Source organism: Styela clava, chromosome 7 (assembly GCF_964204865.1).
Source record: "Styela clava chromosome 7, kaStyClav1.hap1.2, whole genome shotgun sequence".
Taxonomy (NCBI): domain Eukaryota; kingdom Metazoa; phylum Chordata; class Ascidiacea; order Stolidobranchia; family Styelidae; genus Styela; species Styela clava.
The window spans coordinates 15,844,634-15,970,889 of NC_135256.1; the positions used below are offsets into that span (position 1 = coordinate 15,844,634).

General features: G+C 35.3%; 12 protein-coding genes across 16 annotated transcripts; 1 reads left to right on the plus strand and 11 right to left on the minus strand.

The window, feature by feature from the left end:
- Positions 1-376: 376 nt before the first annotated feature.
- Positions 377-7,311, plus strand: LOC120327653 (solute carrier organic anion transporter family member 2A1-like). Its single transcript, XM_039393984.2, has 13 exons — positions 377-520; positions 781-935; positions 1,826-1,975; positions 2,429-2,622; positions 3,008-3,106; positions 3,477-3,616; positions 3,692-3,792; positions 3,894-4,060; positions 4,424-4,622; positions 4,698-4,869; positions 5,280-5,470; positions 5,858-6,017; positions 6,696-7,311. Exons 1-13 carry the CDS (start codon positions 452-454, stop codon positions 7,020-7,022), a joined length of 2,124 nt encoding a protein of 707 aa, XP_039249918.2. The 5' UTR covers positions 377-451; the 3' UTR covers positions 7,023-7,311.
- A 5,232-nt stretch (positions 7,312-12,543) lies between these two features.
- LOC120327654 (solute carrier organic anion transporter family member 2A1-like) lies at positions 12,544-21,871 on the minus strand. 3 transcript variants are annotated; one of them, XM_039393985.2, is made up of 15 exons: positions 21,691-21,871; positions 21,403-21,545; positions 20,870-21,008; positions 20,297-20,451; positions 19,616-19,759; positions 18,817-18,989; positions 18,402-18,500; positions 18,170-18,309; positions 17,316-17,431; positions 16,562-16,728; positions 16,092-16,290; positions 15,632-15,800; positions 14,550-14,740; positions 14,051-14,210; positions 12,544-13,769 (listed from the first exon to the last, which is right to left on the minus strand). In XM_039393985.2, exons 3-15 carry the CDS (start codon positions 20,942-20,944, stop codon positions 13,479-13,481), a joined length of 2,079 nt encoding a protein of 692 aa, XP_039249919.2. In that variant the 5' UTR covers positions 20,945-21,008; positions 21,403-21,545; positions 21,691-21,871; the 3' UTR covers positions 12,544-13,478. The 3 variants fall into 3 exon arrangements, with proteins under 3 accessions (XP_039249919.2, XP_039249920.2, XP_039249921.2); XM_039393986.2 differs by having other exon boundaries at positions 21,719-21,869; XM_039393987.2 differs by lacking the exon at positions 20,870-21,008 and having other exon boundaries at positions 12,545-13,769.
- Positions 21,872-23,893: 2,022 nt separating this feature from the next.
- Positions 23,894-27,193, minus strand: LOC120328775 (uncharacterized). The gene is made up of 6 exons (XM_078114755.1): positions 27,143-27,193; positions 26,687-26,846; positions 26,215-26,315; positions 25,696-25,753; positions 25,223-25,335; positions 23,894-24,559 (listed from the first exon to the last, which is right to left on the minus strand). Exons 1-6 carry the CDS (start codon positions 27,145-27,147, stop codon positions 24,334-24,336), a joined length of 663 nt encoding a protein of 220 aa, XP_077970881.1. The 5' UTR covers positions 27,148-27,193; the 3' UTR covers positions 23,894-24,333.
- Positions 27,194-30,533: 3,340 nt separating this feature from the next.
- Positions 30,534-34,127, minus strand: LOC144425025 (solute carrier organic anion transporter family member 2A1-like). Its single transcript, XM_078114149.1, has 7 exons — positions 33,995-34,127; positions 33,141-33,307; positions 32,800-32,998; positions 32,444-32,573; positions 31,738-31,925; positions 31,348-31,507; positions 30,534-31,180 (listed from the first exon to the last, which is right to left on the minus strand). Exons 1-7 carry the CDS (start codon positions 34,078-34,080, stop codon positions 30,854-30,856), a joined length of 1,257 nt encoding a protein of 418 aa, XP_077970275.1. The 5' UTR covers positions 34,081-34,127; the 3' UTR covers positions 30,534-30,853.
- A 22-nt stretch (positions 34,128-34,149) lies between these two features.
- Positions 34,150-38,291, minus strand: LOC144425197 (solute carrier organic anion transporter family member 2A1-like). Its single transcript, XM_078114679.1, has 8 exons — positions 38,166-38,291; positions 37,822-37,920; positions 37,006-37,160; positions 36,739-36,876; positions 35,772-35,962; positions 35,152-35,250; positions 34,796-34,938; positions 34,150-34,170 (listed from the first exon to the last, which is right to left on the minus strand). Exons 2-8 carry the CDS (start codon positions 37,891-37,893, stop codon positions 34,150-34,152), a joined length of 819 nt encoding a protein of 272 aa, XP_077970805.1. The 5' UTR covers positions 37,894-37,920; positions 38,166-38,291.
- A 1,393-nt stretch (positions 38,292-39,684) lies between these two features.
- LOC144425165 (protein-glutamine gamma-glutamyltransferase E-like) lies at positions 39,685-47,569 on the minus strand. Its single transcript, XM_078114574.1, has 16 exons — positions 47,462-47,569; positions 47,118-47,173; positions 46,741-46,908; positions 46,412-46,597; positions 46,034-46,200; positions 45,110-45,206; positions 44,435-44,688; positions 43,846-44,023; positions 43,391-43,582; positions 42,812-42,981; positions 42,440-42,596; positions 42,189-42,352; positions 41,954-42,083; positions 41,200-41,363; positions 40,666-40,805; positions 39,685-40,253 (listed from the first exon to the last, which is right to left on the minus strand). The coding sequence occupies exons 2-16, from the start codon at positions 47,140-47,142 to the stop codon at positions 40,106-40,108; spliced, it is 2,340 nt and encodes a 779-aa protein (XP_077970700.1). The 5' UTR covers positions 47,143-47,173; positions 47,462-47,569; the 3' UTR covers positions 39,685-40,105.
- A 4,026-nt stretch (positions 47,570-51,595) lies between these two features.
- On the minus strand, positions 51,596-85,293 carry LOC120328734 (N-fatty-acyl-amino acid synthase/hydrolase PM20D1-like). 2 transcript variants are annotated; one of them, XM_078114563.1, is made up of 11 exons: positions 85,219-85,293; positions 83,399-83,704; positions 82,115-82,353; positions 80,952-81,038; positions 80,492-80,628; positions 54,629-54,748; positions 54,187-54,307; positions 53,520-53,684; positions 53,188-53,356; positions 52,618-52,717; positions 51,596-52,462 (listed from the first exon to the last, which is right to left on the minus strand). In XM_078114563.1, exons 2-11 carry the CDS (start codon positions 83,655-83,657, stop codon positions 52,333-52,335), a joined length of 1,527 nt encoding a protein of 508 aa, XP_077970689.1. In that variant the 5' UTR covers positions 83,658-83,704; positions 85,219-85,293; the 3' UTR covers positions 51,596-52,332. The 2 variants fall into 2 exon arrangements, with proteins under 2 accessions (XP_077970689.1, XP_039251198.2); XM_039395264.2 differs by lacking the exons at positions 51,596-52,462; positions 52,618-52,717; positions 53,188-53,356; ... (1 more) ...; positions 54,187-54,307; positions 54,629-54,748 and adding exons at positions 77,447-77,792; positions 77,948-78,047; positions 78,518-78,686; ... (1 more) ...; positions 79,517-79,637; positions 79,959-80,078 and having other exon boundaries at positions 85,219-85,289.
- LOC120328738 (solute carrier organic anion transporter family member 2A1-like) lies at positions 55,948-63,495 on the minus strand. Its single transcript, XM_078114341.1, has 14 exons — positions 63,370-63,495; positions 63,026-63,124; positions 62,222-62,376; positions 61,955-62,092; positions 60,987-61,177; positions 60,367-60,465; positions 59,999-60,141; positions 59,195-59,271; positions 58,341-58,507; positions 58,000-58,198; positions 57,648-57,777; positions 56,957-57,144; positions 56,565-56,724; positions 55,948-56,397 (listed from the first exon to the last, which is right to left on the minus strand). Exons 2-14 carry the CDS (start codon positions 63,095-63,097, stop codon positions 56,071-56,073), a joined length of 2,046 nt encoding a protein of 681 aa, XP_077970467.1. The 5' UTR covers positions 63,098-63,124; positions 63,370-63,495; the 3' UTR covers positions 55,948-56,070.
- Positions 65,088-72,614, minus strand: LOC120328816 (protein-glutamine gamma-glutamyltransferase E-like). Its single transcript, XM_039395358.2, has 15 exons — positions 72,461-72,614; positions 72,083-72,250; positions 71,754-71,939; positions 71,376-71,542; positions 70,452-70,548; positions 69,775-70,028; positions 69,182-69,359; positions 68,726-68,917; positions 68,182-68,351; positions 67,810-67,966; positions 67,559-67,722; positions 67,324-67,453; positions 66,572-66,735; positions 66,070-66,209; positions 65,088-65,657 (listed from the first exon to the last, which is right to left on the minus strand). The coding sequence occupies exons 1-15, from the start codon at positions 72,483-72,485 to the stop codon at positions 65,510-65,512; spliced, it is 2,340 nt and encodes a 779-aa protein (XP_039251292.2). The 5' UTR covers positions 72,486-72,614; the 3' UTR covers positions 65,088-65,509.
- Positions 85,294-95,251: 9,958 nt separating the features above from the next.
- Positions 95,252-102,737, minus strand: LOC120328133 (N-fatty-acyl-amino acid synthase/hydrolase PM20D1-like). Its single transcript, XM_039394542.2, has 10 exons — positions 102,184-102,737; positions 100,999-101,237; positions 100,578-100,664; positions 100,194-100,330; positions 99,907-100,026; positions 99,303-99,423; positions 97,099-97,263; positions 96,588-96,756; positions 96,246-96,345; positions 95,252-95,680 (listed from the first exon to the last, which is right to left on the minus strand). Exons 1-10 carry the CDS (start codon positions 102,434-102,436, stop codon positions 95,551-95,553), a joined length of 1,521 nt encoding a protein of 506 aa, XP_039250476.2. The 5' UTR covers positions 102,437-102,737; the 3' UTR covers positions 95,252-95,550.
- Positions 102,738-103,235: 498 nt separating this feature from the next.
- On the minus strand, positions 103,236-109,528 carry LOC120328134 (28S rRNA (cytosine-C(5))-methyltransferase-like). Of its 2 annotated transcripts, XM_039394544.2 has the most exons (11): positions 109,378-109,528; positions 108,533-108,633; positions 108,263-108,382; positions 107,719-107,871; positions 107,452-107,567; positions 107,209-107,304; positions 106,704-106,856; positions 106,130-106,321; positions 105,314-105,419; positions 104,802-104,974; positions 103,236-103,382 (listed from the first exon to the last, which is right to left on the minus strand). In XM_039394544.2, the coding sequence occupies exons 1-11, from the start codon at positions 109,391-109,393 to the stop codon at positions 103,319-103,321; spliced, it is 1,290 nt and encodes a 429-aa protein (XP_039250478.2). In that variant the 5' UTR covers positions 109,394-109,528; the 3' UTR covers positions 103,236-103,318. The 2 variants fall into 2 exon arrangements, with proteins under 2 accessions (XP_039250478.2, XP_039250477.2); XM_039394543.2 differs by lacking the exon at positions 109,378-109,528 and having other exon boundaries at positions 108,533-109,037.
- Positions 109,529-109,585: 57 nt separating this feature from the next.
- LOC120327595 (WD repeat-containing protein 91-like) lies at positions 109,586-114,224 on the minus strand. The gene is made up of 2 exons (XM_039393923.2): positions 113,712-114,224; positions 109,586-113,145 (listed from the first exon to the last, which is right to left on the minus strand). The coding sequence occupies exon 2, from the start codon at positions 113,067-113,069 to the stop codon at positions 110,697-110,699; it is 2,373 nt and encodes a 790-aa protein (XP_039249857.2). The 5' UTR covers positions 113,070-113,145; positions 113,712-114,224; the 3' UTR covers positions 109,586-110,696.
- Positions 114,225-126,256: the final 12,032 nt, after the last annotated feature.

Genomic DNA, 126,256 nt, shown 5'->3' on the forward strand with positions numbered 1-126,256 from the left:
AAATCATACTGTTCTGTTGCTTGTACCAGTAAGTATGATAGCATTTTAGCTAATCTATGACAGATTCAAAAAAAATGAATTAAAAAGATTTATTTTGTCGTTGAGTTGAGTTTGTTTATTAGAATAAGCAAAATTGCAGTCTGCGAAAGAAAATTCCAATAGCGCTGTATTCTCCAATTTACAGCATGTGTACGAGTACATAGTTTTTTGTTGGCAATTATGTTGTTCCGAGTTTAAATGCATTTATTTGAGTATAGTGTGCAATTTTCCTCTTATCTCGTTTTACAAGCCACATTTATTTAATGTTTGTGAGCAATTTACAATTTCGTATTAACTTTTGTTGATAAATCAACTTGATTGAATTTATTTTTTCAGTTCAATTTAATATTATACCTACTGCAGAAGATATACAGTTTTTCAGTTATACTACCGGATCACATACACAATAACAATGGCTGCACACTGCTTTCAGGACATGAGATTTTTCGTCTGCTTTATGAGTTTTCTTATATTTGTTGAAGTGAGTTAACCAATCATAATATTTCAGCAATTTTGCCAAACAAATGCCTGGTATCCAATAGCAACAATTGTGAATATTGACTTTAGGTGGAATACCATGAGAGTGTTCAAAAAAAATTGCATAAACTTGTACAATTTTTTTAAAATAAGTATAAAATTACTTTCTATACTGATGACAAATTGATAAACCTAGTTAAGGAAAAGTATAGATTCAACTTATTGCTGGTAGAAAAAGTTGAAAATAGCAATCAAATTTTTCAGATGATTGGAGGAGTATATTTTCGAAGCGCACTGACGACGATTGAAAGAAGATTTGAACTTTCAACAACCATGGTAGCAATGTTATCATCAACTTTTCAAATAGGAAATTTAACTGTTATGATGTTTGTAAGTTATTATGGAAGCAGATCACATAGGTCAGATATTATTTTATTTTGTTCAACCCGGATCGGTTACATTGCTCATTGTCTCTATTCTGTTTTCCTTCTTTCCATATGCCATGACATCACACAAAAGGATTCAGGTAGCCTCTCCAATATTTTTTCCGATGAATTGAATGGTTTTATTTGCATGTATTAAACTTCAACATACATAGTGACATTGCTATGAAGCAAGACGGGCTTATCGGGTCGGATTCGTGAAGTTTTATGTTTATTTATAATATAACTTTCTCGAGTTTTGTACGATAAACCGCTCGATTTATGAACAAAGAAATTAATAGCTATTAAATGAATAGTCATCGCCGTCATTAATTATTATTCAAGCTTTTCAGCATTAGCTGTTTCAGCTTTTAGCGTATTTCAGAATTTTATAATATTGAATAATTTTCGGCGATGTTGTGGCTTTAAGTCCCAAAACGTGAGGCTTGATGTATTTATCGGATGTAAGATTAATGAAATCAACTGAAAATAATCTATAATCTTGTTCAGCAACTATCTGCCAAAATAAACGAGTGTTTAAAAAATGCACTAATTAGAATGTTAATATATGATAACCTGTTGAGTGTAAATTACTGTTAAATGCAAATATTTTTCTCGTCTAAGTGCCGCCCGTTTGGTGCAATTAATGTGCTATACGTGACGCATTCATGTAGTTTGTTCATACGATAGAAAGTTTGCAAACATTTTCCTGATACAATATAAACTTATATGATTTTTGGAAATAAAAAAATTCTGTTGTGGCACGGCTGAAAAATGAACTTGGAAACTCTTAGTACATTAATCCCCAAAGTAACGATTAAGAGTCATTTAATTGCAAAAAATCCTAAACTAGCTGAATTAATTTGTTTTGTTCCTCTTCCTGTTAGACCACGTGCCATATCAATTGGTTCTTCGCTTGTTGCTGCTGGTTTCCTGATAGCATGTCTTCCTCAATTTATTGGTGATAGATATGAATATGTTGATACAATGAAAAACTCTACGAGTTCGAGCAACAAACAAGTTCAAATGTGCAAAATGTAAGTAATGGGCCTTATTGCTATACATCGAGCACCAATTGAACAAATATGTGATCATTAAGTGTTTTGTGGGGTTTTTGTGCAGCATGAGTCACGAATGAAAATATAAAAACTTAAATATTCAATGAAGAAAATTTTTCACCGAGTTGGTTACTACAGTAAAATACATATAAAGTCTACGATATGTATATATTAAGCCATCAAAAGAATACGACCAATCAAATACGCAGATGCAGTCAGTTCAATATGCTTTTAAATTTAGTGTTTGCATAGGCATATAAGATTTACTGTGGAAATATAAATGATTGATTGCATAATCAAATTTATGACTGTAAAGGCGTAACACGTTAGCCAATGCAAACGATAGAAACCGAGTGTGTGTCGGTTTATTTGAAAAAAAAAAGTAAACGAGAGAAACTTTTAATAAAATACCATACCCTTTCTTTTATTTAGGGATGGCAACCAAAAGCAAACAAACGTTACCTGCAATGCTGCAGAAGATGATAGTAGCGCCCCAGCAAATAACTTGTATATTTTGATAGTTGTTGGAATGGCTTTAAGTGGAATAGGTGCTGCACCTCTCCAACCGCTCGGAATGTCCTACATTGATGATCACTCTACTTCAAAGAAATCACCCGTTTACATTGGTTTGCATTAATTTTATCATATTGATATGTCAAAATGTTATCAAACTTCACATTTTATTCGGAATGTACGATATACAAACACTTCTGATTACTGGTCTCGAACCATTTGGGTGTAAAATCATATCACGATTAAGAGGTGATGTCATGTTATTTACAAAAACATTTTACAATCATAATATACAACTACACGCATGTAAGAGTACAATGCAGATATCCCACTAATTGACACCAATATTTTTAGGATTATCTCCACTCCATAGATGTCATCATGCCAACTTGATTATATGCCTAAAATGATTTGATGTTTGTAGTTGCAATCTCATCAACATTAATTTGCTTCATATATTGCTTGGTAAACAATAACGAGTGTGCGTGTTTATTACAGGTATTGTATTGACGGTTGCGCTCATCGGCCCTGCATTCGGGTTTCTTCTTGGCGCAGCAATTTTATTAATTTGGGTCGATGCAGGATGGGTTGATACATGTAAGATAACATCTTTCATCTTATTTAAGTTCTAAATGAAGTACATTGTCGCATATTTTCTTTAAATATATTTATATAATTTGCATTAGTCTCCGTACAAACTAAATACAAAAACATCGTGGTCTAGTGCTTATATATATCAAGATTTTATCGAAAGGTAATCCTAAAGTTGAATGTGTTTTATATTCTTAACTGAAATCTAATGAACAGAGTGAAATATTAACCCAGTCAGTAATATTTCAGACTTTACATTGTTCTGAATCTCGTTGAGCTTGTTTAAAGAGTACACTTTCGATTTATTTGCATCTGACACATTTAAATAAAGGAGTTAACATTTATTTTTGACAAATGGTTGGCATTTTAATTTCAGCTGAAATCGATATACCTCCGAGACACCCGAGTTGGGTTGGCGCGTGGTGGCTTGGATTTTTATTATGTGGAATATTAATAGCTATTGCAACAATTCCCATCTGTTTCTTCCCGCGGAAGATGAAAAAGCCTGATGAAAAGGTAGAAGTGAAATTTATACACTGTAACATTTCTGTTATTTACCAAGTCCAAGTCCTAATTTTCCACAATTCGTAGATTTCCGCGACAATACCAGAATATCCTTTCAATGAAGAAAATGAGAAAAAAATTGAAAATGATCTCAAATCTTCAGATGTGCCATCTGCTATTGAAAAAGGGTGAGATTCAACAATTTTACCTCACTAATTTTATAATATTTGATTCATTGGGAAGACAACATAGTAAATGTTTAATATCTGAAATATTCTGTTATATCCAGAGGGATTTTAAAAGCCTTGAAACGACTTTTCACAAGAATTGAGTACATAATGATGATAATGATGTGGGTGTGTGGTGGATTGAGCATAGTTGGGGTAATAACTTTCTTCCCTAAATATTTGGAAGTTCAGTTTGGAATATCGGCATCAAAAGCAAATATGTATTACGGTAAGCATTCTTTATATATTCATGTCGGTTTTGTAAAATCGTCATAGATCGGATACACCAAATAATTACAGTTAGAAACGAAAAAATGTTTCAGACCTATGTGTCCCCTTCCATTTGCGTTCATTGGAAAACGGAATCTTTCATTTCGAAAGCAATCATGACTGCGACCAAAATAAAAAGATACATTTCCTTTTTTTTCGCTTTGATATTTATATAATCGTTTTCTGGAGACCGTCAGAAAAATCTAGTGCTTGATTTAGGTATTCTTTTTTACTTCAATATACATACATCGAGCCCATTAACTATTTATGACTTATTAGCTTTTTCGTGCTCAATATATACATAAAATGTTTTTATATTCAGGCGCAATTGCAATACCGTGTTTGGCCGTTGGAACAATGCTTGGTGGTTTTATAATGAAACGTCGTAATCCAAGTAGACTTGGAATGATAAAAATTGTCACCATTGCTCGTATAGCCGCGACCTTGTGTGTTCTTCCTATCGCTTTTCTCGGATGCAGTTCTATTGACATCGCTGGAATAACAGTCCCGTATCCAGAAAGGTACCCAATTTGTTTTTTTTCATCGTGTGTGTATATCGGGGAAGAAGGTAATCGCTGTATTTTTCTATTTTACAGCAATTATGGTGACAAGCAGTTTGCTGTAAATTCATATAGCCAATGTAACTCTGATTGTTATTGTACAAACGGTACATTCTCGCCAATTTGTGGATCAGACGGAATCACTTATCTCACGCCATGTCACGCTGGATGTCAAAATACGTTCTCTGAGGTTCCAGGCCAGATTCAAGTACGTATGAGCGTATATGTCAACATCAAATCGGTACTTACTTCTGCACTAATGAAACACGAAAATTTCATCATTATGCATTAATTACTGCGTTCTAGCTTATATATATGATTTGTGGTCTCAAAATTCCTCATCAAGAAGCCTGCATATAAATTACGATGATAGATTTTTATTTAGCATACAATCGTCTTATTTAGTTTGATTGTCTCAAACAATATAAGGCAGTTCAACACAACGCACATGTCAATATGAAATCTTTTGCCTGAAAAAGTATTAAGATTCTGCAGAAAACCTCAATACGTATTTGTGTCTAGCAGGACTTCTCAACCCCTCAGTATTATGATAAAAAATAATGTATTTTACTTTTATTTTGATATACTTTTCATTTTGTTCCCCTCTTATTGCTTTAGAATTACACAGAGTGTAGCTGCGTCCATCCAACTACCAATGGCAATATTAATGATACTGCTCATTGGTCTTTTCCACAACGTTGCGAGAGAAGCAAGTGCGCAGACCTTGTTCTTGTCATTTTAGTTTTGAAAGCGGCAGCAAGTTTAGCTGGAGGAGTGGGGGCAACACCTGGTTATATATTTCTTATGAGGTGGGAAATAGATCTGAAGGACATTTAGCAAAGAATAATTAATATAAATAGCATGGTCTATTTGACATGAAGTACTAACTTAGTTAGTTACAGATCATCGTAATTATCTTCCAACATTTTTTTAAACACAACTTATCTTACAACTTGTTCAACTGTGATTTTGCCCATATTAAGTGTATCAGAATATCTATTATTTCATGTAGACTTGTTATGGTTAAGTTTGTAATACCCGTCAACTCGGGAATGTGCGATATCTTTGGCTGGTCCGCACCATTGCAAATGGGTTTCATTGTTTGTTGTCTGACTGTGTTTTTGCATGTTACCATTGTGAAAAAAAAAATTTCAAACATTCATTGTAACAAAATGGTGGTTTCTACATTTTTGCAGAAGTGTTAGCCAAGCAGATAAAGCGTTCGGAATCGGAATTGCTTTCATGGTGACACGTATATTAGCGTGGATACCTGGGCCAATGATTTATGGAAAGGCAATTGATTCCACTTGCTTATACTGGGCAACAAGTTCATGCAGTGATAAAGGGTATTGCAGGGTAAGACATAATAAGATATTGGAAAACTATTAGGCAAAATGTTCACTTCCAAAAACGGAAGATTTATTTATATATCAAAATTGAAACCCCATAAATTTATCTGATCAACAATAGTTTTCAATGTTTATTACTAAATTAGACGACTAGCCCTGAATTGCAATAAAGTTTGATACTGAAATTATTTTCGAGCCCGGATGCGAATTTTCGTATGAAATAATTAGCCAAAACTACGTTTAATCTGGAAGATAACGTTTTTTTATAAACTCATATATCTTCTAGCTAGATCTAGAAGATGTCCCAATTTGCCGGCAGTTTCATATGAATTATGCCACTACTAGTAACTCTCTCCAACATGATGACTCTGTCTCATTTTTAATCTTTTTATATATATGATCTTTTAAATGTTTCTCGACCTTTTGGTCTTTGAAAACGTGAGAATGTACACCACCGGCACCACATATAATCAGCATCAAGCAGTCGATGTGATGCTTTTCTTATAAATCCTATCTCATACATTGTTACTAATATCAATGCCGACGTTTAGTAAAAATGGCGACATGTATAAAGTTGGTGTACGAATGATTTTCTAAATTTCTGTATCAGTATTAGATCATAGTAGACATAGTATATAATCGCCTAAAAACAATTTGAACAATCATAGTTTTATATTTATTCCAGGTATATGACAGCAACGCTTACAGAACGACATTTTATTCCATTATAGTGGGCGCAGATATAGGTGCGTGTATTTGTTGTTTTATAATATGTTGCTTAGTTAAGAACAAAAGTAACGAAGGCGATATAGAAGATGAATACAAAGCAGCCAAGAATAAAGAGAATGAAGTTTTACTAAAAGAGCCCAGTTCATCGTTTCGTGCCGCCGCGAGGCTGGCTTCCGAAACTGGATCCGAAAGATGCGACGAACTAAAACTGAATGAAAAGACATTGCTTCAAATAGCTGAAGATGCAAAAGAAAAAAATAAAGCTGAAATTACCGCTCAATAACTAAATATTTAACAATGAAACAAGACTTACATTTTTTGGGGGCCAAGTGTCACAAAATGCCGAGTTGGAAAGATGAAAAAAGTTCTTTTGTCGAGCTATTCACCCCTGGAAATGCTTCATATACCGATTATTTTAGCTTTAATAATTTTTTATTTGTTTTTTCTAAATGTCATTACCAAAAATATGACACCATATATTATTCATGACATGGAGGTTTATCTGTACTAAATTTTCCAGATATGCAAATAATCGTAATTTGTGTGTTTATTATTAATACATAATTTAGATATATCAGTTTGAATAGTGCAATATACAGCAATTTTGATGACGTAAATTGATCTTAAAACTTACCGGCCTCTTTGTATTCAAACCGCGCGAAATCAAAGAAATTAGAAACTCCACCATATTAGTTAGATTACAGTGCTTCTCAACCTTTTATTGGCCGCGTACCACTTTTGTGTTTTTTACTCTGGCTGCGTACCACCGAAAAAGAAAAATTTGTGGGGGGATCAATGGCAAAAGAAACGCGATACGGTAGCATATTATGTGGCACTACATCCATTTTCAGACCTTCGTGCAAAGTTTCTAAGTATTTATTATATATATATGCAGTAACAACGTATTAATTGCGTGCAACATCACGAGAGAATTCACCGTCAGAGCTGGATAGCTTTAATCATCGCGAAACGAATCGAATAATCGCAAAACTCGGACGAATACACTTTGGTCGGCGCTAGCTTTAAATTATGCCGATCAGCCAACACGTACATCTGGTAGCAATGGTAACACCGTTAGGACGTATCAAGGTATCTCGACACGCGTCGACGACTTCCGCAAAACGCTCCCTTCGTTGCCGATTTCGTAACGTAGATACATTGCGGCGAAAACATGCCCGTCTCGTTTCCTTTTAGGTGGGCAACAGCGTGCGAGCTATAAAGACAAGGACTGCTAACGCTATAAACTCGTTCAGCGAATACATTTAGTATGGAAGATAAAGAGAAATCGTTTCCGCCATATTTTACCCAACTCAAAAGCTAATTGTTGCAATAAGTCAAAACCGCTCGCGTACCACTTGGAAAGCTCCCGCGTACTACTGGTGGTACGCGTACCACAGGTTGAGAACCGCTGAGTTAGAATTTTCGATTCTTCAGTATATAGTAAAATACGTCGTACTGGTACAGAAAATATATAGACTAAATTCTGGGACTTGAAAATTCGTCATTTGTTATATCAGCCAAACGGCGTTATTTTTGTGAAAAATTCAGCAAAATCAAAGACACAGTGAAGTGATCAAAATACACACCTAAAAGTTGCCCTCATCAGTCCCTTCCGCTGCCTTGTGAGCAATACTACCTGATTCTATCTCGCCGAATTCAAAATCAGCCCAAAGTGTCCGTCTTGCTCAGGGTGACTAATACGAACTTCGTAGCTATCCTAACAGTTTCGAATCGAAGAAAATGTAGACAATGCAGCAGCTTCGGTGACAGGGAAATATTTTGAAGAATGCCTATTAGTAACATTGATTGGGTCCCAAAATAAAGAGTCAAATGTGAGGGTTTGCCTAATTACTACCACGTCAGTCAGCATTACCGCCTGTTTTACCAGCCATAGTGAGAGGACAACACCAACCACCTCATATGAGAGGTGAACCTTCAAACTAGCCAGTAGTCACTCGTCTCCGAGGGAAATTTGGAGCATTTTGACTTAGCTTAGGCACATTTAAGGGTGCTCCACAAGCGTTTGTACCAATATGGCGGTAACTAATTTTGTTCGCCTGCTTTACATAAAGTTGTTTAAAGGGACTGAAGCCTATGGGCAGGTGGTATATTCACTTGGCTAACGAACTTGTGATAGAGCTGAATAAGGAAAATCGGAATAAAATTATGGCCTAACCCTAACCTGGTACACGAGAGCACCCATTTAAGAGCCAGGTCGAAATCTTTAAATTTAGCGTCAGATGCTCACGTCAGACTGACAGCTTAACGCGGATGAGCCACTGGATAGTTTGACAATCACGTCACAAAACGTATTTGTTATATTAGCAAAGATTGGCACCTAAAATTGAAAGTGGTGCCATTAACTTTGCCCTGCCAATGCTGTGGCAGAAAGCAGAACTGCGAAGTGACGAATACAAACAAACTTTCCATACATCTATGCTATTGGTTTTTAAGCACGGAGCAGTAATGTTCCTACACCCCATCTATAGGGGGTGAACGCCCCCCCCCCCCCCTCCCCTCCTAAAATTTCAAAAAACCCCTAATTTTGAGGTGCGATTCAACACTGTAATTCCTAACTCAAGTATAATTGTATTCAAATATAACGATATTTATCAGTGTAGATGAGGGGTTTCAACCCGCGTAACGATTTAAAATGGCCCGCCGAACTTGAAGGAAATAGTATAACACTTCATGTGGTGCCTTTTGAGTTTTAGATACCGTCTATGGTTACATCATTAGCACAGTTTAAGCACGTTTATTTCGTAACAATTGAATTATACCGATATCTTATCGTATGGGTATTAGGCTTGCACGTAATTGACAAAAATCAATTCCGTAATTACGGCCAAATCGATTACGTAATGACCCCGTAATTGCGATATTTTTTTCACACATTTAAACCTAGCATACCAACCAATTTAATCCACTTCTATTCCGAATGGGACTTCGAAGTTTGGTTTTCATATTCCCGGCAGTACCACACGCCGGAGACAGATGTTAAAGACAAATATCAAGGAGTGAATTCAAAATAATTTTATTCTGATTTTTATCTTTTGTATTAGCTTTGATTTTCCTTTATCAACTTTATCACCAAATTTTATGCGATCAATTTTATCATTACCAACACTGGTAATATATTTAAGAAACGATAGTTCACTTTTTTAAAATCGTATTGACGTATTAATACGACTTTCGTATTGAATAAAAATTCCGGGTTGCTAATTTATTAATCAACTACAAGCGTATTCTCTCGTTTGATTATACTTTCGCTTGCCTCGCGACGAAGACTTGTTATTTCACCGTTTTTTACAATATCCGACTTTACTACTTAGTTACCATTTTATAATAATTATTGATGCCGACTTATTGACGATATTCCGAATTCCATGCTTCATTTTACATTAAATCATTTCGCGGCCTAAATGTTATAACATTATTTACGATAAATTTAGATCAAATATTAATTATTTGCGCATTATTTAAAATACCGTACTTATATGACATGCCTTCTCCGAAAATACAAAGTTATATCGCAAAACAATGCATTTTGTGACATTTATTTTGCACTCATGAAAATATTAATTTATTTTTCTAACTCAAGTCGACAATCCTATTTGCCAAGATTGACACAAGTTTGGTCGAGTGCCGGTGGTATTCAGGTCGACGATAAATCAAAATAAGTTGCCGCATTTGGTAAAGACAGGTAATCCTATTTGGCCGACATATTGCGATTTGCGAGGCATTGTGAAAAACATATTGAGCAATGCCAAGTCCGGACAGATATATAACGATAAAACCGGTAACAGAACATCAAATTTTGTAATAGAAAATGGATTTCGCGCAGAATAAACACGGGAAATCCCGTCGTAATGTTGTTTCTCTGCCGTCTCAATCGCTTTACCGATGCCGAAAGGACTAAGTTGCGTTGGTTCATTACGCAATTTCTCTTCCGTCTCTTGCTGTTTGATAAGCGCGACATTAATTATCACGACATTTACAAATAGACCATGTTTTATAAGTTGATCTCTTACATTCTTCACTCATTTCACCCGAAGAAGTTGAAACCAGGTGTGTTGGCGTCCATCGGTCTCGACACAATTCTATTCCTTATTTACGGTTAATATGTACATTGGCCATCTTAGATAAGTTGATAATAGGTTAGTAAATGACGCGTTATGCCCTCCCCATTTGCCTAACAAGAGAGAGAAAAACGGCTGCGAATACCGGAACTCTAACTTCTTTTACTTAAACTTTAATTTTTTACAATCGACGGAATTGACTGCTCTGAAGAGAGCTCGTTTCAATCGGGAAAGCGCTCGACCAATAATTACGACTTTACGTAATTCGTGACTTCGCTTGCGTAATTCGAAATAATTCCGTAATTCCGTAAATTTGTAAATTACGTGCAAGCCTAATGGGTATTAGGATTACACACTGCAGTATTCCAGATATCAGCCGTATATTAAGAAAGCTTGAAGGTGTCACAAAACCAAAACTAGGCACTGAAAACAGACATTTTTTGGATGAATGGCATCGTTTTTATTTCTTTATTGGAAAAAATCAAACCTCAGGGATTTGTCTTCCTTGCCAACAAAAGATTTCAGTTCTGAAGGAATACAACATTATGCGCCATTATGATCGGTTGACGCGCGTATTTCAAAATTTAATTCATACAAAAAGTCAAACAAACGTGTTCAAAAAAATGTAAAATGTGTAACATAACAAGCCTAGATGCTAGATGAGCAAGTAACTTCCTTAGTCACTGTCAGTTAGTTGCAAATTACTTGCTGAAACCGTGCTTGTTATTTATTTCTCGGAAATTCTATCAGGTAAATATTATAATTATTAATTTCATTACATAAAAAACTGCGATGCTAAGTGTATCTAAAATCAAGCTTAGAGCCTATTTCTCCTGAACCCCAGCCGTGTCGTCGCGCACTTTCCCTCGCTCCCCTTTTCTGGCCCTACAATTTATTCTACTGTGTATTGTGGCTCGCCGTCAATCAACTTGGGTGACCCCTCAGGTGCATCGTTTCTTAAATACATACCAATTTTTTAAGAATACAAATAGTTTTTTCATCGCTGATAGCAAATTATTTACCACCCCCTAAATTTCGAAACACCCCCCTAACATGAAAAGATGGGGAACCTACTGCACAGGAGCCTTCGAGCTGGTTATGTTCTACGCTAGCTTTCTGGTATCATAAAAGATAGTTAACCGCAACTAAATTCAGGCGAGTTTTGAGCTGCAGTAGAACCAGCACTGCCGAGACCATGAGCCTTCGGGCTGCGTAGTTGTATGGTGAAATGGAACTCTGACTGCTGCGAAAAGAATATATATTATAGATTTATAGTATTAATAAAGATTGCTACAGGCAGTAAAAATGTTCAGTCGAGCGGTTTTCCAGCTAATTTAGTAATCACTAAAGCAATACCAACTGTTTATCCTAGTTGTTGGCACACTTAGCTTAGGCAATCCTGCATACTGGTCAGTGGTTCCTGCGACTGAGTAATTTCTTCAAAAAATATTTAGGGAAACTTTTTATACTGTATATGAGGGTAATCACCGGAAGTTTGTCTTTCCATAACATATTTCTATCCCGGAGAGCATTTCTAACAGCTGAACTGTAAAAACGTTTGCCATCAACTAGGCTTTTCATGATACTGTCTCGCGGATTCAGGGTTTCACGTAAAAGATAAATATCATCCAAAAGCATATTTGTTGTATCAAAAAGTTGATATGCCTACTCCTCAATTGAAAGCTAGGTAAATAGTTTTTGTTCTATTACCATTTTAGTAATTCCTTCCATCTGTTTGCACCCCACGTGGACCCGAAACAATGAACTATGCAGGCTGCTTAGTGTCAGGGAGTTTATTACCTATTTTTAGAAGGAAGATTGTTCATTCTGCAACTGCAATGGTTGACAGAGATGCACCTTCTTATACCAAAGTTTGAAGACTGCTAGGCCAACAGGTGGATATTCATGCAGGCTGGTAGTGTGTAAAGGTGGGGAATTCGTTTTGAAATATTTTGCCCGTGAGCTACAGATTCTTGGTTATAGAATTCAAATGCATAGAGATAAGCACAGAGCCCGTAGTCTGTCCATGTCTCGAGTGTGTTGAATGCAAAGAAAATAACAGTTCACAACAGAAAAAGTTTGACCCTTTTATGAAAAAACCCTGAATTTGTTTCACAAACGCCCCTTGAAGGATCTGAACTAGTTTTCACGTGGTCCGTAAATATGCTTTCTTGTCTAAGCTTCAGATATGAATATTTATTTGGCTGACGGGAATATTCAGCATTAAATTATTTCGCAATGCTTCTTGAAGCGAATTCATTAAGCGTAGATTGCGGGTAGCCCAAGATATTCTTGGTTACATAGGTAGTTACAACAACTGTTCCAAATTATGAGTTGGGCAAATCTAATGTTAAAAGTGTTAAATGTTCAAGATTGAATTAACGACAAGTCAAATAATAATTGATTAAATCTGAAGCAACATCACAACTGAAAATACTCCAAATTTTGTAATTACAATGTTGTTGATTTTCTCATACAGATTATTTCAAAATTATCTTTATATGATTGATTATTCGTTGTATAAATGCTTTTCTCTTAAAACGCATTCAATTTTCGTTTATCAGTCAAATGCAAATTCAAATGTTACAGTATAATGTATGTTAAGAAATTAAACTTGTTCAAAAGAAAGATATATATAATGACAACTTCATCTGAAGTCTTCATGCAATGCCAGTCTTTTTATTTTCGCCAGTTAAAAGTACTTGGTCTTCACTCAACGTTTCGTTATCCGTAACGGAAAACTGGGGTTTTAGTTCGACTGCTGTTCCGTTCCCATTGATTTGAATGGATTCTTGCTCATTTTTCTTCTCTTCTGCTTTCTTTTTTGCCTGATCTTTAGCATATTTCTTTTTCGTGACAATGTGTAGTACGAGTATTGTGATGAGCGAAAATACGTTGAATATAATCATGAGTCCATAAAATCTGAGCCGATAACTTTCATTGTCATAAACCTGTATACAGAAATGTTTTTTCGTAGTATATTGGCGAGAAGATAATGATATAATGTTCACTCATAAAAGTTTAACATGCTACAATTATTTTTCCTAAAAACTGTACAGGATACAGTATTCTTACCTTCCTTACTCCCACGCAATGAACTACTAGATAAACATGTTTTAAATACTATATCGCTTTGCAGATTTACGACGTATTTAATTTTGTTTGCTCTACTTTATACTGCTGTTTAAACAGTTGAAGAAAAAACAATCACATCGGCGCATGAATATTTTACCTTGCAATATGCCTTGTCAGTGCAAGGTTTTCTACCCCAGTACAGGCATGCTGAATCTATAAGAGCACCGTAGACTAAAGGTCCAGGTATCCACGCAAGTAATCTGGTAAACAATAGATATATTCCGATACCAAATGCTTTGTCTTTAGGTTGAACTGATCTGAAAAATGAAATGAATTGCAATATTATTGACGTTCAAATCAAATCGCGCATGATGTTTCCTTATATACAGGGTGGTAAAAAAGTTACGCAAAATTAAGGTGAAATAATTTGTCATGGCAACGTTGAAAAAGTAACTGTTAAAAAGCGTCTGTCGTGAAATGTTCGAATGGCATTTCGCCGTAATTCAATACTGTTAACAGGTGTCAGTCGATAAATGTTTTAAATAGCATTTAATCTTAACTTCTGTTAATTTTGCGTTACTTTTTTATCACCCTGTATTAAACGAAGTTACAATAATATGAAAAAATCAACCAGACGACTGATTTGTTATGGTTACCTGATCATAAATATATACATGGGGGTTCCTGCTAATCCACTGAAGAAACTTGCGGCTCCTTTAAATGCCAGTGCCACAAAAAGTAAATTGGGACATTTGCTGAATTCGCATCTTTCCGGAGTGGCATATGCAGATTCTGGATCCTTGCCATTCGTCGCATTCATGCTTATACAACTGCATTCAGTGAATTTCTTAAAACAAGAAATTATTTGAATACTTTGTTGTTAGTATTTTTATTCTGGATTTTTTTAGTGTCACATATTTCATTGCCTTCCGATAATGTGGATTAGTATAAGCCATTAATAAAGCGCTCAATTGATCTCCCATATTATGTTGCTCGGTTGCATTTTGTTTTTCGTTCGTTTGCATCATACATAGGTCAGATGTGTGTGTACGCCCTACTTAACATCATTGCAATCAAAAATACACATAGCAAATATTTAACACGTATATTGACAAGCACCTTCTTCCGTTAACTTGTGTAAAGTCAATAGCTTGGTTGACTAAATAAGTGATGCTATTAAAAATTGATAGAAAATAAATATATATTGCTCCTTCTCATTTATAAAATAAAGTCGGTTGCTATAGTTCCCCTCTCCATTGACATTCATGGTATTACCAAGATACTATATTGCTGAGTTTACATTATAATTTGGTGCTGAATGAGGCGCCTTCGCAGTTGCTCTGAACCTGAATTCAGAAACAATACCAAATATGGGTCTTCCTAACGCGGTCCGCGGGAGGATTTTCGTTCCGAGTGTAGGCTACAACAACATCATTGAATGAGGCATAAAATGTTTATGCAGATGTGTTCACTCCAAACGGAATCGCCGGCACCTCTAAGATATTTTATATATAATTTTTATGTTGCTATTCGTGAACACCTTGTTCGCAAAGTAAAATTAGGTATTCGAAAACGCAAAATTATATTTGCGCAGAATTCTTGCTTGCCTTATAAAATAGTTACTAATATTATTACGTATATATATTGGTTGCTCATCTGTTAAGTATGGGAGCTCATGAAGACGAGATCTTCCCCATCCGTCCGCAATTTTTTTATTAATATTTGAAGCACTGCTTACCTTTGTTGATCCTACTTCTCCATCAGTTGATCCTGTGCAACCTGCGTGACAGGGTGAAATGTAAGAAATTCCATCGGACCCACAAACCGGTGTATAAGTGCCGTCGACGCATCCGCAGTTTATGTTGCAGGAACTGATTTCATTGGGAAGCGTTGGAATATCGCCGGATCTGTTGTTCGAAGAAAAAAATTGCAACAATAAATATATTATTCTTTCTCTTTTATGTATTTATTTTATATAAAAACCGGTATTTTAGTGAGTGTTGTCTTTGATATATCGACCAATATATATAATCTATGAACGCTCCAGTGTGTTGAATATATAAAGGAAGTAAGAAAATCCTCTTCACTAACTTTAAGTTGAAACTAAAACTGGCATTTACGTTATCTTCAAAGATTATTTTAACATTGAGTTTTTTGCGCAATGTGAGAAAACTGCGGTGCACTATGATGTCGCTTACGCCTCTGTATACGGAACGGTGATTCCCGCAATATCGATGGTTTCACATCCAACTGTCAGCATAGGTATAAGACATATTGCTGCACCAAGAGTTGATATTCCTATGAGCTTGGTAATACCAGGTGGTGTCAAATTATAACGTTTCATCAATATTGATCCGACAAGAGTTCCAACTACGACACAAGGTATGTTTATTACACCTACATAAAGTAAATAAAAAAAGTGAAAAATTGCAATATCTTTTGTGAAATACAGAACAATAAAGCATTGTAAAAATGTATTTCTATAATATATTAGTCATGCTTTATGGATTGAAATTTTCACCAGAATACATGAATGTAAATTTATATATGCGCAAAAAATTTAAAAAAAATTTCACCCGCTTTTTTTAAAAAATAAAATAATAACGCTCGTAACTGATATAACTAGACACAAATAGTTTTCCCTTTTTCTTACGAATGGCATACTCACCCATGAAAAAGTTTGCTCGTGAGGCGGATACTCCGAAGGCTACCTCTAAATATTTAGGTAAGAAATTTATAATTCCGACTAATGATGCACTTCCAAAATAAAATTTGAGTAAGATCAGCAAAAATATGGGATTGTTGAAGATACGTTTCAAAGTAGCGGGTATATCTCTGAAAAGAATAAAAATAACAGATATTGATCAAAACACAGCAATTCGACGAGATAAATGTGGTGGAAGCTCCCCAATGCAACACTGATATCCTTTATTACTACCAGAGGAAAATGCGTGCCGATTGAAACTGGATGTCAATTGAAACGTAGATTTTCCCCGATCTTGCGTTGTTGTGATTGTGACGCAACAATGTGAAATTGACGGCTCTGCAGGCAAACTGTGAAATCTCCAAAGATAACGTGCTGCGAGCATTGGAGAAAGTGATATGTCTATTGAAACATGAGTGGGGCTTCAAGAATTCATTAGTTAGGCGGTGGACTAGGGCAATAATAGTAACAGGGAAGTTTAATTTAGTTACATCCGGTCAATAAATTGTTGTTTTAACAAATTGTTAGTCAATATATCACAACTTTGTTCGGTGTCAGATTACCGGGGGTTCGCGTTGATTGTTTCGTGACTCCGGGGGTACTTGACAAAAAAAAGGTTGAGAACCCTTGAGCTAGAGCATTAAATAATTTAAAAATAGGGTAATATAATCTATAGCACAATTATTGAATTCGGCGAGTGGCGGCATTTTAGCCTCACCTAACTTCATCTTTGAACGTTGTCTGATTTTCTTCTTCTTTCATTTTTTCTTTTTCCACTTTGCCCTCGGCGTCTTCAGTCTTTTCGTCGGGTTCTAATTTTTGTTTTTTCTTTTTCTATTTTGAAAATATTTCCCATCATTTACTAAGTAATAAAGACATTCGAATACTAAATTTCAGATTATTTTAATTCTTTGGATTGGCTAAAACAGGGTGGTCCAAACCCAGGCCCGCGGGAAACATGTGGCCCGCCGCTTCGGAGAGTAATCAAAAAATCGCATTTTGTGTGATTTCGTCATAAAATTAATCAGAAAAATCTTTTGACATATTGTCGTCACTAATGTCACTGAATTAAATAGTGTTATGGCTAGCTGAGGCAATTAGCGAAGTTAAATAATATGCTTGTCAGTCTAAATTGTTATCTGGTTTTCTAACTTTTTGGTCGGGAATATATGCTAACAATATAGGCATCAGAAAAAACTAAAAATTGAATGCGGCTTCTATTAGCCTAGAATGGCTATGCCTGATAACTATGTGTTTGCACAATAAAAGTGTTTGTTTTGTATTGCACTGTTCACCTATTCTTAGCTTTATTGTGGCCCGCGAACAATGCAAAAATAATTTTGTGGCCCGCGGAGCCGACAACCTCGGACCACCCTGGGCTAGAATATTCCATATATATTGATTTTAAAAAATAATAGACTGCTGACGTTTCGAGGTCGACAAATTCAGGAGCGAATGCCCACCACAGTACGTCATTATAACGGAGACAGTTGATCACAAAATCTTTTTATCGTAATATGCACCAGTTATGTATGAATGAACCCAATGAATCGACGGGATCTAGTCATATACCTTCATTTCTTGTTTCTTCATAGTCTTCGGAAAAAACAAGAATGGAATCATCGTGATCGCGATTCCACTTGTGCAAATAATCAAACCAAGCCACCACGCTCCAACCCAACTCGGATGTGTTGGTGTTATCGTTATTTCAGCTGTTCAAACAAAATTACTACTATCAATCTGCGTTACACTCAATTACAAACTATAAATTATTTATGCTATTTATTTTATTTATGCTATGTACCTGTATCCACCCATCCAATGTCCACCCACCATTTAAGTACGACAGAACTGAGAACATATCCAATCATGGGACCGAGAAGCGCTATTGATGTTGTTAAACCTGAAACATATGGGTTTTTTCATAGAAAGTATAGTAATGCAAAGTAACAAAACAACATATTAACGTCATATACATGGAAGTGAGAGTTGAGTATTCAAAGTACTAAACATACAATATAATATGAGAATTATCGGACAAAGAGTTACAAAAATAATGTATGCAATTATTTCAACGAACGGCGCAAGATATTTTCACAATCGGATATGTGTACATTTGTTACCTGATTTTTCGTGTGCATTCAAATAGTATTATGTTCTATTACCTATGGGGTGCATGAATTACTTTCACGTAATTTGAGTCAACGCCATCATCCTACCTAAATATAATGGAGAGTTTCTTTCATGAGCAAAGTCATCGATGTAGGATAGACCAAGTGGTTGAATTGGAGTTCCTCCAACACCATTCACCATCATTCCAACAACTAGTAATATATAAAGTTGATTCGTCGGCGTTTTGTTTTCACAATTATTGTTTGAAATGTCCGTGACACTAGAATAAGATAGAAGGCAACATGAAAAGGTATCCAACCAAAATTGAAAGCAATTTATAAAGGCACGAGAAAGCAACAGTAATCAGTCACATTTCACTGAATAATCTTTTAACATTTGAAATGCGCCATTTAGCGACATTTATTAGGGATCTTCAATTTGTATTACATATATATGGCATGAAAATAAACACAAGTTGGTTGTGAATTATTGATGAAAGAATTCATGATAATTTAAGAGTCAATATATCAGTCTCGTATTATTATTTTTCTAAGGTACCTTTGGAATCATCTTTGACAATTAGCATCTTTGGTCGTTATACTAAACTTATACCTACCGGGGCGTAAGAAATAAATTTAATTATAAACCAATTTCATTAAATTGGTTTGGACGGAATAGCAAGTGCAGTTTCAAGTATTTTAACTCCGGTATACTACCTTGAACTAAAATATATTCTTCCAGCTTCTCATGCTGGTGAAATTATAAGCGATTGTAACTTTTAGAATTTCGGACAAGTAACTTATGTCGCTTTTGTTTAAATTTTGTTTGTATTCAAGTTTTTTTCGCTCTTTAAAATGGATAATTTAAGAGATTGAACAAAAATTTGGGAAATATAATAAAACTTACTTATCAGCACATTCTCTTATTTGAGCTGTAGATGTATTCGAGCTCACGTCATCGTACTCATATCTTCCTCCAAGAAATTGCGGCAAAGTTACGATCAAGTTACCAGTTACTAGCAATACGGATCCACAAAATATAGCACGAGGCCTGCAAGTATGTGAGGGTGGAACTATGTAAATGAGATGATTAAAAATGCTTAATTTTACCTCAAACCAGATATTTATAAACTGAAACAAATCACCTAACTGTCTGAAAGGCCACCCCCAAAACTGTCTCGGCCTAAGACATTAAGAATTTTTTCACTATGAATAAAGAAAATTTTCAGAACAAAATATTGTGTAATATATTTGATGTTCATCGCTACACTTTTCATGATTAATAAACCTTTATACATCATTGTCTCGTACATCATAATTGGGTCCCATTTCCTATGAACGAAGTAAATTTCTTCGAGTATAGCTGTAGTCTAATACTCGTTGACAATTTAAATTGTCGACAGTGAGCAACCTAAAATGCATCATCTAAGCCGATTCTACTGCTGGTTGCTGGTTGAATAATTATCACTTATATTGTTCAATGTAATTTGAAAAACCTTTCTGTTTTAACGAAATACTTTCTTTGTCGTTATCGACGCTATTGTGTACAACATTAAGTATTACGTTTGCCATAAGAATCATACCGTACCTGTGCCACCGAGATCCAAAATAACTGACAAACAACAACATTGTCAAGTTTCCTATTTGAAAACTGGAAGCAAGCAATGCAATAATTGTGCTTGGTAGATCGAAGCGTCGTTCGAGTGTAGTGAGCGAACTCTTCTTCATTACACCAGCCATGATCTGAATAAAAAAATGTTTTGCTTGTTGAAAACGAATTGCACAAATGGACCATACTACTAAATTATATTGTTGTTGTTGAAATTATCTTATTGTTGTTGTTGGAATAAAATAGCTTTCTCCTCATTTAATGCATACATTAGGAGATAATTTCGTATGGTCTTTTTGATTGCAATCTGCTACTTGCCAATAGGTCGTTGAGTTAATTTCGACACAACCACGACAAACCTCAACCATTCGAAAAGGAATTAAAAATTAGCATTGGTAACTCAAGATGCTTTCATTCATCTCTTGTCTTTATCAAGGGAAGGACAAATCATATGGTTATCGCGTTTTTGGCCCGATTCTTTGCTTGAACTACATTTACCACATAAATCATTTTGCTAAAATACAAAACAAAATCAAAATATTTGAAACTCACGTCAGTAAGGACAAGAATTCCATAGCACGCTACAAATGTTCTAATATCTCCGAAACATCCTTTTCTCTCCGCCATTTTAAAATTGGATTTTAATTAAAAGTTAGTCCAGAATGCCTCGGCAAGGTACAGTGATATTGTGCTGTGTTGGATTTTCATAGTATAATGAAATGAGTAGATACTTTTGAGTGGGGTTTTATATGCAGGTCAATATGCACACCGTAAAAATGTTCAGTTGGTTTCCTGTCTTAAATCTGTAACTGTGAATTCGGTTTAATATCGAAGGAGCGTTGTCAAGCTTGGAGTGACGATTTTCGATCTAGTGAATGGTTGCTTAAATCAATATTTTGTTGTATGATAAGTACGTTTACTTTGTAAACAACATATGAGTTGAACCGCAATCATATATTGTAGTTCGAGTTACGAATTACCGGTTTTAGACAACAGGTACTCTGTATTCGCGGTTCCAAATCAAATGGTTTACTTTTATTGACCCGCGATGAATAAGCATAAATTATAGATGACTTATTACTAACCTCTGTTCCAACATGCTTACGAAGGTGAAAAGTGCTGAATCACGAAGACAAATGCAAACTCGGGAAGGTCGATGGCCCGTTTGAAACTATACAAACCAAGCCTGTTTTGCGATGACAAGCGAATAGTCGTTTAATTGCGCTATCTAAAAATCATTTGAATATAAATTGGATTACTGATTATAAATTGAATTACAATATATGAAAAATGAAATTTTGCATCTTATAGCTGTAGCATATCTAATTTAAAAAATAGGAATGAAACGTCTTCAATGGAATGTTAACACAAACCAAGAATCCTCATTGAAAATTGACATACTCAACAACTCTTCTTATTGAATAAAAAGCCTGTGAATAACAGGATATCTCAAAGAATTTTCTTATTGAAGTAATGAATCGTCAGATTCCCTCCTATCAGTTTTAAATCGGTTGTTTGTTCCAAAAATTTCCCTGCTTTTCCTATATCTAAAATAGAACGTAAATCAAATGTTACTGTTCTGCCACATGCACGACGTCCAGTCAAACTGAGAACTATGTATATGATATGCCACTCAATTTGCTCGTAAGTATATCATCATTTTCTTAATTATCTTTTTTGCAAATTTTCCCGGCATAAGACTTGTTATTTATATCAGTAAGGCTAAGCTTCATTCGATGCTAAAGTGGTATCTGCATCCAATGACGATTTTATCTCAAACGCATATTTTTTTATCTGTAACACTTGTCTGAAACAACAATATGAGCTGTAGAAACTAGAAATTTATAAACTAACACAAATTAGCACATGATTGAGAAACAGCACATTAATCCCATACCCCAAGTAATAATGGACTATTTACAGTAGTTGACAATGTTAATAAATGGTTCTTCCTGCCATTAAATTTATTGTGTTTGAGTGATTATCTTGAAAAAGATGAGCAACAGCAAATATTATTTTTGAATACATTGTAATCTTATATCTTCCCTTTTTTCAATTAGTGTTCTAAAGCTGAATTACGGAATTAAAGTTCATTCAAACCTCGCGGTTAGAAATTAGTTAAAATTAGAAATTAGTGTTAGAATCACATCAGGTCGTTGAACTGCTTGTACAATGAGTGATATTGTTGCTTCCGGATCAACATGCAACACGCATTTCCTTTTAAACATACTTAATCACTTTACAGTTGCAATCGTAAACGTCATAATCAAGCATATTCAAATACTTCTAAGCAATATATTGGCCGTATTCAATCTATCGGCCACTAATAGCACTTGCATATTCCATTATAAGTTGGCTTACACTTCGTCCCGGTTTAGCCGGGACAGTCCCGCTTTTCACCCCGGCGATAAACCTAAATATCCCGGTTTTGCAGTATGATAGTCAAAAATAAATTTTCAATTCCATACTATTACAAAATTGCTTTTTTTAACCGGAGGCAGCCGATTTACCATTCTGATTCTCCCTTCACTAGTTCAGATAGAGAGACAAATTGTTATGTCATAGTTATGATATGAACCATGCACTAATTCAACTCAATATCCAACTGTACCTTCGTTAGATCGTCAGAATGCCCAAAACAAAGTGAAAGTTTTCTAATGAGTTGAACGATTTCCATTATTTGGAGCCAAGATCAAACTATCACTAAGCCTCACAACAACTTGAAGTTGCCGAACACTTGCATGCGCAGCCGTTAACTGTTTACGGAAAAAGTTTACAACATCCTACTAGCTCTTGTATACTGAGAACTGAAGTGAGAATTGGCGTGCGGTACAACCTGACTAATTACTATTACAAAGAGATGTAAACTGTAGGACTAAATAAAGTCTATGATCTACAAAACAAATTAATCAACGATCGGATAATGAACATTTACAAACAAAAAATATAATGAGTTCATAAATATTTCTTAAATGGTGATGATGAAATATATATTACAACTTTTGGAAATAGAAAGACTAAACGTGTCTGCAATACTAACACATAAACATATCAATAAGCTTAATTCCAAAATTATAAAACGAATTAAAGCTTTTCAGTATCTCAATAGTTAATTGATAAAGTACAAGATTTCCAGAACCTTCCGGGAATCTTTTAAATATATTCATTGAACTACATAATCATCAATGAGAATTATAAAAATGTTCCAAATTTGATAAAAAAAAATGTGTACTTAACTTTAGCCTATCGAACAATTACAATAATTTGTTCAGACTTTCCGAATGTTTTCCCTAACCCTAACCACTAATCAAATCGGTCCCGTTGTCTCAAAATTGGACAACACATTTTATTTGTGTTATATATCATTGTTAGACACGAAATTCTCCCAGTTGTTTTTCCAGTAGGTCATTACTTTTTTTTTGTTCAGCCCCTTCACTATTTTCAGTCGCGCCGTCGCAAAGTGTTTCTGTCCCAAAGCAGTCAAGACGATCTATTTACACTGGGCTAAATGAACTGCGTGATTTCAATGCCTAAGTTCGACGAAATATATTTCATACAGATCAATAGATGTATTTTGTGTGACATAATATAGAAATTTCATCTCAATGTTATTGATAAGCACTGGTAAAATAAAATTCGAAATATAGGAACAATAAATATAACTTGTTGTCGATAGAAAAATGGTTTAAGATCTTCGTTCTCATTTTTATCAAAATTAATCTTACACAAAACTTAAACATTTCTTGAACACAATTTAACGTTGAAAACTTAAAGTTAGATTATACATAATTGTTGCTGTAATTGAAGTAGCATATGTAAAATTCAACAGAAGTCAAAGTTTTATTCGACAGACGCGTCAGAAAGTCAACTATACGAAAATAGGTGTCAAGCGCTAGTATTGAGTTCTAGATAAGATACTGTACAACTATAATGTTAGTCTCAAGTAGAAAAAAAAATGGAAATAAAAAATATATACAATAATAAAAAAGAAATCCCGACTTGGTAATTACAATCGATTAGGGAAATATTGGTCTGTAAACACATGTACATCCAACGGCAAGTTTGACGTATCGTAATCGAAACCCATCCTCCATTCTTCGAACCTCATGTTTTACGTAGACGGCTTCACTGTAATGATCAAGCATAGGCTTCGGAATTCCTGTTGACAAGTCCACACAATATCGGCAAGTACAGCATACAACTGGGAAAGTTTCTGGCAATCGAGTAGGATCGATATCGAGTCTAAAAATTAAATTATTAATAGTATGGGAAGATATTTAATCTCCAGTTCATTGCGAAAATCTATTCAAAGAACTGCTTTATATTTTTACATACCATGAAGAACAAACACTCGATGTGCAAATTAGAAGTGATTTGGTTCAACTGTCGACTCATTTTGTTCGAATACCAAGGGTCTCTTCTCAACTTGCAAACTCGAGAAGCAAGGTCATACAATGGTGGGTGCAACTTTGGTACGCGACCTTACTTGCTTAGCGTAATCTTAATCGCATATCAAAGTATGCTTTTAATCTCAAGACATTCTGATAGAATTCAGTTTCTAGCTAAAATCACTGAGATCGCATACCAAAGTAGCAGCCAATGGTGTTAACTTATGTAGTTCACGACGCAGCAATACGTGATAACCAAACTCATTCATTGTTTCGGAGTATATTCAATTGAACTGGCTATGGACCCTATTATACTTGAACAATTTTTTTAGTATTTTTGGATAGAGGTCTAACTGGTGACTATTGGGTAATCAGCAACGTACCCACAATATGCTTAACAATGTTCTAATAATAACTAATATATATAAATTATTTCAGAGTAAATATTGAACCATTTTTCTATTTTGAAAACCAAAATTAAATATTTTAATTTGTTTTTAAGAGACAATTCATTTACTTTGTTATCCACGGCGAAACGCTTATTTCATGATTTTCTTCATGGGAATGAGTGGAGTATCCATCAATATAAGGACAGTGAACTGGTGAGTCAACAATAGAAGCGCAATCAGCCTAAAATAAACAAAGACATAAAATTGTATTTACTCTAATTGAATTTATTACAATAAATTTATTAGAGGATTCAGAGAAGATTTATTTGACTGAAAAAGACTGTGTCTCAATTGGAATATATATGGACAACGATTTTTCAATTTTCATGGTCCGGGGAACAGCTGTAATTTGACTGTCTCATTTAATAAGTGAGTTTCTTTTTTATTTTCGAAATCTCACAACATAGTTTCGAAAATATACAAATTTATAAATTGATACCCAAGACGTCGTCAGTGATGTGAATGTATGGCAAAAATATATTGTAAGTTTGACATATATGTAATGACTTAAGAAACATGAAGTAGAATTTCTGAAACTCACCATTTTTCTACTGATTTTTCGATACATTGGCCGACCTGCAGACTCTTTAATATTGTTTCTGAAATTAGAAAATAAATGTAGTTTTTCCGATACTTAGATTGCAAAAGCTCCAATTGTTTTTATCGTTCACGTTCTATTGTATATTTTTGTTGGCTTCGCGACGTCAGCTTTTGTGCCTAATCTTGCTGATTTTGAAAAATTCTGCGCCATTCGAATTTTGCGTTATTAAATGTCGGCCACTAAGCTTTTGCTGGGCGAATGCGACGGTTCACAATGATTTGTACAAATACTATAGTATATATTAAAAAATTTGTATTATATAATATATAAATGTATACAGCATTATCAAGATCCAATGTTTATATACATGTCTATTATACATTGTCTTTATCCACTGCAGCTTGTCGGTCTAAAGAAAATATACTACGCTGTACATACAAAATGATCGCGTCTCTTATGAGAAAAGTCACTGAGCTAACGTGGTTAGGATAGAAAATATAAATATAAAGCAATACGCACGTAGATATATAGCGAGCATTTGTTTCTGAAGCCCGACGGGGTGAACACATAGAAATCCGCAGCTGCAGCAGTACGAGCATAGCAATTGCTGAGTTTGAATTCTGTGATAAATGAATTACATAAGTTATAAGTGAAAACGACAATTAACTCTGTAATTCGCCCCTCTGTTTTATAAACAAAAAATGCTACAGTGCTTTCTGACGGCAATTGCCTGTTTTTTTTTTATCTACGTTGGCACGTTACCAACATACTGCTACATTGGCAGAGAATCCCTGCGGACGATTTATCTTCAACTTCAACAAAAATATTGATTGGCTTTAATTTGCCGTATTTTTGTAATTCGTTCTTCTGTTACCCATACCTAATTTTCATATAGTCAAAGTAAGTCTTAAATAAAAAGTCACGTCATTTCAACTTGCTCAATGCCATCTATGCAATACTACTTTGACAATTTTTGTTTTGAATTACTCACTTTGAACATTTCTGATGTTGCCACTTTGTCGTTTGCTGAACAAGTGTATTTATATATTGTTATGATGCCAACTGATTCAAAAGTATTGTTGTTGATGTCCAGATGCGGTGTAAACAAACTTGCATATATCCCAGGCCTATACGGCTGTTGTTTTCTTCGACTGTAAATGTAATCTTCACTCGCAACGACTCTTTTTATACATTAGACATCAGTTCCGCTTTGTTAAACCAGGGCATTCGTGTTAAACCCATTATCAAAATATTAGAAAATTTTACGTGAAAATAAACTTTCGTTTTTGTAGACGCTAGCACCAACGTGGTCGAACGACATTGTTGCATTCTTGAAATTTAGTCCTGAGCTGCCAGACTGCCAGAGCATTTATTCTAACAGCTTACAACAATGGATATATTTGAAGGGTTCTCGTAACGGAAACGACGAGAATTAACTTTGAAATACCTCATTTTCAGTTGACGTCAATTCAGATTTTGTTTCTCCTGGACGATGAAACTTAATAAATAAAGGTACATAAATATAAATAGCTGCATGTGTAACCTCGTCTGCTGTTATACAGTCACGCAACATTTAAAATTGTTTGGCCAATATTCAAGGTATTTAAATAGTGTTCACATCTGTTTTATTTATAGCGATAGCAGCAGGGAATAGAATGCATTTTGTGGTTGAAATATTTTAGCAGACTATAATAGTAAACGAGGCATTTCGCAAATTATTTTGCTCTGTTCAAAGTTATTTCAATGCAAAACTAGAAAGCGATATTCTTCAGGAAACCAGATTGTAATTCATGGTTACGCCAGCTTGGAATAGGGTTAGGCAAACGTCTGGCTTCGTCGTATTTATATTCTGAATTCAAATTCTAAAAGCACTTTCACGCGAAGTGGTTTAAATTTTCAAGAATAAGGTGTGTGTTTTTGATAAAATTTGTAACAAAATTACATTTATGCACGTCAATACTTTTCTAAAGCTTTAGAAAAAAATTGCTACGGAGTATCGCGTGACGAACTAAACCGCCTAGCCCCGAACTGCGTTCCCCCACGCCTTCTTAATCCGTATAAGCATAACGTTATCGTTGATTCAGCCTTGCTTCTAATATGTAAAATTGATATCCATCCGTACTTATATACGCTTCATGATATATTTTCAGTTTACATGAAATTCTACACTGTACCGATACAAGGCTAGTGCCGTCGCTTCTATTTAAGGCTTTGTCCGCATAATCAGTTCAAAATAGTCATGTCACGTACTTGCTAGGAATGTTGCATGATTTGTGGGTGCGGATAAATAAGTCATTTTATTAAAGCCCCAGATTTACAAAATGACGGGTTTTCAAGATTTACTTTGGCGTCACGAAATCATTGACTACGAACACACTACGAAATTTCCACGTAACGGCTCCTGAAACGCTCTCTGCGTTCGGATTTTTCGCGGTATAATAATTTTTCTGTTTCGTAGTATTCAATCTATGACAACTACAAGAATTCAAAATGTCTCTCTATTTAAATTTTTTGTGTTCAAGGTAAATCGCGGTTGCGACGACTCACGACAAAATAAACTCATTGCCGATTTAAAATACCACGCCAATCCGCGGACATAATAATGTGTGACCAACTGCCCAATTATATTTAGTTTTCGAGTTCCACCGGGAAATCATGTGTACAAGACGTTAGATGTTAAAACATTATTTGCGATTAATTTAAGTCAAATTATATTTTTCATGACACCCCGTTTCCGAAAATACAAAGTTAGATGTTAAAACATTATTTGCGATTAATTTAGATCAAGTTTTATTTTTTACGGCATCTCGTTTCGGAAAATACAAAGTTATATCGCAAAACAAGGCGTTTTGTTACATTTATTTTGCACTTCCAATGAAATACATATTTCACGGAATTCCATCAGCCAACGAATCTGTTCCTATCGTCCACGTTTGGTCGAGTGTCGGGCGGTATTTTGGTTGGCGATAAAGTAAAAAGTTCCTATCGTCCAAGCTTGACACACGTTTGGTCGAGTGTCAGGCGGTATTTTAGTTGGCGATAAATTAAAAAGTTGCCACACGTAGTCGGTGAAGACAGTCAGTCCTCAACTATTGACTGACATTATGCAAAACGTATCGCCAAGTCTGTGTAAATATATGTATAACGATGATAACTGAAAATTAAGATTTTGTAATGGAAATGAATTTGTCTATAGATGTTATTTTACGAGTTTTGCTCACAGAAAATAAACACGCTGACATACTTGCTTGCATTTGATTGTTGTTAAATTTATTTTACACCATTAATTAACCCGTCCTACCAAGTGAAGGCAATCTTACGGCCTCGGTCTGGTCTGTGTGTTTTCGGCGCCCACGTATTGATAATAATTAGGAATGTTTTTTCAGACCTATTTTATTTTAACATATAAGTATTTAGGGATCACTCAAATTTTGAACAATTCAAAGCAAAAAGTAATTTGTTAAAAAAAAATTCTTAGACCTCATTGTCCTGTTTGGTAACAAATAAAATCCAATGCTCAGGGTATTTTCAATTAAATACAAAGTTGTAGTACATCAACATTTTTAAAATTGTAGGCCTAATCCATAAACTGGGTGAAAGAATTCCCACATTTGAATAAAAAAAATAGTATAGGATTCGGTATTCTGGATTCGATTTAAGTATTCTAGAATAGTAAATTATCCTATATTGCCCATCCCTAAGTATTGGTAGTAAATTTTGAAGATGTTAGGCAAGCCAAGAAGTCTGTAATTGTTGTGTATTGTTAACACACAGTAAATATTTTTTGCATTGCTCAATAGTGATGAAGTAAACAATTGATTGGAATTTTACACGTCTTATGTAAACGTTTAAGCAGGAAATACATTAAAGCGCATAATCATACGTTTATTGCGTGCTTAAATTTACTCAAAACTTTGTTTGACGTTAGCAGATATTGCAAACTGAGCGTAAAAAGGAGAATGTATGACGATCACTATTAGAGTATGACTTTATACATACGACAGTGAATGGCGAAGTTGAACTCCGAAGCGTTTTATGCCTGAACATCTGAGAAATGACGCTATGAGACAAACACTCTTACAGCGCCATCCTAATATAAAACAACCTGCCCACCACAAAAGCATTTTTTTAATGCAAAAAAGGGGAGGGTGCGAAGTGTGTAAAATTTTCCAAAGGGGGGCGCGGTTCAAAAAGTTTAAGAACCAGTGGCCTCTAGCACATCTATGAAAGCTAATTTAAACTCATTTTCCTTTTTTTTGCCATAAGGCCTGTGTGAGACCGTACTAAAATGGCGACAGATAGCATAAACACATGTATACTATATAATATTGCTTTTCACCAACAAAATTAGGAACGGTACTAAATACTCACGTAGTGGATAAATCTTTCAATTATGAGCCGTTAATGTTTTCGGAAACTAAATTAATGTATCGCATACCATAAGTATGCAAATTACTAAACAGATAGCCGATACAAATCACGGTATTAATGGATTGTCCAAAACGAGAGTTTCTTGCACGTTTTGCAAAATTTCTAGTCCTCTGTGGAAGGTCTTGTGATGTTGTTCGGACGGCGCATTCATTATTTAGTACGGAAATGGGAAAGTATCATAACTTGAATTATAGATAACACAAAAGATGCAAAAAAACATTAGTTCGCGATTTGAATATTTTTTTTGTCTTTAATTGTTTCATACTCAACAATTATATACCCAACAGTAAGCTACCAGTCTAAGTTTCGTATTAAAGGTTTCACAGCAAATCATTGTATGTATTTGAAGAGATACTTGACAAAGATACATTGATTACAATTTTAATAGTTATAAAATAAATGGCAAAGCAAAATTCGTTATTAAGTATATGTGAAAAAAAATCTCGAATAAATTCAGGTCGCGCTGAAACACGTTCAAACTTGGTTTAGAATGTTAAGATCATCACCAACAGTTTTATGGCTACTGTTTAAGCGAGTCACATACGTTCAAATCAAATTATGAACACTTCGTCTTAAATAACGCACCCGCTTGGAGTTTCTGGGAAGTTTTTTTTCCGTTTTTTTTTTCACATAGCCTAATTTGTGCTCAATTTTTGTCGAAGTTTCTGTAAACCCTCCTGTTCGGAAATTGCAAATATGACCAATCAGTGGTAGAAAAGTTTTTGTATCAGACTTCTGTATCTTCAGTCACATTTATTTCTTTAGCATTTGGGAGATGATCTTCATGTTCTGTATCAGATCTATCAATAATTTTGCCCGATTCAGTTCTTAAAAGTTGACTAGTTTGTGATTGCATTGTACAATCGGGAGTATTTAAAGTCACTTCTTCGACTCTTTTAAATGAATCTTTTTCGAACTCTATTTTCGTCTTATTTTGTTTCGAAGATTTGTGTTTCACAAGAACGTAGATGCATAATGAGCAAATCCATGATGCAAAGCTTGCAAATACCACGACGCCGAAATATCTTGTCCTGTATGCATCGCAGTCATAGATCTAGGAATGTTTAGAGAATGATTTGTTAGTTTGATTTAAAAATAAATTTGATTTTTTGATGTAATCAAGATGGGTTGCAGTTAAGCAAAGTTGTCGACAAAGTGGGGTTACGGAGTCATCGTGCCCGAATTAATGTAACAAAACACATTGTTATGCACATATCTTACCCCGCAATATCCGGTTTGACTGCATTTGCTGAAGGTCCAATACAAACAAGATGAGTCAAATAATTTCCCATAAAATATAGGACCTGGAATCCACGCCAACAGTCTAACAACTATAAATGCAATTCCTATTCCGAGAGCTTTATCTCCAGTATTCACGATCCTGTAAAATAATGTATAAAAACAATTATATACAATGACAATGCTTTTAAACTACACATACGTCTGTCTATATCTTCTTTTATAGCAAAATGGTATTTTCTTGATAAGTTCAGACAAATTTTATATAAAAGTATAATAAATACAATTTGGGTTACAAATAATTACATGAGTTTTATAAATTGTGTTACAACTTTCTAATATACAACTAAATGGACGAGTGCGTAATCTTACCTCATCAGAAATACGTACGTGGCTGGAGCCGACAACCCACTCGTAACACTTGCTAACGCTTGTATCGCCAATACGATAATAAGTAGATCCGAACAGTTGCTTGTTTTACAACTACCCAGAGACGAACCATGTAGCAAACTGTTCATATTTGAATCATCAAAATTAATGCAACTACATTCTGTGTAATTCTAAAAAAGGATTTCAGTCAATAGAAACTTTATTTTCGGGAGTTTCAATACTACATTAATTTTTTTCATTATAGTATACGTATTCATGCATGCATGTTATATGTCAGAATATAACCTCTGTTGGTGCATTAGGCACATTGTTGGACCAAAAATGTATATATGGATCATTTTTATAATTTCTTGTTTTTGTTATTCTCGTCGTTGATGCTGTGGGGAGTCTATCTTGCTGGTATTGTTGTTGTTGTTGTTGTTGTTGTTGGTAAAAGTAGGTGAAAAGTTTTCTGCGCAACTAATGAACCAAACGGTTCCAGTTATTCATTACTTAAAGATGGATACAACCTAATTTTCTCTGATGCCTGTGATTCCAAAATTTGCTATTTCAATTTACAAACAATTTTTTATTTCGTCTCTCTTGTCTGCCGATCTTTTCAGCAAACTCGGCCTTCTCAGGGTTTATTGTGCGGTACCGAATTCACCTATGCTTGATATGCGATGAAAAGAAAAGAAAGAATCCATACTTGAATCTGTCCATCTAATTGAAATGTATTTTTGCATCCAGCATGACATGGAGAGAGATAGGTAATGCCATCAGATCCGCAAATGGGTGAAAATATGTTTGCATCGCAGTGACAACTGGAGCTGCATGTGCTGCAAAAATTATTTGAAGGATGGGTTCAGTATAGTACAACAATTATTCAGAATATCAAAATAATTTCTCGAGTACGATAGTCAATTGCCTTGTCCTTTTTTCATTAATAATATATATATGTCCTCTCATTAGAAAATCTGCATGCTTTTCCGTGGAAACTTAACGATAGGTTCTTTCTATTAGGAGTTTGAAGTGAATTTCGCATATTAATTAAGTATGTATTACCTATCTGAGTAAGGTACTGTAACGCCAGCAATGTCAATTGTTTTGCATCCCATGAATAACATTGGTAATGTGAGTAAAGTTGTGCAAAAATGCGAAGCAGCAGCGAGTTTTACCATTCCAATTTTATTTGGATTGTGCCGCTTCATAATGTAACTACCAAGCATTGTCCCAACAGCTATGCATGGTATACCGATGGCACCTAGAAGTTTTGAATAGATTGAGCCATTTACAAAATATGTAGTAGCTTCTCTGATTGTTATATACATGCTATGCTGTATGATATACCACATGAAACCAGATTCAAAATGAAATTTGAAAATTGAAAAAAAAAATAAACTTACCGTAAGACATATCGGCTTTTGAGGGAGATGCTCCCAGTTGAACTTCTAAAAACTTTGGAAAATAGTTGATAATTCCGGTTATATAAAACGCAGAAAAAACCAACATGGACAACATACCAAGATATTCAAAATTTGTCATGAGTCTCTTGATGGCGGCAATCAATCCTCTGAAATTAAAGAATAGGCCATTAGTGATTTAGCATTTTCAACAGACCAACATGGTATTGAATCTGAACGCAAAAAAGAATATTATCGCGAAAAAAGAATTTTTTGCACTTAATAAAAATTCATGTGTATCATTGTATATGATTTTAACACATTTTAATACGAGAAATAATAAAGCCATTGCTTCATTTGTATAAAATTATTCTAACCAATGATATTTATGATTATTTTTTTAGTACTAATGGAGACCAGATTCATAAGATTTTATTTCTTGAAACCCAATATGCATCGTTTTGCGTAACAGTTGTTGATAATATTCTTGTTGTTGTTGGCAAAAAATAGCTTTTGCTGAAACTAATAAACCAATCGATTTCACATTTCAGAAAAATTCGCTAGAGCGCTATTATTAATATTGTATAATATGTTATCGAAACTTTAGCTTTTTCATTTAAATTCATGGGAACACTGTTTATGACGTATGGGATCACTATATTCTGTCTCACTTGTTTACAGATCATTACAGCAAATTCGGTACTCAACTGGTATCGATACGCGACCTCCGTGGCTACATATTTGAGCATTGCTGTCTTGTGTTATTGTACACAATGCATTACAAAATAACTATTCGTTACTTCGGTATAGTGTACATTTTGTGATGAATTTGCAAGGTTAAATAAATATAAACATACTCTGCTGTGGCCGTTGGTGCACCAACCTTCTCTACTGAAACATCACTTGGGTGATTCTCTGAATGTCTCAAAAATATTTGCAACATAAAGTTAAGAACTTGTTAGTCGTTGCGAGAAAGTGGATCCAAACTTGACTCCTCTGCGTAAAGCTAAAGCTATTTGCCGTAAGTATAAATCTGATTGAAATGATGTTCAAAACGAGAATGTGAAACACACGTGGAAAGTATTAGTCTGTATTCATTTACAACTATTAAAATGATGTATATACGACGAAATGATTGTGAAATCGACAGTTATAAACATTATACATTCTAACTATGAATAATTATTGAATACCAAACGTACGTATGAATCGATTTGCTAAATTGTCGTTGTTGTTGATAAAATATCGCTTTCATTTTTTATAGATGGTTGAAGCCGTTACCATGTTATTACTTTTTTTTTTTAATTTTTTCTGACTCCTATGCGGCTCGTTATTTTACTATAAATTTTGTCTTTGCGCCACTACGTGGTTTCACGGCAGCCAGTTGTATTTAGTCGGTGCTCACTGCTCACTGCCCAAATGTTGTCTTACCGGCACCTATATGAATTGCTACGGCGATAGGACTTGATTTAAAGATTTTGAATGATCAGGTATCGAATTTTAATGTAAGTTGTGTAGGCAATGCCGTTACTGTGGTTAGTCATTGGACTTCCGTGTTCATACGTTTGAGCGTTGCTCTCTTGTTATTATTTATTAAATTAATTATTATTATTATAGAATAATTATAGATAGATACAAATAAAATAAGAAGCACTCACTTTATTTTTGTACATAATTTTCATTCTTCTTGAAAATAAACACATGGGAATGGTTGCGAATGCCATTAAAATTCCACAGAATAAAAATCCAAGCCACCACGCACCGACCCAGTTTACATGCTGAGATGAAATAGTAAAATCATCTGGAAAATACATTTTAATTGTGATGGATCCAGTGTTACATATCTCATTTTTATTCTACTGATTTTCTCATGTTCAGAATTAATTGTAATTGGGGAAAAACACATTTGTTCGAGACGAAAAAATAGGCAAACTACAATCCCAAGTCTGGAATATTTATGACAGCAGGCAAATTGTTTACGTTCAATGAGAATACATTTTACAAAAAAAATTACCTGTGTTTACCCATCCGCTGTCAACCCATATCTGCAAAAATACAGCACCAAGCATATATCCAACGGCTGGTCCAATCAACGCAACCGTCAACACAACACCTGCATGAAAAATGACATGTTTCATTTAAAGCGATTGGGATCGTGGAATTGGGTCATGTACACAAGATAACCCTGTAGGGTAGTTCGCTATATTTCTTTTCAATCGCACTATTAAGTGCAAAATACTGGACTGGATAAAATAACCACTGGATTGAAAAACAAAAGAGCAATGTTCAAATACATGAACACGAAGGCTGAGTTCACCACAAGCGCCCCTGAAATCTATTCGCAAGGTGAAACAGACTAAAATTACAAACCTATATAGCCTTCCAATTAACACATCTTTCAAAAAATATTAATCTAGTAGTTTTAAAAAATGATAATTTGCCCCAACCTAAGTGAACCCCACCAATTACTAAAAATAAAAAGACACAAAGGTCCACCCCACGTCCAATAAAATTATGATTGTAGGAAATTCAACTTTCGTTAGATGTGAAGAGGTAGTGAAATTAAGATTTTATTTTATTTGATGTATTTTATACATTAAAAACATGAATGTTAATATCAATAAGCATACATACCTATATAGATCGGTACTCTATGCGGACTGGAAAAATCGTCAATGTAGGACATTCCGAGTGGTTGAAGGGGAGCGGCACCTATTCCACTCAGGATTATGCCAATGAGCACAAAAATATATAACTTATTTTCCAATTTATTGTTTACATCGACATTGCAAGAAGAAATGTTGAAGTCTGTTTTATGAAGAGAGCTGCAAAAACGTGTAGTAAAATAATTAAAATACGACAGTAGTTTAAACTTAGGATTGGTATACTTTCAAATTTTGAGAGAAGTGCTTATTGTTGTTCGTTCATTCTTGTCGTATCAGATCGTTATGAGTGTTAGGAAAGTCTTTCAAACGATTCTTCTCTTCAGAATCGTATTATTTCGATTAATATCCACAATGCCAATCAACATTTGTCCAGAGCTAAATAGCCATTTATTACTAAATAATGTCATCCTATTTTTATTTATTTGAGTGAAGATAAATTTTGGATTCAAAGTTCGTTTCCTTCAATTCCCCGGGCTGTAATAAGCTAGGATAAATTTCTAACCGAAACGATTTTGGTCACTACATATTATTGTCCTTGAAGTATTTTTTGTTTTAACTGAGTATGTAAAATACCACATGAAATATAAAAATGTGACAATTTTGAGTAACGATAGCAAGTCCAACGTTGAGAAGGTCATTTGGAACAGGTTCTAGAGAGAACAGAACTTTTGTGTAAAGTGTCCTAGATTACTGAAACTCCTAGATCAAATCATATACAACGGAAGTTCAAGCGTAAACAAAATTAAATAAATTTCTTCAGTTTTCATTTTTATTTAAAACATTTATGAATTAAGTTTTTTTGGGTCACCTTATACTTCTATTTACTAACAAAGGATCCGATTTTTCGACTTTGACAAGACATTTTGCATACTCTAAAAATTCATGAATTATCATCATAACGAATAACAATTTTATTGGAGTTTGGCATATCTTACCTTTTACACAATTGATCACCAGTCGTAGTATGGTTATCGTTATCAACATATTTATATCGATCTCCTATAAACTGGGGAATACATGATATCAAGTAACCAACAACAATCAACGTCGTTCCAATTGCAATGACTCTAGGCCTGAATAAAATATTTTTGCAAATTAACACTCAAATTGCGCTAGAAATTGAAATAGTGAAGAAATAATGTAGCGGACAAAAAAGAAATCACCATACCTTAACCGTGATTAAAATTCAAATAAAATACAACCTGTGTGATTTGCTTCCATAGTAGCACACAAAGACCATTACAAAAAGATTTCCAATCTGATATACAGATGACAGTAAAGCCACGGCCGTTGAAGAAAGTTCAAATCGCCGTTCAATTGTTGTGAGCGCGCTTCGGAAATAGAAATTTGCAATCAACTGAAATGATGATACTAAATATTAGAATAGCATGGAGTTGTTTAGTTAAAATACTCTTGAAAATCATAGCTAACGAATCCGGCATGAAGATTAGGTTTGAGTCAAATTCAGACTTTTTATATTCAAGAAAAAGAATTTCAAAATTCCAACGCAAAATACCTAGTACATTAATTTGCGATTGCTTCCTATTCAAGTTTCTCTAATTTATTCTAAATGAAAACTTCTTGTCTTATCGTAACAAGTCACAGTACACTAATTTAGAATTTTGTCGAGATGGTGTATTCGAGAGTAAAACCTGATCGCATATCAGTTATCGTTCGCCTATTCAGGGGCAGCGCTGTTTGGAATGTTATTCAAGTTTTTAGGGTATAGACTCCTACCTAAGTTTTTAAATAGTTCATATGAATTAAGCCTATATTTTTGAACATGGCCCGGAAGCCTATAATATTATTGAGCCTAAAGTTGTAAAGATCTATTTTAACTTCTAGTGGCGATCATCAAAATGCAACTAATCTGATTAAAAAAAAGTAAGATGAGCCATTAACATAATATGACTAATATGACTAATATCAATGTGTGATTTGAGTGGAAAGCTAGCAAGTAAATCCAATAACATCTGATCTTAAAAATTAGTCAGAACTTAGTAGAAAAATAAACTTACTTCTACAAATAGAATGAGACTTAGACATCCAACAAACAGTCTGATATCCCTTTTAAAATAACCGCGAGCCATCCGAGTATTCGAGTACAAGTTGTTGATCTAATTAAATGTCAAATTGGATATAGCATCATATTTTCTTACATCAAGTACCGAAAAGCACCGCACATTTTTATCAATATCTTGCCACGTCTACTTTAATATTGGCCATCGAGTTGAGTACCAGACAAATGCTCGTTTTCTAACAGTATATTATAAATAACTGTTAACGATTTTGAATTGTGTTTAGAAAAACTAAAACTTTATTATTTTACCTATTCATTTGGCTAATTGCGGAAAGTTGTTACCTAATATCAATGCCAACTTGATAGTTATACTGAAATTACATCCAAATATGCAAAACTTCTTTCTGATCCTATTGGTTCTTATAAGTTGAAAATACTAGAACGTAAGTTATTGGTACTCGTGTCGTGTCTAACACTCCGGATGTGGAACCTTGTATTTTCTAATTCTCGATTCGTGTTTGCTTGGTTGTCTGTTTACTTAATAATGATTCAAAAACAAAGAACCAATACATCTGATTTACAGATGTCATATTTTTGCATGATCAAGCACTCTGTTAGATTTATAAGTTTGGTTTGAACGAAACTACTACGAAATTACTTAATGTTAAACCTGACAAGTGCGAACGACGGTCCGAGGGCCAAATCCGGCCCGTTGGGTGATTCAATCTCTTTCTTTTGTCTCATGCTCTTGTCGCGTGCAATCACGTGTAAATTTTTACGTCACACTCACATGGACCGCCGGTCTAGGTAGGCAAAATGTTCGACCCCTGGTTCAAAAACCTTGCGACTCCTGGTCTAAACTATATCGTTTTATTTTACTTGTATATTGCATTATGAATAATGTATGATTTATGGCAATATTTGAGCACGACTTATTTTGCCCAAAAGATGCTGTGATAAAATGTTGCACATATTAGCTTATAATCTGATTGTCTGACACCCACCCCTTTTTTGAAATGTAAAATGTAATTTTCTGATTTAAACGAAATATTTGGAGATAACGATATTTATATATACCATCTCAATATACTAAAACGCGTCATTTTGACCTGGTCATCACTGAGGCAAACATTTTAACTCGGCATAATTTTGTAATATCAAATTTAAACTAGCATTTTTTAGGCATGCTTACATATACGACTTTCCAGGCTTGACGTCAATCCGCGACGCAACAGCGACTGCTACTAATGCGACATGTTTGTTTTGTATATTAATGTTTAATACTTCTTGGGCAGGTATGGTAAACAATAGAAATAAAAAGCCAAACATTTTGTCTTTGGTCACTATACAAATATAAAACGTATGTTCTGACAACTAAATAAATATTGTAGAAACTTTGGACACAAGTCCTGTTATCCTGATGACGATGGTAATTCACAGAATCCAGACTTCTGATGATTGATCTGATGCGATAGTTTTTTAATCTTGCTGTGGGACATACTGCATTTATGTACTTTGGGTTTTGGGGAGCGGCATGTGATACACCGGAGAGGGAAACAATATCAGATTCAAGAAAATTGTGCACGTAATGTTTGGCTTCGCAAATGTTAAGTTTGGTAACAGTAACCTATTTTGCGCATCTGCGAAGGAATAAACGGTCATCAATCCCATTTCACTCTCATTTTCAGCCAGATAAAATTTCCCAGATCGGATTGATTTTTTTCAACAGTAAGTCTGATTCAAAATTAGCGATCACTTATTTTTTCAAAACAAGCCTTGGCTATACGTAAAAAGACTCCGAATAATTACAATCCCTTCTGATATAGCCCAGCTCTGCAAACCAAAGAAGAGAAAATTGATATGCATATTCCGTTCACATTTCTTATCCACAGACAAAACGATTACAGAAATTGATGATCCATCCCCACAATTTATATTAATTCAATGGCTTCTTGTTATAACAGTAAACATAAATTTAATATTGGTTGGACAAAGTTCTTCCCAAGTGTTCAATCAACCTTTGATTCTTTTGTTTCTAATTCTTTTCTTTTTTTGTGTGTGTTATTTTTGATATTACATAACTTTACTATAAAATCAAAAGCCGAATTTGTAATTGTAAATATCACACATTTTCAAATATGCACTTAATTTGTAAATAAATTGTAATAATACATCAAGCTACTTGATATACGTTTGAAATGCAGATACTCTTGATACTATACTACTGGTGATTATATTATCTGCAGTTTATTACATCATGCTGTAACGAATTCCATCCAACTTTAAGTGGTGACTTTTGTCCTGTAGTTTTCTTTGAGTAAACGCACTTCCGCACTCCTGAATATTACCTCACCATACACACGACGCCATCCATATCTCGCCTTCAGTTTAGCTTTTGTGGTGAATGACTCTCCGGGTTGAAGTGGTTTTCTGTTATATTTGGTGTTAATTAATTTTCTTTTCAAAAAGTCTTAAAAAATACACAAATGGATCCTAATTTTTGGGGGAAAATTCACTCCGAGTGATAGTTTTCCATTGGCGTGTTGACGAATACTATTATTTCGGGACAGCAAATTCCTCAAATATGCTGGCACGATTACCTAGAAAACGGATTCGTTTGAAAGAATGTGAATCTAACGCGGTCGTTAGAGAATAGATTGTGCTATTTTATACATCGTGTATTACAACAAGAACAAACCACGAAAATTTCCTGAAATTGATAAAAGTTCACTGACATCATTAATTTCCAAGATTACCTTAACCCTTCCAATTTTCATTACATATGTTTGTTAGTAGTTAATACGCAAAGCCCAGATGGTTTGAATCTTGTTTATTTTCTTACCCCACTTCAGCGTAGTTACTTGATATGTCGATTCCTCTACCCTCTACGGTAAGAGATCCTTTGCTCAACGGCATTGGAAGCAAATTTTTGATAACAGCCTCGACTTCAACTTCGTCCAGCCAGTGAAACGACTCTGGCATCTGAAATTTATATCGTTATTCTTAAATTGAGAACCACGTGTGTTGGGAATATTTAGTATTTATCTATATGGAAGACTGTATCATCCCAAGTCCTTAAAAAAAACCTTTTGCTTTCTCGCCAAATGAACCAAACGAGATAGCTTAAGATGCGCGTTTATATACCCTGGATAACTACAACGAAGTATACGTCTGTAGAGCGATTCTTCAAGATTTTGTTAGATTATTGCTGCAAAGTCTAGAAAATACAGTCGAAATATCTCTAATAAAAAAAATTCTGTAGGTAATAAAGCATCTCTTCACTTATTATGTTCCTTTTATTTGATTCGTGAAGTTTTTAAACGGAAACAACCTAACCTAAACAAAACAACCTGTAAGCATATCTTTCTATACGTACCTTGATCGTGACACAATCTGGTAACCCGAGAGTCGCATCCAGTTCTGCAATGCTAGTGTTTCCATCCAAACTACTGACAACGGTTACATTAATATTGATCGAATAATCGTCAACCAAGTGTTGAATGTAATCGTCCTTTTTCAGAGTGAAGGTGAAGCTCATATCTGCATAAAACAATTGCGTGTAAACCATTTGGTGCCACTATCGTAAATTATTGGATCTTACCAGCATGTATCAGGACCAAGTACGATATTGCTTCCAAACAAGATATTTTGACTTGGATGGTCGTTAGAGAACATTAATGTTGAGCTATACCGGATTCGACTGAAAATTTTGTTATTTAATATGGCCCGAGAAACACACTTTTCAGTCAATTTCATTAACTAAATTAATAATGTAAATAGATGAGATAGATAAAATTGGTGTCAATTTCAACAGAATTGTTAATAATAATAATATCTGAGACTTTTATTATCCCGGGCCAAGTTTTAAACTATAAGCGATCCAATACCGAAAAGATGTGCTAGGTATATATAAGCATAAGATCTTTGAGACGGTTTTGCTGATGTTCATATCAGCATAAAGGTAGGTACATGGTATATCGTCGACGTAAGAATGCTCGTTGTCACCATTATGTTTCATATAATGGACATAATTTTGCGCTTTCTACAAATATGTATATATCTATACAGAAACTGAGAGAAAACAATAAAAGAAAAAATTGTCATATAAAGTATTTTTCATTTATCATTACCCTTTCCACTTCCAAGCTCAAAATCTTTCGTGTATTCCCCGAGTGCTGCATAACTTTTTCCCACATTCTTCATGCTTTTTTCAGCTATTTTAATATTGGCTTGCTGTTTCTTTCCGGATACATTTTTCACCTGAAAAGGGGGCTCAATTATACCAGAATCATATTTTTTTGTGTGAATTTCTAGCGTCAATAATTGGTTTCCAACTTATTCTTTCATTTAAAAAGTAGCACTTACAGAGACTTTTGTCGTAATATCTTGGCCAACTATGGCATTTTCCAATTCTTGGATTGTAATTTCAAACGCCTGTGGGACAATTTCGTAGTCAGTTTCAAAACCTTGATGTTCTCGTGTTCCCATTCCATAAGCTTTGTGGAAAGCCTTTCTTTCCTCAGCAGATCCTAAAACATTTTGTTCCCGCTTTATACTATTCCAAAATTTGATAAATGCATTTGATAATTATTAGAAAATAATCGGTGATATCTTACCTTCTGGGTATTTATATTGAGAAATGATATTCTCGGTTTGATATTTGCCCACAGCCTTTGTCCCAATGTAAACGCCAACGGCTCTAGTCATTACAATCGGGGGCCGTGTTACATTTCCCCATTTATCCACAAACCAGTACACTTTATCAGCATTCACCTTTAGGTAAGTATATATAAATAGAGAAAACTTTTTAGTCGCTTTTTGATCTCGGACGTGTTCAATTGTTCAAGCATTCGCTACGCTGAATGCGAAACCCAAATTGTTCAATGATGAGGCGTCTCATCGCAGTCATCTTCATTTATGCATTCTCTATCGTTTAACGAAAACTTTTAAAGTCACAAGCAAACGTATTTTTACTAGCAGACTCTCACCTCACTAAATACAAAGCCAGTATCTGATCCAATGTTGATGTCACCTTCTTTGACCGCTTTTACAGGAGCAGGACCACACTGCATCAACCCCTTTGAATTGTCACCAGATGGATCAAGAATAGCCGATTCCTCCTGGGGCGTGGCATCCACCACTTGCCAACCACCATAATCTATTACAGATTGAGAAACAATACATAAATTATGTACGAGATAGTCAACAATTTGCTTTTGATATGACAAACTTTGTTCTATTATAGACATTCATATTGCTTTATTTGAAGTACTCTGAATGTAGAATACTGACATACAAAAATGGATATTATTTCAAAACAGTGCTAATACATTCGTTTGTTTCCATTTTTGTGTTAATTTCTAACAATCGGAAAGCGGTATTTTTGTGTTACAGACAAAAGAGTGAGACTCGAAATTTCATTTTCAACCGTAATGTTAGTTTTTTAATACTAGAATGAAAATTGAACATATTTTATAGCGTTTTATCATAACTTATATTTTGTCAATTTATTAAATAAAATTCTAAGCATTGTTAATTCTTATTCTAATCATGTGTAGTCATTTTACCCCCTTGCAGATCGGGACGGGCAAAGTATGCTTCGTTCCAAACGTGAAAGTTCCAAATCGAATCACTTGTATGGTCAATTTTTTCATACGTTTTACTGTCTAAGTATATATCAACGGTCTGGTTCATATCCGTGTCGTGAGCAGACTTGAAATTGGTCACCGACCTGGCAGGAATTCCAATTGCTCGCATGGCTGAAACAAGAACAACATTCAATAAAACTCAAAGATTAGAGTCCAGTATTAGTATTTTCTAGTTATACACAAAAAAACACGTTTTTATTAAACCATTTTTTTTTATCAATTTTCACCTGAAATATGCATTTCTTTTTAGTTGTAAAGTTTGTTGTCCAGGATTTTCGCAATATTTATCTACGGCACTATTTATTCAGTATTGTTGTTTTTCTGTCACAATGAGTCATTTACGTTATAAGGTTACTTTTTTGACTTAAACTAACCTGTTGTTAAAAGTCCAGAGAAGACCCAACATTGACCATATTTTACTGCTTTATAGTCATTGTCTCTCCATTCACTAATTATCTTAGCACTATCGGACCAATCACTTGGGTTACGCCCATCGTCGTATTTACCGGTCCATCTTCCAGTAAGAACCCCGCTGTCATCGTTACTGTTCACCTGAATAAAACATTGAGCTTTGACGAATGACGGCTTTTTCATACGTTAAAAATGTTACATTCATTCTTCCATTTTTCAAAGTTAGCTTTGATTTAAATGAGTGTGGGAAAAGATTTTGATCGTTTAATTGTTTTATTTGTTTATTTCATCTCGGGTTCGTTTATTGGAGCCACGGTTTTAAGTAATGTATTTATACCGCAGTAGGTTTTACTGTTTTTGGCGGCTGACTAATTTTCATGGAGCTAACTTAACAGTCTTGACGATGATATTCAATTGTGAAATCGTACCGCTGCACATCCATAGCTGGTTTAATTTAATCTATGACCTGAAATCGAACTCTTATTCTGTCTTCAGAATGTTTCAATTCGTTAAAATCAGTTTTTTAGGAAAATATTATTTGTACAGACTTACCATGGCCGCTAGGACACGAGACAAAAACACAGGCGAATTACATTTCTTCAGAGATTTGATAGGCTGAGCTTGAACTCTCGAGTCTTTCTGGATCATCAGAAGAACTGAATCAAGGACACCTTGATCAAATTGCGCGAAATCCCATTTCTTTTTCCCTGTGGTTCCACGCGTGTATGTACCAGTATTAATGAATCCATTATCTTCCTGGACGTATTCCTTTCGCCAGGCTTCGTTTTCCATGTAGACTACATCATCTATGAAAATTAATTTCCCGCAATTAGAATTTTTTAATGCAAGATGAGAATCGGAAATTTAAAAAAATAGTATCTCAGAATATCGTCTTACATTTCTAGTTTAACTTCTAGTATAAACGACGTCTTTTTCTTATTAGAAAGAGTCTAAGAGCCTTCTAAACACAGCGAGTGGATTAAACACGATGAATATTGAAACCGAAATGCAACGACGCCTAAAAAATTCGGGTGTAATTATTGTACTCGAGCTTTGCTTGCATACTTGAGTGTATCGTGACAAGGGTCGTGCGATGATATTACGAACATTAATTGATACTGTATAATCGAACAAAAGAATATATAAATTGAAAAAAGCGAAAAGTAAGGAATAAGTATTCATGTAAAGCTAAGGTAAAGTTGATAATAAAGTTAAAGTATGATGTACCTTTTGAGTATGGATTGAAAAGTACGATGATATTCGCATCGTTGTGTGTCGATTTCACTCTACCTGCTTTAGTTCCACTGACGATATCGAGAGATACCTAACAAAATTTAAGTACGTTACTTACTACCTTGATATTGTAAACAAAGCCAAATTGTATTAGTCTTGCAAATGTGTCGTGTTTTGTGTATATTGGTAAATACCGGAGAATGATGTATGCTACAGTTAAACTACTAGTTTCACAACGCCTTCTGCTTGGTTAGCTTTTATATTGTTCACCTTGAGAAAAGTTAATCTTCAGCTTTCTATTCATTCACAGCAACGACTCGGGGCTGTCGTCTTTTTATTTTTAAACAATTTTATTGTGCCAGCAATGGCGGGAAACAATGAAAGGTAAATCGCATAAATACTGTTGGGCGTCCAACCGTGGAGAAGGAAGCGGTATTGCCTCCAACGCAATTTCCAATTCGACGAAATATATTACGAATCAGTGGTTCTGAATGCTTCGTATGCCAAGCCGCAGTCTAGCACACCCAAAATGTATTCGTCGCACGCGATATGTTTAAAAAAAATTCAAAATGATCAAGGTTATTTTGTACGGATATATTGTATAGCTATATATAGATTGGTGGTCGGAAAGTTGCAAGTTCGAGAAAATGCGTTGTGTTGTAATACAAGTTCTGCGTACAATACTGCGTAGGGGTGTCATTTCAAAATGTCATAATTTGAATCTCTGTGTATTTTCCTAGTAACAAAATCGCATAAGAAATGTACAATGGTGTATTAGAATCAACATATATATACTGGTAGTTTGTGGTGAAGACGTTTGCTAACAACATAAGAAATTGCATTGTGTATAAAGCCCATTTTCGTGTTTCGGATATAACCAATTTATGTATAGTATGTTAGCCTAAGTATCAAACTCACCTTGTAACTGCCTATAATGGCGGTTGCCGGCACGTGTACTTTCAAAGTGACCTTCTTGGTCTCGCTGTCAACAGACTCCAATACACAGTACCATTTTTCTTTTTTTCCAGGCTTATCAGAAGCGAAACATGTCATTTTTGATTTGTTTGCCTGGCTTGCTTGAGCACCTAGTTTGAATAAGTAAAAAATAATTTTCTCAAACATTTTTACGAAGTTTCTAACACATATATATAAGATGTAAGTAATCCTATTGCACATTTTACACACCATGCTTCATGCCTTAGTAAATGCAGTATCATTTCTAATAGGTTTTACGTTACAATATAATAACATTCATAGGATGGGTTTGCTAAAAATGAATACATTGAATGAAGTTACCAATCGAGAAGATGATTGAAATGTCGTCTCTTTCAGGATCGAAAGAGCGATTCCCAAAAATAACATCGACGGTGAAATCAGCTGCTCTTCTAATCACCAGCGACTTGTTTTCATACGATGAGGTATGATGAGTAGAAGTATTTCTGATTTTCAAGAAATCGATTTTTCGAACTTGCAGATTTTCCTCTGAATTATGAATAATAATAAAATAATATATCATCAAAAACATAGTGTCAAAACTGCTTATTGAGAAAAGAAAAATATTCACAAATTTTATTATAGACCAAATATTAAACTAGACTAATAGCAAAGGATTAATGTAATCTTACTTGGAGATCTATTTCTGATCTTGTTCAACCATCTTGCCACATCTTCCTCCCAGAAATTTTCAACAATGTATTCTTCAATTTCGTCTTCATTCTGCTTATAATATTGCTGCACATATTGGGGATATTCTTCCATTATCCCCAGCACTTTCTCTGCTGTCATCGGTTTCTCTGTAAGAGCAAATAATATGATAATAATTCATGTCAAATAAAATTTGAATACATAAAATTGAAAAAAAAAACTATCAATACATGCATATTGAGAGAATCAATAATATTAATTTCAATAAATATAAATTTTAAAAATTGAAAAAGCTAATTAATTAGCGTAAGACTGTCGTGATATATTGTGTAAAAATTTGATTGCCTGATCGACTTACTTGGTTTTGATGGATTTCCTCCCATTTTGTTTTTGTTGTTCAATTACTTGAAGTAACTAAAATAAACTTGGAATTATTTAGCTTTAAAATAGAAAAAGATGTTTATATAGTTGAGAGCAATATAAGATTTCCATTTGATTATTAGTGGTGGATTCAATACATTTATATATATGAATACTTGCGCCGTTAATATTGGCATGACGATAATTTCAAATTCATTATTCTTAGGCCATTTTCTGCAAATCTCCTATTTAAAAGTATTTTACACCTTTATCAAAACGCAGAACAAACAAATTAATTCATGATAACTGTTAATATATACAGACGTATCCACGCTACCGTACCTGAATTTGTTTGGTATTTTAGTATGTATACTAAACATACGCGGGCGAACAAGGAAATGGTATGACTTCACACTGTTGATATTTTACACTCATACGACTCCTGCGCACAATATGCCATTGCTAAAAAGCAATATACAGTTACTGGTTATTTCACTGTCATTCGCATATTATAAACTCAATCAGATGCGTTATATTGTTCGAAATTCGGGGTGTTAACAGTTTATCAGTTTTCTGTGATCTGTTTGCAAAAAATGAAATTTCAAAATCGAAGTTGCAAAAGTAAAATAACCGACTGTTTGTTTGTATATTCTTTTGCATAAAACTGAGTCAATGAAATTTTATTCATCACGCTCTAGCTAGAAAGTAACTAAATAGGAAACTGTAGTGTTTTGATTTTCATTATTTTAATCAGACTACTTTATACCATACAGTACTTCTGCAAATGCACAGAAATGTCTTGCATACGATTTCTAGATTCAATCACAGATTGTTCACCAGTGTTTTATACATTCATTTTGAATCAGCGTTAAGGGTGTCTAGAATGCAAACACATGAAATTGAATTCTTTTTTATCTGCCTTCTCAATTTTCAAACTATTTCCGATGTGTATGCAACCTTTTCTTTATCAGCAATTTGCGAGTTGATCGTGCAGCGCAGTTTGTAGATTTCCGAGCCATATTTTATGATTAATGACGATCTTTCTAAATGAGCGAAGCGCCATTAAAATCTAAATTTCATTCAGGAGAAAGTTTAGGAGGCTTAGTTTTTTTCTTATATTCCCGAAGTATCGGCGTCCATCAAAGTATGAGCGTAAGTTTAAACATTTTTGCGTCTGATAGCTCAATTGCATATATCGCTTTCAAAAAATAAATTTAATATGACTTTCCGACTGAGGCGCCAAACAAATTAGCAGACTAACAGTTTCGTCGCACATATAAGCTGCTTTTACACCAACTCCCACGCGGAAGTACAATGGCGTACGTGCTCTTTCACGTATTTAAGCCAAGGCACATCCTTCTTTCGTTGCTCAGTGAATCGCATCAACTAGCATTTTATGATGTGAATCAACACACCTTGCTATAAAAAAACAGCGACCATGAGGTTTCATCGATTCTAGGTATTCATACGTGACTGGCGAATGACACATTCTGACCATATTTGAATACACATAATACACTGTATATTTGATTTACTTTTTCAGTGTATGCTCACGTCCAGACATAACATTGTATCGCTTGACTGAGGCATAATAGCGACTCGTAGAAATTCTACACGTCAACAGCCACCTTATTTTTCAGTCAGGTTGATATTTCTTTGTTGTAATCCATAGGCAACGACTTCTCCAAAGTGGAAATAATAAAAAGACTTTAAACTGTAAACATATTTGTGATAGACTATAATGGGAAATCGTCTCTAACATTGAAGATTGTTCGTAATGAATCAAAATGCTTTCAAAATGAAAACACCTGTGTTATTTTTTACCCTTGTATTTTCTGGAACGCTAATCTTTTAGAATTAGATATTCATTCGGTTTGATCCATGAAAACGACATATTCTACTCCGACCTAACTTATATATATTGATTTATATATATTTTTGGAACGTTTTCACTTTCAGCAAGGATCGTGTTTTTTGTCAATGATAATTGGTCAGAATATCAAGGGGCGCGTAAATTATTTGTTTCTAGTTATTATGTATATATAATATTACATTTGAGCGTATAAACGCTACATAAGATCTCATTCGCGTGAATCACGTTTGTCTGAATATATCAGAATGTTCTTCTATAAAGTCGTTACTGGATCAGCCAAATGCGGAAGGAACTGTGAAACACTTTTTCCGTGGGATGATATACTGCCTCAAACTTCAATGCAGTGCCGCAGGTGTATATTCAAAAGATTTAATCGAATTCACATCGTCCATAATTGAAGTTGCATATAAAGGTGTTTGGGCAATTCGACACTCCGCAATTCTTAATCGTTAAAAATTTCCTAAAATAATCAACTAGTAGACCAAAATAGGTTCAATCAAAATGCAAAAATGCCATGACATGAATTTGTGCGTCGAAACAAACTTAAAAAAATAATAGTAATCAAAGATATACAAACAATCACGACGTAGCTGTTTGCGGTCACAGGTATATCCCGATATACTCATTTCAAACCTTCCAAAGGTTGACGTATAACAGTTGATATAAACATCGATAGCTTCGAACCCTTGTCAATTTTCTGTTATTTCATCTCCGACAGTTGAAATAATATAGGCTATATTTTAATTGATATATGTAATAAATTAATTAATTAATGACCTGCCATTCGTGAATAAGGTGCTTGTCAGCGAGAATTTTTAGGTCTTTTGTCCGAAATGTCTGCTTGATGAGTAACTAAGTAATGTATTGGAACACGCTTCATGGGAGCATATCAAATATTATTGAATGATCTTGCTTACAATCTGAAAAGAGGAGACTCGGAGAATCAATCATGCTCTTCTCACCCGTTTTACTTGTTACACAATATATTCATAAAAATAGATTTCCATCAGTTCTGCTCAATGTAAAATTCGGAAGTTATATTGAAATAATCCAATGTAAATTATAAGGTAGCCGACATGGTGAGGCGCGTTTATTTAACTTCGTGATCGGTATTGTTCGCTTGCTTAGTAAAGAAAAGACTGATATTGTATATTGCCCAAACTGTCTACTAAACAGTTTTCTAATATATCATGTAGGTGACGTTAACAAAGCAGTTCTAATTCAACGCCCAAGTGGTTTTCATATAGGCAATCACGTCAATTCTAATATAATATCGTTATATTTAAATTCAAAGTGTACACAGAGTATATATTTGTAAATATTCCTACTAAAATATCTTGCTCGTGCCCGATGTATTCAGATTGGCAAAATTTTATTACTTGATTACACATTGCAATCATGCTTTACAAGCCTTTGCACCTGAGACACAAATATATTAAACCAAATGTGATTTGTAGTTTTTCTACATACGAATTTCGAGAGTATTGAACCAATTCAATCTACATTTTGGACCAGTCGACATAACAGTACGCACTTATTTAATATTCAGGCTTCGGTGACTGCTAAGTATTGTTCGCTTCACAAATTACATATAAAATAATGTTTGAGACGTGATTGAGGTATGGCAGGGCGTTAATTAATAAGTGAGTATTTTTTCTCGGTAAGCTATGTCGAGGAATCGAATACTTGTAAGTAGTCATGCTTGAAATCCTTAGTTGCAATTAAAAAATACAAACCATTATTATCCTTTTTGGGAGAAAGGGGTGAATTCAATATAATTTCCTCAAAATTATTCCCACTATTCAGCGGGCTCTGAAGCACCAAAATTGATCTTCACAAAATTCAGAATCAAAGCGAAATTTGTATAAGCATGGTTCGCTCCTTTCGCGGTTCACAAAATAGCGCGCGCAAAAAAGGCCAGCCAATAATGACTTCTCAAATCCATCAAATGATTCATTTCTAGTACATAACTACACTAAAAGTGCCACCATGTTATTCGCTAAGTCACGCAGCATCCGCGGGCGTCCATCGATCTGCTAAACGAATTTATCGCATATTGAAAAGTGAAAACACTTGCGAGTGTTGCACATGGAGTATTGGAACGGAAGCATTGCTTATAATCGCAATGAATTTATTAACATGGGGCGCCATTTAAAAATTCACTAATTTTGTTTTATTTTTGATTGTTGGTGAGTTTTTCGGGTTGTTCGCCGACCCTAGTGTACACTGACCAGCTCAGAGCTCTTCAGTTAATCTTCATCTTTACTCGAGAATTTTACAGAAGATGCAGTCAATAATATAGGAAATATGCTATTGGAATGGAGGTTATGATCAAGTCTATTTAGGTTTTTCTTATGGCATGACTATTATATCTTATACTAAGCGTGAAACGTCCAAATTTCCAATATACCAGTGCGAGGCAAACAATACTTGATCGGTATGGTGAATATCTGTGGCACACACTCCCTGACTTCAATCAGCCAGTAGCCTATTTGTTGTGCCAGGAATCCTTCCGATAAGTCAACGATGGGAGCTTGCCTTCTGGGTTTGGATACGCTTAACCTGACTGCCGCTGAAATTCCAATGCACTAAACCAGACACAGTTCCGAATCGAACTTGTTTTATTTTACCACTCAACATAAAGTGCTATTGTGGCCACTCGTGTAAGGTCAGGTGATTTAAAAATAGTTTGGACTGCAACGCATCCAAATCCTACTTAATCAGATATACATATGTAACTAAATGCAAAAATAAATACAGTTTTAGGTACAATCCTAATAACTTAATCCCTATTTCAACACATGTCTACATAAAACACAACCCTAAGTTCCCTAAAATACAACCCTAAGTTATTATTAAATCTGCAACAAAAAAAGTACGGCCCTTTTACCAGTGCTGATAAACCAAGAGACTGTCGCAACAACAGGTTGCCACAATATGCACCATATACCAATTACGTATGGGCACTAGATTGCAATCAGAAAGTATTATGTCAATTGAATGCGAGTCATCAAAAGTGGATACTAAGTCTATACCTAAAACAGTTCTAAATAAATGAAATAATATACAAATACCAATGTGCAGTGACTAAATACATCAGAATATTTGCATAAGAAAAGCAATATGTGGCAACACTATATCAACTGCCTTATTAGGAATGAAACGGCAATTATTGGCGTGACTTACTATTTGATTGTTCATAAGATTTTTACTTCAAATTATGATTTAAAATGAAATGAGTACAAATGGCAAATTCTCAATTTAAAACATGCGTTGAAGTTTGAAAAACTGCATAAATAAAATTGGAGAGAAAAAATATATATTTGTTTTCATAAATATTCTAAAGTTCTCCTTTTTTGTCCGTTATTTCGCGTAGTTTTGTTCTGTCTGAATTAATCATTAGATGAAAATAAAAGTTGATCATTTTTTCAAAATTATCTCGACTTATTCTTTCATTCTTTGCGTGGATGCTGAAATAAAAAATGATAGATTACAATACCACCAAGAACTAACTACAAAATAACATTATTTTAGCAATGAGACCCGTTACTATCTAGTTTGTTGGGTGCTTTACGACACAACGAAAAGGCTTACTTTCCATTACTAAAAACAGTAAACTTCTTACCTGGCTATTTCATCTTTTGTCAAGACCATAGGATTAAAACGATAAATATTTTCTGAGAATGTTAGATAATGCCTTGTGTCGGTGTTCGCCACTAAGGCAGCTGAAACAAAATTATGGATAGGGAATACTGAACAGTACCAAATAATATTTCGTAAATTATACGACTTGAGTTGGATACCAGAAATCAAAAAGATAAATATTTTATAGCGATGTAGTTATTGTATAAATTGTGGTGTTTCAGTTGCCATGTTGTAAACTATAGTAATGCGTGGGTACTCCTGAAGTATGCGCACCAAGATGTCGCACAACTGAACCATAATCTGGTACACAACCTGAGTTGTGCGCCATCTTGGTGCGCATACCTCAGGAGGTCCAATGCGTGGGTCTAAGATTTGTGTACATGATATTTATGCTATGTCTTCAATTAATTGATAACGAATCTCTGAAAAAACGACCTGTTACAACGATGTTCGTACGTATAACATACTATATATATCTAGCGAGTTGAAAATAGCAGTAGAAAAGAAAATAGCAATAATATATAGTTATACAGTAACCCTGTCTTCTCACCAGGTCCGATTATCACGTTATCAAAGATTTGTTCAATTGTATCTGTTAAAAGTTGATAAGTGATTGATGATGATCGACTAAATGGTGATATAGGATGAGGTTCACTTTCGTGCAACACAGTTATTCTCACTCTATCGTCGTTTATAATTCGTTGATCGTGTTGCAGAACCTGCGAATCGAATATTAAAACTATTTGCATATCTCAATACAAAACTAGACCATATTCCACCCTGGGCGGGCTTACTGAAGTTACTAAGTGGCATGAAAATTAAAAAAAAAGAAATAGTTGCCAAAAATATTATACTTCGTTTTCTATGAACACAATCACTCACATCATCCAGTGAATCCCAAGGATGTATTCTGTGATTAACAATAGCCGAAGCAGATGAGGGAATAACATTGCCCTTCATTCCACCTCGCATAATTGTAACGGCAGTCGTAGTTCTCACTCCGCCTTGCAGCATCTGATTATTTGACAACAGCCAACATAAAAGTGGCTGAAAAAGAAAAACGACACGCGACGTCAAACGATTAACCCCGTGTAATTCACTGAATACTGTAACTCTAATATCGGGTCGGGGCTTGTACTGATTAAATCGGATCAGCTTCTGTAAAACAAGTACAAAAAGTGAAAAAAAGGGGGAGGGCTTGCATTCAATATTTTATTGATTTTATATGTAAGCGAGACCAAATTCCACACGCTCCCATATATAAGTTTAACAAATAACCAATAGAAGAATTGAAAAGCATATACAGTGACATTAGCTGAATGAAAATTTATTAGAAGGTGTCGAGAAATTTTGATTACCCCAATGCTGCCAAGAAAACAATGACCGTAAAGTAAATTTCATAGAATATAAATTCTCAGGAAGAAGTATAAAATAGAATGTCGTCGTCATAAAAAAGAGCAGAGCGAAGAGCAAGTGCACCGAATGCTTATTTCTCACAGAAGAGGTACGTCATGAATCATTAGAGCAAACCTTATGAAGTATTATTCACCTTGAATAACCATATGTTACTTAAAACAATGTTAGTCGGAAAGCCGATTTCAGGTGCCAATGATTCCAACATTTCTGTCATGAGGTTGTCAATTCTACCCGGCATTTGATTTGATTGAAGTCTATAAAAAAAGATAGCAGGGTCAAAGGGTTGAAGCCGCAACATACATTCCATGAAACGTATCTAACACATTCACCTTCGGCACATTCATTATGATAATATCGAAGTCTGGATCGCTTTTCGGGTTGGATTTCTAAAGCGCACGCAGAAATAATCATCCGACTGCAAAACTCACACGATATGAAAATCAAACTCAATGATCATCTTGATAGCAGGATTCACATAAAAGCTTCTAAGTTCAATTCAGGAAATATGATTTAGGGTAAGGGTTCGCTTTCGACAAGAAAACCACTGCTAACACGTGACCGACTTTTTTAAATACCTTGATATTGCTCCAGACATAATTCCGATCGCTGTTTCTTTTGCTGGCATAGATGAATGTCCACCATGAATTTCAACACTAAGATTAAAAAACGCAATGCCTTTTTCGGTGACCCCAACTCTGCAACGGAATTTTCATTCGAATGGGTCAGTATATCAACGTTTATACGTTCACATTAATTCACCTCACATTTAGCAAGGTTTGTCATCATATTTATATGGTAGTTACAAAAAGGAGCATCGGCGATTATTGAATAATATTGTGTTGTTATTATTCATGGGTATAGTAATTAGTTGAATCAATCCGACAGTTGAACAAATATATCACGCCTTACTTAAAAATTTGATAATTACTCTTACCCTACTCTAGATCTTTCTCGTGTATGAGAAAATGGATATTTCCCATGTCAGGTAACCTATAAACAAGTGTAATTATTGTAAGAAGGGTACCGAACATTCTAGATATGAGCAAAAATTGCTCCGTGGGAAACGAGATTTTTGGATAATAAAGAAAGGTACCGTTTTTGGCGAGCGAGATGAAAAAGATGTTACCGTTTAAATAGACATTTTGATCGTGGTTTGCCGGCTTTTCTATTTCAATTCGTTCGATACAGCAACCGGCTTTTCTATTTCAATTCGTTCGATACAGCAACCGGCTTTTCTATTTCAATTCGTTCGATACAGCAACCGGCTTTTCTATTTCAATTCGTTCGATACAGCAACCGGCTTTTCTATTTCAATTCGTTCGATGCAACAATGCTAATTCATCACCGACTTGGTTTTCACGATTGTGAGTGTGTTTTATTGTAAGTCAATTTATTGTGATATATTATCTGTGGAAATAAAAATCTTTACAGGCAAATGAGTCAGATCCTTACTGTTATATAAAATTAACAGATATCTCAAATTGAACACGTAACCTACTATATATTCTGTTTTTGGAGTCAGATACTTATCAAATTCGCTTAATTAGAAAGCAAAGTCATCAGAAGTTACACACCTAACAGTAAGCTACCAGTCTAAATTCCGTATTAAAGGTTTCACAGCAAATCATTGTATGTATTTGAAGAGATACTTGACAAAGATACATTGATTACAATTTAATACATATAAAATAAATGGAGCGTAGCAAAATTCCTAATTAAGCATAGAACAAAATCTCAAAGAAATTCAAGTCGCGTGAAACACGTTCAAACTTGGTTCAGAATGTTAAGATCATCACCAACAGTTTTATGTTTACTGTTTGAGCGAGTCACATACGTTCAAATCAAATTATGAACACCTCGTCTTAAATAACGCACCCGCTTCGAGTTTCTGGGAAGTTTTTTTTCCGTTTTTTTTTTCACATAGCCTAATTTGTGCTCAATTTTTGTCGAAGTTTCTGGAAACTCTCCTGTTCGGAAATTGCAAATATGACCAATCAGTGGTAGAAAAGTTTTTGTATCAGACTTCTGTATCTTCAGTCACATTTATTTCTTTAGCATTTGGGAGATGATCTTTATGTTCTGTATCAGATCTATCAATAATTTTGCCCGATTCAATTCTTAAAAGCTGACTAGATTGTGATTGCACTGTACAATCGGGAGTATTTAAAGTCACTTCTTCGACTATTCTGAATGAATCTTTTTCGAACTCTATTTTCGTCTTATTATGTTTCGAAGATTTGTGTTTCAGAAGAACGTAGATGCATAATGAGCAAATCCATGATGCAAAGCTTGCAAATACCACGACGCCGAAATATCTTGTCCTGTATGCATCGCAGTCATAGATCTAGGAATGTTTAGAGAATGATTTGTTAGTTTGATTTAAAAATAAATTTGATTTTTTGATGTAATCAAGATGGGTTGCAGGTAAGCAAAGTTGTCGACAAAGTGGGGTTACGGAGTCATCGTGCCCGAATTAATGTAACAAAACACATTGTTATGCACATATCTTACCCCGCAATATCCGGTTTGACTGCATTTGCTGAAGGTCCAATACAAACAAGATGAGTCAAATAATTTCCCATAAAATATAGGACCTGGAATCCACGCCAACAGTCTAACAACTATAAATGCAATTCCTATTCCGAGAGCTTTATCTCCAGTATTCACGATTCTGTAAAATAATGTATAAAAACAATTATATACAATGATAATGCTTTTAAACTACACATACGTCTGTCTATATCTTCTTTTATAGCAAAATAATATTTTCTTGATAAGTTCAGACAAATTTTATATAAAAGTATAATAAATACAATTTGGGTTAAAAATAATTACATGAGTTTTATAAATTGTGTTACAACTTTCTAATATACAACTAAATGGACGAGTGCGTAACATCTTACCTCATCAGAAATACGTACGTGGCTGGAGCCGACAACCCACTCGTAACACTTGCTAACGCTTGTATCGCCAATACGATAATAAGTAGATCCGAACAGTTGCTTGTTTTACAACTACCCAGAGACGAACCATGTAGCAAACTGTTCATATTTGAATCATCAAAATTAATGCAACTACATTCTGTGTAATTCTAAAAAAGGATTTCAGTCAATAGAAACTTTATTTTCGGGAGTTTCAATACTACATTCATTTTTTTCATTATAGTATACGTATTCATGCATGCATGTTATATGTCAGAATATAACCTCTGTTGGTGCATTAGGCACATTGTTGGACCAAAAATGTATATATGGATCATTTTTATAATTTCTTGTTTTTGTTATTCTCGTCGTTGATGCTGTGGGGAGTCTATCTTGCTGGTATTGTTGTTGTTGGTAAAAGTAGGTGAAAAGTTTTCTGCGCAACTAATGAACCAAACGGTTCCAGTTATTCATTACTTAAAGATGGATACAACCTAATTTTCTCTGATGCCTGTGATTCCAAAATTTGCTATTTCAATTTACGAACAATTTTTTATTCCGTCTCTCTTGTCTGCCGATCTTTTCAGCAAACTCGGCCTTCTCAGGGTTTATTGTGCGGTACCGAATTCACCTATGCTTGATATGCGATGAAAAGAAAAGAAAGAATCCATACTTGAATCTGTCCATCTAATTGAAATGTATTTTTGCATCCAGCATGACATGGAGAGAGATAGGTAATGCCATCCGATCCGCAAATGGGTGAAAATATGTTTGCATCGCAGTGACAACTGGAGCTGCATGTGCTGCAAAAATTATTTGAAGGATGGGTTCAGTATAGTACAACAATTATTCAGAATATCAAAATAATTTCTCGAGTACGATAGTCAATTGCCTTGTCCTTTTTTCATTAATAATATATGTCCTCTCATTAGAAAATCTGCATGCTTTTCCGTGGAAACTTAACGATAGGTTCTTTCTATTAGGAGTTTTAAGTGAATTTCGCATATTAATTGAGTATGTATTACCTATCTGAGTAAGGTACTGTAACGCCAGCAATGTCAATTGTTTTGCATCCCATGAATAACATTGGTAATGTGAGTAAAGTTGTGCAAAAATGCGAAGCAGCAGCGAGTTTTACCATTCCAATTTTATTTGGATTGTGCCGCTTCATAATGTAACTACCAAGCATTGTCCCAACAGCTATGCATGGTATACCGATGGCACCTAGAAGTTTTGAATAGATTGAGCCATTTACAAAATATGTAGTAGCTTCTCTGATTGGTATATACATGCTATGCTATATGATATACCACATGAAACCAGATTCAAAATGAAATTTGAAAATTGAAAAAAAAAATAAACTTACCGTAAGACATATCGGCTTTTGAGGGAGATGCTCCCAGTTGAACTTCTAAAAACTTTGGAAAATAGTTGATAATTCCGGTTATATAAAACGCAGAAAAAACCAACATGGACAACATACCAAGATATTCAAAATTTGTCATGAGTCTCTTGATGGCGGCAATCAATCCTCTGAAATTAAAGAATAGGCCATTAGTGATTTAGCATTTTCAACAGACCAACATGGTATTGAATCTGAACGCAAAAAAGAATATTATCGCGAAAAAAGAATTTTTTGCACTTAATAAAAATTCATGTGTATCATTGTATATGATTTTAACACATTTTTATACGAGAAATAATAAAGCCATTGCTTCATTTGTATAAAATTATTCTAACCAATGATATTTATGATTATTTTTTTAGTACTAATGGAGACCAGATTCATAAGATTTTATTTCTTGAAACCCAATATGCATCGTTTTGCGTAACAGTTGTTGATAATATTCTTGTTGTTGTTGGCAAAAAATAGCTTTTGCTGAACCTAATAAACCAATCGATTTCACATTTCAGAAAAATTCGCTAGAGCGCTATTATTAATATTGTATAATATGTTATCGAAACTTTAGCTTTTTCATTTAAATTCATGGGAACACGGTTTATGACGTATGGGATCACTATATTCTGTCTCACTTGTTTACAGATCATTACAGCAAATTCGGTACTCAACTGGTATCGATACGCGACCTCCGTGGCTACATATTTGAGCATTGCTGTCTTGTGTTATTGTACACAATGCATTACAAAATAACTATTCGTTACTTCGGTATAGTGTACATTTTGTGATGAATTTGCAAGGTTAAATAAATATAAACATACTCTGCTGTGGCCGTTGGTGCACCAACCTTCTCTACCGAAACATCACTTGGGTGATTCTCTGAATGTCTCAAAAATATCTGCAACATAAAGTTAAGAACTTGTTAGTCGTTGCGAGAAAGTGGATCCAAACTTGACTCCTCTGCGTAAAGCTAAAGCTATTTGCCGTAAGTATAAATCTGATTGAAATGATGTTCAAAACGAGAATCTGAAACACACGTGGAAAGTATTAGTCTGTATTCATTTACAACTATTAAAATGAAGTATATACGACGAAATGGTTAAGAAATCGACAGTTATAAACATTATACATTCTAACTATGAATAATTATTGAATAACAAACGTACGTATGAATCGATTTGCTAAATTGTCGTTGTTGTTGATGAAATATCGCTTTCATTTTTTATAGATGGTTGAAGCCGTCACTATGTTATTACTTTTTTTTTTTTTTAATTTTTTCTGACTCCTATGCGGCTCGTTATTTTACTATAAATTTTGTCTTTGCGCCACTACGTGGTTTCACGGCAGCCAGTTGTACTTAGTCGGTGCTCACTGCTCACTGCCCAAATGTTGTCTTACCGGCACCTATTTGAATTGCTACGGCGATAGGACTTGATTTAAAGATTTTGAATGATCAGGTATCGAATTTTAATGTAAGTTGTGTAGGCAATGCCGTTACTGTGGTTAGTCATTGGACTTCCGTGTTCATACAATTGAGCGTTGCTCTCTTGTTATTATTTAATAAATTAATTATTATTATTATAGAATAATTATAGATAGATACAAATAAAATAAGAAGCACTCACTTTATTTTTGTACTTAATTTTCATTCTTCTTGAAAATAAACACATGGGAATGGTTGCGAATGCCATTAAAATTCCACAGAATAAAAATCCAAGCCACCATGCACCGACCCAGTTTACATGCTGAGATGAAATAGTAAAATCATCTGGAAAATACATTTTAATTGGGATGGATCCAGTGTTACATATCATATTTTCTTATTATATATTCTGATTTTGTCATGTTCAGAATTAATTGTATATAATTGGGGAAAAACACATTTGTTCGAGACGAAAAAATAGGCAAACTACAATCCCAAGTCTGGAATATTTATGACAGCAGGCAAATTGTTCACCACGTTCAATGAGAATACATTTTACAAAAATATTACCTGTGTTTACCCATCCGCTGTCAACCCATATCTGCAAAAATACAGCACCAAGCATATATCCAACGGCTGGTCCAATCAACGCAACCGTCAACACAACACCTGCATGAAAAATGACACGTTTCATTTAAAGCGATTGGGATCGTGGAATTGGGTCATGTACACAAGATAACCCTGTAGGGTAGTTCGCTATATTTCTTTTCAATCGCACTATTAAGTGCAAAATACTGGACTGGATAAAATAACCACTGGATTGAAAAACAAACGAGCAATGTTCAAATACATGAACACGAAGGCTGAGTTCACCACAAGCGCCCCTGAAATCTATTCGCAAGGTAAAACAGACAAAAATTACAAACCTATATAGCCTTCCAATTAACACATCTTTCAAAAAATATTAATCTGGTAGTTTTAAAAAATGATAATTTGCCCCAACCTAAGTGAACCCCACCAATTACTAAAAATAAAAAGACACAAAGGTCCACCCCACGTCCAATAAAATTATGATTGTAGGAAATTCAACTTTCGTTAGATGTGAAGTGGTAGTGAAATTAAGATTTTATTTTATTTGATGTATTTTATACATTAAAAACATGAATGTTAATATCAATAAGCATACATACCTATATAGATCGGTACTCTATGCGGACTGGAAAAATCGTCAATGTAGGACATTCCGAGTGGTTGAAGGGGAGCAGCACCTATTCCACTCAGGATTATGCCAATGAGCACAAAAATATATAACTTATTTTCCAATTTATTGTTTACATCGACATTGCAAGAAGAAATGTTGAAGTCTGTTTTATGAAGAGAGCTGCAAAAACGTGTAGTAAAATAATTAAAATACGACAGTAGTTTAAACTTAGGATTGGTATACTTTCAAATTTTGAGAGAAGTGCTTATTGTTGTTCGTTCATTCTTGTCGTATCAGATCGTTATGAGTGTTAGGAAAGTCTTTCAAACGATTCTTCTCTTCAGAATCGTATTATTTCGATTGATATCCACAATGCCAATCAACATTTGTCCAGAGCTAAATAGCCATTTATTACTAAATAATGTCATCCTATTTTTATTTATTTGAGTGAAGATAAATTTTGGGTTCAAAGTTCGTTTCCTTCAATTCCCCGGGCTGTAATAAACTAGGATAAATGTCTAACCGAAACGATTTTGGTCACTACATATTATTGTCCTTGAAGTATTTTTTGTTTTAACTGAGTATGTAAAATACCACATGAAATATAAAAATGTGACAATTTTGAGTAACGATAGCAAGTCCAACGTTGAGAAGGTCATTTGGAACAGGTTCTAGAGAGAACATAACTTTTGTGTAAAGTGTCCTAGATTGCTGAAACTCCTAGATCAAATCATATACAACGGAAGTTCAAGCGTAAACAAAATTAAATAAATTTCTTCATTTTCTTTTTTTTATTCAAAACATTTATGAATTTAGTTTTTTTGGGTCACCTTATACTTCTATTTACTAACAAAGGATCCGATTTTTCGACTTTGACAAGACATTTTGCATACTCTAAAAATTCATGAATTATCATCATAACGAATAACAATTTTATTGGAGTTTGGCATATCTTACCTTTTACACAATTGATCACCAGCCGTAGTATGGTTATCGTTATCAACATATTTATATCGATCTCCTATAAACTGGGGAATACATGATATCAGGTAACCAACAACAATCAACGTTGTTCCAATTGCAATGACTCTAGGCCTGAATAAAATATTTTTGCAAATTAATACTCAAATTGCGCTAGAAATTGAAATAGTGAAGAAATAATGTAGCGGACAAAAAAGAAATCACCATACCTTAACCGTGATTAAAATTCAAATAAAATACAACCTGTGTGATTTGCTTCCATAGTAGCACACAAAGACCATTACAAAAAGATTTCCAATCTGATATACAGATGACAGTAAAGCCACGGCCGCTGAAGAAAGTTCAAATCGCCGTTCAATTGTTGTGAGCGCGCTTCGGAAATAGAAATTTGCAATCAACTGAAATGATGATATTAAATATTAGAATGGCATGGAGTTGTTTAGTTAAAATACTCTTGAAAATCATAGCTAACGAATCCGGCATAAAGATTAGGTTAGAGTCAAATTCAGACTTTTATTCAAGAAAAAGAATTTCAAAATTCCAACGCAAAATATCCAGTACATTAATTTGCGATTGCTTCCTATTCAAGTTTCTCTAATTTATTCTAAATGAAAACTTCTTGTCCTATCGTAACAAGTCACAGTACACGAATTTAGAATTTTGTCGAGATGGTGTATTCGAGAGTAAAACCTGATCGCATATCAGTTATCGTTCGCCTATTCAGGGGCAGCGCTGTTTGGAATGTTATTCAAGTTTTTAGGGTATAGACTCCTACCTAAGTTTTTAAATAGTTCATATGAATTAAGCCTATATTTTTGAACATGGCCCGGAAGCCTATAATATTTTGAGCCTAAAGTTGTAAAGATCTATTTTAACTTCTAGTGGCGATCATCAAAATGCAACTAATCTGATTAAAAAAAAGTGAGATGAGCCATTAACATAAAATGACTAAGTATCAATGTGTGATTTGAGTGGAAAGCTAGCAAGTAAATCCAATAATATCGGATCTTAAAAATTAGTCAGAACTTAGTAGAAAAATAAACTTACTTCTACAAATAGAATGAGACTTAGACATCCAACAAACAGTCTGATATCCCTTTTAAAATAACCGCGAGCCATCTGAGTATTCGAGTACAAGTTGTTGATCTAATTAAATGTCAAATTGGATATAGCATCATATTTTCTTACATCAAGTACCGAAAAGCACCGCACATTTTTATCAATAAATTGCCACGTCTACTTTAATATTGGCCATCGAGTTGATTACCAGACAAATGCTTGTTTTCTAACAGTATATTATAAATAACTGTTAACGATTTTGAATTGTGTTTAGAAAAAATAAAACTTTATTATTTTACTTATTTATTTAGCTAATTGCGGAAAGTTGTTACCTAATATCAATGCCAACTTGATAGTTATACTGAGACTACATCCAAATATGCAAAACTTCTTTCTGATCCTATTGGTTCTTATAAGTTGAAAATACTAGAACGTAAGTTATTGCTACTCGTGTCGTGTCTAACACTCCGGATGTGGAACCTTGTATTTTCTAATTCTCGATTCGTGTTTGCTTGGTTGTCTGTTTACTTTATAATGATTCAAAAACAAAGAACCAATACATGTACATATTTCATATTTTTTGCATGATCAAGCACTCTGTTAGATTTATAAGTGTGGTTTAAACGAAACTACTACGAAATTACTTGATGTTAAACCCGACAAGTGCGAACGACGGTCCGCGGGCCAAATCCGGCCCGTTGCGTGATTCAATCTGGCCTTGCAATAGGCTTGTTAGATATTGATCGTAGTCTGTGTGAGTTTTATTTTAAGTTGCCACAGACTGTCATGACATGGGACGTTAACAAAACTTTACGTTTTCTCGCTCAGTCGATCCGACGGCGTGGTTTTCACACTTCTTTCTTTCGCCTCATGCTCTTGTCGTGTGCAATCACGTGTAACTTTTTACGTCACACTCACATGGACCGCCGATCTAGGTGGGCAAGTTTTTTGACCCCTGGTTCAAAAACCTTGCCGACTCCTGGTCTAAATTATATCGTTTTATTTTACTGAAGGCATAATGTACAGCTTGAATTTTAAGAAATTAATTAGTTGATCGGGCATAATGTATTATGAATAATGTATGGTTTATGGCAATATTTGGGCACGACTTATTTTTCCCAAAAGATTCTGTGATAAAATGTTGCACCTATTAGCTTATAATCTGATTGTCTGACACCCACCCCTTTTTTGGAAGGTAAAAAATTTTCTGATTCAAACGAAATATTTGGAGATAAAGATATATACCATTTCAATATACTAAAACGCGTCATTTTGACCTAGTCAGCACTGAGGCAAACATTTTGAACTCATAATTGAACGCATAATTTTGTAATATCTAATTCAAACTAGCATTTTTATGCATGCTTACATATACGACGTTCTAGGCTTGACGTCAATCCGCGACGCAACAGCGACTGCTACTAATGCGACATGTTTGTTTTGTATATTAATGTTTAATACTTCTTGGGCAGGTATGGTAAACAATAGAAATAAAAAGATAAACATTTTGTCTTCGGTCACTATACAAATATAAAACGTATGTTCTGACAACTAAATAAATATTGTAGAAACTTTGGACACTGTTATGTCCTGATGCCCTGTTATCCTGATGACGATAGTAATTCACAGAATCCAGACTTCTGATGATTGATCTGATGAGATAGTTTTTTAATCTTGCTGTGGGACATACTGCATTTATGTACTTTGGGTTTTGGGGAGCGGCATGTGATACACCGGACAGGGAAACAATATCAGATTCAAGAAAATTGTGCACGTAATGTTTGGCTTCGCAAATGTTAAATTTGGTAACAGTAACCTATTTTGCGCATCTGCGAAGGAATAAACGGTCATCAATCCCATTTCACTCTCATTTTCTGCCAGATAAAATTTCCCAGATCGGATTGATTTTTTTCAACAGTAAGTCTGATTCAAAATTAGCGATCACTTATTTTTTCAAAACAAGCCTTGGCTATACGTAAAAATACTCCGAATAATTACAATCCCTTCTGATATAGCCCAGCTCTGCAAACCAAAGAAGAGAAAATTGATATGCATATTCCGTTTACATTTCTTATCCACAGACAAAACGATTACAGAAATTGATGATCCATCCCCACAATTTATATTAATTCAGTGGCTTCTTGTTATAACAGTAAACATAAATTTAATATTGGTTGGACAAAGTTCTTCCCAAGTGTTCAATCAACCTTTGATTCTTTTGTTTCTAATTTTTTTTTTTTTTTTGTGTGTGTTATTTTTGATATTACATAACTTTACTATAAAATCAAAAGCCGAATTTGTAATTGTAAATATCACACATTTTCAAATATGCACTTAATTTGTAAATAAATTGTATAAATACATCAAGCTACTTGATATACGTTTGAAATGCAGATACTCTTGATACTATACTACTGGTGATTATATTATCTGCAGTTTATTACATCATGCTGTAACGAATTCCATCCAACTTTAAGTGGTGACTTTTGTCCTGTAGTTTTCTTTGAGTAAACGCACTTCCGCACTCCTGAATATTACCTCACCATACACACGACGCCATCCATATCTCGCCTTCAGTTTAGCTTTTGTGGTGAATGACTCTCCGGGTTGAAGTGGTTTTCTGTTATATTTGGTGTTAATTAATTTTCTTTTCAAAAAGTCTTGGAAAATACACAAATGGATCCTAATTTTTTGGGGAAAATTCACTCCGAGTGATAGTTTTCCATTGGCGTGTTGACGAATACTATTATTTCGGGACAGCAAATTCCTCAAATATGCTGGCACGATTACCTAGAAAACGGATTCGTTTGAAAGAATGTGAATCTAACGCGGTCGTTAGAGAATAGATTGTGCTATTTTATACATCGTGTATTACAACAAGAACAAACCACGAAAATTTCCTGAAATTGATAAAAGTTCACTGACATCATTAATTTCCAAGATTACCTTAACCCTTCCAATTTTCATTACATATGTTTGTTAGTAGTTAATACGCAAAGCCCAGATGGTTTGAATCTTATTTATTTTCTTACCCCACTTCAGCGTAGTTACTTGATATGTCGATTCCTCTACCCTCTACGGTAAGAGATCCTTTGCTCAACGGCATTGGAAGCAAATTTTTGATAACAGCCTCGACTTCAACTTCGTCCAGCCAGTGAAACGACTCTGGCATCTGAAATTTATATCGTTATTCTCATCAAATTGAGAACCACGTGTATTGGGAATATTTTATATTTATCTGTATGGAAGACTGTTTCATCCCAAGTCCTTAAAAAACCTTTTGCTTTCTCGCCAAATGAACCAAACGAGATAGCTTAAGATGCGCGTTTATATACCCTGGATAACTACAACGAAGTATACGTCTGTAGAGCGATTCTTCAAGATTTTGTTAGATTATTGCTGCAAAGTCTAGAAAATACAATCGAAATATCTCTAATAAAAAAATTTCTGTAGGTAATAAAGCATCTCTTCAACAACCTAACATAAACAACCTAACCTAAACAAAACAACCTGTAAGCATATCTTTCTACGTACCTTGATCGTGACACAATCTGGTAACCCGAGAGTCGCATCCAGCTCTGCAATGCTAGTGTTTCCATCCAAACTACTGACAACGGTTACATTAATATTGATCGAATAATCGTCAACCAAGTGTTGAATGTAATCGTCCTTTTTCAGAGTGAAGGTGAAGCTCATATCTGCATAAAACAATTGCGTGTAAACCATTTGGTGCCACTATCGTAAATTATTGGATCTTACCAGCATGTATCAAGACCAAGTACGATATTGCTTCCAAACAAGATATTTTGACTTGGATGGTCGTTAGAGAACATTAATGTTGAGCTATACCGGATTCGACTGAAAATTTTGTTATTTAATATGGCCCGAGAAACACACTTTTTAGTCAATTTCATTAACTAAATTAATAATGTAAATAGATGAGATAGATAAAATTGGTGTCAATTTCAACAGAATTTTTAATAATAATATCTGAGACTTTTATTATCCTGGGCCAAGTTTTAGACTATAAGCGATCCAATACCGAAAAGATGTGCTTGGGATATATAAGCATAAGATCTTTGAGACGGTTTTGCGGATGTTCATATCAGCATAAACGTAGGTACATGGTATATCGTCGATCGTAAGAATGCTCGTTGTCACCATTATGTTTCATATAATGGACATAATTTTGCGCTTTCTACAAATACGTATATATCTATACAGAAACTGAGAGAAAACAACAAAAGAAAAAATTGTCATATAAAGTATTTTTCATTTATCATTACCTTTTCCACTTCCAAGCTCAAAATCTTTCGTGTATTCCCCGAGTGCTGCATAACTTTTGCCCACATTCTTCATGCTTTTTTCAGCTATTTTAATATTGGCTTGCTGTTTCTTTCCGGATACATTTTTCACCTGAAAAGGGGGCTCAATTATACCACAATCATATTTTTTTGTGTGAATTTCTAGCGTCAATAATTGGTTTCCAACTTATTCTTTCATTTAAAAAGTAGCACTTACAGAGACTTTTGTCGTAATATCTTGCCCAACTATGGCATTTTCCAATTCTTGGATTGTAATTTCAAACGCCTGTGGGACAATTTCGTAGTCAGTTTCAAAACCTTGATGTTCTCGTGTTCCCATTCCATAAGCTTTGTGGAAAGCCTTTCTTTCCTCAGCAGATCCTAAAACATTTTGTTCCCGCTTTATACTATTCCAAAATTTGATAAATGCATTTGATAATTATTAGAAAATAATTGGTGATATCTTACCTTCTGGGTATTTATATTGAGAAATGATATTCTCGGTTTGATATTTGCCCACAGCCTTTGTCCCAATGTAAACGCCAACGGCTCTAGTCATTACAATCGGGGGCCGTGTTACATTTCCCCCTTTATCCACAAACCAGTACACTTTATCAGCATTCACCTTTAGGTAAGTATATATAAATAGATAAAACTTTTTAGTCGCTTTTTGATCTCGGACGTGTTCAATTGTTCAAGCATTCGCTACGCTGAATGCGAAACCCAAATTGTTCAATGATGAGGCGTCTCATCGCAGTCATCTTCATTTATGCATTCTCTATCGTTTAACGAAAACTTTTAAAGTCACAAGCAAACGTATTTTTACTAGCAGACTCTCACCTCACTAAATACAAAGCCAGTATCTGATCCAATGTTGATGTCACCTTCTTTGACCGCTTTTACAGGAGCAGGACCACACTGCATCAACCCCTTTGAATTGTCACCAGATGGATCAAGAATAGCCGATTCCTCCTGGGGCGTGGCATCCACCACTTGCCAACCACCATAATCTATTACAGATTGAGAAACAATACATAAATTATGTACGAGATAGTCAACAATTTGCTTTTGATATGACAAACTTTGTTCTATTATAGACATTCATATTGCTTTATTTGAAGTACTCTGAATGTAGAATACTGACATACAAAAATGGATATTATTTCAAAACAGTGCTAATACATTCGTTTGTTTCCATTTTTGTGTTACAGACAAAAGAGTGAGACTCGAAATTTCATTTTCAACCGTAATGTTAGTTTTTTAATACTAGAATGAAAATTGAACATATTTTATAGCGTTTTATCATAACTTATATTTTGTCAATTTATTAAATAAAATTCTAAGCATTGTTAATTCTTATTCTAATCATGTGTAGTCATTTTACCCCCTTGCAGATCGGGACGGGCAAAGTATGCTTCGTTCCAAACGTGAAAGTTCCAAATCGAATCACTTGTATGGTCAATTTTTTCATACGTTTTACTGTCTAAGTATATATCAACGGTCTGGTTCATATCCGTGTCGTGAGCAGACTTGAAATTAGTCACCGATCTGGCAGGAATTCCAATTGCTCGCATGGCTGAAACAAGAACAACCTTCAATAAAACTTAAAGATTAGAGTCCAGTATTAGTATTTTCTAGTTATACACAATAAAACACGTTTTTATTAAACCATTTTTTTTTATCAATTTTTACCTGAAATATGCATTTCTTTTTAGTTGTAAGGTTTGTTGTCCAGGATTTTCGCAATATTTATCTACCGCACTATTCATTCAGTATTGTTGTTTTTCTGTCACAATGAATCTATTTACGTTATAAGGTTACTTTTTTGACTTAAACTAACCTGTTGTTAAAAGTCCAGAGAAGACCCAACATTGACCATATTTTACTGCTTTATAGTCATTGTCTCTCCATTCACTAATTATCTTAGCACTATCGGACCAATCACTTGGGTTATGCCCATCGTCGTATTTACCGGTCCATCTTCCAGTAAGAACCCCGCTGTCATCGTTACTGTTCACCTGAATGAAACATTGAGCTTTGACGAATGACGGCTTTTTCATACGTTAAAAATGTTACATTCATTTATTCTTTCATTTTTCAAAGTTAGTTTTGATTTAAATGAGTGTGGGAAAAGATTTTGATCGTTTAATTGTTTTATTTGTTTATTTCATCTCGGGTTCGTTTATTGGAGCCACGGTTTTAAGTAATGTATTTATACCGCAGTAGGTTTTACTGTTTTTGGCGGCTGACTAATTTTCATGGAGCTAACTTAACAGTTTTGACGATGATATTCAATTGTGAAATCGTACCGCTGCACATCCATCGCTGGTTTAATTTAATCTATGACCTGAAATCGGACTCTTATTCTGTCTTCAGAATGTTTCAATTCGTTAAAATCATTTTTTTAGGAAAATATTATTTGTACAGACTTACCATGGCCGCTAGGACACGAGACAAAAACACAGGCGAATTACATTTCTTCAGAGATTTGATAGGCTGAGCTTGAACTCTCGAGTCTTTCTGGATCATCAGAAGAACTGAATCAAGGACACCTTGATCAAATTGCGCGAAATCCCATTTCTTTTTCCCTGTGGTTCCACGCGTGTATGTACCAGTATTAATGAATCCATTATCTTCCTGGACGTATTCCTTTCGCCAGTCTTCGTTTTCCATGTAGACTACATCATCTATGAAAATTAATTTCCCGCAATTAGAATTTTTTAATGCAAGATGAGAATCGGAAATTAAAAAAAAATAGTATCTCAGAATATCGTCTTACATTTCTAGTTTAACTTCTAGTATAAACGACGTCTTTTTCCCATTAGAAAGAGTCTAAGAGCCTTCTAAACACAGCGAGTGGATTAAACACGATGAATATCGAAACCGAAATGCAACGACGCCTAAAAAATTCGGGTGTAATTATTGTACTCGAGCTTTGCTTGCATACTTGAGTGTATCGTGACAAGGGTCGTGCGATGATATTAAGAACATTAATTGATACTGTATAATCGAACAAAAGAATATATAAATTGAAAAAAAGCGAAAAGTAAGGAATAAGTATTAATGTAAAGCTAAGGTAAAGTTGATAATAAAGTTAAAGTATGATGTACCTTTTGAGTATGGATTGAAAAGTACGATGATATTCGCATCGTTGTGTGTCGATTTCACTCTACCTGCTTTAGTTCCACTGACGATATCGAGAGATACCTAACAAAATTTAAGTACGTTACTTACTACCTTGATATTGTAAACAAAGCCAAATTGTATTAGTCTTGCAAATGTGTCGTGTTTTGTGTATATTGGTAAATACCGGAGAATGATGTATGCTACAGTTAAACTACTAGTTTCACAACGCCTTCTGCTTGGTTAGCTTTTATATTGTTCACCTTGAGAAAAGTTAATCTTCAGCTTTCTATTCATTCACAGCAACGACTCGGGGCTGTCGTCTTTTTATTTTTAAACAATTTTATTGTGCCAGCAATGGCGGGAAACAATGAAAGGTAAATCGCATAAATACTGTTGGGCGTCCAACCGTGGAGAAGGAAGCGGTATTGCCTCCAACGCAATTTCCAATTCGACGAAATATATTACGAATCAGTGGTTCTGAATGCTTCGTATTCCAAGCCGCAGTCTAGCACACCCAAAATGTATTCGTCGCACGCGATATGTTTAAAAAAAATTCAAAATGATCAAGGTTATTTTGTACGGATATATTGTATAGCTATATATAGATTGGTGGTCGGAAAGTTGCAAGTTCGAGAAAATGCGTTGTGTTGTAATACAAGTTCTGCGTACAATACTGCGTAGGGGTGTCATTTCAAAATGTCATAATTTGAATCTCTGTGTATTTTCCTAGTAACAAAATCGCATAAGAAATGTACAATGGTGTATTAGAATCAACATATATATACTGGTAGTTTGTGGTGAAGACGTTTGCTAACAACATAAGAAATTGCATTGTGTATAAAGCCCATTTTCGTGTTTCGGATATAACCAATTTATGTATAGTATGTTAGCCTAAGTATCAAACTCACCTTGTAACTGCCTATAATGGCGGTTGCCGGCACGTGTACTTTCAAAGTGACCTTCTTGGCCTCGCTGTCAACAGACTCCAATACACAGTACCATTTTTCTTTTTTTCCAGGCTTATCAGAAGCGAAACATGTCATTTTTGATTTGTTTGCCTGGCTTGCTTGAGCACCTAGTTTGAATAAGTAAAAAATAATTTTCTCAAACATTTTTACGAAGTTTCTAACACATATATATAAGATGTAAGTAATCCTATTGCACATTTTACACACCATGCTTCATGCCTTAGTAAATGCAGTATCATTTCTAATAGGTTTTACGTTACAATATAATAACATTCATAGGATGGGTTTGCTAAAAATGAATACATTGAATAAAGTTACCAATCGAGAAGATGATTGAAATGTCGTCTCTTTCAGGATCGAAAGAGCGATTCCCAAAAATAACATCGACGGTGAAATCAGCTGCTCTTCTAATCACCAGCGACTTGTTTTCATACGATGAGGTATGATGAGTAGAAGTATTTCTGATTTTCAAGAAATCGATTTTTCGAACTTGCAGATTTTCCTCTGAATTATGAATAATAATAAAATAATATATCATCAAAAACATAGTGTCAAAACTGCTTATTGAGAAAAGAAAAATATTCACAAATTTTATTATAGACCAAATATTAAACTAGACTAATAGCAAAGGATTAATGTAATCTTACTTGGAGATCTATTTCTGATCTTGTTCAACCATCTTGCCACATCTTCCTCCCAGAAATTTTCAACAATGTATTCTTCAATTTCGTCTTCATTCTGCTTATAATATTGCTGCACATATTGGGGATATTCTTCCATTATCCCCAGCACTTTCTCTGCTGTCATCGGTTTCTCTGTAAGAGCAAATAATATGATAATAATTCATGTCAAATAAAATTTGAATACATAAAATTGAAAAAAAAAAACTATCAATACATGCATATTGAGAGAATCAATAATATTAATTTCAATAAATATAAATTTTAAAAATTGAAAAAGCTAATTAATTAGCGTAAGACTGTCGTGATATATTGTGTAAAAATTTGATTGCCTGATCGACTTACTTGGTTTTGATGGATTTCCTCCCATTTTGTTTTTGTTGTTCAATTACTTGAAGTAACTAAAATAAACTTGGAATTATTTAGCTTTAAAATAGAAAAAGATGTTTATATAGTTGAGAGCAATATAAGATTTCCATTTGATTATTAGTGGTGGATTCAATACATTTATATATATGAATACTTGCGCCGTTAATATTGGCATGACGATAATTTCAAATTCATTATTCTTAGGCCATTTTCTGCAAATCTCCTATTTAAAAGTATTTTACACCTTTATCAAAACGCAGAACAAACAAATTAATTCATGATAACTGTTAATATATACAGACGTATCCACGCTACCGTACCTGAATTTGTTTGGTATTTTAGTATGTATACTAAACAAACGCGGGCGAACAAGGAAATGGTATGACTTCACACTGTTGATATTTTACACTCATACGACTCCTGCGCACAATATGCCATTGCTAAAAAGCAATATACAGTTACTGGTTATTTCACTGTCATTCGCATATTATAAACTCAATCAGATGCGTTATATTGTTCGAAATTCGGGGTGTTAACAGTTTATCAGTTTTCTGTGATCTGTTTGCAAAAAATGAAATTTCAAAATCGAAGTTGCAAAAGTAAAATAACCGACTGTTTGTTTGTATATTCTTTTGCATAAAACTGAGTCAATGAAATTTTATTCATCACGCTCTAGCTAGAAAGTAACTAAATAGGAAACTGTAGTGTTTTGATTTTCATTATTTTAATCAGACTACTTTATACCATACAGTACTTCTGCAAATGCACAGAAATGTCTTGCATACGATTTCTAGATTCAATCACAGATTGTTCACCAGTGTTTTATACATTCATTTTGAATCAGCGTTAAGGGTGTCTAGAATGCAAACACATGAAATTGAATTCTTTTTTATCTGCCTTCTCAATTTTCAAACTATTTCCGATGTGTATGCAACCTTTTCTTTATCAGCAATTTGCGAGTTGATCGTGCAGCGCAGTTTGTAGATTTCCGAGCCATATTTTATGATTAATGACGATCTTTCTAAATGAGCGAAGCGCCATTAAAATCTAAATTTCATTCAGGAGAAAGTTTAGGAGGCTTAGTTTTTTTCTTATATTCCCGAAGTATCGGCGTCCATCAAAGTATGAGCGTAAGTTTAAACATTTTTGCGTCTGATAGCTCAATTGCATATATCGCTTTCTAAAAATAAATTTAATATGACTTTCCGACTGAGGCGCCAAACAAATTGGCAGACTAACAGTTTCGTCGCACATATAAGCTGCTTTTACACCAACTCCCACGCGGAAGTACAATGGCGTACGTGCTCTTTCACGTATTTAAGCCAAGGCACATCCTTCTTTCGTTGCTCAGTGAATCGCATCAACTAGCATTTTATGATGTGAATCAACACACCTTGCTATAAAAAAACAGCGACCATGAGGTTTCATTGATTCTAGGTATTCATACGTGACTGGCGAATGACACATTCTGACCATATTTGAATACACATAATACACTGTATATTTGATTTACTTTTTCAGTGTATGCTCACGTCCAGACATAACATTGTATCGCTTGACTGAGGCATAATAGCGACTCGTAGAAATTCTACACGTCAACAGCCACCTTATTTTTCAGTCAGGTTGATATTTCTTTGTTGTAATCCATAGGCAACGACTTCTCCAAAGTGGAAATAATAAAAAGACTTTAAACTGTAAACATATTTGTGATAGACTATAATGGGAAATCGTCTCTAACATTGAAGATTGTTCGTAATGAATCAAAATGCTTTCAAAATGAAAACACCTGTGTTATTTTTTACCCTTGTATTTTCTGGAACGCTAATCTTTTAGAATTAGATATTCATTCGGTTTGATCCATGAAAACGACATATTCTACTCCGACCTAACTTATATATATTGATTTATATATATTTTTGCAACGTTTTCACTTTCAGCAAGGATCGTATTTTTTGTCAATGATAATTGGTCAGAATATCAAGGGGCGCGTAAATTATTTGTTTCTAGTTATTATGTATATATAATATTACATTTGAGCGTATAAACGCTACATAAGATCTCATTCGCGTGAATCACGTTTGTCTGAATATATCAGAATGTTCTTCTATAAAGTCGTTACTGGATCAGCCAAATGCGGAAGGAACTGTGAAACACTTTTTCCGTGGGATGATATACTGCCTCAAACTTCAATGCAGTGCCGCAGGTGTATATTCAAAAGATTTAATCGAATTCACATCGTCCATAATTGAAGTTGCATATAAAGGTGTTTGGGCAATTCGACACTCCGCAATTCTTAATCGTTAAAAATTTCCTAAAATAATCAACTAGTAGACCAAAATAGGTTCAATCAAAATGCAAAAATGCCATGACATGAATTTGTGCGTCGAATATAATAGTAATCAAAGATATACAAACAATCACGACGTAGCTGTTTGCGGTCACAGGTATATCCCGATATACTCATTTCAAACCTTCCAAAGGTTGACGTATAACAGTTGATATAAACATCGATAGCTTCGAACCCTTGTCAATTTTCTGTTATTTCATCTCCGACAGTTGAAATAATATAGGCTATATTTTAATTGATATATGTAATAAATTAATTAATTAATGACCTGCCATTCGTGAATAAGGTGCTTGTCAGCGAGAATTTTTAGGTCTTTTGTCCGAAATGTCTGCTTGATGAGTAACTAAGTAATGTATTGGAACACGCTTCATGGGAGCATATCAAATATTATTGAATGATCTTGTTTACAATCTGAAAAGAGGAGACTCGGAGAATCAATCATGCTCTTCTCACCCGTTTTACTTGTTACACAATATATTCATAAAAATAGATTTCCATCAGTTCTGCTCAATGTAAAATTCGGAAGTTATATTGAAATAATCCAATGTAAATTATAAGGTAGCCGACATGGTGAGGCGCGTTTATTTAACTTCGTGATCGGTATTGTTCGCTTGCTTAGTAAAGAAAAGACTGATATTGTATATTGCCCAAACTGTCTACTAAACAGTTTTCTAATATATCATGTAGGTGACGTTAACAAAGCAGTTCTAATTCAACGCCCAAGTGGTTTTCATATAGGCAATCACGTCAATTCTAATATAATATCGTTATATTTAAATTCAAAGTGTACACAGAGTATATATTTGTAAATATTCCTACTAAAATATCTTGCTCGTGCCCGATGTATTCAGATTGGCAAAATTTTATTACTTGATTACACATTGCAATCATGCTTTACAAGCCTTTGCACCTGAGACACAAATATATTAAACCAAATGTGATTTGTAGTTTTTCTACATACGAATTTCGAGAGTATTGAACCAATTCAATCTACATTTTGGACCAGTCGACATAACAGTACGCACTTATTTAATATTCAGGCTTCGGTGACTGCTAAGTATTGTTCGCTTCACAAATTACATATAAAATAATGTTTGAGACGTGATTGAGGTATGGCAGGGCGTTAATTAATAAGTGAGTATTTTTTCTCGGTAAGCTATGTCGAGGAATCGAATACTTGTAAGTAGTCATGCTTGAAATCCTTAGTTGCAATTAAAAAATACAAACCATTATTATCCTTTTTGGGAGAAAGGGGTGAATTCAATATAATTTCCTCAAAATTATTCCCACTATTCAGCGGGCTCTGAAGCACCAAAATTCATCTTCACAAAATTCAGAATCAAAGCGAAATTTGTATAAGCATGGTTCGCTCCTTTCGCGGTTCACAAAATAGCGCGCGCAAAAAAGGCCAGCCAATAATGACTTCTCAAATCCATCAAATGATTCATTTCTAGTACATAACTACACTAAAAGTGCCACCATGTTATTCGCTAAGTCACGCAGCATCCGCGGGCGTCCATCGATCTGCTAAACGAATTTATCGCATATTGAAAAGTGAAAACACTTGCGAGTGTTGCACATGGAGTATTGGAACGGAAGCATTGCTTATAATCGCAATGAATTTATTAACATGGGGCGCCATTTAAAAATTCACTAATTTTGTTTTATTTTTGATTGTTGGTGAGTTTTTCGGGTTGTTCGCCGACCCTAGTGTACACTGACCAGCTCAGAGCTCTTCAGTTAATCTTCATCTTTACTCGAGAATTTTACAGAAGATGCAGTCAATAATATAGGAAATATGCTATTGGAATGGAGGTTATGATCAAGTCTATTTAGGTTTTTCTTATGGCATGACTATTATATCTTATACTAAGCGTGAAACGTCCAAATTTTCAATATACCAGTGCGAGGCAAACAATACTTGATCGGTATGGTGAATATCTGTGGCACACACTCCCTGACTTCAATCAGCCAGTAGCCTATTTGTTGTGCCAGGAATCCTTCCGATAAGTCAACGATGGGAGCTTGCCTTCTGGGTTTGGATACGCTTAACCTGACTGCCGCTGAAATTCCAATGCACTAAACCAGACACAGTTCCGAATCGAACTTGTTTTATTTTACCACTCAACATAAAGTGCTATTGTGGCCACTCGTGTAAGGTCAGGTGATTTAAAAATAGTTTGGACTGCAACGCATCCAAATCCTACTTAATCAGATATACATATGTAACTAAATGCAAAAATAAATACAGTTTTAGGTACAATCCTAATAACTTAATCCCTATTTCAACACATGTCTACATAAAACACAACCCTAAGTTCCCTAAAATACAACCCTAAGTTATTATTAAATCTGCAACAAAAAAAGTACGGCCCTTTTACCAGTGCTGATAAACCAAGAGACTGTCGCAACAACAGGTTGCCACAATATGCACCATATACCAATTACGTATGGGCACTAGATTGCAATCAGAAAGTATTATGTCAATTGAATGCGAGTCATCAAAAGTGGATACTAAGTCTATACCTAAAACAGTTCTAAATAAATGAAATAATATACAAATACCAATGTGCAGTGACTAAATACATCAGAATATTTGCATAAGAAAAGCAATATGTGGCAACACTATATCAACTGCCTTATTAGGAATGAAACGGCAATTATTGGCGTGACTTACTATTTGATTGTTCATAAGATTTTTACTTCAAATTATGATTTAAAATGAAATGAGTACAAATGGCAAATTCTCAATTTAAAACATGCGTTGAAGTTTGAAAAACTGCATAAATAAAATTGGAGAGAAAAAATATATATTTGTTTTCATAAATATTCTAAAGTTCTCCTTTTTTGTCCGTTATTTCGCGTAGTTTTGTTCTGTCTGAATTAATCATTAGATGAAAATAAAAGTTGATCATTTTTTCAAAATTATCTCGACTTATTCTTTCATTCTTTGCGTGGATGCTGAAATAAAAAATGATAGATTACAATACCACCAAGAACTAACTACAAAATAACATTATTTTAGCAATGAGACCCGTTACTATCTAGTTTGTTGGGTGCTTTACGACACAACGAAAAGGCTTACTTTCCATTACTAAAAACAGTAAACTTCTTACCTGGCTATTTCATCTTTTGTCAAGACCATAGGATTAAAACGATAAATATTTTCTGAGAATGTTAGATAATGCCTTGTGTCGGTGTTCGCCACTAAGGCAGCTGAAACAAAATTATGGATAGGGAATACTGAACAGTACCAAATAATATTTCGTAAATTATACGACTTGAGTTGGATACCAGGAATCAAAAAGATAAATATTTTATAGCGATGTAGTTATTGTATAAATTGTGGTGTTTCAGTTGCCATGTTGTAAACTATAGTAATGCGTGGGTACTCCTGAAGTATGCGCACCAAGATGTCGCACAACTGAACCATAATCTGGTACACAACCTGAGTTGTGCGCCATCTTGGTGCGCATACCTCAGGAGGTCCAATGCGTGGGTCTAAGATTTGTGTACATGATATTTATGCTATGTCTTCAATTAATTGATAACGAATCTCTGAAAAAACGACCTGTTACAACGATGTTCGTACGTATAACATACTATATATATCTAGCGAGTTGAAAATAGCAGTAGAAAAGAAAATAGCAATAATATATAGTTATACAGTAACCCTGTCTTCTCACCAGGTCCGATTATCACGTTATCAAAGATTTGTTCAATTGTATCTGTTAAAAGTTGATAAGTGATTGATGATGATCGACTAAATGGTGATATAGGATGAGGTTCACTTTCGTGCAACACAGTTATTCTCACTCTATCGTCGTTTATAATTCGTTGATCGTGTTGCAGAACCTGCGAATCGAATATTAAAACTATTTGCATATCTCAATACAAAACTAGACCATATTCCACCCTGGGCGGGCTTACTGAAGTTACTAAGTGGCATGAAAATTAAAAAAAAAGAAATAGTTGCCAAAAATATTATACTTCGTTTTCTATGAACACAATCACTCACATCATCCAGTGAATCCCAAGGATGTATTCTGTGATTAACAATAGCCGAAGCAGATGAGGGAATAACATTGCCCTTCATTCCACCTCGCATAATTGTAACGGCAGTCGTAGTTCTCACTCCGCCTTGCAGCATCTGATTATTTGACAACAGCCAACATAAAAGTGGCTGAAAAAGAAAAACGACACGCGACGTCAAACGATTAACCCCGTGTAATTCACTGAATACTGTAACTCTAATATCGGGTCGGGGCTTGTACTGATTAAATCGGATCAGCTTCTGTAAAACAAGTACAAAAAGTGAAAAAAAGGGGGAGGGCTTGCATTCAATATTTTATTGATTTTATATGTAAGCGAGACCAAATTCCACACGCTCCCATATATAAGTTTAACAAATAACCAATAGAAGAATTGAAAAGCCTATACAGTGACATTAGCTGAATGAAAATTTATTAGAAGGTGTCGAGAAATTTTGATTACCCCAATGCTGCCAAGAAAACAATGACCGTAAACTAAATTTCATAGAATATAAATTCTCAGGAAGAAGTATAAAATAGAATGTCGTCGTCATAAAAAAGAGCAGAGCGAAGAGCAAGTGCACCGAATGCTTATTTCTCACAGAAGAGGCACGTCATGAATCATTAGAGCAAACCTTATGAAGTATTATTCACCTTGAATAACCATATGTTACTTAAAACAATGTTAGTCGGAAAGCCGATTTCAGGTGCCAATGATTCCAACATTTCTGTCATGAGGTTGTCAATTCTACCCGGCATTTGATTTGATTGAAGTCTATAAAGAAAGATAGCAGGGTCAGAGGGTTGAAGCCGCAACATACATTCCATGAAACGTATCTAACACATTCACCTTCGGCACATTCATTATGATAATATCGAAGTCTGGATCGCTTTTCGGGTTGGATTTCTAAAGCGCACGCAGAAATAATCATCCGACTGCAAAACTCACACGATATGAAAATCAAACTCAATGATCAACTTGATAGCAAGATTCACATAAAAGCTTCTAAGTTTAATTCAGGAAATATGATTTAGGGTAAGGGTTCGCTTTCGACAAGAAAACCACTGCTAACACGTGACCGACTTTTTTAAATACCTTGATATTGCTCCAGACATAATTCCGATCGCTGTTTCTTTTGCTGGCATAGATGAATGTCCACCATGAATTTCAACACTAAGGTTCAAAAACGCAATGCCTTTTTCGGTGACCCCAACTCTGCAACGGAATTTTCATTCGAATGGGTCAGTATATCAACGTTTATACGTTCACATTAAGTCACCTCACATTTAGCAAGGTTTGCATCATATTTATATGGTAGTTACAAAAAGGAGCATCGGCGATTATTGGATAATATTGTGTTGTTATTATTCATGGGTATAGTAATTAGTTGAATCAATCCGACAGTTGAACAAATATATCACGCCTTACTTAAAAATTTGATAATTACTCTTACCCTACTGGGGAAAACTAACAGCTTGGATATAAATGAAATGTTTCAGCATCATTTCAAATCAGCATATTGTCATGGACAACTGAATTATGATTTGAAAAAAGCTAGCTCACATAAAGCTGCTATAGTTGACGTTTGGTATTTCAACCACACATCATTATTAGTTAAAATAACTTACAATGCCAAGTCCTGGTTCATACTTCCAAACAATCCCCTTGTCACAACAAGACCTTCGTCTAGTACAAAATGCAATCGATCGACACCTTTTTTCTTTAATGTTGCTGCAATATGTTTTGCACCTTGATATCCGGAAATCTTTACACATTTAATGGAGAAAGTGAGGTGGTGAAATTAATTGTCGCAGACAAATCTAGATTCGTTTGTTACTGTTATTATAGAGAAATTTGACATTTTTCAGATACATAACATTCAAAACAACTCATGCCTATTTTATGGAAATTAATATTTAGTTTTGAGTACCTTCCAATTTTGAATGACAAGAACGAATAATCTGAAGTTGATTTTCTACAAGAAATACATTTTTGTCCCACAGATGTTGCATAACGAAATTATCGGTATGTAAAAGTTGTTGACACTTTTATACTTAATACGTATTAAATAAAAAAAAATCATCTAACCTCCTCATCATGGCCATGTGCAATGTAAAAACTTCTCTGCGGCACTAATCCTATTTCCAAAAAGTATTCCAGTGCAGCAAGTTGAGCCTGTGATGTTGTAATTATCAAAAAGCATATTATCTAAAGCACGGCTTCCCAAACTTTTTGAGCTCGCGGCCCCTTTCAATATCTTGAAATTTTTCGCGGTCCCTGTTTATGTTAGTAATGCTAAACAGTTCGAAATATACATTTTTGATATTTGAATGACACAGTGACACATCTTTTAGTGGGCCTAATCGATAACAAAATAAACACGCGTTTATTCAGATGAACCTAACTCAATTATTCAGTGTGATGGGTGCGACTGCTCTTTGCCGCACAGCGAGTCTAGTCCTGGCTCAATGTTTGATAATGCAGGCCTTAATTATAATGACTTACGATGTCTGACCATCGACGGCATGGTCCTAAACCAGCAAATTTGCATTTAATGGAAACACAATTTTGTGATCGTTAATGTATACTTTATGTCTTTTAAAGTTTATGAACATGTAGGCCTGAAGAATAAAGGCAAAAAGTCCAACTTCTCTTCCTTATCAGTGCCTGATATTTCTTGAGAATGCTAAATAAAATCACCCATGTTAGCTAAAACCAGGTAAGCAAATGAATAAACTGCAGCCTACGAAATCGCAGCAAGTAAGGTTTTACCTCCACTGTTACGTAACAATAGACCATTCACTCGAAATTGTGAGATTTTTGTTTAAAACTAGTTTTAAGAGTTTCGAATCGAGTCTAAAAAAGTACAACAGATATAGTACTTGTGTAAAATTGGTGTTCTCTTTGCGGCCCCTAAAATTCGTTTTGCGGCCTCTTGTAGGGCCGCGGCCTCTAGTTTGGGAAGCCCTGATCTAAAGTATATTCAATCTAGTACATCCGCCAAATTACTACGACAAATTGTTCTAAAGTTTCGAAGAGTTTAAATATAGACCCGGAGTTCATCGATGGCACGGAATAACTTTTTCGAGTTTTTTAAATTTTATGCATGTGGAATTCACTACCTAATGGTTCTAGGAAATTTCGAAGCATAGGAAAATTCGCCGCATGAAAAATCGCCGCTCAGAGTCCTTTTAGGCTTCTGAATGATTGCTATATATAATATACTCCAATCAAATATTTATCATGCATACCATCAAAGACCCTTTATCATCCAGTGTTCCCCTTCCATAGACTATCGTTCCATCCTTATTTTCGATAGCACTAAAAGGATCAACCGACCACTCATGTTCAACGACAGGAACAACATCGAGATGAGCGGCAAGTAGATAAGGTAGAAGTGATTTGTCTCTTCCTTGTACGTGAATGAGAAGGCTGTACCCATTTACTATTTCATATTGTACATGCTTGGATTTGAATATCGTCGGGTGTGCTATAAATAATGTGAAAGGTATAGTATTCAAGTATAATAATACATCGTAACCAGAGCCGGGATTTATCATTAGGCCAGGTAGACTGAAGAATAAGGGCCTCTAGCCTTATGGACCGGTATTCCATTTTTAACTTTTCATTTCAGAGTCGTTTCTAAATGGTGAAGTCTTGTTTCAGAATAAAACCGGTTTGAATTTTATTGAACTGATATATATTTGTTTACTATTTTAATCAGGATAATAATTCATGTCCCAACTATTCGAATTTTAAGAAATATTGTATTTTTTACCTTTGTAATTTTTTTTTATCGCAGACCTGTTTATTTCGAAAAATGTCTCACTATCCTATCCAATCTAGTTTTGTCGTTAGCGTAAGTATCCTGTTTGCAACTAAAATCTCGCATTTTCATGCAGTTTGAAAACTTATTTACATCGTTATAATATATTTTACATTTAACGGGAAAGTCTATCATGACTTCATAACAAAGTTTTATGACGTCACTGTTACAGAAGGGGCTTCGTAAATGGCATAGTCTAGCTGAGGCCTCACATCGTCTAAACTAAGTCTCTCCCTGATTGTAACCAAAGGTCATGTCTCCTAATAATAGCATGATACTGACAAAAATCGATCAAAAATGTATATTGTTATCGCGCATCCGTTCATTGTGCAGTGTACGTACATCTTTTAACAACATATAGGTATATCAGTACACATTGTATGTACGTGGTAAGCAGACTAATGTTACTCAATACGCCATATTATTTGCGTAGCCTCGCCGACAGCTGAATTATATTCGCAAAACATGTATGTTTCTTAATTTCAACCCATCCACCGTCGCATAGCAAAGTACTGTATAAATATGCAGATAGCCTACGATCGCGCAAAATATATATTCTAAACGTGAGAATGTGAGAGAAAAATAGTCCACACGTCTACCACCGCCCACTCAATATGTCGTCAATTGTACAAAAACAGAGAGAATTTCGCAAATACGACTACAGTGTTCTTATGAAGGTAGTAATTATTATTTAAGAATATTTTCATACCTTGGATTATATATTCTACGAGCTTCTTCAACTCGTCTTTGTTTTGTTCATTTGCTTCATAAGAAATTGTTTCCATTCGTAAAGTATCTTTAAATCTTTCCCATCTTTTCCAATCAACCTCGATAAATGCATGGTTCTCATTTTTCGAGCATTTCGGAAGTTTCTTTTTGGATAAATTGACAATTACGAATGTTCTTATTAAGCAGATCCCGAACAAAACAACCAGTAATATTGAAAAATATTTGCAGGTTGAGCTCATGATAGAATCGAACTTACGCTACATGAACATAAGTTTTTAACATATACCTGTAACATTTAAAACGAGCGTGGGTCAAAGTCAGCAAGAACAGTGATAAAAACATAGCTTTGATCGTAGTCTGCGTCGCTACACTATTAGAACTTCAATCTTCTGTATCAAATATGGTATAAATTTAAAAACATCATAGTCTGACTGCGGTAATCCTATCTGTATGTATATTTGCTGACCGACGCTTGCATCGCGTATCGCTATCCATCTAATACTTCACGAAGGCGAAAGAACTTGATATATTCTCTGTTTATGCCATCAGATAATTGGACCACAGAAAAATGCAGATAGCGCAAGTGTACACAGACAGTAAACATTCGGTGCCGGTAACTTAGTCCGATCGATGTGTTTGCAAATCTTCCAAGCGTGACGTGGTATGATTAACTGCCTACCGGTCCACTCAGTATTAGAATGTAGTACAGTGGAAACTCTACCTACGAAATTAATTCGTTCCGGAAGCTCCTTCGTATATAGAAAATTTCTTTAGTAGGGATATATTTTACCTGTAAATGCCTTAATTCGTTATGAGCGCCCACAAACCTCAGACATGATATATGACACGACTAATTTTTGTTATAAATCGTGACTGTTTATCGTCAGCGTGATTGTCATTTTAGTCCACCGACATCGTTAAGCTAAATTCCGCCACAATTATCTCTCAACACAGTTAATAAGTGTCGTGTTACGATGGGTTCTCATTTTTTTATTGTCCGACAAACTATTGTCTGACATACTCTCGCAGTAATGTGACACCTCCATTGCACGTATGTGAAATATTATATAAATAATATTTCATCGCCATCAAACCAATCTCTGGTGAAAACTAAACAGTGGCAAAAGCAACAATTTTTAAACGAGATAGCGATAGGAGACCGCCGACTTACCGATCTAGCGGCGTATATCCTTCGCTCCGACTCAATAGCGACACCGCGTGTCCCATCACTAATTAATTAATAACTCGCTAATTATACGACCTATTTCATCCAAAATCAATGGGCAATATGGTCCGAGACATGATGAATGAACACTTAAAATTCGGAGCAGATTCAACCTGGCTTTTGTGAGATATTGCGTAACATACGAAACTAACGCAAGTGTAGGCCCCAAATCGGAGTCGCTATCTAGCGCCAACACGCGTTAACGGACGGTTGCTCTCTGAATCGTTTCGAGACTCCACAATAAAAATACGCGTACAAACTGCCTTTTGAAATTTCTTGTTGTCACGAAAAAGATAGGTTTAAAATGCAGTGTACGTACGATTGAATGTAGCACGATAGTACGAAGTACGTAGTACGAAGTACGGTTTTCTAAACAGAAATAAAAAAGTCTCAAAATATGTCACACAATAAAACTTACCAAACATCTAACTAATTAACACTTAAAAAGCACAATATTTATCAATTTAGAATCACAAATTAATCGAAAAAGCCAAAAATACAGCACAATTGTTTACCTTAAAATTGCAGTTTCAATCACTAAATAAAACATAAAATACGATAAATCAAAGACTTACTTGACGATGTAGCCTTCAACTCAAAGAACAACCAATTATTTGACTGGAAGCTATTATTTTACCTAGCTCTATATTTGATCAGATCTAACAAATAAACACACAAAATATCATGAAATAACTCCTTGCAACTGTTTTCCTAGCCTACTGAGAATAACGAACATCTAAACGCGAATAGAGCTGGGAAAGATTCAAAGGTAACTTTTACTAAATATATGACTTAAAAACCCGGTTCCTTGAGACCTTAAACAACTAAAAATCTAACAAAACTGGAGAGCATATAATCACTGCCAACATTCCCGCCAGGAAAGCAGCGAGCGAAAGAACGAGCGTTGCCAGAAATGAGCAACAACACAAAGAGAGCTGGCCTAGCAACACAGGACAAATTAGCATAATTCTATGTTCTAATTTGTTAACAGTCTGCAAATCGGGGTAGGTTGTCATCAGAAAAATATCATAAATTACACTAGTACTAAACCCTACTTGAGCAGCATTAAATATGCCCAATACAAACCTAGAAATAATTACAAAACAATACTAGAAACATGGCAACATCAATGTGTGAGGTTATGTTGCAATCGCAGAATACGCAAATCACAAAATTAGTCGAGTGTGAAATAAACGAAAACAAATGCGAGGCGGTTTCAGCAAGTGCCAAACAGATAGACAAATGGACCTTTCCCCGACCTTTGACCCCCGGAAAATTCTTCCTATACTTTACCATTGCAAAATTTTCAGGGCTATTTTAAGAGTGCTTTTGCGAGTTGGTGCCTGTAAAATGGGGTATGTGTTTTCAACCCTCAATATGATTCATCGCATACAACAATCTGTTTTTTAAAAGTACCGGTAAAGAATTTCAGGCTAGTTTATCACAGCTATTTCTACACTAATTTTTATTACTGCAATTAAATTAAAACTCCTAGGAAGACAGAGTGATCATTGAATTATCTGATTTATATTCAAGTTTCCGAAACCCATCTAAAAACTAACGAGTAGAGTTCAAAAACGCGAAAACGAGGTAATGTTTACAACCACGCTTGAAAATCTGTCTGAGTGAGAAAAGTGTCTGAGCGGATGCGAAAAGGGGGCATTGTTACGTCACTTTTTACATCTTGCTGATTGGCCAATGTCACGAAGTAAACAAGGAAGTCGATGCTCGGGGAAAGGTCCATACTCACCGATCGAGAATCGAGATCGATAAATAATGAGGGCTTTGAGAGACTCGGACTTGTGCAACAGTACGACTTAACCGGAATACGGGTAGGTGCTCGCCACTAATACAGTCCAATAATACTGTAATAATTAGTTCAGAAGATCCAGTGTGTTGCAAAGACACACAAATAGGTTCGAAGTTCACGATGCAAACGAAGAGACTTTATTAAAATGGTGTAAAATCCGCAGATAAAATAAGAGCGACAAAATACGGTTCTCACCCAGCGACAGCAGAAGCGAGAAGAGGCTGACCATATGCAGTGGTGGTTGGAGTTTGGTAACTGAATCTAACTATTGGGCGAATTAGGGTTCAGACTCCACACACCAATGCATATGCCATAACTAGACACTAAATTTAAATAAATTACAAAACAATAAAAAATAGGACAATTCCAGTCCCGCCACAATACCCCCATTTTGTTTAAAGAAAATTCACAAAAAATTTACTCTCAAAAAATAAAAACATCCCCGAAGAAAGGTATTAAACACAGTAAGAATACAAAACTTGTGAAAAACACAAATTGTCAATCAGCAGGTATTAGCAAAATATAAAACACAGTAAAACAAAATACTAAAACAGTAGAAAGCATTCCTGAAAGTATGGCAAATACACATCATACTATATACAAAATACACAATAGCAATACAAAAAATTCTAACTAGTCCTACCTAAATATTTACATCATAGCACAATTCCCATTGTATACAAAAACAAAATGTTACAGAGCATAAATCAAGTATGAAAATCATCCAAGTAGGCAGGTCTACGCCTTGTCCTACCAGAACGAGTTACAGTCTGATGATCAGAATCCCTAACAGGCAAATCAGGATTGAAGTTTACTTCTGGTTCAATTTCAACAGGAATAACAACATCCTGTACATCATCACTGGAAACAGCAATATTGTCAGGCAAATCAGCATTAATATCAGACAAACTGTCAAAATCTTCCATCAAATATAAACGAAGATGATCAACCTGAGCTATTCTACAATTACCAGTTTTAACATTCTTGATACGATATACAAAATGTGAAAAACAATCTAACACTTCAAAAGGACCTATCCAACCAGTCGAAAGTTTTCTATTCTTAGGAGGATAAAAATACCACACAAGATCACCAATATTAAAAGATAAAGACTTAACAGTTGCATTAAAATTACGTTTCTGTCGAACAGCAGATTTACCTAACTGTTCTCTGGAAAATTCAGAAGCTTCAGATGTAGCATTATCAAACCATTCAACAAATTCATCATAACACTTAGGGACATTATGATCAGGAGGTTTACCAAAAAGTAAATCAGTCGACAATGAAATTTCACGTCCCAACATTAAACTATTCGGAGTAAAACCTGTACTTTCATGTAGGCCTACAGTAGATCTATAAGCCATTAAAAGATAAGGAATGTGCTCATCCCAGTCTGTACGACTAGAATCCACAAATGCTTTAAGCATTTGCTGCAAGGTCTCATTCATTCTTTCACATAGAGTCAGACCATCCGACCTAGGATGATAAGGAGTCGTACGGGTTTTATCAATTTCAAATAAGGAACACATATGCTTAAACAAATGAGATTCAAAATTAACCCCTTGGTCACAATGAATAATTCGTGGAGTACCAAATCTACTAAAAAATTCCGTTACAAGTACATCGGCTGTTGTACTGGCCTTTTGATTAGGCAAAGGATAAGCCTCAACCCATTTAGTAAAATAGTCTGTGACTACTAACAAATGTTCATTGCCCCGTTCAGTTTTAGGTAAAGGACCCACAAAATCAAAACTAATTCTGAGAAGTGGCTCAGTGCAAATCATTTTACACATTTCTGCACGTCGTTTCCCATGAGGGGTTTTGGTAGCAGTGCAAGCTTTACAATAACGACACCAAGAAGATACTTGACTGTGCATTCTAGGCCAATAAAATCGTTCCCTCAATTTTTTATACGTTTGTTCTTTACCCAAATGTCCACCAGTACGCAACTCATGAAGTTGTCGGTACATTTCGCGACGCAAAACTAAAGGCAACACAATTGGAAAAATGGATTTCCCTACAGGCGCGGATGGCAAAAACTCGCGATAAAGCACTCCATCGATGACTCTCAATAATTTCCACTGGCTGCACAGGATTCGAACTTCCCTGGAGAAAAACAAGAGTTCAAGAGATGTTATCGTCTTTCATCTGCATCTCACGCATTTCGGTCGATGAATACGAAGCGAGCCACTCTATAGAATTACCATGACTCGGATGCAAAGCAGCAACTTTGACAGTTTCCAATTCTACGGCTGATCACCATTCCCACAACTAGTGCAGGAATCACGCTTACATCGGCGACGAATACGACTCAAACCATCAAGAGATGTTATCGTCTTTCATCTGCATCTCACGCATTTCGGTCGATGAATACGAAGCGAGCCACTCTATAGAATTACCATGACTCGGATGCAAAGCAGCAACTTTGACAGTTTCCAATTCTACGGCTGATCACCATTCCCACAACTAGTGCAGGAATCACGCTTACATCGGCGACGAGTACGACTCAAACCATCAGCCTTGCCATGCTTGGAACCAGAACGATGTTCAACTGTAAAATCATAAGTGTCCAGAACTGATATCCAACGAGCTACAATGCTTTCAGGATCTTTAAAATTCAGAAGCCAACGTAATGAGGCATGATCAGTTCGTAGCTTGAAATGTCGACCCCACAGGAAATGACGAAAATGTTTCCCCCCATTCCAAAGCAAAAAGTTCTCTATTCTCTAGCACAATATCTCTTCTGCGCCTTGTTCAGGGTCACACTGGCAAATGCAATTACTTTTTCTTCGTCATTCTGCATTTGACTTAAAACTGCACCAGCTCCGAACCCAGAATAACCAGTGTCTAATATGAATTCGTCTCCGTCTTCCTGTGGAAATGATAATACAGGAGCACGAACTATAAGTTCTTTCAAGCGAAGAAAAGCGACTTCACACTGCTTTGTCCAAGCAAATTCTACTTTCTTTTTTGTCAGATACACAAGAGGATGTGCAATGGTAGAAAAATCTTCAACAAATTGTCTGTAATAATTACAAAAAACAAGGAATGACTGCAATTCCTTGACATTGGTAGGCTTGGGCCAATCACGAACAGCAGCAATTTTTCCATCGCTACAGCTTACACCATATTCAGATATTACATGTCCCAAATATTCCACTTTACGACGACGAAAAAGTTCACATTTCTCTGGCTTGAATTTCAGTCCAGCAGCACGAATTCTTACAAAAACTTCACGTAAACTGCTCATGGCCGGATCAAAGTATTCGCCATAAGACAAAATATCATCTAAAAATGCGAGACATATTTTCCATAGAATTCCAACCAAAACTTTGTCTATTAAACGCTGGAAGCAAGATGGAGCATTGGCTAATCCGAAAGCGAGAACACGAAATTGAAAATGATTATTTCCTGGCAAGCTGAATGCTGTTTTTTCCCGATCTTCTGGGTCGAGTTCAACTTGCCAGTAACCACTCGCCAAGTCCAACGATGAAAACCACTTTGCTTTACCCAATGCATCCAAAATATCATCGATTCTTGGCAAACTGTAGGCATCTTTGATTGTTACAAGATTCAAATGTCTAAAGTCTATACAAAAACGAGAACTTCCGTCTTTTTTAGGAACGAGAACAATAGGTGAATTGTAGGGACTTTCACTCAGTTCTATTACACCTTGATCAAGCATGCTCTGTACTTGTTTCTCTGCAATTTCTCTCTTCGCCCATCCCATACGTCGAGGTGGAACTTTAATTGGTTCAGATGTTGACGTTTTAATCTTATGATTGACTACAGAAGTTTGTCCCAGTTTTCCATCAGGACCACCAAAAACATCCTGAAATTCGACAAGCAAATCATGAACACTTTGACGCTGTTCATTCGTTAAATCTTCTGGATCGTCGCGAGCTTCTTCTAATGTTCTGGTAGTTCCCTGGTGTCCATGACATCACCAGGCACCACTTGTTCCAGAGAAGAGACAGTCAGGTTTTCTCTTGGGCATAGTAAACCGATCAGCAAATCCGCAGGTATTTCTACCGCTTCCTTGCTAACATTGACCACCATGAGAGGCACTAGAGAGCACGAGGCGTCCACCACTCCGGGAAATAAAAATAAGCCACGATGGCCATACTCGCTCTCAAACACACACGCAGCTTCTGCGACAGCTATGACGTCACTATTGGGTGTCCATGGGCAATTCAAACGACCATAAATCACCATCTCACTCTTTCTGGGAACAGTCACACATTTATCTACAACAATTCTACAACTAGGAAATTCTAGGAACAGACGAGGGCTTAGTCAGGGAACAATTTTACCATCAACCTCCATTTGACTTACATACATATACAAAACACAGTCATGCTCTTGGAAATAATCCATACCAAGCAAACCATAGGGGGCACCAAGATCAGCAATAATCACTCTCTGAACAGCACACACAGAATCAATACAAATTTTCAAGTTAATCATACCACAAGCTTTCAGAGAAGTTCTATTAGCAGTTTGAAAACAAACATCACAAGGAGACAAATCACAATCCTTTCCACCAATAGAACAAAAAACTGCATAATCTATAGGCGTAGCAGCGCTACCAGAATCAATAAGAAAACGTACAGTAATGTCATCCACATCAACCATAGCATACCAGCTAGTGGGTAATCTCAAAGAACAAATCAAAGTCATGGGCCATGCATAAATTCGTCATCTTTTCAGTAGCAACTGAGAACCCCCGTGCTACTGATTTCTGTTTAAAGGCATATCCTTATTCTTGGGAGCAGGGTGAAACTGGGGAATATTCCCAGTGTCACGAGTTTGGCCATTCCCACGCCAGGCAGAATTTGAGCTATTCCCTTGAGAAAAATTTCCTACCGGGCCACTGGCCGTTTGCTGAGCCGAACAAGCAGTAGAGGACTGCGAATTCTGTAGAACATAATATCTATCACACTGAGAAGCTGTGTGACCTCTGCCATGACATCTCTGGCACAGGTTCTCCGGGCAATTCCTACGTATGTGACCCTTGGCACCACAGCCATAACAAGTTATATCTTCATTTCTACGCCCACAATTCTGACGGGAAAATCGGGGTCGATGACCTTCATCAAACCTAGCACAAAAGTGGTCAAGCATCTCTTTAATATCATTCCGCAGCTTACTAAGTTCAGATTCACTCACACCATCATCACACCCAGAATTATTCACAACAGCTACCATGGGCTTATTAGCACGATTACAACCAGGTGCACTGTGCGTAGCATCAATAGAATGACATACATCAGCCACAGTAATTAATTCATCCAAACTCTGAGTTTGCCTGATTGTCAAAGTCTTACACATCTCGAAATCAGGAAAACCTGAAATGAAACGCTGCTTAATCACATTCTCACGAGCAATAACATCCAAAGAAGGATAAACTTTCCTCGACAATGCACGAAGAGAAGTAGCATATTCCGTTGGCGTCTCAGTGGCCAACTTCTTCCTGTTATTAAACAGAGTAGCAAAGTATGACTCCTTACCCTCTGGATAATAACGCTTTTTCAAGTGATTCACTGCAACACTCAAACTGCGCCTATCTGGAAGGGATAATTCATTCAACAAGGACAAAGCCTTCCCACGCATACATGCAGCAAAATGTACACCAGCAATTTTATCAGTCCATCCATTACTGGTACTAATGGATGAAAAATGACACAACTATTTGTCCAAAGACATCCCCATCAAAAGTATCAGGCTGGATATCCACTCTCATACTATTATTCATACCAAAAGGAACTGCCTTGCAATCAGTAACGTTACCATTCACACACTCATCAGCAAATTCAATTTTTTTTAATAGTACCGGTACCATTCATCAAACATTCATTATCAGGGCAGTCTGGTTCATCATTCCTATCAACACTCTTAGGCACCTCAGGAGTTTTAAATATAGGTTTAGGAATAAATGATGGCACCTCACTCTCAGCCATGACCTCGTCAATGCTCTCCAGACGGCATATCACCCGTTCGAGTACTTCCTTCATGCCAAAATCTCTTTCTTCAAGTTGTATAACACTGGTCTTGACTACTTTCAGTTGAGACAAAGCATCTTGCAGTTGTCTAGCCAGTTCTTTATTCTCAGCTTCCAGTGATTTATTCTTATCTTCAAATTTTTTATTCGCCATTTGTATTTCTTTATTCGTGTTTTTAATTTCTTTGTTTTCGGTTTCCATCTCGACAATTTTATCCAATATTTTAGTGCGTTCAAGGTCGCAATTCTTTCTTCGGTGTGACATCATGAACTTTTAGTTAAAAAATCGTTTGACTTTTTAATCCTGGCGCTTGCTTGTCAATTTCCAACAGTACTTAACCGGAATACCGGTAGGTGCCCGCCACTAATACAGTCTAATAATACTGTAATAATTAGTTCAGAAGATCCAGTGTGCTGCAAAGACACACAAATAAGTTCGAAGTTCACGATGCAAACGAAGAGACTTTATTAGAATGGTGTAAAATCCACGCTTAAAACAGATAAAATAAGAGCGACAAAATACGGTTCTCACCCAGCGACAGCAGAAGCAAGAAGAGGCTGACCATATGCAGTGGTGGTTGGAGTCGAATAACTGAATCTAACTATTAGAGATGTATCGATACCACTTTTGTCGCCGATACCGATACCGATCCGATACCAGCTAAAACGCCGATACCGATACGCCGATACTACAAAAAGGCCGATATTACCGATATTCCGATACCGATACTATGTGATTATTACTTAATTAGGTGTGCTGTGTAAGGCAGACAGGTTAAAACAATGGTCTTTGAGCGTTGTTCATAGTACACATTATTTCAGATCGAAAAAAAAGATATATCACATAATATGAAATTAATGTTTGGTGCTTGCTTTAACTGATTAAGATACATTGTACAGTAACGCTAGTAATCTCGGTGTTCAATTAGAAAACTCTATAAGCCGGGATGTCCAATTTGAATTTAATGTTAATATCGCGATCCTCGAATATCGTTATTCGTGTTTAAAAGAATATCGAATATCGCCCACACATTCTAGCGCCGCCGTCCTACGTTCAAATTAAAAGCATTTTACAAGTTTTTTATTTCGTGGCTAATCGTAATCGTCGAAGCAATAAGTCAAAGCCAACATGAAAGACTATCAATCAGCACCGACAAAAAGGAGGATTACCCATAACCGTCGAGGATGGTTTTTTACTTTACTATTTTATAACATTTTACAATTGCTATCATATATTTTGAGACAGTCTAGGGCTAGGCGGCCATGCTAATATATCCATAAAGTAATTGTGTAGTTAAACAAAATTAAAATTAATACCTGCGTAGAGGGATGGATAATTGTGTCGGAATTTAGTTTATCGATGTCGACTGACTAAATGACACTCGTACTTGACGACAAACAGTCAGAATTTATACCCGTGCCAAAAGTCTATGTGCCGTTAATAGGGACCCCAATTCCACTGTATGATTTGAAACTGGGTGCCTAGTTGCTTTTTGTTATGTGCTGTGTTGATATATTTCTTCATAATTACTATGTAATATTAAAAATGTCAATATAAATATTTGACAGCGAAAATAGCCAAATTAGTTGAGCTAGTTTGGCTGATAAATAGCTAAAAACACGTGAATCCTATTCTATCGCGGGGGTGGGACATGTATGGCTCATAGCTCACGATCTCTCCAGACAAAAAATAAATTAAAAAGTAGTATTACAACCTATCTTTTAAAACATTCTGGACCATATCAAAATGGTAAATATATCGGAAATATCGGCCTTAATCTAACCGATACCGATACATGGCCGATGCCGAAAAAATGGCCGATATTGCCGATACCGATACCCGATACATCGGTACATCTCTACTAACTATTGGGCGAATTAGGGCTCAGACTCCACACACCAATGCATATGCCATAACTAGACACTAAATATAAATAAAATACAAAACAATAAAAAATAGGACAATTCCAGTCCCGCCACACTTGCATAGTATTTTTGAGTCTTCGATACCATAAATAGCAATTTTTCTTGAAAACAATTTTCAAAAATTTAAAGACTTGATACTCTTACGTGGAGTCTTTAATTGGACATTCAACCCATTTTAGCTAAATTGCTGTAATCGTCTGGTGCGCAACAGCGATCGAGTGCCATACCGATGCTGAATTGTTTATCCACTTTCGGCGTGACAATATACAGGGCCAGTCAAAAATATGATGAAATGACCTAACCATATGATGAATAAATCTCGGGAATGCGAACTAATATCGGGGTTGGCTTAACTGCGCTTAATCCTAGTACCGGTAAGGAAGCAAAATTCTCAATTAAGGTAGATTAAATTAAACTCGATCCTATCGAATCATTGTGATCGTCCATTTGGCTGCTATTATCATGAAGAATTACTCCTGAAAATTAACGGATAATCTTTACACGTTACATTAAACCAATTTTGTGAACAAATTGAGGGTATAGCACTTTCTGTTTGTTTTAATTTTTTTACGTATAACCGTTTTCTTGGTGTCGCTGAATAGAAAATAGAATGTGGCGGTTTCCAACTAGATTACCTCTAAATTGCTGATGATCACTAAATCGCCCGCTGACAAAGGTCGATATATCATGTGAAGGAGGGATGCTTTGACTATTCAGTTGAAGCTCAGTACGCGACCATGTGAATAAACAGCTGCATTGTGTAAAATAATGCGAACAAAAATCGAATGGGAAAATATTTACTTTAAATTCGAATCGACGTTCGATCAAGCTCCAATTAAAACATATACTGCATCATCGGCACAAATCAGCATAGTAAACGGTATAATTTTTATTTAACATGTGAAAATTGTACGCTGATCTTCGAGAATAATATTTAAAGAATTCCATTGGCATCACAGTATTTATTTATACTAATATTATTACGTACGCTAAAAATTAAAATGTATATTCTGTAAGCGTACTGTGTAATTATTAAATCGACTGTGCACGTGTAGATCGAGATCATATTTCAATCACAGTGATATGGTTATGAATTAGTGCAAATATTTTATAGAGCACAATAAAATTCCGTTCCAAAGTCGAAGCGTAAAAATCGATATACAGTTGTATTCATAACTCTTGCTTGTTACTGGTTAAATCACGAGGTTGAATTCTGTCAGCGTTCCACATAAGATGATAGAAAAAATTGATCATTCTTTCAAAATTTTTCTTGCTAATTCTTTCGTCCATAGCATGAATGCTGAAACGAATAGAAGTTAGTAAATTACATTTATTTACTTTACGCCACAACTGTATTTCCTACAAAGAAGGGCACGAGATAACATCTGCGGCAGTGTTACATGAGATCACTTTTCACTTAGTTAGAAGGTCACAAAATTACACAAAAAAAGACCCAAAGATACCATCACCCGGATGTCGATAACAGCGGATTCAACGGAACTAGTAATCAGCTTGGAAATTTTCTTGCTGGAAAACAAGGGATTGACGCACAAATATGGACACAAAGTATCTTTACAGATACCTTCAATAGCGTGAACAAATCCTGAAACCGACAAAATTTGTGATAAAATACGGCCCGGGTACATATCAAAAAGTTATTTATGTAATAGCGTCTTGGGAGACACTCTCATATCCTGGACATACAATACAGATTTCAATTTGTTACTTGTTATCGTTTACGATAACACGCCCATTTAATCGAGTTCGGCATGTTATTGTCCCCCTATATGCCCCCTTAAATATAATTTCCTTCCCCAGTAAACGAAAACTTGTAATCCTTGAAAAATAAAAGCAAAAGTACTTACGTTGCAATGTCTTCTATAGTTAGTGATATGGGATTGAATCGATATATATTTTTGGTAAAATTTAAATAACACCGCGTGTCCGTATTTGCAACCAGTGTCGCTAGAAAAAAATATCAAATAGTTTATAAGATGTCAAATCTTGGTAATCTCGCTATTTATAAAACAGATACAATAGTGAGATCGCAATATTTGAAAAGGTTATTTAAGCCAAAATTTCACTTGAATTTTGCTTTTCGTCTGGGTTGATCATGACCTCGAAATCACCGACCAGGATTCATCGGGTGGCATAATCTCTAGGTTCTTCATATATCTAATTTCAAGGTACTATTTATTAGAAATTACCTGGTACAATCACAACTTCGTCGAAAATCTGATCAATCGTGTCTGAAATTACTTGATATGGCAAAGAAGTTGATCGATCGAATGGGGATATAGGATGGGGTGGTTGCCGGCGAGTTATATTTATTTGAACTCTATCATCATTTATAACATTTTTGTTGTGTTTCATCACCTAAAATCGTATAATTGAAAAGTTGTCAATCATATCGTATATTGACAATTCACATGTATCCTTATTTGAAATCCGCATGTATGTGAAATATAGCCTATACCTATAAAGTACAGTGATTTGTTTTAATATGTGTTGAATGCGGATCAACATCGAACCATGAGTAACGTGAATCTTATAATAAATGGCATCTTATTGATGATATCTAATTAGTCAAAGAACTACTGCATTTCTTAATTAAGAAAACCTATCTTTCTTGACGAGCGGAATGTAAATAAGGAAAGTCAACCTTCTGGTGACTCTTTGAAATGCCAAATAATGCATGTAATTTTGGTAATTTCAAACCTGTGTAACTGTATCCATATGATGTGTCCTTTGGTTGACAACAGCCCAGGCCGTTGATGGAATAACATTAAATTTTTCTCCTGCTCTCATAATTGTAACCGCTGTTGTTGTACGAACTACTCCTTGTAATTTGTTATCTAAACTAAAGAGTCTCCACCAAAGCGGCTAAAAATAAAGCAAACTATTTAAAGGCCGTGCAATACCGCAGTACAGGTTTTGTGCATGCTGTGATATTTCTGAAAATCCAACGATTTCTTTTGAAACAACCGCCCAGTTGCACTGGTTTGAAAAGCTGGATAGTCTGAATAGATAAAGATTTGAAGAACTTTTTTTACTAAGTGATCAAAAGTTATGACGCAATGGCCGAAATGACTTTGAAGATGGTTTCTCTGTCTAGCAATATGACATCAGTATGAAATTGGGTAACTGAAGCGAACGGTCAGTAACCATGCCATCCTGAAGCTCTCGGTATAAAGCAGGGATTCCTAACCTTTTCATCAATGCTATGGACCCTTTAATAATTTTCTTGTAGATTGTAAACTCTACTAAATAAACTGAGTCTATCTATAGTGCTATGGGCTATGGCCAAATGGTCTCTGGGAAGAGCATCTTCTCATCGTCATCACTCACATCATCACTGAAACTGTCTCGAAAGTGGAGGCTGATATATGTCATAATATATACTTTATCGGATACTACTTGCAAGGGTAAGATGTCAAGAGTGTTAAATGTCCAATTTAACTTGAACAACACACAACTTGAATAATTTTTTGTAGAGAAAAATCTAATGATCCATTTGAACAGGATATTGTCTGACCACGTAGTCCAGTGGTTCCCAAACTTTTTCAAAAAAATTGTCTGACGGACCCCTTGCAATTTTGTTTTTGTTTTGCGGCCCTGTGCACTAATTGACTAAAATAGAACATTATCAAAGAAAGACAGAAAGATATCACATAAAACAAGATCACAACAAAAATAAATGCTTCACACGGTGTAGTGCAAAACATATCTTCACCTGCGTTTATCACGATAAAATTACATACGATTATCTCAATTTTAATTTTAGAAGACATTTTGAAATTGATAATACAGAGTTGAAAACGTAAAAATATATGCCTACCGTTACCGTGTGTCATTGACACCTAAAAACTAAAACGTAGTGCCTTTCTGACTGCGCTATATTTAACGCTATCCACCTTTCAAAACAAAAGCGTAAATCAGCATTTAGAAACGGAGTGGCATACTTTATCAACTACCTACTGTAATTCTCTCCTATAACAACAAGCATGCAAAAAGGCAGCGCCATCTACACCTCCAAGTGCAGTTTTAGGTATTTAGCGGGATTTCCAAACAATGGCCGCTATGGCTAAACGGCGCTCCAGAAGCATATGTACCAAGATGTCGCACGACCTGAACCCTAACCGGTACACAATACCATGTTCAGTTTGTGCGCCATCTTGGTGCACATAGATTACTTCTGGAGCTCCGGTTAAACCATGGCGACTGACTTTTTAGATGCCCCAAACCGGTACCACGACAGCAAATTAAAAAATCATGTCGGGTAAAATTTTGATGCCGTAACCAAGGCATGTCGAATGTATTGGCAGGGCTGCCTGCCCCTGTTGGTGACAAACAATGAGTAGGTTGGTACTTTTTTTGGTATATTAAACAAAAGTACGGCGCATGACTTTGTTAATATGCCGATAATACTGATTACTAAATTATAGCGCCATTAAACCATGGCATGAGACGCCGCGGTTTGTTCTTGGCAGGAGCTGTCATAGCTTTGTGACGTCACAATTGGGAAAGCCTAATCGAAACAAAAAGTGAAGAATCAGTGTCCTCAGCAGAGATTGTAAAGCATCATAAAGCGATAAATGTGTCTTTCCAAATTTAAGCAGTTAATTTTTGCATTATCAAACTGTGAGCCATCCAACAGATTTCTTTCGCGGACCCTCGGAAAGTACTTCACGGACCCCAAAAGGTCCGCGGACCCTAGTTTGGGAACCACTGACGTAGTCTGACGTATAGAATTGTCAATGACGAGTAGTACCATCTTTCCTTCTTTTAATATCATGTATATGCAGAGCTCATGGGTACCCAAAAATCTGTGACCCGTGGTGTCCATGAACACCCAGCGGGGACCAGTGGTCAGAAGTATTTTTCAAATAAACTTAAAAAACCTAATTATCGATATTACTCACATTGAACAGCCATAAGTTACAGGCAAAGACATTTAGAGGAAAGCTGAGTTCTGGTGCCAGAGAATCAAGAAATTCCGCGACAATGGAGTCAATCCGTCCCGGCATTTGGTTGTATTGAAGTCTGAGAAATGAACATTTGTTTCTAATAAAGACTAGGTGTAACGAGTTGATTTGACATATTTCTATTATGCGACATACTATTGACAAATAATATTTAGTTTAATTTAAAACAGAATGAGCTACATAAAATAATCGTATTATATGGGCAATTACAGATTTAGATTACGGTTGCAGCATGCAGCATGCAGAGTATCTGGTTAACGAAATTTATTTGAGATTATTCATACAAATTTGAAGTACAGTACAGTTCAAGTTCAAATCATATATATATATAAGGTGATAGCCAATTTGTTATCATGTGCATAATGGATGTACTATCTGTATAGGAATTTGGATCATTTGGATATTTTTGTCCGTACAAGCGGTATGTTAGTCGTTGGTACAAGAGACATTAACTTCATAGAGCTGTAGTTGAACTAGCATCTCAGTCGGAATTACTCAGTCTTGTGGGCCATGATTAATTAATTCATTTTTCACCCTGTACCTTGAAACAGCGTTTCCTAATACTCCTACAGCAGTTTCGCGATGGGGTATCGACGAATGTCCTCCATGAATTTCAACACTTATATTCAGATTGATGAACCCTCTCTCGGTAACTCCAATACTACAAAATAAAATCGGTCGGATATATATTCACAATAGCATGCTATTACGGACATCAGAAAACTATGAACAACCGTTGAGTTTTTGCTCGCCAATCATATGTTTGCATGAAAATATATCACACGGGGTCACAGAGACAAATTCGAATAAAATTCACTTGCAACTTACACTGCTAGTTCCTTATTTGACCCAGGAATGACGTCTTTCATCACCACCATACCCTCATCCAGTACAAAATGTAGTTTATTAACATCTTTTTCTATCAATCTTTTTGCTATATGTGGAGCTCCATCCGGACCCAGAACCTTTATATATTATATAAATGAAGTATGTATATGAATGAAACAAATACCACGAAGAAAAAGTTTAAAATGTTTGCAACGTTTCAATTTATATACTATTCTAATTCTAACATATACATCAGAAGGACTCATCTGATATTAAAAGACCAAATTGGCGCTCCAGGAGTGTGTGTACCAATATGAAAGTAACTAATTTTGTTTTGTAAAGAGACTGAAACCTATGGGCACTACGGGAGTACCACCAAATTACCTCTTCGTCATGTCCGAATCCCAAATAGAAACTTCTCTTAGGCAAAATCCCACGATGTAACAGAAACTCTAATGCAGCTAATTTTGACTGTAAAAATAAAATTTATTATTTTTTGCAGAAATTGGCATAATTCCGCAATTAATGAGTAGAAGGCTTCGTTTACGACTTTTTACACAAATTTGAATATAGAATACACTACAAAGCTTATTGAGGTTATTCCTGCAATGTTATGGGAAAAGGTAAAAATTAATAGCCTGCGTGCTTTTTAATACTACTAGAATTCAAGGCGGGAAGATAAATTAATAGATGCAAAAATCGATAAAATATATGAAATGTATTTTGAGAATATTCAAAATAAACTGTCTACGTTTTGGCCATTTGCCATAAAAGTAATTTATTGATGAAGTTAGATCGGCCTTACTATTAGGCTTCCTTTATCATCTATTGCCCCTCTTGCATACACGATTGTTCCATCTTTATTTTCCGTTGCATCGAACGGGTCGGCATGCCATTCATCTTCGACAACAGGCACAACATCCAAATGAGACGCAAGTAGGTAAGGCAGGAGGGTCTTGTCTCTTCCTTGTACATGAATCAGAAGACTGTATCCATTCACTATTTCATATTGCACGTGTTTGGATTTGAATATCTTCGGATGAACTACACAGACAAAATAATGCATAAGAAATCTATGAAATTTAAAATTTATCAGGGATTGGAAAATGCTTTCCCTTTATGTCGGCAAATTGTACTACTGGCCAAATACATACATTTTCGATACCGTGTGTGCCATAATAATTTTCATCTATAAACATAAACAAAAACAATCGTCACATTGAACTACGAATTATGGCGCACTCGCGACTGGGTTGACTGTTTTAATAATGCTCGTCAATATATACCGGTATATAGTTTTTCGCCCAGGCACTTTGACGCTATATAGCCAAATTTTCTACGTTGACATTTTGATGCCAAATTTTCAAATCAATTACTACTAGCGGTGGGCGACATACAACTTTAGCAAGTAACGACATACAACTGACATGTGCTCCCGCTTACGCTACTCATGCAAAACACACGCCGTACAGCAGCCATTGTTACGAAATAAATTCGTGCGCAGATAATAAATTTATGGCCAATGCTAGTACTTTATTGATTGTAATACATATCCAAATTTTACTCGCATTTCAGCTTAAAAAAGATATTAGTTTTTACCGTTTTGATAAAAAAAAAACTGCGCAAAACATTGGTTTTATGTTCAAATACACAGGGTACAACTTTTGATGGCATTTACTACTATTTAGTATTTGGTATGATTTTCAAGTTAATGATTGCCTATTTCCGGCAACTTCCAATGAGACCTTTGTGCTACCATCGTACCAACTGTTAAACAAACAGCTTCAATGTATTAAATCGGAAATTAAGCGCACGTAAAATGTGCATTTCCTATAACAAACGTATGTCCTGGCAAATTGAAAGATAGCGACATTTACGCATGACCTTAGGCAACTAACAAATATCTTAGGTTATACTTGAGAGATAAATCGGTAGCCAGTGCCAAACCGAATGGTGGTGACGCTTTATACCCAGAACTACTGGTCTTTACCTTCGATCACATAATTTAGCATTTGCTGTATTTCCGACATCTCATGGGTTACAGTTCTCATCCGAAGGGTATCTTTGAACCTTTCCCATATTACATCATTCAATTTGAAATATCCCAATGTTTCATTCTTGGCGCACTTCGGCAATTTCTTTTTCGTAATATTGACTAAAACGAATGTTCGTATAATGCATACCAGGATTACTACGCCGACTATCATCGCAAAATACTTGCAGATGTTTCTGATCTTGGCCATACCTTCTAACGGAAAAAATTTCAACTAAGTAAGTACGTCAGATAACTAACTATTCAGTAATGCAACAACTCGGATAAGATCAGTCTAGTTTCAGCGGTTGACTGCGCAAGTCCACTTTAGAAACACTCGAAATTATGCGTGTCTGCTCTAGATAGCAGCGTGTTGATATGACGTTCACTTTTAATGCTCGTCAGTTGTCACATTTTGGTCAACGTCTATATCCTGATCAATGTGATTCTTATGCATATAGCAATGACTATTCTGAATAAAAAGACTAACTTGGTGGCTTCACACGCGATATATTGAAATAGTCGGTATTAGCAACGCGGTTAAATGGGAGATCTAATACGGATGGATGCTTTCATTCTTATTAATTCATTCAACAGACGACATCAGAATGATCGCTTCTATTATTACTTATCGATCTCGATCGGTAAGTATGTTTATAGGTATTTGTCTGTTAGAAACTTTCGTATGCCAGGAGTCGATTTCAAATTTCCCTAACTTCACAGCGAAAACATCAAGTGTTGTATGTATAGGGACCAATGAGGGGGTGATATTGGATATATTCTCAGACGTACGCCGAACAGTGCAAAAGAATTGATCGGAAATTTACTGGTACCCCTTGCTATTCCAAACGCGGCAAAAAAAAAGATAAATTAAATTTATCGGCATCAGTCTGGGCGCTTTTCAAATAATTCCATTAGTCTTTTCGTTAAGTCCCTCTTCAGACGGCTTTTCCCCAGCCTATGAGTCTGAGAAAATTAAGCTGCCAACAAAATCATTACATACACCAAGATATCTTTAAAAGAGATTTTATGGCTTTATGCCTTTTATTTCACTTTTTTAAAAAATTATTAAGCCCTGCTGTTAACAACTTTATCATGATTTCCTTTGGAATAGGGCAACAAAAAATCCATTTGTTTGGTCATGTTCCGGAGTGCACCTGCAAAAATAAAAATTCAATTTACAGAAAAATGTAATTGACAATGTATGATAGTCATCAAAATGAAATCTTTTTACTTCGGCCACGCAGGCACAAAACTACTGAAACGCATGCATATGATTTAAACTTGTTTTGCTGATTACCTATTTTGTAAACGATGTTAGAAAAAAAAGGACAAGATCAACATATTACTTAAATCTCAATTTTGCAGTAACAAAATATGAATCGTTTTGTATACAAACACTCCTATTCACGACATTCGCCTTGGACGCAAGCTTGATATCTAATAGGGCAGGGGTGGACAACCCATTTATTCGGCATGCGAGCGAACCCTGGAGACAATATCATTCTCCTTCAGATAAAAAGTTTCAAGACTCTGAATTATTAGCAGCATTAATTTGGTTACATTCATACGTAATATAGTTCGTCTGTGCCACACATTTCTGCTTGATTTATGAAGTTGTACAGCTCGTATTGGTTAGAGTTTCCCACTTACTTACTGTTATAAATTGATTTTGAAAGAAATATAAGCCATTACGAAAGGGATTACAAAAGTGAAGAGCAGACAACAAACTATTGCGTGATTGGGATGCAATTTATGAAAAATTTTCGTGTCGTAAATTTTATGCCCACTTACTGTGGAGCGTATTGTATATATATATACATATCAACGTTTTATGATTTATTAGAGCTTACCAACTTCTATTCAATTAATCACTTACAATTTTTTCTTTGGTCTAACCATTTTCCCCTCGCTTGTCGTTTGTCTTTTATGTAACTTATATACATTTATTCAAATATGCCTTTTTTATAAATTTATAGTTGAGTTGTTTTTCTTTTTTTTTCTCTATTATATGATTTTAGTAAAGTTGCGTTTGCTGCGAATTTTTTCAATGATTCAAAATATGTTCATCATAACGACTATTGCATAGTCAATGTTTGTAGCAAATGTAGTTATTTTTTTACACTGAACCAGTAACAGCGCTTTAGGTGTCGATGCTTGAAGACCTAATATGGTCCCTCGCGACTCCTGTCGCACAAATATCATTATTATTATATTTATTTATTGTACCAATTTTTTGTGCATATGATGTTTTTGTGACGACGAATAAATGATTGATTGATTAAGAACTTTGCAACTGCATTTCTGTTTTCCTCTACGTATGCTTGTGAATCTCTGTTCTCACTTATGAATTTTATTAAGTCCTGTAACAGGAGTAGCCTAAAACATGAAATCCATAGTTCGTGTATTTCTTTGAAAGTTACAAAATATAAACGAAATGTAAAATCTCTATCAGCAATACATGCAGCAACAGAAGTCTCACTTTGCCGGGAAACAAATTAAAATAAAAGTGCTGGAGCTACATAAATACTAATATTACCGGTATATAAATGAGTATTATTCGCAGTTTCTTGTACCTTATACACTTCTTGGCCTCCACTTCAAAGCCATCTATAGGTAAACCTCGATTTTGCCATTCAGGCAATATATGTACTAATTCAAAATGTGGATGTTTCTCCAATGCTTTCATAACAACATTCTCATTCTCAATGGTGTGTATGGAGCACGTAGAATATACAACTTTATTGACCTAGAGAGAGTAAACAATACAAAAAATATGATGAATCTCATTCAGTCAAACCATATGCATCACTTGACTGCTGGTACACAATGAAATATCCGCGGCAAAGATAAACCTACTCAAGTTTTCAGAAGTTTTGGGAACTTGGAGTTGCTACATACCTGGGGTTTTTAGCGAGTCATTTGCAAGAATTCTATCACTAATCTCTCCTGTTTGGTTGAGAGCTACTTTGAGCAAACTTAGGCTATATAAAAAGCACAATTATTTGAATTACGAAATCGAAAACTTTTTAGTTGTGGAAGAAAATGAATCATTCCAGTGATTGCAACTTGTAGATGTAGATGATACCTTTGGAAATAGAAGAGCATGATCCAGAGCTTGTGATTGAAAATTGGCTAATGATTGAAGTCGCGATTCTGAACTTGATTTATCATCATTTGTTAGTGAATTTAACCTGAGAAAAGCAGAAAAAATGATCATATCTTCAAGATAGCAACTGTGAAGTGAAGAAAATTAGATCGAAAACAATGCCATGATGTATACACTTTACAGTACACACGATTACTGGTACTTCTTTTACACAAGGATAGGATTTACATATTTATCCCAGGGAAGAGGAAAGCCATTGAGACAACGAAATGATATAGCGAACCACAGGCCCTCGTTCGGAACCAGTCCATATCGGGTATGGGTTTAGTCCAGCAATCCTCTCCGACATAACTATCTCCCACAGGATTTGAACCTACGAACCAACGCAGGGTAATCAGAGGTGCTGTGGCAAGCATATTCCTAACGCTTAGCATGATGCGCCACACCGCCGAGGAAGATGAGTAATTAGGTATATCTAATTTAGCCCAAAGTAAAATTCAGACTTCTTATGTTTATGTTTCATTGATTTCATAAAGAAGATTAGATACATCAATCTTACTCAATTTTATCTTTGTTTGTATCCTACCTATTGTGTGAAGTTAAAAACATTCACACAAGCAATTATATGGGTACAGTATGAAGGCAAAGTATTGTATACTTCGCTTGTAAGAAAATATTGAGTTCAAAAAATAAATATATTACATTCATATAAAAAAAGAACTTGCATTGCAATGAAAACAAAACTGTTATCGAGACAAGATACTATTGTAATTCGGCCCCCTTACAAATACTGACCTATTCACAATTCCAGATCCTGAACAAGATGGGTCAAGAAGAATCTCTGTTGCTTTGCAATATTGTGGATCATCATGTTTGACTTTTAAAAAATCTTGCACTTTTGTTTGGCAGCATAAAACTCCTGCTTTAAGCAACATAGAGTCCATTGTACTTAATCTTTGAGGGCTTAAATCGAATGCAAAAATTTTTCTGAAATATAATATTTAATTAGCAAGGGAATTAATTCACTTGTGTTATTAAAATAGGCTCCCATAACATAGGCTTGCATAGAATGTGGAACGATCATGTACAAGCGGACTCAAGGTCCTTGCTGGGATAATAAGCAACCAGTCCCTGTTGCCTTAGTCATTGCCATCTTTAACACTGAAACAATAAGTTAGTTTTCTACAAATTTCAATTAGTAGTTATGATTTTGTATATTCTCCAGCAGCGTTGTCTAATAAACAGAAATCCTACTGTCATGTTGTATTACAGAATAGAAAAAATTGGCATTGATTAACGGAATTAAATTCGAAGAATAATGCTACCCTGTACTCTGTATAAAACTTGAAGTAAAATGGTCAAATCTTACCCCCTGTTGGACATAATTGCAGCCATATGACTTGTTTTATTCCCAGGAGCTGCACATGCATCAATTACTACAGAACCATTAGTTGGTGATAATATATAAGCGGGTAAACAACTTGCTTTATCTTGAAATATAATTTCACCCCCTTTATACAATCTGTAAGTGGAAGAAGTGAAAAAAAATGGGAAACTTTCAAGGTTCGCTAAATAGGATGAGTGTTGAAAATATTTTGATGGAACAGTATCAAAATAACATGAAGAAATCGCAAGATGCAGGTGTTATTAGTGAGTCTCTTTGTCATTCAGCATAAAGATTGAATATAAAAAATTTCAATTATATTTGAATACTACTAATTCGTCTATTTTGTCAAGCTTTATACTAATTCAATCATTGCAAATTTATAATTTCCATCAATAAAATCATTAGTTTTGAAAGTATTGTGCAATGTTTTTCAAATTAGTTGAAATATTTAAATTTCTCGTATAGGGTAGCCTATACATCAGCTTACCTATCATTATGTAAATCAGTTCTCGGATGAAAAACCAACAGATATGGAATAACAGAATCAATCATAAATTCATTTTTCTGTAGTTGATGAGGAGATCTAAAAAAGAAATTAATTTCTCATTATTAAAATCCGTTTAAATAATACCTAGTCTACCACCCAAATCCTTGATTGTCATTTAATATATTCAATTTCGGACAAAAATCAAAAATTCAGCAATTTTACAAATAAAAAAGACAAACATACCTTGATGCGACGAGAGTATAACCAATCTTCTTGAAATATTCAACAGCGTCATCTTTCGAGGTTAGCAATGTATTGATTCTTAAATACTTTGGAAGATTGATAGCGTCTTTCAAGTCCTAAAAGCCAAAAAATACCAGAATTTATCAAATGCTGCAACAATTACACAAATATCCATGTGGGTACGAAACGCAACACTATAAATACCACCACAAAGAATAGGCTTGAAAAGAGGGCAATGATATAAAACACTTAGTATTATAAAGATACTTTTTGCAACAAATCCTCATTTGACTTCACTTTTCTTTTTACTTTCATCATAGTCAATGCAGAATTTAGCTGTGACTTTCTTGAGTGAATAATCTTCTTATATCTTCCCCCACATTGAACACCTCGTCCAAATAAAAAGTCATGTGATAGAACCTACAAAAAGATTTAGTTAGTAAATACAATATCAGGAATCAGAAATGATAGATATATTCACGTTACAATTCACTTAGTTCATTACTACAATCAGAATCTGATATAGATGCAGAATCGACCTAACTAGAGCATATTAAACTTGAGCAAACACGAAATCCCTATTCAGCATAACTTGTTAGTTCCCAATATATTGTTAAAAGTTCCTACCACAGATAGAGTAGTAAATGAGTACAGAAAACTGTCATTCTAAACAAAACTGATAGATATTCACTTCAAGACAGTAAAAATCAATAAACTGGAATAGTATCCATTTGAATTTCAATGGACTGAGAGCTTCGGTAATTGCTTCAAGACATTCTCTAAACTATAATATTGATGAAGCGGTACTAACCAAGGCCTCATATTTCGATATATGCGTTCCTTGCATAAGCTTGGTTTTGTTGATGATTTCCATCAGTACATCTTTATATTTGAGTGTTTCAACAACAAGTGCATATAGCTGCTTAACATTCTATAAAAAAACACCAAACTTTGTTTGAAAAGTATTAGCGAGAAAAAATTAAACAAACCTTTTACAATTTGTCTACATAACTTGATACAACACTTGATATATATTGGAAGTCAGCCAGCTAACTGTTAATTGACATTTAAATGAATTTACCTTATATTTGGATGCAATAACGAGAGATTTGACAGATCCTTGCTTTTCTTCGATGCTCTTCAAGACGCCTGATGCCGTTTTATACAAAGCCATTTCTAATCCTGATTTGTGCAAGTACATACATATTAACAAATGATTAGATGAGTGCCCATTGAAATTGTTAATAGGAATAATGAGGGGAAATCTGATTCACTCATAAGGACCATGCAATACCACCAAACTACTTGAATGTGTTTATATGAAGTTGAATATTCAGCCATCTTATAAGCTTTGGATTCATTAACGAAAAGGATAGGATAGGATTTACATCATTATTTATCCTGGTGGAGAGGAAAGCCGATAAGACGGCTTAATCATATGGCGAACCACGGCCTCTCCTCCGGTTACCAGTCCAGGTCGAGTATGGGATTAGTTAGCCAGGTATTTGTTTTCAGAAGCATGGACTTGGTGGTGGAGGAAGCCGTGAACCACCCTACGGCGGCGAGGAGTTCAGCAATCCTCTCGCACATGATCATCGCCGAATGGGATTCGAACCTGCTATCCCACAAAGGGTAATCAGAGATGCGGCGGCGAGCGTATTCCTAACGCTTAGCACGATGCGCCATACCGCCGAGTCAATGTTCATTTAATCACCTGTGTGGTTGAATAATATATTTTTAAACAAAACAAGGGCATATTTTCTAAAATAATGTGAGCATGTTGCCGATGACTGCAATATAAGTTGCGGTTGTTAGTACCTCAAATCCATTTAACAGAAACTAAGCATGTTACCAACGGCCTCAGATACTAAGACCAAAAGGTAATTTTGTCCTTGATGAAATCGATACACATGCTAAGTCAAGTACCATCAGGTCCAATCATAATTTTAGATTCTCTTTATTAATCTTTTTGGTTTTTAATGCATCAAACATAAGCTCATGATATTCTTCTATTATTCCTTTCACAGTATGTGACCAAACTTGATCACACTCATCTTTTTTTTTCATGAAAATAACACAATAATCTTTCCCATATTTTTGAAAATCTCAACAGAGCTTATTATAAATCTGTAAATTTACTAGAAAAATATCAGTGATGAGACAATAACACAAGTAAATAAGTGTGCATAGGATACCAATCAATAGCGATATCTGTATATCAATAAATGTAGACCTAAGATAGTGTTAATAGGCTACTATATTATTGTTAAAAATGATATTCCACATAGTGAAAAATGACTGAAGAAAAGATAGTGAGGATAGAATAGACGCATGCTTCAAATATCATGACTGAAACAAAATCTGTCAAATACCGTAGTTATGGAAAACCAAGCTTGTTTTGAAATAAATATCTACTGTGAAAAACATTGGTAGGTAGAATTGACTTGAATATTATTTCTCATATAAAAAATACTTTAGATCTATTAAAAAGTGACCTGAAATGATCTAATAGGAAACCTGAAAAAATTTGATGTTATTACAGGGCGTCTGGTGTTACTGGGGCGCTCCAGATAAGGCTCCATCAAAATGTCACTGCCCCAGGCTTCGACTCCAGGTCTGGTTATTATTAAGCACATCTGAATAATAGTTTAAATACGGCTGGCCAACAGAAGTTGATTACAGTTACACGAGTAATACCATGACAATATACCAAATACACATTTATCACAACTTCATAATAAATTTGCCACTGGTTGGTTACAGCTTCCTCCACCATCAAAAGTCCATGCATCTAAAACAAAATGACTGGCTAACTAATCCCCTACCCAACATGGACTTGTAACCGGATGAGAGGCCATGGTACACCATGTGATTAAGCTGTAAGTACAAAAATGGATGAGGTGGAGCAATAAAGAAATGCCCTGAGTGAGAGAAATTAATGATAACACAGTATAGCAGCAACTACGACAAAAAGAGTTTTCATTCAATACGCAAAAAATGCAAGAAAAAAATTTGGTATTTTGCTTAACTTTCCTTATTAAGCAATTATCTATAAGTACGGACACAAAATTAGTTCTGGGTCATATACTTAAATCATCAGAAGAGGACTCATAGAAATTAACAAATTTTTTCAATAATTGCAAACATGATTTAAAAAATTAAACGAGACGCAATATTTTTTTAAGATCAATAATAATCTATTTCATGTGTAAAATAATGATTTGGAACGACCAGCAAGTATAATTTTAATTTTGTACAAGCAGGGTTGCCATTTGTATTTTGCCATCACTTGAACCTGTCAAGCAGTGTCCACATGCATTGGTTGCAGTCCAGTCCACAGCGGTAACAGGAGATTTATGTTCAGGTAGAGTTAAAACTGGTGCTAATGTTTCTGTGGCATTTTCTATTTTATATATTACACCTTTGGCTCCTTGAGGCATCAAAAGATTTTTGCCCTCGGGATCAAGAACGAACGAGGAGTCTTTCTGATTCAACTTATTACGATCAGCAAAATGAAATATAGTCGGTTGATTCGAAAACTGATTTAAACTCCAAGCTAGTAATAAAGCATCTGAACCAACACTATACACAAGAGTTTCATCATGAGAAAATTGCAATGAACAAACTCTCCCTCGGTGGGCATTCCATAAATGAATCACAGTAAATGTCTTCATATCATAAAGAGCAATATTACCAATAGAATCTCCAGCTATCAATAAATTTCCGTTATGATTATATTCTATGCATGTAATTTCACTCAAGCGATCTTTAATAATTCTGTGTGACATCCGAACACGGCTCGATTTTATATCCCAAACTGTCAATATACCATTGCCAAGCCTTTGTTCTGGCACTGGTGACACTGCAGAGGACGTGATAAATGAGGTCCCAGAAGGGTGAGATCTAAGATTAGTAATATAGATTTGGGAATCCTCTATTGTAACATCTTCACAAGTTACACTTCTTATTGTATCGAACAATCGTATAGTACCATTCACAGTTCCTAATAACAATATATCAACAGGTTTCTTACACCATTCCAAACATCGAATTGGACTGTTCATCATTACCGAAGCCAATGTGCTGATTCTGGGAGAGTTTTTCCATACTTTAACAACTCCCTGTGCATCAAGGCTTCCTACTGTTGTACCATTTTCATCAAATTTGCATTGTAGAATACTTGAATGATGTTCTAAGAAAACCTCTTTGCTAAGTAATAAGAATGGTTGAATTGCGGTTGTAGGCATTGATGAAGGCAGTATTTCATTACCTAAAATATTAGAAGTATCCAAGCTACGTTTCTCAGTTTGTGAAGGTTCTCCAAGGGAAAGCTTATGAAGATTGTTTACAAAATGGTGCGATGATACAACATCATTAACAGCGGTATTGCTAAATCCACTATTCTTCATCTCCTTTTCCAATGATGTTTGTTTCAGAACGATATTGCTTTCATAGGATATTTCAACATTATTAGATGGACTAACACTGATTTGCTGTTGTTCATCAATACCAATTTTCTGATGCTTGTCTATTGAGATTACTGCACCAATACTTGCTTCCTCTGTTGGTACAATGGATGGTTGTGAACTCGCCACAGTAGTTGTTGTCCCTGAGATTATAGGATCCCGCTTTTTCTTTGAGCCCAAAAGAGCTCTTCTTTCTTCTTCAAACTTTGTCATTTTGTTGGTGAGAATATTCTCCTTGGAAGACTGAGAAACAAGCTTGCTGGTTGACAATTTTGGTGATGATGTCATTGACGTATTATCAAAACTGGCAACAGAGTTTATTTTATCTTCTTGGCTTTTACTTTTCTTTTTAGTGTATTCAATGTCTTTAGGAGAAGAGTTTCCAGTACTGTATTTAGTTTTGAATTCAAATATTGGGCGTTTCTTTGACTGGTTTCTAGCTTGAGTCTGGTTGGCCAATGAGCCTAAATTTCCCATTGATTCAACATATCGAGGAGGATCAATACCTTCCAATGATTTAAAATTGAATTCATTATTAACTTCTTTCCGTCTAAGCATTTCGTTTTCTTTTTCCAATTTAAGAATACGTTCACCATCATCTATGCATGCATTAACAAGCTCTGGGACTGGCATGCAAGAGAATAGAGATGCTAGTAAATTATGTAGAGATACAAGATATGTCTCTGCCCACTGTCTGGTAAAATAGGGAGCAAAAGTGGGATTGGTTTCTGGAGATTGTAGATAGGGTAAAATGTACCAATCTTTCCATTCTGTGGTATCCTCAAAGTCTGAGGTCATCCACTGGAAAAAAATTTGCAACTCCCTTTGTTTCGAATTCTGATATGTTCGGACAACATACAGGCGATACAAGCTTGTCTCAAAACGTTTAATTGTATTTTCGTAACCTTTAACAAAACGACAAAAAAATGTAGAATTCAAATGATTCCAGTATTGTTTCAATGCAACAATGTCATATGTGCTGATATACCGGTACAGCAACAGTTGCTGTAATATTTTATCTACTCGAAATCCTTTGTCTTTATCCGATTTTAAATCACTCTCCAACACTTTGACAGTGCTGTTGAATCCTCGAAACTTTAAGTAGTCTTTTACAAGCGAGTCTATATATTCAGTTCCAGAAAGCCATGACATGGTTGAATATAAAGAATGTCTTATATGTATCACAGGACTAATAAAGGCTATGCGCAAAACTTAAAAAACTTATGGCCTGTAAAACAAGATTTATAATGATAAGACAGCTTATTTTAATATGATGGTCTGGCAGTACACCAGTTATATATTCTTAACTGTAGCAATTTTCGACCTCTATTGATTCGCGGAACACTTCCGATATCATAAATTGCTTGCGAAAAAACAGATGAAAATTTCAGATATTTCCGAAATACTGAAATACAAGTTCGATCACCTAATAATTATCTCGCTTCTTGTCTTAATCAATATAGGCATAGAAATAGCGAAACTACCGGTACTAAAGATTATGACTTGAGTTAGAGAAAGACCTAACAGATTTAAATTAATGGCTACAAAGATCTAAAATACAAATAGAGGTTCAGAAACTCAGTTCTTACCACTTCATGGCAGCTCCTGCCACGAACGAACCGCAGCAGCTCTTGCCATGGTTTTATACCGGTAGCGCATATTCAGAAATCAGTATTAACGGTATATTCACAAATTATTGTACCAGATTTTAATTGATAATGCGGAATTATATCTACTTAAACCATAACCCCAAATCCACCCAAACTGTAGCCATAAAAAAACGTTCCAACTTACCAAATATTTGTCACCATAAGGGACAGCCCTGTCTTTACGGTCTGCCGTGATTACGGCAGCAAAATTTTACCTGCCATTGGTTTTCAGTTTGCTGCCGCGGTAACGGCAGCTCGTCGATGGTTAACTGAATGGCTCGTCATTGGTTTGTGGCAGCTAAAAAGTCAGTCGCCCTAGGTTTGGCTGCAGACGCCACAGAATACTTAAAACTGCACTTGGAAACTCAAGCCACAAAATGCCGAAATACTGATGAAAATTATCTAAGCCAGTCTGCAAGTAGCTAGAAACAGCAATGACATTTTAATGCAATATCAGCTCTTTTTTCCTGGCAAGGATTGAAGAAGGACAAGCACAGTCAGTTCTTCTTCATCAGTCAGTCAGTTGTCAGTTTCTGACGTTTTTTGGGTATGAATAACATTGGCAAATTACGACTACCGACAAATTCTATGATATCATACAACCTCAAAATGAGATTCAGACATCTTAAGAGTTTGCAGTTGCACTATGGGTTCCTAAATCAACTCATTTTAAACCAAATACAAGCCCTGTGTATTTTGATTTCTACTTTATATATATATATATTCATTTCCAGCTGTTACTGCCGTATAATGGGTTTGTTGCGCCACAATGAGTTGGTTACGGCGAGCCATGTTTTGCAAATAGATATCTTGTTTTTCAAGACGCGTGAAGCTGATTTTGTTATCAAAACAATTTTTCCAATCAACAAACCTTGTAATTTATAACATGTTTGTGGCCACCTCAAAATGGCTCTGGGACTTAGCCTACCAGTGGGCCATGGTCCATTGGTTGCAGTGATTTCCCTACACCCCCCCTATAGGGGGTGAACACCCCCCCTAAAATTTCAAACACCCCCCCCTAATTTTGAGGTGCGATTCCACACTGAGGGGTTCTAAACCGCAGTCTGCGGGCCAATTACGGCTCGCGTGACGATTTAAAATGACCCGCCGAACTTGAGTGAAATAGTTTAACCCTTCATGTGGTACCTTTTGAGTTTTAGATACCGTCTATTGTTACATCATTATCACAGTTTAAGCACGTTTATTTCGTAACAATTGAATTATTCCGGTATCTTATGTATACGTATGGGTATTAGGATTACACACTGCAGTATTTTAGATATCAGCCGTATATTAAGAAAGCTTAAAGATGTCACAAAACGAAAACTAGGCACTGAAAACAGACTTTTTTAGATGAATGACAGCGTTGTTTATTTCTTTATTGAAAAGAATCAAACTTCAGCGATTTGTCTTCTTACCAACAAAATATTTCAGTTCTGAAGGAATACAACATTATGCGACATTATGATCAGTTGACGAGCTTATTCCAAAATTTAATTCATACAAAAGTCAAACAAACATGTTCAAAAAAATTAGAAATGTGTAACAAAACAAGCCATAAGTAGCCATTCATACAATGCCAGATGAGCAAGTAACTTCATTAGTCACTATCAGTTGCAACTTGCTAATTACTTGTTGAAACGTAGTAGTATATATTTACGGTTGAAAGCCGTGCTTGTTATCTATTCCCCGGGAATTCTATCAGCTAAATATTATAATTATTGATTTCATTACATAACAAACTGCGATGTTAGGTGTATCTAAAATCAAGCTTAGAGCCTATTTTGGTGCCTATTTCTCAAAATTTTCTCACGGCGCTTAAGCGCGCCCTGAACCCCAGCCGTGTCGTCCCGCACTTTTCCTCGCTCCCCTTTTCTGGCCCTACAATTACATTCTGCTGTGGATTTTGGCTCGCGTCAATCAACTTGGGGGCCCCCCATGTAGCCTACATCGTTTCTTAAATACATACCATTTTTTTAAGAATACAAATAGCCTAGTTTTATATCTAACAGCAAATTATTTACCACCCCCTAAATTTTGAAACACCCCCCCTAAAAAGAAAAGCTGGGGAACATACTGCATTGGTTGTGAACCAGAGGTGTAACAGGACTTCAATTTGACTAATACATCATTATTTAAAGTCTTCGTGCGTGAACTGCTTGCAAAATTTATAAAAACAGATATTAAGTCTAAGGAATGAAATACGGAATCAAAAATTAATTATATTCGGGCACAATACCACGACAATCTATGTACATAGATGTGTGGTCAACTGCGCGATTATTATTAATTTTTGATTCCTATTTCCGTATTTACAAAATACAACGACGATCCATGGACTTGAAATGTGTGGTAAACTACCCGATTATAATTAATTCTTGATTCATATTTTCGTATTTATAAAATAATAAAAGATATGCTGACATTGAAGTGCCCGAATATAATAAATTTTTCATTCGTAAAAAATTGTCGCAAGTCAGAAATAGTATTTATACTTTATCTCGCTTTTTTGGCAAATAATTTGGATAATGGTTGGTATTTAAAAGTATGGACTTTTACTAGGATGATTTTTTGTTGCGCAAAATGTTCAAATCCATGACCGATAGCACTATTTTAAATGCTTGCCGTATTAATTTAATTCTGATAACTAATCACTCATGGTATATAAAAATATATCGCAGTAATCTGCAAATATGAAATGCGTGGTAATATAGTCATGTTGTAATGTAAATAACGGTTATTCCATTGTTTGTTGTATGCAAATTCCTTCATATACTATAGTTAAGCCTCAATTACTTGATTTTATTCTCAAATTTATTCGAAATTTCATATATATTCGAAAATAATAATTTCGAATGTATTCGAAATAGTGAACTATTTGGTATTGGCCATCCCCTCAGGACTGAGGCAATTTGGTGGAACTGAATTGTGAAAATAAGCGCAGGAAACAATTCTATTGTACCGTCGTAAACAGTGCTGCAACAGTAACAGCACTGGTTCCAGCAGTCCCACACCAGAATATGTGACTGTGGTATTTCACTTATTGTTATATTAAATTAAGGCTGGACTCATCACAGATTTTTTATCTACAAAATATTAGTACAATAATTTGATAATTTGACTTCGGATTATACATAAAGGAGAACTTTGTACACACAGATCTTTGTCATCTCTGTGATATATGGGCTCATTATTGCGATAGAGCTTGCTAAACAAGGAGATACTGAGCATATATTTATGCTAGCAGCATAGTGTAATAAGACAAAGACATTTTAATTGCATCTGGATTACAATAAATAAGAAATGCTTTCAGGAATTTGCTTGAACACAAAAAAGTAATTAACCCATTTAAAATAAACCTCCAACCGAAAACGACTTCGAAAAAATAAAACTATTCCTATAAATATCAAAGACACTAATAACTTTTGACTAAAACTGTTATAACCAAACTCGGGCTTTATTATTATCTTGGATTATGTTTAATTTCGGAATTCCGAAAGTCCAGATGTACATAATAGACGCGGTGCTCACGAGGGATAATTGGTCGACGCTGTATCTCGATCAAACACGGTCGTTGGAGTTAAGGTAAGACGACATTTGCATATTAGGCTCGACCGGGTATAAAATCTGGCGCGTGTTAATGTAAGACAGTGCACAAGTTGCTATTCCTCAAGTATTATCTACTTCCATATGTGCGTTATGATAATTGCTGGAAATAACCTAAATGTTTTATTCCCCGCTTGTATCGCGCTAATTAGGAGAAATTACTACATTTCTTTTATGATTACTGCTGCAAGAAGTGTTCTACCATGTGTTCCCTCATTTCGCTTACCGCCACTCAAGTGGAGGTACAACGAATGAGAATGAAATAGCATAAATAGAAATGCCAGGATAAAAAACATGATATGCAATTCAAGAGTCCTGCTGCACACTGACGCAAATATATTTCTGTAACGTTTCGTCTGACCAAAATCAGACTTCCTCAGACAAGCAGTTTACAACAATGACAAGAAAAGAGCAATCATGCAATTTAAATATGGCGATAAATAAATTTGTTTGAAATTAATTGTGACCAAACAATGAAAAAACAATTATTGCTATTCAGAAACAGATTGCGAAATAAAAAAATACGATCGGTTCTCAGCATGGAATAATTGTTCCGCGGCGTGCTTGATTTCACAATAAATTTCACTAGAACATTTGTCAATGTGTTTTAGGTCAGATCTTGGTAGTCAGGGTCCTTTTAATGTGATTCTTTTAAAGGCGTTGAATTCTTTTTAGTATTGCTTCTAAATTCTTTTCTTGTGGTAGTTGTCGAGTCCGGAGTTTGGCAGGATCCATTCCGATACAGAAGTCACGCGAAAAGGCTAATATAAAGATCAGTGTAGGTTGCGCGAGACTAACTCCCAATCCTTTCTCTATGCCTTTGCGCTAGTGGATCCGTATGCATGTAATGAAAGGATGCTGTAGCAGGAATAAAATACCATAATATGGAATTCAAGAGTCCTGCTACACACTAACACAAATATATTTCTGTAACGTTTCGTCTGACCAAAATCAGACTTCCTCAAACAAGCAGTTTACAACAATGACAAGAAAAGTTAGTCTCGCGCAACCTACACTGATCTTTTTAAAAAACATGATCGTCAATTAACATGCCCAGCGAATGAACTTGTTCAGTAATAGTTCCCTTCAAATATATACGCGAAATATTTCACTCTCAACGGAGTTTAAATTAAATTTCAATCAAAATTAATTGTTTTCTAGATGTCGGTATCTGATCGTTTATCAATTCATGTCACGGCGTACCATAACTTAGTCGCAGAGAAGTTGTGCTGTTGCAAATTATTAACAAAATTGCAACGAACTTTCTGGTAAACGATGCATTTAATTTTGCGCGTGATAGAAACCTAGGTCATTCAGTGGAATACTCAACTGACAGATTGAAGGAAATTAATTACCCACACAGCCGTCAGCATCTCGAGTGATGATCAGGGTGTGTTGCGCTGAACTTGAAAATGAATGAAGGCAGATCAATAAAAGTAAAATAACGAAAAATTCATGTTAATTGGAGTGTTTGTTTTTCTACGCTAAACGGCTCTCTTTCTTTCGAATCGCGTAAATCAGATTCGAAAAAAAATGACGATTTGAATCGATTCAATTCATAAATCTGAAAGTGGCATGCCTACTCATCACTTCGCTTTCGGGGTCTTCATCTAATCTCACTTTCGTCGGGATATGTTTTGGCTATTTAACTCTCCCAATGTTCGGTATTTTAGTGACTTCAACCGCCTCAAAATCGATAGGACAAAATATTATCTACCGTACTTCTTCCTTTTTGAGTTTCGCTTCTTAGTGACCTCAGCCATATGATCACCCGTCGGAAGAAATTTCTTCCACTTCTTCCTTTTAGTGTTCAGCTTTTCAGTGACTTCCGCCACCTCAATATTCGTCGGAAAAAATTTCCCCCACTTCTTCCCTTTAGTGTTCAGCTTTTTAGTGATTTCAACCACCTCATTATTCGTCGGAAGAAATTTCATCCACTTCTTCCTTTTAGTGTTCAGATTTTTAGTGACTTCAACCACCTCATTATTCGTCGGAAGAAATTTCATACACTTTTTCCTTTTAGTGTTCAGCTTTTTAGTGACTACAACCACCTCATTATTCGTCGGAAATGTCATCCGCTTCTTCCTTTTAGTGTTCAGCCTATTGGTGTTTTTTAATTTTTCACCTTTGGGAACACTTCAACTTCCGTTTGTCCTCCACTTCATCCGTTTCTTCCTTCAGCCTTTTAGTGTCCTACTTGTACCCTTTGTGCCACGTGTACCACTTGTTCCACGTGTCACACTTGAACCACGTGTCCCACTTGTACAACATGTCCCACTTGTCCCACATGTCACACTTAACCCACGTGTCCCACTTTTTTCACGGCCCCACTTGTACCAAATGTCCCACTTGTCGCTAATACTGCGTGCATTTTGCTAAAAAAGGTCGATTGTTTTGGTATTATGGTTGGTTAGCGTTGGAAACCATACCATCACCTAAATAAAAAAAAAATTGTGCGTTGGATTTATCTTTTTATCCATTTCTTTATATTGCTGCCGAAAGTTTCAGTGTTATCATTATACAAAGTTGTAAACGCGACGCGGATTGTAAAGGTAAATTAATTATGATGATAAATTAATTAATCCAATCGACTTCCATTGTACTAAAATAGATTTTACGTCGTGAGATAATAACGGTTATATCTGAAAAATATTCCGAGTGGCAGCGGATCGTAGTTACAGGTACAGATTTCTCTAATCCGCAAAATGTCAAAAATACGGATTCCTAATGGCGATAACGAATTAACAAGATTGCAAAGATGAGATACCTATCAAAATAAAATTAGACAGTTTATCTCATGTGTTTATGTCCACATATTACATTTGTTTTTTTAGAGTATCAATGTTTAAAAGTCGTAACGCGGGATACGTTAGGCATAATTAAGTTAATTACCATGGACTGAAAATTATACGCCACAGACAAGTCTCACTCACAAGTCTTTTTTTTAACGAGCGAATAATCACGGCGACTGTTTTATGAGGGAAACGAAATATATATATCAAAATATCTGGTGAATGAGAAGTATGATAAACGGAATCATATGGACAAAATATTCGGCGAATGAGATATATGTGAACAGGACTTTTTTTTTTCCTATGACGGATCAGGTCATCAGGATGACATTACCGAAATCCAGCCCAATGCCTTCATGACCGATAATGCCAACGGAAGTATTAGACTCATTCTTCTTTGAAAAAGGGATCGTCTTTACCAAACTAATATGGTAAGCTTCCTTACACCATATCCGCGATTTAGGATGGTATTACTTATATTTTTTTAAAAACCGCCAAATTCCGAAACAAATATATCGGCCAATTTAGCTGGTACATGGGTAGTTATAACAGCCATTCGATGACCATGAGGCGATTTGCAAGCACAAGCTTCTTACACAGCGGTGCTGGCGTATCGGGCACTGCTAAGATGAAATTCAGCTACCATTCGTGGTGACTGATGAGTTGGCTCCATGTTGCGCATCCTGTAGATTTGTCATTTGATGTCGCACGCCCTATATATCATCCATCTAACGTTGATTTCCAGTTTTTGGATAGAGCGTACACCTCTGCCGAACCATATCGGTCTATGGTTATAAAAATCCAGTCTTCAAATTTCCGGTAGACAGTTCTGAGTATTGAAGATATATCTGTTTGATTCACATATCTGTTTCCTCTATCCAAGGTATATTTGAGAGTGATGGGTTCCAATTTAAGAATACTGTACATTTTCAGAATTTGCCAATTTGTTTTCGCCTGAATAGGAATTGTCGAAAATTGATTGTGGGGGAACATCTATTTTTTGCCACAGATTTTTTCCAGAGTCAGCCTAATTTCTTCATGTATTTCTAGGTATTTTGGACACTGAAGAAATACGTGTTTCGTTGAATCATTATTGTCCGCGCAAAATTTACAATTTAGTTTTAATGTTCGATATAGTTTGCATCTCGGCGGACAATTCCGTAAGGCCACTTTCTATGTCCAAACAAAAACCCACCCAAGGCTATGAGGTATGCAGATTGTCGTTCGATATTCGTAAAGTGTTTTTACAATGTGCGGTACAAGAGATGTGTGGAGTGCCAATCACGTGCTACGTATAATTTTGGTGGGTCATACGTTTTTAATCTAAATCTATCATATAAGGACCTTAAGGTTGTAGTAGTCCATTCGTCCGGTGTGAAATCTAATACACGAACAAGATTAATTATATGCTGCCAGTAAGGGTTGACTTTTATTAAGTGGGCATTGAATTGGAGTACAGATATTTGTTTAGTGGAATTATTTTGGATCCCATCGAAAAAAGAGCCTCATGGTATGAACTCAGTCGGGGTAATTAGCGAACATAGCTGATTGATTTTATGTACCAGGCAAGATTGTGCTTTCAACTTGACGTCGAGCATATTAATGCCCCCGTTTGAAAGATGTTGTAGCAATGTTTTCCTGGCTATCACCTCAATGGTTTCGGGATACCAGGTATTTGAAAAAGTCCGATTGTAGTTGGTGAATAAATGACATTAGGATACTGTGTATTCTAGCGCTGTGGATGATCAGAGAAAGAGCAAGGGAATTTAATGCAGTGATTCTGCCTCTCCATGATAACATCCTTGGTTTGGTTCGATTAAGGATTTGCTTAATTTTTGTGCATTTTTCCGTCCATCCATGCGCGGCTTCTGTTCCACTTGGTCTTGACGTAATAATTGCTCTCGTCGTCTCTTCCGTTCGTTCATTTTGTTTCCCAAAGTTGCAGTGCTTCTGTATGTGGCCTGGTTTTTTGCATGTGCGACAAACAATTTCGTTTCGTGGTGGACGTCACAATTCACAATCCTTGCGCTTGTTCGCAACAACACGTTTGCTAAAACTATCATAATTTGTAAAAGTGTTGCGGTGGAACATTTCATACTTACTAAGTTGCAAAGCAATTTACGGTACAATCGATTTAAGTAGTTTAAAGTTTAAACCAAGCAACCTTTAATACAGGAGGGCCAGATAAAGATAACTGAGTAAAATCGCGGGTCGCACTTTCATTCAGCAAAATAGAATTTCTGGTAATAGCAAGCACGAAATTTTTGGTTATTGATAACATGGGTGACAATTTATGGCCTGGTCTATCAGTGTCGGAATATAGCCGGGTTGATATCAGATAAATACCGACATGGGCACAGCCAAAAGAATGCGTCGTTCACAGCGAAATTCCGAATACGTCTAGCCCGCCTCTCTTTACCTGGCGGTTTATAATGAATATTTCGCAAGCCCTATTTCAAATATCGACCATTAATCCGTAGTCAGTTGTACCCACATTTGTAAATTAAACATTAGAAGTCGTGAAAATTAATTTGGGAGAGAAGTATAACTCGCGGATGTCAGTAGCGTCAAAATCCTTTACAAGTACAAAAACACGCTCGCATGTAGCGCAGATCAAATGCATTAAATTTGAAACTATTACTCGGAATTTAATGTAAACAAATTGATTTTTAATTGCCATTCAATGATTATTATTAACATGCGCCGTGATTAGTTGTAAGCAAATATTTTTTTAATCGAATTATTCGAATATTTTCAACGAACACAACACTGAATAATGATTAATGAGTATTGTCATTTTAAACAACCGTAATTGAAATGTCGGCCGCCGAAACGATCGCCGAGACAATTATTTTTTCGGAATTTACTTGAAGACTGAAAACTTCGTAACAATCCTGCGCTTTTTATTTTATAATTTTGTCATAGTCCAAGGCCGCAGTAAATATTTTTGTCACTGCAATCCTTTCGGCGGCTTGACATCCCAATCAATGCTGATAACCTATATTAAGGCACTTTTTATTCACTAGCAAATATAATTCTCATGCAACGGCGGATATCGTAGTTTGGTTTTTATTTATTTGACAGAAAATTGATTTCACATCGGCGACGATGTCAAAGACAAGAGTGCATTTCAAACACAAATTAATTTTATGCTGGTTTTTATCTTTTTTGTACGATTTGTATCACAGTTTGTTAATTAAGGTCCCAATTTTAAGCGAACAGTATTACTCACCCCGGAATGAGATATTTGACTTTTTTATGCTTTCAATTTTATATCATGTCCGTGTTACTTTCGTATCATATAATAATAATTAAAAACTCCGCAAATTAGTAATCAATTAAATATTCAGTGTTGAGTATTCACGTATTGAGTATTAACTCAGCGTCGGAATAAAACACTAATACTACCCACATGCATAATTCGGCAATAATGGCATTTCTACGTGGTCAAAATAATATTTCTCCCAGCCCAAATATCTCGTAAAACTTCCATGGAATACAATATTTACCAGTCGTACTTATCTGGTTCGACAATTCTGAATTTACAAAAAAATATATGGGCGCGCTTTATGCAAGATTAGAAATTAAAAATATGATAGGCGCAAAAAGAAAACAAAAATAAAAAATCTTACATTTATCGGTTCAACCTGTTAGCGATAGCCGTCGGTTAATTCTTACCTGTACCTGATTTGCTTTACAATGCGCTTTGATTTGTATAATAAAAGTGATTGAGTCAGGAACCGAGGGAAAGAAATACGCCTTACTGAATTGCAATCAATAATAGTTACAAATTCCTATTTATCAGCGATAACCCCCCAAAAAATATGGTGAATACGAAAAAAGTCTGGCGATGTTTATAGCGCTACGGTGATAACGCATAGAGTAACACGACCGATACCTCCTCCCCCGACCGATATCGGCAATAAAAGTCGATGGGACAAGTGGGGCACGCAGGACACGTGGGGTCCGTGGGACAAGTGACACACGTGGTACACGTTTTACAAGTGGTACACGTGGTACAAGTGGGACAAGTGAGAGAAGTGGGACACGTGGGACAAGTGGGACACGTGTGACAAGTGGGACACGTGGGACAAGTGGGACACGACATTTTTGAGACACCCCTTTTAGTGTCGTCCTGCTCGTCTCGATAATAAGTCTCATGAATCGTGCCAGTCATCACATGACCAAAATTGCGTTTTTTGCTTAAAATTCTCGAATGCTACTGTAAAATTTTTTTCTTTGTAATCCAATCTTGGCGTTTTTAGGTTGGGCTTCCTTTTCGTTTATAGGGAGAAAAGGCTCAGACTGTCTCGCAGGGAGGGGATATGCAAGAGGGATATGCAGTCACTGTTAAATTGGGGGTCTTTTAATGCAGTAATGTCTGAAAGGGGTGTTTATTCCTGGAATCAGATACCCGTACCGTAACTGTGCTCTACCCTGTTATGTTACTGTTTTACGGTATAGTCTCAAATTCTCAAATAAAAGTCAGACGGATGCAACAAAACCTTGGGAGTTTGAAATACGAAAAATTACCGCACGAATCATCTCATATTCCAATAACAAAAACTTTTCCAAAATTGGGCAGCGCCGCAGAGTGGAAGTGGTGACTCCTCTGCGGCCCATCTAATTGGGCGCGGTCCATTGGCGATGGGCAGTAGAGGAGTACTACCGGTACTGTACTATGTACTCAGTTTTTGCATACGTCATTCTTAACCCCCACCTGACAACGTCACCAAAAAATTACATCAAACGGGCCATGGCCCAACACCAAGCCTGTAGAGGAGTCACCACCCCTGCCTGCCTGCAGGCGCCGCAGCAGGCCAGCAAATACGGTACATAAAAAATGCTTTTCATATTTGGGCTATTAATTCAGTGATTGCCCGAACATAACGAATTCTAATGATTGCTTAATTAATTACATAGACTAATTCTGTAATTGATCCAAAAGCAATTTTCTTTGCGGTTAGCGCGTTAACTTGTCAACCTCTCTGATTTTGATCAGATTCCTTGGTATCGGCCCCTCACATAATAACACGTTTGGGTTAGTTGTTTCCAATACCAATAAACCCACGTCTCTTAGCGCGTCAGATCAATTGAACTTTCTTTCATTTTCTTCCGAAGTTTTGCTTTTCTTGTTCTAATAAAATGTATGTACTTTCGCGTCAGGGATTCCAACCCAGTTTGTAGTATGGCTTCTACGTTTTTTGCTCGCGTTACATGATATAGTGCAATTGTGGGCAAACCGCGGCTCGCCAGAGTTTTTATGCGGCCCTTATCGCCAGCATCAATCATTACTGTCTAACAGTTTTTTTTTTCAAAGCTATTAAGCGGTAGAAGAGGTTTTCATCAATGCTTAAGACAAATTATGTTTTGGTATGAAAATCGCTGTGGCGTGGAATTTCAAATCAGACTAAAAAAATATCTATATTGCTGATGCTGTCGCAGTCAATAGTCCAAACGTCGGTTTCGCGTCGCACTACACAAAGACGCATCCCCCAAATTGGTATACAGTCAAACTTCGATACTATGCCACCTCGCTGCTATACCACTTTTGATCGTCACCAACTAAATTCAATATAAAATATATTTACTATACCACATGAGGTACAGTATTGCTGTACCAACGAAACAATAAACGCTACGAACGAAACAATTAAAAGGCTGTGAAACGGCAAAAGTATATGTGTGTGCTTGTAATGTGTTCTCTCAAGTTATCTACTCAGCACAAAACTCTGAAAAATCGCATGTTCTCTCTGTGTATTTCATGCACCTCGTCGTCTAGCTAATCGCATGCTTGCATCACACTGGGCTTCCGCTTCTCTGCTGCATGAACTTCCGGACAGTGTGCTCCATGCCCGCTGGGCTTCTTCGAACGAAACGATCTGCTCCTCAACATTTATCTTATCATCTTCGCTTTCAATCAGCTCCTCGCTGCGCAACATCTTATCCAGTGCGAAAAACCCACCAGTCTCGAGGCGCTCATCAGCTTCAGGAAAGTCAGACAGCTCGACCTCCTCGTTCTCTTGCATCTTTTCCTCGGCAGGTAGCGCTTTCCAGTTCTGTCTGCGAAGAACTGCCCGAGTAAAGGCTGGAGAACCTGCTGTTACCACTCAAGAAGGGATTGCGAATCAATGTGGCATTACCTTGTCACGTCTCAAGGCTGTTTTTACAAACCCTCGTTACCATGTCACCCACGCTACTATGCCACTTTCTCTTGGTCCCAAAGGGTGGCATAGAGAGAGAGAGAGAATTTATTGTTTCGTCAAACCAGAAAACCCATACAATATATATA

Excerpts from the sequence above, each read along its gene's own strand:
- LOC120327653 (XM_039393984.2), top strand. The coding sequence starts at position 452 with ATGGCTGCACACTGCTTTCAGGACATGAGATTTTTCGTCTGCTTTATG. Across the intron at positions 936-1,825 it reads TATGGAAGCAGATCACATAG|ACCACGTGCCATATCAATTG; the intron begins GTCAGATATTAT and ends TCTTCCTGTTAG. Across the intron at positions 3,617-3,691 it reads TGAAAAAGCCTGATGAAAAG|ATTTCCGCGACAATACCAGA; the intron begins GTAGAAGTGAAA and ends CACAATTCGTAG.
- LOC120327654 (XM_039393985.2), bottom strand. The coding sequence starts at position 20,944 with ATGGCGGAGAGAAAAGGATGTTTCGGAGATATTAGAACATTTGTAGCG. Across the intron at positions 18,501-18,816 it reads AAACTCTCCATTATATTTAG|GTTTAACAACATCAATAGCG; the intron begins GTAGGATGATGG and ends CATATGTTTCAG. Across the intron at positions 16,291-16,561 it reads ACGAGCAAACTTTTTCATGG|GTGTAATAAACATACCTTGT; the intron begins GTGAGTATGCCA and ends TACTTTATGTAG.
- LOC120328775 (XM_078114755.1), bottom strand. Across the intron at positions 26,316-26,686 it reads CAACATCAGAAATGTTCAAA|AATTCAAACTCAGCAATTGC; the intron begins GTGAGTAATTCA and ends CATTTATCACAG. Across the intron at positions 24,560-25,222 it reads GTTTCGCCGTGGATAACAAA|ACTCGATATCGATCCTACTC; the intron begins GTAAATGAATTG and ends TTTAATTTTTAG.
- LOC144425025 (XM_078114149.1), bottom strand. The coding sequence starts at position 34,080 with ATGTTGCAAATATTTTTGAGACATTCAGAGAATCACCCAAGTGATGTT. Across the intron at positions 32,999-33,140 it reads AAAAGCCGATATGTCTTACG|GTGCCATCGGTATACCATGC; the intron begins GTAAGTTTATTT and ends CAAAACTTCTAG. Across the intron at positions 31,508-31,737 it reads ACGTACGTATTTCTGATGAG|GATCGTGAATACTGGAGATA; the intron begins GTAAGATTACGC and ends ATTATTTTACAG.
- LOC144425197 (XM_078114679.1), bottom strand. The coding sequence starts at position 37,893 with ATGGCTCGCGGTTATTTTAAAAGGGATATCAGACTGTTTGTTGGATGT. Across the intron at positions 35,251-35,771 it reads TAGAGTACCGATCTATATAG|GTGTTGTGTTGACGGTTGCG; the intron begins GTATGTATGCTT and ends TTTTTCATGCAG. Across the intron at positions 34,939-35,151 it reads CAGCGGATGGGTAAACACAG|ATGATTTTACTATTTCATCT; the intron begins GTAATTTTTTTT and ends TGTATTTTCCAG.
- LOC144425165 (XM_078114574.1), bottom strand. The coding sequence starts at position 47,142 with ATGGGAGGAAATCCATCAAAACCAA. Across the intron at positions 42,597-42,811 it reads CTGGCTTTGTATTTAGTGAG|GTGAATGCTGATAAAGTGTA; the intron begins GTGAGAGTCTGC and ends ACTTACCTAAAG. Across the intron at positions 42,353-42,439 it reads TCAATATAAATACCCAGAAG|GATCTGCTGAGGAAAGAAAG; the intron begins GTAAGATATCAC and ends AAAATGTTTTAG.
- LOC120328738 (XM_078114341.1), bottom strand. The coding sequence starts at position 63,097 with ATGGCTCGCGGTTATTTTAAAAGGGATATCAGACTGTTTGTTGGATGT. Across the intron at positions 61,178-61,954 it reads GGTGATCAATTGTGTAAAAG|CTCTCTTCATAAAACAGACT; the intron begins GTAAGATATGCC and ends ACGTTTTTGCAG. Across the intron at positions 58,508-59,194 it reads GCACCAACGGCCACAGCAGA|AGGATTGATTGCCGCCATCA; the intron begins GTATGTTTATAT and ends CTTTAATTTCAG.
- LOC120328816 (XM_039395358.2), bottom strand. The coding sequence starts at position 72,485 with ATGGGAGGAAATCCATCAAAACCAA. Across the intron at positions 71,543-71,753 it reads TTCAATCATCTTCTCGATTG|GTGCTCAAGCAAGCCAGGCA; the intron begins GTAACTTTATTC and ends TATTCAAACTAG. Across the intron at positions 67,454-67,558 it reads ATATTACGACAAAAGTCTCT|GTGAAAAATGTATCCGGAAA; the intron begins GTAAGTGCTACT and ends CCCCCTTTTCAG.
- LOC120328734 (XM_078114563.1), bottom strand. The coding sequence starts at position 83,657 with ATGAGCTCAACCTGCAAATATTTTTCAATATTACTGGTTGTTTTGTTC. Across the intron at positions 82,354-83,398 it reads CGTAGAATATATAATCCAAG|CACACCCGACGATATTCAAA; the intron begins GTATGAAAATAT and ends CATTATTTATAG. Across the intron at positions 80,629-80,951 it reads CACATGGCCATGATGAGGAG|ATTTCCGGATATCAAGGTGC; the intron begins GTTAGATGATTT and ends AAATGTGTAAAG.
- LOC120328133 (XM_039394542.2), bottom strand. The coding sequence starts at position 102,436 with ATGGCCAAGATCAGAAACATCTGCAAGTATTTTGCGATGATAGTCGGC. Across the intron at positions 100,331-100,577 it reads GATTCGGACATGACGAAGAG|GTTCTGGGTCCGGATGGAGC; the intron begins GTAATTTGGTGG and ends TAATATATAAAG. Across the intron at positions 99,424-99,906 it reads TTAGGAAACGCTGTTTCAAG|ACTTCAATACAACCAAATGC; the intron begins GTACAGGGTGAA and ends TTCATTTCTCAG.
- LOC120328134 (XM_039394543.2), bottom strand. The coding sequence starts at position 108,652 with ATGTACTTGCACAAATCAGGATTAGAAATGGCTTTGTATAAAACGGCA. Across the intron at positions 106,857-107,208 it reads ACTGATTTACATAATGATAG|ATTGTATAAAGGGGGTGAAA; the intron begins GTAAGCTGATGT and ends TTCCACTTACAG. Across the intron at positions 104,975-105,313 it reads ATGCTCTTCTATTTCCAAAG|GTCAATAAAGTTGTATATTC; the intron begins GTATCATCTACA and ends TACTCTCTCTAG.
- LOC120327595 (XM_039393923.2), bottom strand. The coding sequence starts at position 113,069 with ATGTCATGGCTTTCTGGAACTGAATATATAGACTCGCTTGTAAAAGAC.